This window comes from Scardinius erythrophthalmus (genome assembly GCF_964197995.2).
Source record: "Scardinius erythrophthalmus genome assembly, chromosome: 1".
Taxonomy (NCBI): Eukaryota; Metazoa; Chordata; class Actinopteri; order Cypriniformes; family Leuciscidae; genus Scardinius; species Scardinius erythrophthalmus.
The window spans coordinates 29,483,968-29,628,146 of NC_138221.1; the positions used below are offsets into that span (position 1 = coordinate 29,483,968).

Sequence of the window (144,179 nt, forward strand, 5' to 3'; positions counted from 1 at the left end):
AAAACTAAGAATAGCCTCAAGTCTGGAGACATTGTGACCATTATGGATCCAACGGCGCCTCGAGGCTCCTGGCCACTCGGAAGAGTTTTGGAAACATTCCCTGACTCAAAGGGGTTGGTTCGCTCTGTCCGTTTACAAACTAAGACTAGTGTTATATACAGGCCTGTAGCGAAGCTTTGTTTTTTACACGAGTCTATGGGCTAAGGGGTTTTGTTATAAGTATCACTATTTGTATTTATGTGTGGCTCTTTGTTATGTGTCGGGAATTGGTATGTTTGATTCATCCAATTAGGGGCCGGTATGTAAGAGCCATTTGTTTTTATTTAGGCTAAACCTTATGTAAGTGTGTGTCCAGTAGGGGTCTCTCTTTTGGGTAATTGGTTGCTGCATATAGGTAGGAACCTTCCTTCAGGTGACATGTGTTGCTGGAGGGAAGGTGCACACAGTTTTTTGACCGCTAAGCTATGCTACACTGTATGCCATGCTGAGGAAATCTGTATTGGTGAAGGACTTGGAACTGTGGATTTATTGACTGTTTGTTGGACTCTTGCTTACTAGAAATGAGGACCAGTCACGGTAAAATAAATCTACAATGTAAGCATATTAACTTGGTGTGGACATTGCAGTGAATAACACCCAAGCGAGCGCGTCCATTAACAAGCACCTTCCAGCAGCCATCAGCTGCTTAAAGTAATCGACTTTGTAGTATGTAATACAGTGAGCTTGATATTTAATTGTGGAACTTTCCTTACAATTTTCAAATAATGTGCATAAATGTGTATCTCTGAAAATTCTTAAGTCACGCACAGATCCTGGCCATTTTGCTTTCACATTTGTGATATGGAAGATTTTAATCAACTGCCTTTTTTTTATTTGATGACTAATCTGGAATATTAAGAATCACAATACCTGGCTGCACGTTTACATTGTGAACCCCCTTTCTGTTCACATAATCCCCTTCATTGAGGCCTTGATGGCAGCCTCCACTTTAAAATGAAAATTCTGTCATCATATACTCACCCTCATGTTGTTTCAATCCTTTATGAATTTCTTTCTTCTGCTGAACAGAAAGGAAGATATTTAGGAGAATATCAGTAACCAGACAGTTTCTGGTCTCATTGACTTCCATAGTATATTTTTTCCTACTGTTATTCTCTGTTATTCTCAATATATATGCTGCCACTTGGAAATATTATAAGGAAACATGGAATTAGTTTCCATTGTTATGCTGATGACACTCAAATCTATATTTCATCACGGCCGGATGAAAACGCTAAATTATCCAAATTGACAGAGTGTGTTAAAGATATAAAAGATTGGATGACGCGTAATTTTCTTTTATTAAATCCAGACAAGACAGAGGTACTAATCATCGGTTCAAAAAACCACCCACAAAACCTCTCACAATACAACTTTAACATAGTAGGATGTCCTGTTACTTTATCCTCTACAGTAAAAGACCTGGGTGTTATATTAGACTGTGTTATATTAGACTGCAACCTGTCTTTTGAAAATCATATTTCATATGTTACAAAAACAGCCTTTTTCCACCTTAGAAACATTGCTAAGCTAGGCAATTCCACGCAAAACTGTCATCCATAACGCCAACTAAATACCATGGCATTGAGTTGGCGTTATGGATGTGACAGTTTTGCGTGGAATTGCCCAGCTACGTAATATGCTATCTGTTTCTGATGCAGAAAAGTTAGTTCATGCATTCATGACCTCGAGACTAGAATACTGTAATGCTTTATTAGCCGGTTGTCCTGCATCCTCAATAAACAAGCTACAGTTAGTCCAAAATGCCGCCGCTAGAGTTCTAACTAGATCAAGAAAATATGATCATATAATACCAATTTTATCATCACTACATTGGTTACCTATAAAGTTCCGTATTAATTACAAGGTATTGCTACTGACTTATAAAGCCCTAAACGGCTTAGCTCCAGTCTATTTAACGGATCTTCTATCGCCCTATAATCCATCGCGCTCCTTAAGATCACTAAATTCGAGGCTTTTGGTCATACCTAGGATATCCAGATCCACCAAAGGAGGGAGATCATTTTCACATTTAGCTCCAAAACTCTGGAATAGCCTTCCTGATACTGTTCGTTGCTCAGACTCGCTCTCCCAGTTTAAAACTAGATTAAAGACGCATCTCTTCTGCCAGGCATTCATATAATTCTTTTAATCTGACTGGTAAATCTGACCTCTAGTTCATAAACACCAGAGGAGAACTGGCCCTCGACTGAGCCTGGGTTCTCCCAAGGTTTTTTTTTCTCCATTAGGTCACCTTATGGAGTTTTTCAGTTCCTTGCCACTGTTGCCTTTGGCTTGCTCAGTTGGGGATATTTGGGGATATTTAATTTAATTAATCAATCAACGATACTATTGATCAGCATTACCAAATGTGGATGTTCCACTAGAAACAAACATTGATGTATTGTTTTAATTTATTACTGTGAAGCTGCTTTGATACAACCTATGTTGTGAAAAGCTCTATATAAATAAACTTGACTTGACTTGACTTGACTACTTTGGAAGTCAATGAGACCAGAAACTGTCTGGTTACTGATATTCTTCTAAATATCTTCCTTCCTGTTCAGCAGAAGAAAGAAATACAGGTTTGAAACAACATGAGGGTGAGTATATGATGACAGAATTTTCATTTTAAAGTGGAGTATATCCCTTTAAGCCTGAGTGACATATAGGCTACTGTAATCGCCATGGTCATGATTGCATGATCCTCATAAAAAATGATGATAGCCTAAAAAAAACTGGTTTACAACATTGGGTCTTCAGTGGCTTGGAAATGGCACAAAAAAAAAAAACTAAAACTGTATTTTAAACCTAAAAGTGCCAGGTAAACTCCAAATGACACGACAGACAGCACTTTCATCAAGTTCTCCGCATCTCCAATGTAAAGGAAAGAGCCACTCGCAAATAATCTTAGGGTACAGTTTGTGCTAGTTAAAGCCCGACTCCGACAAGTCAAAAATAAATGTGCATTTCCAACAAATTAATAATGTAAACGACAATCTCACGAGTCACTAGAAAAAATATGTATCTCAGAAAGTGTACTATCGTGCTGCTTTGGACTTCCCGTATCAGCTCCGCTTATGAAGCCGCAGTCTAATCCTGTTACCATGAAATAAGCTGCTCCCGTGCAGGTTTAAGCCAGAGACAATTTATATAAGAGACATGCCACTTCCTCAATCCTCAATAGAACTATACAAGGAAAACCCGTAACGGCAAAGATGGCGGTTGTATGAACATGTCCCGCCCCTCCCGCTGGAAAGCCAATCATCTGCTTTTAACAGTCAAGCCGCGAAACATTTAAACCTATCGTCTGGTTCCACTGACGCATGCGCACAGTTGAGGGTTTGCGACAGCGCAGACGATTTGGGGACAGCGAGTTGTTGTGTGTGCAAGATCAGTGACAGGGCGCATATTTAACTGAAAGAACCAGATGGAAAGGACAAGCAGAGAGGGAGAACCCCGGTTGCGCGCGCGCACCCTCTCTCTCTCTTTCTGAAGCCAGGCGAAAGTGTAAACAAGACTTCACCGTCTCCAAATTAAGCGCTGTCTTGCTCTCTCTCCCGCACGCATATTAATCAAAATAAAACGACATGATGGTAAAAGGTCGGAAGACCAAAGTTTCATGTTGGAGCATTAGGAGATTTTTTTTCCCTGAGTTACACTAAAATACGTTGCCTTATCTTCTCTGAAATGCGTTCCGCACATTCAGCTGACATAAAATTACTCTCTAAAGAAACGAAAAAATCTATCCAGTGATGTAATGTTTTCTGTGTTGACACTAACCTTGTGGGATGTCCATGTCCTAACTGCTGGGATAATCTCACAACCGTATGACACGTCCAATTCGCGAACTAATGATTAATTTGAACCGATTCATTTTAATGAATAGTTAAAACTACTGATCTAGGGCTTCCGGTTTCACGATGTAGTGAGAGGTCGCACGGTGTCTGTGCTCCGAATTTTTTTATTAAGTAGTGTTTTCGACAGCCTTCTTTTCTTATCATTTGCGTGTGATAAAGTGTCTTTGGTGATCGGGGAGCGGAGCTAATACAGAAATGGGCAAAAATACTAAACCTGGCGCTGGCAGTGCTAAAAACCAAGAATCCTCTGGCAAAGATCACGAGGCATCCGAAATGGCGGCGGCGCCTGTTCCATTAACAGCAGCGGTGCTCGTGTCCGAGCTTGAGAAGTCGAGGCGAAGTCTGACAGAGGAATTCACAGCTTTGCTGAACTCTTCCTTATCTCCATTACAAACATCGCTGGAAAGCATCCACAGCACTTTGGCATCTCACACTGCCACTATTTCCGAGATGGAGACGGCTCTTACTGACCACAGCGGCAGGATCACTGAGCTGGAGAACGAAGTCACCTCGCTCAAGGCCAATCTAACGGCGGCGGCTGATTTAAATGCAGCGCTTGGTTCTGCTGTGGAGGATTTGGTGTCCAGATCGAAACGACAGAATCTACGTGTGGTGGGCTTCCCAGAGGGGATTGAAGGCAGAAATCCAAGAGAATTCATGACTGACTTTTTCTTTGAAACTATGAAAGACGTCCTGTCAGCCCCCCCTGAAATTGATCGCGCTCATCGGAGTCTGGCGCCTAAACCCCGTCAAGGCGATAGACCGCGGCCGTTCATAGTTAAATTTCACAGGTTTTTGGACAAAGATGCTGCGCTACGATGGGCCAAGGAACATAGGGAGACCTCGTATCAAGGTCACACCATAAAGTTCTACGAGGACTTCAGCGTGGGTGTCGCCAGGAAGCGCGCAGCCTTCAACAAAGTCAAGTCAAGTTTGTACAAAAAAGGAATACGCTTCGGCATGATTTACCCAGCCCGCCTGCGCATCACTCATAACGGTGAGCATGTCTTTGACACTCCGGAGGCTGCTGAGCGCTACTTCCAGGAACACATTCAAGATGGATAAATTTTCATTTGTGCTGCCCTTCTATTAATCGCCAGTGATTAGACTGTTTCATAAACTGAGTACGGTAGCCTATGTCTTCTTCAGTTGCTTGAACTACGTGGATTAGGCTGCATAAGTTCATGCTCTCTCTTATTTCCAAGGACTGATGTTTATTGTCTCCCTGACAAGTCATTTTTGTTAGTTTGTAGTATCTTTTTATTTTTTCTGTTACTATTATTATTATTATTACTATTAATATTATTATTTTTATTATTATTATCATCATCACTATCAGTAGTATTATTCAGTTTCGGAGCGGTCATCACTGCATGGTTTTCCGGTTGTGCTACAATAGTTTGTTCCTGCAACTCGTGTGGGTTTCAATGACGAGTTTAGGATGTATGTTCTTTTGTTTTTGTTGTTTTATCTGTTTTGGGGTTGGTTTCGTTCATATGGAGGGAAATTATAGCTTAAATGTGTGTGTGTGTGTGTGTGTGTGTGTGTGGTTTTTTTTTTTTTTTTTTTTTTTTTTCTCTCTCTTCAGTCCGTTTCACTGATTTTGTCTCACATGCTTTAGTGAAATGGCTGGACTAAACAAGGGGGTGAGTAGTAGAGGTATCTCGGTTAACATAGTTAGCTGGAATGTTCGAGGTTTGGGAGGGCCAATTAAACGTTCTCGAGTGTTTTCTCATCTTAAGAATTTGAATTCTGATATCATGTTTCTCCAGGAAACACACCTGCGAGTCAAAGACCACGTTAGATTAAGAAAACCCTGGATAGGCCAGGTGTTTCATTCTAATTTTAACAGCAGAGCCAGAGGTACAGCTATTGTTATGCATAAACGAGTTAATTTCTCTCCATCACAGATTATTGCAGATCGTGAGGGTCGTTATGTCATAGTCGTTGGCATTCTCTTTCATATGTCAGTTGTGTTTGTAAATATTTATGCCCCAAATTGGGATAATCCCACTTTTTTCTCTTCCCTTTTCTCTTCTATTCCAAACTTAAATTCGCATTATCTTATTTTGGGAGGTGATTTCAATTGTGTGATGGACCCAAGGTATGATCGGTCAAATCCTAAAACCTTAGAACAATCAGCTATGGCCAAAGCAGTGTCAGCATTCATGACTCAGACTGGTTGTGCTGACCCATGGCGTGTTCTGAACCCGTCAAAAAAGGAATTTTCTTTTTTTTCTAGTGTTCACCAATCTTACTCGCGTATTGACTATTTTTTCCTAGATAAAGCTCTTTTGCCATTAGTCCGTTCCTCTGAATATTCGGCTATAGTCATTTCCGACCATGCACCACACTCTCTAAATCTGAATTTTTCTAATATTAGAGGTAGGGCAAATCAGTGGAGGTTTGACTCAGGATTATTATCTGATAAAGAATTTTGTAAGTATATAAGTAATAATATTGATACGTTTATTGAGACTAATAAATCAGATTCTGTTTCTCCTTCATTATTGTGGGAAACTTTCAAAGTGGTAATTCAAGGTTATATTATTTCATACGCTGGTTATAAGTACAAACAAAGAAAACAAAAGCTACAAGACCTGGTTAATCACATCATCGAGACTGATAGGCAGCTTCTTAATAATCCTACCCCTGAGTTGCGTGCTAAAAAATTAGAATTAAAAACGGAATTTGATTTGCTCAGTACAAAAAATGCGGAATTTATGCTGCGAAGAACTAAAGCCACTTATTATGAGCATGGAGATAAAGCTGGTCGGTTACTGGCTTCCCAGCTTAAGGGATTAACTGCCTCTCGTCTAATTACCCAGGTATATGACTCTTCTGGTTCCTTAACTAAAAACTCATCAGATATCAATGATGTTTTTTTCTCTTACTATTCCAATCTTTATAAATCAGAGCCACCTAAAGATGATTCCAGCATGGATAGTTTCTTAGATAGTTTAAATATTCCTCGTATTGATGCAGCAGTAGCAGATGATCTTGACAAGCCCCTAGAGTTGGACGCGATTCTGAAAGGTCTCCATCTTATGCAAAGCGGTAGGGCAGCAGGTCCAGACGGCTTTCCGATTGATTTCTACAAAATGTTTGCCAAAAATCTGGCTCCTTTGTTGTTAGATATGTATAATGACTCTTTAGCAAACGGTTCTCTTCCCTTAACTCTCACTCAGGCCTCTATTTCACTCATACTCAAGCGGGATAAGAACCCAGAAGAATGTGGCAATTGGAGGCCCATAAGTTTGTTAAATTCGGATGTCAAACTATTGGCTAAGGCGCTGGCTTGCCGTCTGGATCCCTGTCTTCCTAAAATAATCTCTGAAGATCAGACCGGCTTCATAAGGGGGCGACAATTATCATCAAATATTCGACGACTCTTAAATATAATTTTTTCTCCATCCACCTCTCTATCTAGTGAGATAATCATTTCAATAGATGCAGAGAAGGCCTTTGACCGGGTTGAGTGGAATTATTTATTCAATATTTTAGATAGATTTGGCTTTGGCCCCTTTTTCACGTCATGGATACGCCTTCTGTACACTGCTCCTGTTGCCAGTGTGAGAACAAATTTTGTGTGCTCCAAATATTTCCCACTCTCAAGAGGTACTCGTCAAGGCTGTCCTCTTTCCCCTCTATTGTTCGCTTTAGCAATAGAACCTCTTTCCATAGCCCTGAAAAATTCCCCTCTTTTTGCAGGTATTGTTAGAGGAGGGATAGAACATCGTGTCTCGCTCTACGCTGATGACCTTTTGCTTTTTGTTACGAACCCTGTCGGCTCGGTCCCTGATCTTTTGAATATTTTAAACAATTTTGGCTCTTTTTCCGGTTATAAGCTTAATATAGACAAAACTGAATGTTTTCCAGTAAATGGCATGGCTAAACAAATCCCTGGAGAGGACCTGCCTTTTCATATATCCTCCTCAAAGTTTCGTTACTTGGGGGTAAATATTTCGCACTCATTTGATCTACTGTATCAATATAATTTCTCCAAATTGCTTACTCAAGTCAAATTAGATTTGCAACGTTGGGATAAGCTACCTCTTACTTTATTTGGTAGAATTCAGTCAATCAAAATGAATATTTTACCTAGGTTTTTGTTCCTTTTTCAGACCCTTCCAGTGTTTTTACCAAAGTCTTTTTTCAAACTGTTGGATGGGGCTGTTTCTAATTTTATATGGCAGGGTAGACCTCCAAGGCTAAGCAAGACATATCTTCAGAGACATAAAAAAGATGGGGGTCTTGCTCTGCCTAATTTTTTGATTTATTACTGGGCAGCGAATATCAGCAAAATTCACAGTTGGTATAATTCTCCCCATTTAGATTGGTGTGTATTAGAAGCGCAGTCTTGCTCTTCGTCCTCGCTCTCTGCTCTGGTGTGTGCTCCTTTGTTTAATCGCCCCTCAAAATACTCCACAAGTCCAGTTGTCTGTTCTTCCCTTAGGATTTGGAGTCAATTCAGACAACATTTTAAACTTGCGGCTGCTTCTATTTATGGCCCTATTTGCAATAATCATTTATTTGTGCCCTCAACCTTAGATTCAGCTTATGTTTTATGGAAAAACAGAGGCCTCTCATATTTCTCTGATTTATTTATAGATGGAGTTTTCACAACTTTTTCTGATCTTGTAAAGAAATTCAATATACCACAGTCTAATTTATTTCGTTTTTTTCAAGTACGCAATTTTGTTCATTCTCATTGTCCTTCCTTTCCAGACTTGTCTGAATCTTCTTTATATGAGAAATGCCTAATACAGAAACATGGCTCTATATCCATTTTATATAATTTAATTCTTCCTTATGTTTTGCCTTCTTCTGCTCGTTTTACACGCCAATGGGAGACGGAACTCGGACTTAGTTTGGATCAGGAATGGTGGGAAGTGGCTGCTGGCAGGGTTAATTCTTCGTCATCCTGTGCCAAACTGAGTCTAGTTCAATTTAAGGTTTTCCATAGAACTCATTTTACAAACGTTAAACTAAGCAAGCTATTTCCAGGCGTGGATGTTGCATGCAATAGGTGTTCTCTGGCTCCTGCCGATCATACCCACATGTTTTTTACTTGTCCAAAACTAGAAGATTTCTGGCACTCCTTTTTTGATACTTTCTCTAACATCCTTAATATTTCCATTGCACCATGCCCTCTGATTGCCATCTTTGGTGTCCCTGCTGTTTTGGATGAGTATACAAAAAAATATGCTAATATTCTTGCCTTTGCCTCTTTGATAGCTCGCAGACGAATTTTATTGCACTGGAAATCTGCTAAACCTCCCTCTACTTTTTCATGGTTAGAGGATTTGATGTCTTTTCTACATATTGAAAAAATTAAGTTTGCTCTAAGAGGTTCCTCTGACAAATTTTATAAAAACTGGGACCCTCTACTTAACTTTGTCAAGAACACACCCTCTATCTTTGCTGATTTGTAATATGTATTTTTTATCTAAACTTTGGTTTTTATTATTATTGTGTGTATATGTGTATATATGTTTATGTGTGTGTATGTATATATGTGTATATTCGTATAGATATATTATTATTATTTTATTTATATATATGTTTTTTTTTTTATTATTATCATTTTTGTGTGTAATTTGGAAATATACTTCTGTTTTATTTTCCTCCTCGGAGTGGGTGGGTGAGTGGGTTTGGGTCAAGGTTTACTGAGGGTTATGGATTGTTCATGTTTGTGTCCACCCTTAGTAGCTGGATAAAAAAGAAAAAAAGGAATGTATACATTTATTAATATTGCTTTACCTTTTTGTATATTCCATTAATAAAAATAATAATAAAAAAAAAAAAAAAACTACTGATCTATACAATACATTGTTATTACTGATAAAGTGCAAACCTGCTTATATTTAAATAAAGGAGAACAATATTGACATTGAATATGCACAACACAGGCATTCTGGATAGAGACGTAAATGAAGTTGGTGTTGTGAACCCTTGCGCATGCGTAGTAAAAGTATAACCTGTGGGGAAAAAGGCGTTTTAAACATTATTTTGGGGCAAAGTCATCAAACTTTTTCAGCGATTTTTATCATATTTTACTGCTGTTTCTATACATGCAGTTTTTATGTCCCAGTGACCAGTGAAAGTGCAGTTCTGACTCTCTGCCCATTTATTTAGATAGGAGCCTGGTCTTGTTAGTCCGAAATAGCTGCCTGGAGGCGTTGCCAAGATGGCGGCCGAGTGGCACGACTTGCCTAAAAGGACTTTGTTTAAGCTTGCGCACCTGTTGCTATGACAGCAAGTCCAGGATGAGCTTCGAAGAACCAAACAATCCAAGATCATGCCAAATTGCCAACAATCAAATCCAGCTAACTGAGTTAGCGACGTACGAAGAACGAGCCCCAGCCTAATGAATGTAAATAAGGGCATTAAACAAATGTTGATGATTTGTAATAAAACAAATAATTCCAGTTGTACTTACAGGGTCCAAACAATGTCAAAATCAGCAGAGAAAAAGCAAATATGCTTTCAGAGGAGAAGACGACGACTCTCAGATCTCCAGCTGCACGCTCACCATTAACTGAAGATGAAATTAAAATATTAGATTATAATCATTAGTAATATTTAAATTCATCTTTATAATATATTTTGTAATACTAACAGCATGAAACACTGCATCATAGTAAAATGTTGTTATTCACTCACCCGTTTTCAGTATCAGTTCAGTCATCAGTGTAACAGAGTTCAGTAAAACAACAGCAACTGATCCAAACACATACAACATCTTTTTAAAGGTGAGGGTCAGATCTGTAAAACAGATTTTTTTTTTATTTATTTTTTTATATCTAATATTAAAATAGATTGTTTTGCTTTAGGTCATAAAACTGTTTCATTACCCACTAAACAAGTGTTAAAATCAAGTATAATGAATCAGTTCTCTTACGAGAGTACTCTCGTGTTGCGTAAGCTAGCTTACGCTACGGGAAAATCCCTTTTCTCGAGAATAGCCAAAAAAATGATCCTTAAGTTTTGCATTAATTTAAAACGCATTGCTGCACAGAGCAGACCTAGACGAGGTGGCTCGCGCACCTATTGGTTGCTCTGCGGCAATTGCTGCAGCCTATCGAGGGAGCTCGCGACCAGCTTTCCACAGAGCTCGCGACCAGCTTTCTTGAGACTTTCACGCCAGAGACCCGAGTTCGAATCTCGGCTGCGCTGAATCTTTTTACCAAAGTAAACGAGTTCACGCTGGCCCCGCCAGGTGACTGGAAACATTTCGCTCTCACAGTTCCCACAGCATAGGTGACTGGAGGAGTGTATTTTGCAGCCAACAAGCCCGTTATACAACCCGCTCGCCTGTGTCCTGACGCCATTTTCACGGCAACCCAGATAAATCTCTAAGGAGCATTATGTCTGTTATCCGGCTCACGCTGAAGGTGTATAAATGTAGGAATTGAGCCCACTTCCCAGTGCTCACCCCTGCACATATGCACGGCCCGTTCAGTGACTCTTACTCATTCACGGCCCACATCAATAAAACCAGCTCAGGCTGCGTGCGTTTCAAATGTAAGGAAAGTGCCCACTATTCAGTGTTCTCTCCTACCCATAAACATTGCCCGCTCAGTGACACACACTCACTTAGGGCTCCCTTCAACGTACACCCACTGTGCTTTAAGTGTAAGAAGCTTACTAAGAAACACTGCACGCCCTGTGTAACATATACATATAGGGTGCCATTTGAGAGAACACTCTCCGCTCCCTGTAGCGAGAGCGTCATGTGCGAATCAGCTGGCTGCCGTCAGCAGCACACCGCCCCATGTGAGCGCTGTAAGCACGGTGTTAATGCATCAACCCAATCACGCTTCTGAATTCCTGACACAGCGATCAGAGCCCAGATATCATTCTACCACTAGCCCTATGTGCAGAAGCATGGGAAAATATCCCGGGCGTGTCAGAATGGGTGTTGAACATTGTAAAGCGAGGCAATTCGCTGCAGTTCGCTTGCAGACCTCTGTGCTTTCGAGCCAAGGTCGAAACTACAGTGAAAGACGAAGTAGCACACGTACTTCGCACCAAAGTAGCAAAACTGCTGAAGAAGGGAGCAGTAGAAACCGTCCCTCTGACTCAGAGCGAGTCGGGCTTCTACAGCCGGTACTTTCTAGTGCCCAAAAAGGATGGCGGTCTCAGACCCATCCTGGATCTCAGGCGTTTGAACAAAGCTCTTATGAAAAGATCATTCAAAATGCTCACAACCAGAAAAATCCTCGCGCAAATTTGCCCGAGGGACTGGTTTATTTCAGTGGATCTGAAGGATGCTTATTTCCAGATTCAAATAACACCCTGTCACAGGCTTTTCTTGAGATTCGCCTTCGACAGCCAGGCTTATCAGTACACTGTCCTGCCGCTCGGGCTGCCTTTAGCACTTCGTACATTTACAAAGTGCATGGACGCGGCGCTCGCTCCCCTGAGACAATGGGGTATGCGAGTGCTAAACTATTTGGATGACTGGCTAATCCTAGCGCAGTCAAAGGCAAAACTGATAACGCACAGGGCTTTACTACTCAGTCTTCTAGAGAGCCTGGTTCTCAAAAAGTCAATTGGACCAAGAGTTCGCTGTTTCCCAGCCAGAAAATCTTTTTCCTGGGAACAGAACTGGACTCAGTGTCAATGACAGCGCGGCTTACGTCACAGCGCGCGCTGAGTATTCAACGCCAGGCAGCGTTGTTCAAGGCCGGCAGCGTCACCCCTCTCAAAAGATTTCAGAGGATGCTGGGTCTTATGGCCTTAGCCTCAGCAGTGCTTCGACTGGGCTCACTTCACATGCGCCCACTTCAGTACTGGCTGAAGACGCAAGTTCCGCGTCGTGCGTGGGCCACTGGTCACGCACGCCTCAAGGTAACCCAGAACTGTCTTACAGCTCTCGGGCCCTGGAAGGCGATCGACTGGTATCAGTCAGGTGTGGATCTGGGAGCGATCTCGAAGCTGAAAGTAGTCTCGACAGATGCCTCCAACTCAGGTTGGGGCGCCCTATAAGAGGGCAGGCTGACGTTTGGCCTGTGGTCAGGCCAAGAACAGCGCCTACACAAACTGTCTGGAGATGAAAGCGGTCGAGAACACTTTGGAATTTTTCCTTCCCCTGTTAAAGGGGCATCACGTCTTAGTCCGCACGGACAATATGTCGGTGGTGTCCTACATAAACCGCCAGGGTGGTCTCAGATCACGGAACCTACACTCTTTGGCGGAACGCCTCCTTGTGTGGTCCCTGAGAGCAGTGCACGTGCCAGGCTGTCTGAACGTGGGTCCAGACATGCTGTCCAGGGACAACGTTCCCCCGGGGGAGTGGTCCCCTCACCCTCAGGCAGTACAGCTGCTATGGGACAGCTTCGGCAGAGCGGAAGTCGACCTTCACATCATCAGACAACGCTCACTGTCCAATATTCTTTACAAAGGACAGGGACGCGCTGGCCCACAACTGACCCAGCCGCCCGCTTTATGTTTTTCCCCCAGTCGCACTGTTACCACAGGTAATCAAGCGAATCAGGGAGAACAAATGCTCTGTGCTCCTATTAGCCCCGCTCTGGAGGAGCCAAGTGTGGTTCCCGGAGTTGATGCAGCTATCGAACACAGCCCCGTGGCCGATTCCATTGAGGTAAGATCCCCTCTCTCAGGCCAAGGGCGCGATTTGGCATCCTCGCCCCGAGCTTTAGGCCCTACATGTATGGGCCATTAACGGATACCCGTTGACCTCCCAGTAGGAGTGTTAAACACAATTACACAGGCTAGAGCTTTCTCTACTAGATGGCTCTACGCTTCTAAGTGGTCAGTGTTCTCCGACTGGTGCTCAGCTCGAAACTTAGATCCACAATGCTGTGGGGTGACGGAGATTATCTTCTTCCTTCAAGAGCTTTTGGAGCAGGGCAGATCCCCCTCCATGCTCAAAGTGTATGTTTCGGCCATAGCTGCGTTAGGAAAGCTATGCATGGTCAGTCACTGGGTAGGAACGATCTTATCATCCGCTTCCTGAGAGGGGCGAGGAGGTTGAACCCCCCTCGAACCCCTCTGGTTCCTGTGTGGGACCTTTCCACGGTCCTGGAGGCCATGAAAGGCGACCCCTTCAAACCACTAGTCAGTAGATTGCGGTATCTTCCGCTTCCGTTTTTCTGACGGCTCTCGCCTCAGGTGACCTGCACACACTCTCCGTGAGTACCACGTGCCTCGAGTTTGGGCCTAATGACTCCTAAGTCATCCTCAAACCGAGACATGGCTATGTCCCCAGAGTGCTCTCCACCCCTTTCAGAGCACAAGCTATTTCCCTGTCACAGAGTGCATTATGGGTATAAAAGAGTGAATCATACAGCAAAATAAACTGTTCACTCAGAATCTGTTGTCTTGTGCATTGCTCTATTGTTTTCCGCATCTGCAGTGAGAGTCTACGGATCAGAGAGAGACGCCAATGACACCAAAGATCCGTCATAATGAAAATCACTTTTACACTCGTAGCATACTGTACTTCACGAGAGTTGAACTAGTCATATTCAAACCTGAGATCAGGAGGGAAAACAGTTCACACAGATAATTGCAGTAGATGATAGAAACTGTACCCAGATCGCGTCCCTCAATGCATATTGCAATCATCCACAGCACTTGCAGAAATACAGCCGTACAGGTCCACCCTGCAGCATCTGCACACAGAAGTGTGTGTTTATTATATACTCATAGATTTTATTATATTAAGAATTCAATGAACTGTACAATTCATGTTCAAAATAAGTGAAAGATATGAACCTTCTGCCCATAGATGTAATTAGATAAATACATTTTAATAACTTATTTTATTAGAAATGTAATAGTACCTTTTTCATTTTTCAGTGATGTGATGTAGAAATACACCATTACTGCAGTCATGATAAACATGAAGATCATCCATGAGGTTATATTGAGCAAATTTGAACCTAAAAAAGATTAGAATAGTTTAAATCAATAATCTGTTCAAAATAGTTTACTTGGATATTTAAACCTGTAAATATCAAAGCAAAATCACTAAACGTGAATATAATCATGTAACAGAGAAACATCCCACAACTGAACCACAAATCAAACTTATGATTCACCCATAATATAGATTATAGTTCAGACCCATAAATTCAGATTAGACTTTAACACTGACCTTTGAAACATTCAGATTTAACACTTTTTATTTATTGAAGGCTTTAAGGATTTACAAGTACTGGAACGGTATTCACTCATTGATCACACTGAACTATAGTCAGATGAATTAATCTCATACTCACAGCTTTTATCTTTGTTTATGTCCCTCAAACAGGAAAATGACAGAAAAAAGAACAGTGGGAAAATCATGCTGACAAAAAACCCTAAAATCAGACAAACAACAGTCATGTAAGATTTCCAGAAACCCTTTTCAGTGACAGCAGAAACATTTTAATAAGTATTTTAATCATGAAAATGCATTTTTCCTCTCATTTATTTATGAAAAAACATCAAAATTAATTAGCATAGTTAAACACAATTACTGCTTTTCTCATTTGTGAATATGTTTCCTTTTTACTCCTAATGGCACAGATGTGATAAAGTGTCAATGACCTCCTCTGGCGGCTCCAAAAGCGATGAACAGGAGGGTGAATTGTAACGAAGGCAAAATGAAAAAGCTGAATCCAGCTACATCAGTTACTTTTTCCCATATCCATTCCCATATCTCTCCACCACACGGCATCTCCATGTTTTTAGTAAATACTAGAAAATGAAAAATACATTCATTCAAATTTTTCTTCACTCCTGCCTTCATCTAATTATTTATAACGGGGATAGTAATAATATAAGTCATCATTATTCTACAGGAATACATATGAAAATCATTGACAGTTTACTTGCTTGTCACAAAAGTTTAAAATAAATGTTTCTGAGCTTCTGAAGTGATAGGCTACTGGTCAGAGATGTTCATATATTTCAATGAAATTAATGTGTGTGTGTGTGTGTGTGTTTGAAACAATTATTGATAAGCTGATAAAACACAGTTTCACAGCACTTACTCTCTACAAATAAAACGTGCAGAAATACTTACAGTAAATGATGAAGATGACACAGAGCAGAATCACGACTCCAAACACGGCCATTACCATTATTTTTTCAGACTCTTCATAATGTACAATATTTCTCCGAGCACAACTCAAAAGAACTGAAACAGAACAACAGCAAACCTTAAACCACAGGGCTGTTGAACGCTTGATTCTGATTGGCTGACGACATTCTAATGTATGTGATTATTCAGTAAAAGATATGCAGCAGATCAAGGCAGGGTTTGACTTGTGTCAAAGCTCTTGGAGGGAACATACATGCACAGAAACTTGTCAGCGCTACCTCAAAAGTTTATCCATTAAAAAGATTAACAACTGAAACATAACATTTTTTAGTAGTGAGGTGATAACACATGATTTCTCTCTTTCAGAACGCTGAATTATTAAAAGAATTACACACCAAAGGTTTGTTTCAGCATTAACACCAACCATGATTTCTGAGTAAAGATAAAGTAGCAGCACATGATAACCTGAAACGTTTATCTAATGTTGTTATTTTTACATCACTGCAGATTATTTTAAACTATTGTTCATTAATAACAGCATGATAATATACATGATCACAAGGAGGAATTTGTTGATTTACCAACCTGAAAAATAGACCACCATAAAAATGATAAATTCAGAGAAAAGTTTGACGTCTGTGAACAGAAATGGTTTAAAACTAATGAATATATATAAAACATATTAGAGCAAATCAATAATAATTAATTTCCACATTGTTGAATATAAAGGAAATGTCTAAAAATCTCACAAAGATCCCTGATATAGAGATTAGGGAGATGTCAGCCATTATGTAAAGACACCTGCATGAAACTAAACATTTTAATAAAAAATCCAAACCTGACATCTTCTTTAAATACGGTGCAACATTTATCACCATCAGAGGCCTCAGGATAAAAAGAGCACAGCAAAAGATCGTCTCATCCAGAAATCCTGCAACAAAACCAGATTATTGTGTATTGATTGGCTTGAGACCCTTTGACAGTTTGCTATTTAGCAGCCTTGTGCTAAAATACTGTTTTTTTCACATCAAACACATGACGAAAGCAAAACCCTGATTTGTGATAATATCGTGATATATAATATTGTGACTTATACAGCAAAGTTGATTATACATACAAATTTAAGGCAGCAACTTTTTTTTTACACGGTGGATGTCAATGTATGTTTCCCAATATTTGGTTTCCAACTTTCCCAACAAGAAAGAAAATCAATGAGGTTTGAAATGCTGAAATGACAAGCCAGGGTTTGTAAATGACAGAATGTTTTTGAAAAATCATTTTATGGGTCTGAATACTAATGCAATGTCTAATGCAAAAGCACTTCAGCATAAGGCTGCAACATAACACAATTTGAAAAAAAAGGTATTGTTTTTCACAAGCTATTGTACTTCATATATCCAGTGAAAAGTATATTTCTTACTGTGTGATTGATAGATTTGATTTACTCACCTTCAGTAACACCCCAGAGGACAAAGGCCACAAACATCATAATATTGGGAAGAAACACATGAGTAAATCCAACAGTCCTGACACGTTTGGTTGCAGTAGAGTCTGTTAGTGAGGAGCAAAATAATTATTTATAACTTGTTTTGTATTGTAAGAAATGCTATTTAACTGTTTTGAATATATATATATATATATATATATATATATATATATATATATATATATATATATATATGCATGCGTTGATAGAAATGCCATATAGAGGCATAAATTTGATCAATTTAATGTAACTGTATATATTTAATATATTAATCATATTCATGATTAATTGTTAAAATTCCCTATAGAACATTTGAGCTATTTGTTAATGTACAACCTAGTGCAGTTGCACCATATAAAGGCAAACAATAGGAAATTCTATATAAAATATTGTACTCGACTTCCTTTGTTCATGATGTAGAACAGTAAAATGAGCAAAATGTGTGAAAAGAGAAAAGGGTGAACTCATGAACTTAATCTGTGCAACCTGAGGCACACAAGGGTGAAGAAGAGGGGATAAAACCACAAATGAAATTAAGACTGATGAAGACTACAGTGAAGAAGGGGAAAAGTGTGAGAAGATGACGACAGCGTATACAGAGGAAGCCATCCGGCGTATCAAACATGAGCTAAATAGAATTGGAATTCACCAAAAATAAGTATAAAAGACTGAGGAATGAAGCACTTCTCAGATGCTGCCTGCATTGAGAGATTGCTGGTTAGAGCTTAATTATTTAAGTTTTAGATGATTTTTCATTTTGTCAGGATCACTATCGTCAAAAATTATTAAGAATTAGCATGCAGTTTGGATTGGCGGTATGGTCTGTTCTGGGCAAGAACTCCCTGTGCATCCATGCAGCATAAAGGAGAACAGAACCAACAAATGTATAGCAGATGTCATTATTTTCTTAATGACAATAATTTAATGTAACAATATAATTCAAAGTAAATGAGTCTGATTCGAAGAAGAATATCAGAAGTCCAAGTCCTGACTGGACGAGAGGAGGAGCTGGGGATGGAGGAGGGTAATTAGCTTCTGAGCTACTCAATAAAGCTGCTGATAATACTGAAGGAGCTTATACGCTGTAATTGGCATCATTTTCCTTTAGGTATACGTGGATCTGCTGAAAGTCAGCTGATGTGAGCTTGACTGACATGATCTGCCAGATCTAACGTGACACTTGATTTTTGATTTTTACTTTTAAATTAGTTGCTTTAGTGTTAAAGGTAAGATAAAAGAGACACACCACGTAACATTCCTTCTTGTTTTAAAATATAGATAATTTTCAACTATTTTTTCATTATAGTGAGAACAGATAAAATGTGTTAAGTGAAGTCTAAATGATTTTGTGTAATAGATTCACTCTGGACTTTCGGTAGTGATAACATGCTCCTGTTGTTTAAATTCAGTACTTTGTACGTAACAATACATAACCTCATCCTGACTCTGTTGTAATTTTGACAAGCTTTATATGAACAGTGTTGGTGATTTTCTGAATAAAAGTCCAGTATGTGTGGATTTTACAGTGAATAAGTCTTTTGAACATACCTGTATTTTGTGATCTACTGTAGATTATAATGCAGGGCAGAAGTGCAGATACAGATGCAGCAATACAGAGCATCAACACCATTATGTGTGAAAAAGAGAAACCTAAAACATCAAGTCAATTTACAATCATTTAATTGAGTTACATTGTCCAAACTAAACAAAAAAGATTAATTGAACTTCTGCCGACACCGAAATGCTTCTTTACAAATTATGACTGTATCAAAAAATGTAATCAGCACTACAGTGCAAATAACAGTATAAAAACTTTCAAATTCGTTTCCTTTTACCATTTGTTTTAAGACAATTATGTTTTGGTTTTTATCAGTTACTCACCCAGTCGCTCCAGTACTACAGTTGTATAGGCTGAAAGCCTTCCAGCAAACACTTGACACATGTAAACTCCTTTGTCCTCAGTTCTGACACTCTTCAGTCTGAGAGAGAAGTTTCCTTTGGGGATTTCATCAGTGAAGAACTCAACTCTGTCTCTGTATCGCTCATCTGATGAATCTTTTGGAAAAGCCTTATTGTTTTGATAGAGCAGAACCAGAATCTCTACATCTTCAACTGTTTTCTTCCATGAAACCTCTTCAATGTGTTCAGGTTTGATGTGAGAGTCTACAGAGCAGTTCAGAGTGACGTCCTCACCATCATATGCTGATATGGAGCGACTCGATCCTGATACTAGCATACGCTCTGAAAGAAAATAAACCCAAATGTTTAAACACAAATGTTTTCATGAAATACTAAATAAACTTTCTACCAGAACTAATTGGGTTTTTACTCACCAACATCTTTTATTTGAACCACAGTCTCTCCAGAATCCTGCTGACTGTAAACTTTACATGTGTAATTTCCCTCATCTTCAGTTCTCAGATTGTCCAGACGGAGGGAGAAGTTTCCATGTTGAATCTGATCAGTAAAGAAATGAGCTCTATCATGATAATCCTGATGCTGGACCTCTGCTCGACTCTCACCATCTTGATACAGATGAACCAGAGTCTCTGAGTCTGTTCTTCTCCATTCCACCTTCAGATCCTTCACTGGTAAAGGTTCATCAACATAACAGGGCAAAACCACTGAAGATCCCAGAGGAGTAACCAGAGGACCAGAGGGACCATTTAAAATGAAGCCTGAAAATGAATAAACATTATTCATTAAATACTTGGCTGTTCAAGAATAAATATGGAAATTATGTTTCTGCTGTAAAATATCCATTAAGAAAGAGGGCAAGAAACGTCTCTGGTTACTTGTGTAACCTATGTTCTCTGAATAGGGAACGAGACATGGGATATTCTCTGAATGTGCCAATTGTCTGAAGCCCTATAGAATCACGCCAATTCATTGGCTGATGGCGCTCGCGCAATCTGGCTCCGCCCCGACGCTCTCATGTATCTCATCATCATGTATGCGCGCGCGCCATCATCTCCTCAGATTTCTCTGCCGAAAAGAAAAACTGTCAGCAGCGCGAGGAGCTTGGCAGCTGACGCAGCGTCTCGATCCCTATTCAGAGAACATAGGTTACGCAAGTAACCAGAGACGTTCTCTTTCATAGGTTCACTCAACGCTGCGGATAGCGCAGTGGGAACGGAATACCAAACTCGCCAAGCAATGAGCGCTGCCATGACTGGCACCAATAAAACAATAACCATGAAAGGTTCAAACAGAAAGAACCTGGGAACCCGGAGTCATGTCAAGATCCAAATTGTAGAATCTTACAAAAGTGTGCGGAGAGGACCAGCCTGCCGCAACACAAATGTCCTCCAAAAGTGCTCCTCTAAAAATAGCTTGAGAGGATGCCACACTTCTGGTGGAATGTACTCTAGTGCTAAGAGGTGAAGGCAAACCACGCACCTCGTAAGCCATCGAAATAGCTTCCGTGACCCAGTAAGAAATCCTCTGCTTTGATGCAGCAAGCCCGCGGCGGCCAGCACCAAAGCAGACCAGAAGCTGGTTAGATTTTCTCCAACCTCCTGAGCGGTCTAAATATAACTTCAATGAACGCACTGGGCATTGCACGTTAAGCTTCCTATCTTCCTCAGAAGAAAAAGGTGGAGGGTGGAAAGCGTTAAGGTTAACAACCTGAGAGCGGAACGCTGTGGAGAGAACCTTGGGGACATACCCTGGCCTCGGCCTCAAGGAAACCTTGACCAGGCCGGGAGCGAAGTCCAAGCATGACTCGCTAATAGAGAGAGCTTGTAAGTCCCCTATATGCTTTAAAGAAGACAAAGCCAACAAAACAGAAACCTTAAGAGTCAGAATCCGTTCCGGTAGGTGACTCCAAGGGCTCGAAGGGGGCCTCTGTCAAACCCTCTAGGATGACAGAAAGGTCCCACGAGGGAACTCTAGGGGAGCGAACCGGTTTCAGGTGCCTAACCCCATGCATGAAGGCTGAAACTAACCTCAGTTTACCCAGGGGAATCTCGTCCGATTCTCTATGTGCCGCAATAGCTGCAACGTAAACTCTGAGAGTGGTGGCAGCCGCTCCGGAGGTAAATGTGCTAAGCACCATGTCTCGAAAACCTTCCATTTGGAGGAATATAGCCTCCTTGTAGAAGGGGCTCTAGCACTTGCGATGGTCTCCTGAACGTCAGTTGGGAGATCAAAACCTAATGCCGATGGCCTCTGATCGGCCAAACGTACAGTTTCCACATGTCTGGGCGAGGATGCCATATCCTGCCCTGAAGTTGGGAAAACAGGTCCTCTCTGACTGGAATCCTCCAGGGGAAGGATTCCAGCAGAGGAATTAGCTCCAAAAACTACCAAGAAGGAGAAGGCCACTACCAGAAGGAGGCGGACTCCGCTCTCCCTCACTCTGGCCAGAACCACCTGGATCAGTTTGATGGGCGGGAAGGCATAGAGTTTCTGCAGTGGCCAAGGGTGGGCGAATGCATCTATCCCCAACGGAGCTGGAGGACTCAGGGAAAACCAAAGCGGGCATTGGGACGACTCCTGCGAAGAAAAGAGGTCTACTTCCGCTTTTCAGGGCCACTGCCTGGCGGTTCAACATCCATTCCCCCGATCAGAGTTTCTGTCTCGACAGGAAATCTGCTGCGAGGTTCAGAATTCCTGGGACATGAACTGCTCTCAGAGATAGGAACCTGTTCTGAGACCACAGGAGAAGGTGATGCCTGTCCAGGGTGCGCGACCGAGAACCCCCCTGTCGGTTTACATGGGACACTACTGACATGTTGTCCGTTCTGACAATGACATGGTGCCCTTCTAGAAAAGGGAGAAAGTGATGTAAAGCCAGGAAGACAGCTCTCAGCTCCAAGCAGTTTATGTGAACGTTACATGAACGTTCTCGGTGCCAGAGCGAGGCCAAAGGGAAGGACCCTGTACTGGAACGCTCTTTCTCCAAAGGCGAACCTGAGGAACTTTCTGTGTCGCCATACGACCTGGGTGTGAAAATAGGCATCCTTGAGGTCTACTGTCACGAACCAATCTCCTGACCGAATCTAAGATATGATGGCTTTCAGCGTCAACATCTTGAATTTCCCTTTGTAAAGGGCGAAATTTAGCCGGCGGAGGTCTAGTATGGGACGCAAGCCGCCGCCTTTCTTCGGGACCAGGAAATAACGTCTGTAGAAGCCTTGTTCGATTTCCCCCGAAGGAACCTGACACGTGATGGGAGGCATCAAAGCTGGGGTCGGGGTGACCGGGCCTGTCTGCTCCAGAGGAAAACGAAAAGTGTCTCTGAGTATGCGACCGGTAGTTATAAAGTGTGTCGGGGGTGAGGGGAGAGAGCAAAAGGCGTCTCCTTCCTCGCGTGCCGGACTGAGCAGAGACGGTAAAATAGGGCCTGCACTTCGAAACAGTCTAGGTGGTGAAGCTGACAGGGTAAGGGAAGGAGAGCTGGTTAGAGGTGGGGAGAAACGCTTGCGCGGTCTGTCCCAACCTCGAGGATGTGGAGGAGCTCTCCTTTTCCTGACCAGAGGGTCAGGAACGGCTCGAGGCAGCTGGGGCGGTTGGTTGTTTGGACCGCTTCTGCTGCAGATGCTTGTGAGGCTGATGACGGGGGAACCGCGGGCTCCCCAAACCGTGGAAGGTGGGAGATGCGCCAGGTCACTTCTCCGGGTCAGGGAACTCCGCTCTATGAGAGGGACATTCTCTGGGTCGAGCAGGGGAGGGAACGGAGGATTCCCTAACCCTCCTGGGCATGAACTGCTTAAACATGGCCTACTGAGACTTGGAGGCACGGAATATCTTGACCACCGTGTTGACCACCTCCCCAAACAGGCCCGACTGGAGATAGGGGCGTCAAGGAGGAAAACTTTCTCCTTGTCTCGGATCTCGGTGAGGTTAAGCCATAAGTGGCGTTCCGCAGCAACCACACCTGCCATCGAGCGGCCTACAGCGCGTGTGGTATGCTTGGTGGCCCTTAAAGCCAGATCCGTAGCCTTACGAAGCTCTTTCACAGCTTCAGGATTCACACCACTACCCTCATCCATTTCTTTTAGGACATTCGCCTGGTAGGCCTGAAGAATGACCATAGGGTCATGCCTGCCTGTCCAGCCGCCATGTAGGATTTCCCGATAAGAGAGGAAGAAGTCCTACATGCTTTAGAGTCCCCTACGTGACTTCCAAGACGGCGCAGACGACGGAGCACGATGGCTGGCCAAAGTATCCTCAACCACTGGAATGGCGGAATAGCCCTGTTCCACAGAACCTACTAGGTTGGTGAAATCAGCGGCTGCCACATTAGTGAGACGCGCAGAGAAAGGCAGCTTCCAGGATCTGGAAATCTCGTGATGCAGATGAACGCTGAAAAACGGCAGCTTTCTCCATTATGGCCTAGAATTAGGGCCACTGAGAAATCTCTCGTCGAGTTTCGACGACTGTGACTCGCAGGGCTCGTCAGGCCAGTCGATGGCAAGCTTCTCCGTAGCGCGCAAAAGCACGTCCATGAGCTCTGTGTAGGCCGCAGTAGGCCGTGCTTCCTGGCCGCTAGGCGGGATAACATTGTCGGGCAAAAGCAGGCCCGAAATCCTCGGAGTCGGACGCCGCGGTAAAAACTACGTCCTCCAGCCCGAAAGAAACCGCCTCGCATGCTCATGTGCTGGGGCATAAATAATCGTGAGTGAACTCGACTGGCATGCCATGCTCAGGAGAGGGAGGGAGAGAAAGAGCGGGGCCCGTCTGCTCATACTCCACATCCTCGAGCTCTACATCCGAACCCCAGGTCGCGGATCCTCGAGAGGCCTCGGGAGCGTGACGGGGGGACACGAATGATTCCCTCTCAAAAACCGCGAGCCGAGAGCGGAGGGTTTTGAGAAGTAAATTGTCACAAAATTTACAATTAGACGATCCTAAAATGGCCTCGCGCACATGTGAGAAACCCAAACACTTGACGCACTTACTGTGAGGGTCGTCGCTTGCAATGAAGCAAGCACATGGCGGAGAGCAACGTCAATACTCCATTGCAGCTTCACTGGAAGGAGAACTGAGTTCCACTTATGCAGTCGCTGAAGTGCAAGAAGAAGAAGAAATCCGTTTTTCAGGCTAGAAAAATCGAGAGAAGGGTGAAGTGACCGCTTCGTGAAGGCAGAGAAATCTGAGGAGATGATGGCGCACGCGCATACATGATGATGTGACGGAAGAGCGTCGGGGCGGAGCCAGATTGCGCGAGTGCCATCAGCCAATGAATTGGCGTGATTCTATAGGGCTTCAGACAATCGGCACATTCAGAGAATATCCCACTGCGCTATCCGCAGTGTTGAGTGAACCTATGAAAGAAACAGCCTTAGCTAGTGTTAAGTCGTCTGATTCGAGTAGCAACGTCTTCCTGATTTTAGCCTGTGTAGTGCGCTCAATCAGTTGATCGTGTATCATCTCGTCTGTCAATGCTCTGAATTTACAATGGCTGGCTAAACCTTTTAGGTTGGAGACGTACTGATGGGTGGACTCCCCTGGTAGTTGGTGTCGTGGTCTAAACATAAACCGTCTCAATAAAGCACTCTGTGGGGCAGCAAACTGGTCTTTTAAAAGTTTCACTGTCCCTGCATAGTCTGTATTGTCCCGTTGCCAGTTAACGTCTCCAGTACCCGTTGTCCCTCGACTCCTAAACAGTGCCTCAGCAATGCTGTTTTCCGAACTGCACTCACGTCAGCCAGTCCCGTAGCTTGTAGGTATGTTTCAAAAGACTGATGCCAGTGATTCCATGGTATTGTAGGCTCACCGGGAAGTGCGAGGAAAGGAGGTGGAGGAGGAAGAGAAAACTCAGCCATCCTCGTCGGCAATTGTTGTGTATAAAAAAGGATGCTGGACGAGAGATTTATGCATGCAACTCTCTTTGCTTTTCGGACAAACCAGAACCAAACATTTCAGACCAAAACAGCTGCAACCTAAACATGCAGCGAGGTGTTACCAAACGAACACAGATTAATTCGTCCTAACAGAGACGCTTACCACCAGATTCAAGGTGGATTTGTCCCAGCTCCCGCCCAGGAGAGACAACCTGTTCCCACACATCAACCGTGTCGACCACCGTCTGGCCAACTACAAGAGAGCAGCCACACCAATATTCTGGTGTCCCAAGCCCCATGATCCTGGCCAAGGCTGGGAAAAGACTGAAGAGGGTACCCTGGAACCAGTGTGGTCTTGTGGACCTATCCTCCCCACTTTACTCACTAATTTGCTGGAGGAAACAGTCGAGGAGATGGATGTAGATGGTGAAGAAGACGAGGAGCAAGAGGTCGATTATGAAGACCTGCTGTATGATGAATAGACATCATTGCCCTTGACCTTTTGACCTTTGATTATAATCACTTTTTTCTATTTCAGTTTATTCTAATGAGGATTTGTTATACCCTATATATACACAGATTTGACTATATGAGTGGTTATCTGTTTTGTTTCAATAAATATAATACCAATATAACGGTTTGAATAGTAACTCCTCATTATGGGAGATGTTCATTTGGACCAACATGTGACAATTTTTCAAGTAGGGATCATCAACATTTGCTTATTAGACATAATAAAGACTATAAAAATACAAAAGTTAGAAAACATATATCAATAGGGTCCATAGGAGTTCCAGTGATCCAATGTCACAGATTTTTTAATTTTTTTTGCATTTATTTGGGTTTTAATGCACCATACATCATCTAATCATGACAATCCTCATATCTATCAATTCCTCATGCAAAGACGATTAGAAAATGTGGTGGTTTGTGTCTGTAGGATGTATTGTTCAGATTCTATGTAGATTTAAAGTTTTCATTTTTCACAGCCGAAAATCAAGCACGGACACAAAAGATGATACAAAAAATCACATATGGGACAATAATTTGCGTGGGGAACATCAAAATTACAAAAAACTAGGTTAAAAAAATATACCTTTCGGGTGCAGGTGGACCTCCCCTTCCTACCAGACTACTGTATAGTCATTTCAACAGTTAAATCTATATCTCACAAATAATCTTAGGGCAATAAACAGTTTGTGCTGTAGTTAAAGCCCGACTCCGACAAGTCGAAAATAAATGTGCGTTTCCAACAAATTAATAATGTAAACGACAATCTCACGAGTCACGAGAAAAAATATATAGATCCTCAGAAAGTGGATCGCGCTACGCTGGACTTCCCGTATCAGCTCCGCTTATAAAGCCGCAATCTAATCATGTTTACAAGAAATAAACTGCTCCCAAGCTTACGGACCTGTTGCTCTGACAGCAAGTCCATGATGAGCTTAGAAGAACCAAACAATCCAAGATCATGCCAAATCGTCAACAACCAAATCCAGCTAACTGAGTTAGCGACGTACGAAGAACGGGCCCCTGGCTTTTGGGGATGGTAAACATGTTTACCATCCCCAAAAGCCAGGGCAAATGGGAAAAGGTAAGAATTCTGGAAAGTTGTGAATAGCTAGAAGACCCACTGCAGGTCAGTGAATGTTATAACAGCAGCGGGCAGAGAGTTGTGCATGAGACGAGGACCGCGAGTGAGTGAGTATTATAACCAAATATTTTATTAAATTCAGGTAACATCGTAAATAATGATTTTCTCGGGCTTAAAATTCATAAAGATTTCCATTTATATGGCATTAAATTTCATCCTAGGTGGTATTAAAAATGTCTTAAATTTAACTTGGAGAATCCTGGGGGTATCCAGGCAGATGATTTTGCCGTTTCCTCCTCTGCCTCTTTTTATTTGATTGCTTTGCCATCCTGCTGTCTTAACACTAATAAAGGTGGACTGGTTAATGTTGAAATGTAGAATATGATGGTATCGAAACACAAAACAATTTAGTTGTGATCAAATGATAGCTATGTAACTATGCTTGTGTGTCCCAACCTAGAAGAGGTGTCCAGAGTCTTTGCGCCTTATAGCCGACCTGCAGCCAAAAATAGGCCAGCATCTCCGTGGTCAATCAAACCATCTAGTACCACCTCATATCGAAACTCTCACATCGTGGGACGCAGTGTCCATAACCAGAGGTATGTAAAAGGCCAAGAATTGCCACTGTGCTACTTCCATACATTTTGTTTTTCAAAAAGCCTATGACATTGAACAAGCATAGAACAGAGAAAGCTGCATGTAGTCATCACAGTTACAGTGTTCAATCTCTTCAAAAAGCTTTGGACTGAATCAGTGCTATAGAAATGCTGTTCAAACATTAGATTGCAGTGATCAAATAGTACCCTTAAAGTGTTCATTTCGGGACATAGACCGATGTTCACGATAAGCAGTTTCCACTGTAACTCGCGTTACATACAATGTCTGCTGCGTCTGTCTGCAAAAAATCTGCCAAACACAAACAAAAAATGTAGGCTATAGAACATAGACGTAAATAAGGACTGCTGCTTTGAATTTATGACAATGTGTCCTTGTTATAAATTACTCTACAATCAATTGTGGACAGTTAACAGCTTTTTCTTCCAACAGAATCGAGAGGCTGTGGCGAGATGTTTACATCTGTGTGTTGGATGCTTTCCATTCCATCTTCTCATGTTTGGAAAGCATGGGTTTGCTACATCCACATCCACAACGAGCTCCACCTGTATGCTCTCCACTGGGTCTTCATACCTGTGATCCAGTCCCATCTCGACTTCTTTGTCCAGGGATGGAACAACCACAGCATCCGAACTGCCAGGAATATGTCTCCCCAGCAAATGTGGCATGTGTTCAGGAACAGTGAAGATCTCATGCAGTGATTTTAACAGGGAAAAGCCTCTGCTACACATCCACCAATGTGTCCCTGAGGAAGACAATTGTCTCCTAGTTGCTCCAGACGCATGCAACCTCTGACATATAGCAATTGTAATTCGCTTTGAATAAAATTGTCAGCTAATTTAAGAAAATGCTCTTACATTAAACATAAATAATAATTCACTTAATACAGTACTGACAATGATGTCTTCCAGTGACAACAGAAAGTCATTGTTCAGTAACAGTACTCTAAATGATTTAAATAGATAAAAGTGTAGACTAGTGTAGCACATACTCAGATTGTTGAATTATTGTTGGCACAGTCTATTACCAATCATTTCTTGGTCCGAATATGACATTTCAATCAGTTCAGTTCAGTTATTGCAACTAGCATTTTGTCCTGTCAGGTTAGAGGTGAATACATATATTAAAAATAATAATGTAACATACAGTATACAGTACAGGACATACTTAATACCTAACAGTATAATATACAGCACTTTATCATTTATTTAGGAAATTTGACTCTAGTAAATGCTGAATGAGCGGACTATGCTGAATAAAATGTTATACTTTTAACGTATTGACTCCTTCCCCCACTCCTGTCTTTTAAGATTAGTCTGTTAAACCTGCTTTATAAAACAGGGCCCTGGTGAGTCAGACTGCTGTAGAGGTGTTCTTTACCTTAAAGGGGTGGTTTACTGCCTTTTTTCTTTGCTTGATTGTGTTTATGGGCTGCAATATAACATGTCTTCGTGTTTCGTTTGTTAAAAAACGCCTTATTTTTCATAAATTTCACCTTTATTGTAAGCCGCTTCCTCCTCTGTCATTTGAACGACCGGTTGACTTCCTGATTCTATGAAAACACTCCCTCAGAAAGAGGCAATGAGCTCAGATTGGTTAGTTCGGCCGGTGTGTTGTAATTGGCTAAACTGCGTCCGGAATCTTCACGCCCATTACCTTTACGGGCGACAGTTGCATGTTCTCCGGACCTGGGGGCTGTTCCATAAAAGCCGCTTAGAAAAGCGGGGATTAAACTCCAAAACCGGACTTGAATGAGCCTAACAAATGAGTTGGGGCTAAAGTGGTTTCATAAAAGCCCAGCGGGCACCTTGACGTCAATTTAACATCAATATGACATCAACATTGATGTCAAAATTACGTCACGAAATAGGTCAAAAATGAAAGTCATATTGACGTCAGAGTGTCGATGTCAATTTGATGTCAAGATTTTGACCTCTGCTGATGTCATTTTGCCAAACAAAAAGGTGAAATGCATGGCCGTACACTTATTACCAGCTTCACTTAAAACTAACCAGATTTACTTTATTTAATTTCCTGTTTAATGAAATCATATTTTGGATTTTAAAGTCACCATGATGGTGGTTAGCGTTTGCTTTAGTTTTGCTCTTGACCCTTAACATTTAATTATAAAATTTTCTCTGTCTGCTCTAACTGTGTGTTTATAAAGCACATGTGTTGTAGCTAAAAAAGCCATGAGAAAATGAGATCAGGTGATGATGGCTGTTTATTTATGATGATGATATCATCATGTAAATGCCTGAATCTCTGATCTTTTTCAGTGTTTAATGTTGTGATTATATAGGGCTTAATATTTAAAATTGTTTAATTCATAATAGAAGTCATTTGATTCCTCAGCATGTCTACAGTTTTATCAAACAATATACTTGTTTTTTTTTTTTTTTTACTATTTAGTGCACAAAACCCTTTAGTCTATGGCAATACTTAGACACACACAGACATCAAGAAATAGCATATGAATCTCAACAATGGTGACAATCAAACAAAATAACCAGATAATCAGATCAACTCCAGCTGCATAATTTATTAAAGCCGCAATGCATGCTGGGAGATATGGGTGAGTTTTGATTGGTGGTACCCAGCATGCACTGCAGCATGAAGCATTTCATTGATTGTCACCATTGTTGAGAGTCATACACTGATTCTTGATAGCGGAGTAATAATGTAGAGGAAAAAGTTTAATTGACTAAATATCTCTAAAATCATTAATATTATTTGATAAACAACATTGCTCACATACTGTCAAATTAAATGGCTTCTATTATAAACCTTCAAAAACACAAGTCCTATATAATTAGACTGTGAATTAGGTCAAGGATTCAGGCCACAACATGATGATATCATCATCCTCATCAATAAACAGACTACACCACCTGATCTCATGGCTTTTTTAGCTATAACAATTGTGCTTTATAAACACACAATTATAGCAGTCAGAGAAAATTTTATATTACCAAGGCATGGGTCAAGAGCACAACTAAAGCAAACGCTAACCACCATCATGGTGACTTTAAAATACAAAAATATGTATCTTTATTTATTTATTTATCTACCGGAAGTTAAATAAAGTAAATCTGGTTAGTTTTAAGTGAAGCTGGTAATAAGTGTACGGCCATGCATTTCACATTTTTGTTTGGCAAAATGACATCAGCAGAGGTCAAAATCTTGACATCAAATTGACATCGATACTTTGACGTCAATATGACTTTCATTTTTGACCTATTTTTTGACGTCATTTTGACATCAAGGTGCCCGCTGGGAGGTAATTGAAGCTCACGCAATCTCACTAATTTGATCCAGGTTTATCTAGTCTAGATAATTGCGTGTGCACGCGTTTCTGAAGCAGCCCTAGAGGTCGATCGTGGATCAAATCGATCCACCATCAAACAGCGTATATTTTGTGCTGTTTTATGCGTTTGTGACATAAAATGTGACATGTCCCCCCCCCCCCCCTTAGTTCAAAACGGACATTTTACAATTATATTCTCCATCTGTAAATGTTAGAAAGTCATGCAAATGTATCCATTTTGCTGATAATTTTCATATTGAACGAGCGCTGCTGCGCGCATGCGCGCCAAATAGGAGCGCAATAATTCTGACTAAAATATACATTTTGCTTGGAAAATTAATATGCGATATTTTATAACACTACAAATATCTTCTAATTATAATAATTTATCTTTAGGATGTTGAATAAGTTGCACTGAACTTCTAGCGAACAGAAGTACTTCAGTGAAGTAGCCTATAATTCAGGGAAGTTTATTTTAATAAACTAAATATATAAAGATACAAAATATAGTTTTGGGTATAGGACCTATGCTACTTAATAAAGATGATGTATACTTATTTAGAATGCTGAGAATTACAGCTTTTAATGCAATATTTTTTTTGAGAAAGCAAGAATCCCCAGTTTTAAATGAGTAGATTTAGTTTCTAAAGTACATTATGGAGAGGATAACATTAAATTAAGAGCAAATGTATACATTTTGAAAAGATATGTGCAACTCTAAAATCAAAGAATATTCCATAAAATAAAGGAATATATATTATTAACTACATTTTTATATAACACTCCCTCCCTTTTATTTCTAGTAATTTGTTATTTTATTTATTTACTTATTTAATATTGAATATTTGATATTCAAATAATATTACTTGAATAACTATTAGGAATTATATGTCATTATAAGAGTTTGATATAAATATGTTAAATTTTATTACTATTTATTTATTGTTTTTTGTCTTTTCCCCCTTAAATCATATGTAAAAGTGTCTATGAACTTTTTGGTTATTGTTCTATTCATGTGTGTTTTTAGGCTATGTGTTGGTGGGTATTATCACAAAAGAAAAAAAGTAGAAGGAAAAATAAGGAATATTTATTGGGGGAAAATATGATGTCTTTAAAGGAACTGTCAATTTGTATAATTGTGTTAAATGTGTTTGAATTGAAAGACATAATAAAGTACATCTTACAGTTAAAATTTATACTCTGTTTTTGTAATTATTTATTTTTAATTTTGTGATTTTAACTTATGCTTTACAAAGCTTTTTTTAGATTGTGTTCTAATGTTCTTCTAATCATAAACATGTACTACACTGTAAAAAGTTTAACTATTATTTACTCAATTTTATTGGTGAAACATTTTTACACTCAAAAAAATTGAGTAAATTTTAAAGCTGTGAAATCAATGAAATATACTGTATGAATTGAGTAAATGCAAGTAAAAAAATTAAGTAAATCTGAGTAACTGCATCTGGTACATTAACAAATAAAATTGAGTAGAAATAATTTAACATTTAAACATTAAAAAAACAATATTTATGAGTAATATTAACTGTTTTTATTAATGAGTAATATTAACTTTTTTATTTTCTCTAAACCTTTGTAAAATAGTACTCCAGACAACCACCATTATACATTACATTGGCCTTTATTTTCAATGAGTACAGCAATACAGCACATTTTAGACTGTTTTTAACATGTATACAATATTGCCTGCATTTAAACTTATTTAACAAGTAAAAATGAAATATTTAAACATTCAGGTAGCCTAATTCAAGTGTAATCAACCACTCTGTTATCCAATATCCACCGAATCTGCGCTGGTCCTCGTGCCGGAGACAGACTCGCGCTCTGCGGGTGAACTTTGAACTTCATACCGCCGTCCTGCTTCACTCACAGTCACTGTCTGAGGCACAGCCGAAATATACTGCGAGCGACTGACATAACCTGCCAATAAACAAAAAGTGATAGTTCTGAGGACATTTTATCATCCAAATGATAATAATTATATTCATTATCATTATGAAAGTCAGTCATGTGTTTATGCAAAGCGTTTCAATCACGCAAAAAGACAAACGCGGCTCTCGTCTCGTTTAGGTGTCGAATTACGCCTCTGTAGGCTATGTTGTTTTGCATTAAATATGATTTAAAGCACAGTAATGATTTTATAGATAAAATAAAACATACACCAACCTGAATTTCACAGTGAAAATGCACCAAATCTGCGACGCTGAGAAGAGAGCTGTTGTTCTGGAGACTGGAGAGTTCAAACAGCCACGCTCACTCCAACCGTCGAGTTTTCGTCACGTCAGAGGGTGGGGGAGGGGGGCATTGTTTTAATTGAGTAAACTTACTCAATTTTAAGAGCGTGTTAAATATATTAATAATATTGATTTGAATTAAGTATTTTTTTTGTTTCTTGAAACAGATCAGTTTAATTAAACATTCTCAAATATTTTGATAGAAATTTCACATATATATTAAGTATATTATAAAGAAATAATTGGTTAGTAAAAATACTAAATTATTTTATTGAAAAAAACTTAAATATATCTGTAAATTTTAGATAAAATTAACTGTTGGATTTTTACTCAATTATTTTGGTATGTTTAACTCAAACAATCAAGTAAACAATATACAGAGATTTTATTAAGTTAATAAAGTTAAAAATTTCTGTAATATTTACTAAGCCACAGAATAATTTTTTACAGTGTACAGCTGCCAAACAAAACCAGAGAGAAGTGTATTCATAAATCTTTAAAACAATCTAATTAAATCTTGGGCACAAAACATTCAGCCAAAAAAGAAAACCTGTAGTATATATATATATATATATATATATATATATATATATATATATATATATATATATATATATATATATATTTATTTATCATTGTAGCCTTATTTAAGTTGATTTTCTGTATACTGTGTATTTATTTTTGGACTTATAGTGGTTAATAAAGTCCAATAATGGTATGAGAGAGTGTCAGTGGTAATATCATTGTGTTCCTATTGGTCAGTGTTAGAGGATCTGTGCAACAACTGAGGCTTAGCCTGACAGTTAGCCTGCCCTGGACCAGGCTAGTTTCCCAGCATAAGTTGCCGGGGTAACTGAGTTTCAACTTTTTTAAGTTTGATTTATGAAACCGAATCTACCAAAAATAAGCCTGACTAACCGAAATAAGCCTGGCTTATACTCTAATCTTGGTTTATGGAACAGCCCCCCGGTCAAATGTAATGGTGTCAATATTGCCTCATCAGTTTGAGCCAGAATCAGACCCAGAGAGCGGTGATGAAGAGAGTCAAGCAGAACCTCCGCAAACACGGCTCTTACTAAACGTTTCTGAATGGTAATTTTTTTTAATTATTATTATTTTCTCAAAGAATTCCCATACGCTGTTACTTGAAAATGCTACTGCTGTTTGTTAGCTTTTGAGATACGCTTTCCCCCTGATTAAACATTTAATATAACTGAATACATGACTGAGTAATACCGTTTTTTAAAGATATTGTTGTATTGATAGAATGAACAACCGTTTAACTATTCACAAAACTTACCGGTAGTTTACTCAGTTTGTCGTTTTCTTTAGGTGTACATGTGATAACAGCAGCTGAAGTTTGCTGTTGCGATAATTTTTTGAAGTTTGTACACGTTTCTTATACACACAAAATAACATCGAACTAACTAGCTACTATAACCAAACAGCTTTGGCATTGGTTTGCGTTCTTGATCAAATAAAAAAATTACGTCATAAAGTATACATGGAAAATACGTTTACAAAATTTGTACATATACAAATTCGGGTCCAAAATGTTTATACGCATCTGTCATATACTAAAGCCAGCGCTGGCATTTTTTTACATCCTTGATAAAACTAAAACATTACGTCTTAAATTATACAGGCAAATACATTTAAAATGATTAAATCTTACTTGCAGGTTGTGGCCTCTGGTTTTAAAGCTGTAACTGCTTCATGTTGGAGTAATAGTTTCTTGTTGAATCCGACATTGAACTCGTGTAGATTCTGGAAGCTGTCTTCCGTAAAATGCGCAGCACAGAGAGCTAAACTACGATTGTAATTGTCAGGAACATAATCAAACTTAAATTTTAACCATTGTTGACGAACTACAGCGTCTGTAGGAAGCCTGAACACAGAAGACCTGACAGCTACAGCTCTCCACTATAACTCCTCCTCTTCGACAGCAGAACATGTTCCGGAGGGAGGGTGGATGTAAATGTATGGGTTAGTTACGTATAAAACCCGGGAAGTATCTCGTAGTCCCATTCGACTCGTTTTTGTAGGCATTAAACTTCCTGGTTTTTAAAAGACAATATCTCCGCTTAGGTTGAACTTTCAGCGCAGCAACTTTGCAGATACTGTTCATGCACCAACAGCAACATTACACAGTATTTAAATTTAAAAAAGTGAAATAGCAATCAACCACCCCTTTAACTGAAATAGACTTCTTTGTCTGAGACAGAGACAAGACAAAGTAAAAATGCAGTTGATTTTCATTGATTCTTAGTAGATGTTATAAAGACTTCTGTTATAAAAACATCTACTAAGAAAAGTGATGTAATATGGTTTTATAATTTGGGATAAAAGAACAGAGGGAAACTTCTCTATGTGTATGTTTAGACACCTAAAGTGGAGTACTGAGATAATGGGAACACCTGACCTTTGAGGTCAGAAGTCACTTAAATTCGGGGATTCTAAAGGTCAACTAGCGATAAATCGAAGCAAGCAGCAAGTGGGTCCTTGGATTGGGCCTATTCTGGCTTGTGGAATGTGGGACGGAAAGGAGCCCTTATTGGTGTTAAGACCTTGAAAAGAGTATAAAGTGTGCTCAGCTCTTCCTATCTGGGTCTCACTCACTTCACAGGGTAACTGCTGTGTGTCGACTGGGCCTATTCTTGCAAGAATAAATACTTCTCTTTTTATAAATTTGACTGTGAGTGTCTCTTACGCAGTGATGATGTTTAAGGTTTTTTTTTTTTTTTTTTTGCCACAACACAACATTAGCTGCGGTTGCTCGGAAATGTCTGCAATCTCGGTAACAATGTCAACAATAATGTTTTCCCTGTTGAAAAAATATTACATTAGAGAATGTTCCTGTAGTTGAATGATTCTTAAGTTGTCACTGGAATGCATTGTTGCAAGCCATTTTGCTCATCAACAGGTCAGTGAAGAATATGGGACTGACTGGAGTGGACCAAGTGCACACTCATGTGGACATCCGGACATGGTGGACACTCATCTTGACATCCCAGAGATTGAGCTTCCAAGGCAGCTTACTGAAGCAGACTTTGCCCTTCTACCTCAACCAAGCACAGAGCAACGTGACTACGGTGTTCAACTTTATTGTGAAACTGTGGATGTATTGTCTAGATTATTGTAAGGAGAACCAGGGCATGTCTAAGATACAGCACAACAGTAATTCAGCCCCACTAACAGACCAGAAGACTTTGTCTTTGACAAACTACCCTTCTCCTCGTAGTCCTCTCCTGACAATATGCATATTATACTCACAAAGGACAAGACACAGACCATTATTAATAAAAAGGGAAGTCCTTAACTGTGAACATGACTGAGATTCAGGACCAGCTCAAGCTTAGATGATGGCAGCAGATGAGTGAAGGAACTGGTGGAACATCCTCCCCAACAGTGACAGCATTCAGGTGAAGGACATGACACAACGGCACTAAGCTGAGACATGAGCTCCTGTAAGCCAGTCAGACAATGGCTCAGAGAGGGCCCTGACAAACCTGTCAATGTTTTTAATGTGTTATTTTATTCTGTATGCAGATCAGTCGATGTGACTTGTTTTAGGTAGATAAGATTACTACTTTTGTTTCCTCTTCTTCCTGTGATTCCTTTCTAGGTATGTTTTCATATTCTGCAACATTTTATTCATGCCGTTGTTTTAACTTCCCTTTCGGCTTCTGCTGCTTGCATAGCACTTTCATAAGATTGCACACTTAAAGGCGTCTGTGGGTAGCCATGGCGCAGAACCACCTGTTTAAGCAGAAGCTGTAATAGACAGCACACAGGTATAGTCATAATGAAACTGCTTGTCTCTTGCCACAGCTTTCACAGTATCACTGTGTACTACTGTTACAGTAGATCTGTAGATTTCAAATGAGATTCATTTACTGTAACATGCCTGTATTTTGCTTTACTACACACTACTTGTATTATGCAACAAAAAAGAAAGATAATAAAGTGTTAGTTACTAGTCAAGATAAGATAAGTGTAATTTATTTCATGGGGGAACAACAATTACAGGGAGAGCAGAAAAGTACAGAAGGGAATTGCAAGATATAACAAACAAAATAAAACCATGTAATTATAGGTCATATAAAAAAAATAAACTAGGAGAAAATAAACTACAATACTTGAGAATGAAGTGTCAATGTGTCTGAGTGAGTGAAAAGGTCTTGAGTCTAGTGGTGTCTATTGATCCAGTTTTTACAGATTGAGCCGTAGCTTGGCTGTGACCGAGTGAGCACTTCTGGAAACACTGCAGCAAATCTCTGACCCAAAGCTGTGACACCAAGTGGTCCTTCATGTCCAGGTGAAACATCTCTATCTGCAAGAAGGATGACAAGTCAGTGGGTGGGTTAGAGTCCCCTAGTTCCTTCGCCCTGTTTGACTTCAGGTGAGTAACACAACACTGAACTACAGTGTTAGCTGTGATGGTTAAACCTTTCCACTCAAGTCTCACGCATTGGCCGTGAGAGACACACGCAATTCAACCAGTTCACACGCTCACACGCCACACCGTGTATTTCTCACACTGAAAAGGCAATGCCAACCAAGTTGTCCTACAAGCGTTATATATATAACGTTGTATATGAGGCGCAGGCACACAGTGAAGTTTCCTGCCGCCAGCACGTATCTCGGCCAGATTGCGTTCGTTAATAGGCAACATAGATGCGCGAACACACGGAAGTTGACGGAACATTCTCGGCCACCGTACGTTCGTTACTAGGTAACCAACAACATCGCGCGAACACACGTCGTGATGATGAAGAAGGTAAGTTGGAAGAAAGCTCGTCTAACATTTTAAGGCTAGAACATTTAAAGTCGGCATGAAACGGAAGTTGAGATTGTAATTTTTTCCTTGTTGTGACGCATACCCGAGTGAAACGGCTTCTGAAATTAGAAAAAAATGTAGGGCGGGGATTGATTTCGTCCTTCGGGAATTGATTGGATCGTTGGAGGTTTGGCGTTGCAAACAAAATCGAGGCAGATTTGAATGTCAGTTTACGTTCAGTTGTGGAGGATTTCTCTCCACCGGACTCCCCACCGTTACCCTCCCCTTCCATTTTTTATTTTATTTTATTATTCCCGCGAACCAAGATGAGTCAAGTCAAGTTATCAGCCTTATTAGACATTCTCTGTTATCAGTCAAGTTCACCCTCGAGAGCATCTCGATTATAGCCGCACCCTCATCGGCTCTGGCCGCACCCTTTCGCCATGGCACGTGACCGAAAGAGAAGAGAGGTCGTTTCGAGGGGGGAGGGAAGGGTAATGTATTTGATTAAAGATTATAAGGGTACATGAATTTTAAAAAAATAATGAAGTGCACAGATAAATCATTTATAATAAACACTACAATATTACATATAAGAAGAAGATTTGTCAAATTTGATTTCATGCCGACTTTAATATATAGCCCATCGTTTACATTATTATTGATGCAGTCAAAATTACATTTTATTTTAAATAAATTTAAATGTATTTATTTTATTTTAAATTATATTATATATTATACTGTATTAATAGTATTTCTAGTTACATTAAGGCTATACACGTATTAAAGCAGAGTGCTCTGGGTAATAATATAAACACTTGCAACAAAAAACACATTTCATAAGCTGGAGTGTGTACTCTTGTGTACACACACACACACACACACACACACACACACACACACATACCTTAATAATACTCTAATATGTCATTTGTTCTCAATGTCACCACACAATAAATCATTATGCCATTTCGACTAGACACATTCAAAATGCAAAAATATTTGTTTTTCCAAACTGTTTGGAGCAATTTGTTATATTTTTGTAATTTTTGTAACTTAATTGTAATTTTGAAATATAACATTAAAGAGGATATTTGATGTGATTAATTGCTCTGTCATTTACCAGATTTACCAATTGTTATAATTTCAATTTGTGCTTGTTAATTTTGAACAATGGGTAAATTTGGGGGGCGGGGACAAGTGGGGGCGGGGCTCCATTAGGGCTCCTCCCCCAACCGCATGTGATCTCACTCCAAGATTTTGATAAAACTTGAGAACCCTGGTTATGTTAGTGACCCAATACTGCAGACTGCAAGTGACAGAATATCAGCTGGAAGCAGCAAAGTCACCACAAAAACATGTTAAGACGATTTCACGAGCATAATATAGCAATATATTGCGGTCCTTTTTGCACTGCACAAAAACCCTGCTTAACGTTAGGCCTACATCTTACAGCAACCATCGTGACATCGTCACTGGCCTTCATGCTGCCTTACTGTTTCCTAACCTTGTTTTTTCTGATGCGTTGCGTTAAAAAAATATACAATAGGCTATATAGCAAAAAAAAAAAAAATGTGAAAGGAGTGTATCTACTACTGTCAGTGGGGTTAACCATAGTTAAAAAAAAAAAACAAAAAAAAAACCGCGTATAACAATTAATAGCCTACTAAAGCATGTTAGCAATATCAGCTAATATAACTACTAGTAGCTAATGTTAGCATCTTACCTGCTGCTTTCTCGTCATCAGACCGATAGCACTCCTTTCACTGGTGAGTGGTGACTTTGTGTGTGAGGCCACATAAATGTTACAACGCTGTCATTAAGTTGAAGTTATCACATTATAAAGTACAGTCCTCGCTCCAGCCCTGTTCACTCGCTCTGTTTGGTTTCATTACAGTGCTCCTTAGCACTGGGAGCTCCCTCTGCTGTCCATAAGGTGCCTCTGCGCACCAGCCATTTCAAACCCAGCCTCCAGTATTTGGGCCACGCCTCCTTATTTGCATACACTCCTCAATCCTCAAATGCCCAATCCTAAATCCCCAAATTCCCAATCCTAAATCCCCAAATAACCAATCCTAAATCCTAAATGGCTAAATGATTAAATGCCCAGTCCTAAATGCAAATTCCCAATCCTAAATCCCTAAATGCCCAATCCTAAATGGCTAAATGACCAAATGCCCAATCCTAAATACAAAATGCCCTAATACCAAATGCCCAATCCTAAATACAAAATGCCCTATCCTTAATACCAAATGCCCAATCCTAAATACCAAATACCCAATCCTAAATACCAAATTCATTTTCGACTTAGACTTTTAGTTTTCAATCTGACCGAATAATCCCTCCATAGTTTTCTAGCTGGGAGTATGCATTCACGTTATCGCCCCCTCTCTGTATGTCAGAAGCCCCTCATCAGCGCTCGGCTGGCACTGCTTTCTGGCTATATAGTCAACCACCCCATAAAAATAAAAACGCTGAAGATTTTTTTTGTGTGTAGTGATTTGTTTGTGAGGGTTGACTTGAGGGATTGTTAAATGTAATTTACATTTAAAAAAATCAATGAATAAAACTATGAAACACCCTGCAACATACCATACATTAATACTCATTAGTAATGTCTTTACTCTCAAATTTTTCTGTCTCTTTAAAAAATAACCATACAATGGTTAATATAATTTTTATATGCACATATGTTTTTGTTCGATTCTGGGGAACAATCTTGTGCCTCACAGCACACAATGAAGCCTTTACTTTCCTTTAATTCTCCTTCTCGATGAGCTGAAGAAAGGACATCTGCTCTACCCGCAACCAGCGCCTCTGAATAGTAATTAGATCACACTTACCATCAGCGATCATCAGTACTGACATCAAAACCCAGGTCGGTAGATGCATCTTCAAATGTGCAAAATTAAACCAAATACTCATCTGTCGGCTAATTATAAATAGCGGATATTACTGCTAACGGACGCTGAGGTTTGTGAAATGCTGCAGACTCAACACTTCCTTTCACTTTCATTTTTACTTTCACTACTAAATTGCCGCAGGGGCGGGTTCGAGGCGGAGGATTATTGACGAAATGTAGGCATATTAGTCATATCACACTAAAACGGATCAATCCGAGAGAAAATAATCAAATCATTATAGACGTTTCCAGGGCTGTACTGGCTGAGATTCACTGGGAGACTCTAGTTTAAAAAAAAAAAAAAAAAAAAAAAAAAATATATATATATATATATATATATATATTATATTTATTTTTGTGGATGTTGTTGTTTTTTAGTTTTTTTTTAAAGATTTTTATTGAAAACTAGCAAATGATTTGGATAAGTGACCTCTCAGTTTAATGCTGTGAGAAACAACAATCATTTTCCAGTTTTAAGGGAAAGGGAATGTGCATTCTACCAAATCTAATTTGTTTGTGGCTTAAACAAAAAGTAGTTGTTTGCACTTTAATGCAGTCATTTGACAATTAATACAGACATGTTGATCTGCTTCATCCATGCAGAATTTTTTTCTGAAAACGCCTACAATTGCTGAAAAAGAAACATTTTAAAGGATTAATTCACTTCTGAATTAAAATTTCCTGATAATTTACTCACCCACCCCACATCATCCAAGATATTCATGTCTTTCTTTTCTCAAACATTAATGTTTTTGAGGAAAACATTCCAGGAACATATTCCAGGGCCCACACAAGACTCTTGTGGTTCTACACCATCTGACAAAAATGCTGCATGGCATCTTTAAAGATCCCAATCAAAATACGTATTTGAAATATAAAATGCTATTTTGTATTTTAAAGCCTTTGGGGAAAAAATCAAATGTATTTTGTATTTAAATACATTTAAGATGAGTACTTTTGTATTTTCAAAGTACATAAAATACTTTTTGCCAGTCAACCTCTTTCTCAGGGTGATTTTGTGCTTCAACTAGTTCAGTTGAGTGGGAAACTGAGTCCATGATGTGTGTAGTGTCAGTGGTAAGACAGAAAGTTACTGTAAAAAACCCTTGAAAAGTCTAACAGTGTGAAATAGTAACAGTCCAAATGCAGTTTCCCAGTTTATTAATTTAACATTAATACAAATATTATAAACATGTTTTTACCTCATAAGAAATAATGGATGGATGTTGCAATAAAAAGACGAGACAAAAAATACAGACTGTGTTCAAACTAACAGTAAATAAAGACTTTTTCAGCTTGTTCTTCACACAAAACTATGACATCTGAACGCATTCATCATTCACACACAAAATCCCACATGTTTTGACCATCATTAGAGATTATGGTAGAATTTCGACTTATAAATTAATCAAATTTTATGATCTTTAGAGTCATTATTGTGGAGGAGAGCGGCTGATCTGCATGTCTCCTCTACGTTTGGACTCATTCTGGGCTGGAAACTTTATTTAAATGAATTATGTATTTATTTAACTGCTGTGGGAATCACTGTTTCTCTTCATCACATGGATCTATCACTACATGAACACAGAGCTGAGGAAACACTGGCCTGAATACTATAACACTGCTCTCTGATCAGACAAAACACTGAAGAAAACGCATCTGATCTGGAAGAAATATTTAATAATTCAAACATTGTAGAAATACAAACTCTTTAAACTCCAGTGCTGCAATCATGATGATATTATGTGTCTGTTACTCTCCTGAATTGATCTGAATAAATAACAGTATATGCTTTTGTAGATATTGTCATAAAGAAGGATCTGATCCGCCATCTGAAGGTTTAAATATTCAGTCTCAGATTTTCTGATTTATTTACACTGTTGAACTTTGCTTACAGCTAAAATCAGCATCACATACAAAGCAAAAGTTTTATAACACAATAAAAACACTCTGCATATATTTACAAAACCAAGAAAAAAGTACAAAACTATATTAACAATGAATAACGTCACTACACTGAACTCAGCTCGATCACATGATCAAACCGTCAGTGTCATTTTTGTATTTGATGCTTTTCACAATCCATGTGGTTTCAAACAGCTTCTGTATTGGCGATAAATCTGGAATAATCCTTGTTGTCATGTTTGTGACAGCACTGAATCCGGCTGAGTTTGCTCCTAAACTCCAGGACTCATCATCTCTACTGTTTCTTCTGTGTTCTGGTTCTGCTGAGATCTCTTGACACATCTAGATCTCACTGAATCCTGTGTTTAGAGCGAGACACGTCATTTAAACTCTATCAAATCCTTATACTTTTGGAGAGTTGTGTAGTATGAAGTTAAAAGTCTCCTGATGTTGCAGGTTGAATGTAAGTAAATAAATGATACTAACCTGACAAGACTTCAGACACTTCTTGATCTCTGTAAGTCAGAACAGAGAGAGAAAAGACATCAGTGGATCTGTTTCAATCTGATCATTCTCACTTCAAATTATATAAAATTACTACTCATTTGCATAGACCTTTAAAAAAGACAATTTTAATAACTGCTGTCACTTAATATTGATTTTAATAGCGACTCTGAGTGGTTTAAGACACTGTAAAAAAGTTAAACCCACTTTAAATTTAAAAATAGATCCTGACAAACTGCAGTCCAATCAATCTAATCAGACCAGAGAGCCGACAAACACACAGACTCAACACTTAAAACACACCCCATTATTGTCCCAGACAGCAACACAGTGTCGGCCCAGATCCGGTACATGTGGATTCAACACACACCAGACGTGAGCCGGATCTGGGCCGACACTATGATGGTGCCGAGTGCAAAGCTCTGAATAATCACCATTTCACTCATGTGTTTATTACAGAACGAGCTCTACACACTCGGCCGCGTCTCACAGGTCATGTGATAATCTGGTGTTGGTTCAGTGTTTGTGAGGTAGTGATGTCATCAAGTGCTGTTCTCTCTGTAACCGTCATTCATCTTCACTATGAGCTGTGAAACTCAGCAGACGCTTGATCTCTAAAGGATTTCAGTCTTAATAGTAGGATTTTAAAGTGTTAAGAGAGTAAATGGCAGATTATTATTAGATTATTATAGGAGTCTAAGATGAATGTGTCCAGACCCTTCCAGAACAAAAATATATGAGAATATACTGCAAAATATAATGCAATATATTACATAATACATTTCTATAAATGGGAAACTAGTGCTTATATTTTTCAATATACTGCAATATATGCATTGACCATGTATGGCTATATATTAATACATATACAATATTTATAAATGAAGACAAAAATAGCATTACATGTAATATTCACTAATATTCAGTTTTATCCTTTAATGTGTAGATATATTGCACATACATGTTCCCATATAAATGTGGATGTATGTTCACACACACACACACACACACACACACACACACACACACACACACACATTCACGGAATGAGTTATGTCAGATTTCTAGTTCCCAGCATGCTTTGTTTCTGACTGTTAAAGGAGAGCAAATGTAAAAATGAAGTGTTATTTAATGTGTTTTGCTCAATATTAATATAGTGTGTGCTTGTGCATGCTCTTATTAACTATCTTGAAAATATGAAACAGGTATAATGTAAATAAGAAAAAAATAAGCAATATATTAGATTATATATTTCTCTATATACGTGTGAGTAACTATATCTGCAATATTTGACCTGCAGTGCTATATCTGATCACATGTACATCTATATATTAAGAAATGTATTACTGAATATAAAATTACATACATTATGATATATTAGTAAATGTATTGCATATCACATATTTTTCAATATATGAAAAGCGGCAATTCCCTATGTATTATTCAATATATTGTAATATGTTAACAATATATTATTCTGTATATATTCAAATATACTTTTTAACCATTTAATATATTGATCATTCATATATGGGAAATATATTTTCTTTTCATAAGGGGATACGCCTATGATGAGTGTGTTTGAGTCTCTCAGCGATTAAACACTCACTGTCAATCAAACAGAAGCTTTACAGCAAATCAAAGACACACACCACAATCTGTGTGTTAAATCTGTGAATGAATCAGACTTCAGGAAATTAAAGGATTGATCGTTTATTTTTGATGAATTGTGTTTGTTCTGAAGAAAGACAAATGACTGTGAGACGCGAGAAAAATGGTTTGTAATAGAAAATTCTGGTTTATACTCACGGGATGGAAATAATCCTGAAATCAGCACAGACACGACAAAGAAACATTCAACCGGAAAGACGATGAACCTCAGATCTCCAAGCGTACGATCACCATTCACTGAAAAATACCAGAATATTATCATCACTGTTTGCAGAAATTAAATCTATATTTGTATAATTACTCCAGGTTATTTCTGAGCAAAGTATTTCAGTCACTCAAGATTAAAGATTCTCATTAATACACGTTTAAACTTTATTCACCATGATCTTTATTTTCCTGAGAGTGTTGTGTTCGCTCACCTGTTTTCAGGATCAGTTCAGTTATTAGTGCAGCGGAGGTCAGAAGAACAACACCGACTGATCCAAACACATACATGAGGACAAACCGGTGAAAATCTGTAATACAAGTTTACATATTTAATATGAAGATCAAACAAATGCAGATTATTATCAGTTTACCTTCAGGGACATAAAACATGTTTATATACTCAATAGAAAAATGTTTTAGATTAATTAATTACCATTTAATTATTAGAAAAATATTATTAGAGAACATTACTGGAAACCATACACAGAACAACATAAATATACACATTTGTTTGCTTGATTATATTATTTAATTTCTCATAACTGTATTAAATCTGTGTGATTTATGATTTGATTGATTTCAGTCCTTCATTCTTCTACAGCTCATCTGAGATAAATCATCTTAAACTATTGTGTTGATCAATTATTCATATTTTATCATGATGTGTTCAACTGCTTTTTAATGAATGCATTACTGTTAATTAATGAGATCAATCAATATAACTGATGATCGTCTCATCCAGTCCACAGCGTCTATCAGCCGTTTCCATCAGGAATCAGATTTATAACAATTTAAACTGAATTAAGACACAGGGACAGGGGTTTTTTTTTCATCAAAATGTGTTTCTTCTAAACACACAAAACTGCTTAATATTACTGGCCCTGCTCTGTTTAATATCATCAACTACTAAAGTATTTAATTTTACATGAAATAAAACTGAAACATCAAACAGAGAAGATGATGAAATAAGATCAATACTGTACCTCGAGATAAACTGAGATAAATGAAAGTAGCATCTGTAAACTTCATAATTGTCCAGAGCATCTGCAGAAACACCAGCACACAGCCCCATCCGATAGGATCTGTTCATGATCAGATCAAATAAAGAATCACTTCTCCAGCACTTTCTTACACAAGTGTCTTAATTATAATACAAGGGATTTTGTGTTCATTACAGGACAGTGTGAGGAGAGAGAGAGAGAGAGAGAGAGAGAGAGAGAGAGAGAGAGAGAGAGAGAGAGAACACACAGCTCCTCCACTCCTAAAAAGCCCACAATCTCATCAAGCCCCTCAGAGCCTCAAGAGGAAAGTCAACATCACACAATATCATCCACCAACTACAACAACACCATCCACGAGCACCGGCAGAGAACAGACGAGTAAAGACAACATCATCATCCTCTGTGATTCCAGCGGCCACTATCTTGACCACAGACGTCTGTTTCCGGGCAGATCTGTGAAGTTCTGGTGTCCCCCCTCACACTCTGCTTTGAGACTGGTGCGAGAGAGTGTGTGTTCAGTGCGCCGTCACACATCATTCTTCACACCGGAATAAACGACATCAGTGCGAGGGTGGACGTCACTAAAGCCCTGTCCAACAGGATCTAACCCGGAGCCAAGGTCATCATCTCAACCCTTCTACCTCGCAGAGACGTCCCTCAAAGGATCATCAACACAATCAACGCAGAGAGAGCTAACACCTGTGCTCCAATGCCAAACGTTCACATAGCCAACCATCATCGCATCACCCATGAGCGTCTATATGACCATCAGCGCATCACCCATGAGCATGACCCATCAGCACATCACCCATGAGCGTCTATATGACCATCAGCGCATCACCCATGAGCATCTATATGACCATCAGCGCATCACCCATGAGCATCTACTGTATATGACCGTACCCACATCCATCGAGAGCGCATGAGACTGTGCGCAAAAACCATCAAGGAGTCAGGCCTGAAACACCCTCAGAAAACACACGGTGAGCGTGTGCAGAGATAGGCATAAATACATGGAAATGTATTTAAAATCCAGTCCAGGTATAGGTCACAGTGAATGAAGAAACTACATAGACCTACTGACTTTTCATTCCTAACCTCATATCTGCCCTTTCTTTCTTTCTTTTTCTTTCTTTCTTTCTTTCTGGCAATTACAAATAAACTTATGCAAAATAGCAGCCATTTATATACTTATTTCTGGTTACAATGTAGTCTATTACTTGTGGTGAACACTATTAAAAAATACTGTATGTAAAACTGTGGGAACCTTTTCTGCTATCAAGCAAAGAATATGAATGACCAAAATATGACCAAAATCTCAAATTTACTTCACAGTAACAATATCATGGTTTCACAATTCTCAATGTCAGTTTTGATTTCACAGCATAAACTGAATTTCAAACTCTTTTTTTTTTTTGCAGTTTATTTAAAAAATTTTTTTTTTGCAGTTTATTAAAAAAAATTGAAAGTGTATCTAAAATTTAAAATTAGAATTAATTTAGATTCATTTGACACTATTTACCCTTTTTTGATTATATTTTTTTATGCACAATAAAACTAAAAGCTGAAGATTTTTGTGGTGTTTGTTTTTCCACTCCAACGTTCCAATAATTCCTGCCCACTAAAAACTGCACGGATAAATTTGCTTACCCCACAAATAGGCCCATCTATGTAAACGATTTAGAAAAAGTTCCATCAATTCAAACTTTATATCATCGCTATGATATGTAGTGTCATATCACCCAGCCCTAACATGCAATGATGCTTTAAACACATAAACACACAAGCTAGTTGATCAAAATCAACAACCGGTCAAGACTGATTGGCTAACGCTATTTTCCCACTTGCATGTGCTCTTTTATTCTTTCATATTAACTGAAGTGAATAATGCACTAGTTTAACTTAAATCAACAAGTAGAATTGATCATGACATTATCACCTTATTAAAAAAAAAAAAAAAAAAAAAAAAACGCTGATCCAATGCTGAGCTAGTGAATGTCTGAACTAGTTAATGCACAAAATCAGTACCCCGATAAAGAGGTTGACTGGCAAAAAGTATTTTATGTATTTTGAAAATACAAAAATACTCATCTTAAATGTATTTAAATACTAATTACATTTGATTTTTTTTCCAAAGGCTTTAAAATACAAAATAGTATTCTGTATTTCAAATACGTATTTTAAAAACATCTGAAACACTGCCCATCCCTGAGCGTGTGTAAATACTCATAATGTGTCTGTCAAGAATGATCATTATTTCTTAATTACTTTTTTTACGTGTAAAATTGATCGACTCACTATATTTCTATATATCCTCTATATTACCTTTTTAATTGATTAATCTATATTTTAAAACATGATTGGGTCATGAATTTCATACATTTTTCTGGTAAATCCAATATTTGTCAATGTTATCGTTTAAAATAACAAGTTATAATATTCAGGGGACGTTCTTTTCTGATGTTGGGGAGAAAATTACTAACCCTGATTTTGTTAATATTGTATATAGCTCATATATGATTATATTACTTGAGACATGGAGTCATTTAGACTCCAAAATCTGCACTCCTCTAAACTACAGAGAGCTACGAATCCCTTCAATCAAACAGCCTAACATTAAAAACAGAAGAGATTTAGGAGGAATCATAGATTGGTTCAAAGATCATCTGTGGCACTATATTCAGCCTGGGGAAAAAGGAAAAACACACATTTGGATAAAACTTCAAAATGAGCTTGTGTGTTTAGATGAGGACATGTACCTGTGTGCCACATATATCCCCCCATATGAGTCTCCTTATTATAATAAAGATATCTCTTCAACCCTACAGTCAGAGATCATTTACTTTCAATCTCTAGGACCAGTTCTGTTAATGGGGGATCTGAATGCTAGAACGGGGAAGGAAGCGGATTACATTAACAGTTACCTCAGATGGAGACAAATATATTAACAATTCACAAATATATCAACGGAAACACTTTACTAAGGCACGTCAGAATTATGACAGCACAATAAACCGGCACGGAAAGCAAGTCCTGCATCTCTGCAAAAGCCTGGGTCTGTATAAAGTTAACGGCAGAACAAAGGGAGATTCTCTGGGTCGATTCACTGCTCATATCTCGGCAGCAGCGCAGGAGATTACGCCATCACACATATAGACCACAGTCAAATCAACTATTTCACAGAGATGCCACAGTTGCCGGTATCAGACCACAGTCACACAGTCCTCAGTCTGAACTTACAGATGTAAGAAAGAAATTGCTAAAGCTGGTTGGTTTGATAAAGATTAAGAAAAGAATTGCGATCATTATCAAATAAAAATACACAGAGACCCTGCAAACCAACAAACACGAGACACATATCAGCAAACCCTTAAAACACACAAGCCACCACTAATACAGAAAAAAGCTGATCACATGACAGCAAAGCTTAAAACCCTCAGGTGCTCTTCGGTCATTTCTGTTTTGAATTGTTAAAAATCACAGTTTCATCGAAATGTTCTGAATCTTGGTGACTTTTATGGCATTTGGTATGTGAACACACAAAAAAATTGAGGTCATGATCCAAGCATGCTAAGTGGTCGTAAAAAAAATTGTCACACTTGTGCTCTTCAAAGTAACGTTAGGGCATAGGTAAAGCCAGAGCCCGCGTCTCTCTGGTAAAGCTTGCGAGCCGTCCGTCCGTCACTTATTGGGTTCCCCGGAAACATTTCCGTTGTGTTCTGTTCTATTTGCAGCGCGTTTCTGTATTTGGTTTTGTTGTGAACTTTTGCAGCGCGTTTCTGTAATTGCAGCGCGTTTCCGTATTTGGTTGTGTTGTGAGTATTGGGACGCACGTGAGTTGTAAAACTGATGAAGATGTTTTCTTATTCGCTGGTGTTTTTTTTTCTATTTGCATGTGTTTTTTTCTGTTTGCATGCGTTTTTTTCTGTTTGCATGCGTTTTTTTCTGTTTGCAGCGCGTTGAGCTCTCTCGGCCACCGTAGTGTTCCCCTGATATTGCACACATGAACACAGACTCACAGTTTTGCTGTTATCCTTGGGTTCTTCCTCAGCTCTTTCAGGATCACCCCAGAGAGATCTTTGCAGGATTCATGATCATATGGAGAGCAGCAACAGTCCAGAAGTTTCTACATTTGTGGACAGGATATCTCACCATGGACTGATGAACATCCAGGGGTCTCATGTAGAAAACTTTCTGTCGATTTTATCCTAATAGTGTGTGTACGTACAAAAGCTAGATTACGCTAGAACCTGTGCAAAATTCCCTTTTTAAAACCCAGTCAGCGGAAGATTGTGCACACATTCATCTCCTCCCCAAAATAAGCATCTTATATCTGCATATCATTTCCATCCACCATGTTTAACGGCACTAGACATTAGGAAAATATGAGATACAGACTTAGTGCCGTCACAGTACATTACTAAACATTATTCAATATCCTTGCCTTGTTTTAGAATAAATATATCAATATCAGTTTTCAGAGAAAAGTTATTCTCATTTTTTCCACTGGCCAAATAGTATTTTAATTGTTTTAAATAAATCAAATTGATCCAATTTTGTCTATGGTTAACATGCAGTTTATGATGATTCTGTGTTCTTCATTACTTCGCTCACTCCAGTAAAGTGTGTGTACGCACAGAGAGTGTCCGAACGGTGCATATAAATATTTATTTTTAATATATATATTATTTTTTTATTTTTTTTATAAATCCCTATATGTGCATGGAAAATTGCGTACGGACAAAATGGGCATAGAAATGTACGTCATTTTCCACACACACATGGTATTTATAAAAAATAATAAATAAGCAGTGTTTATGCATCAGCCCCAGGCCTGTAGAAATACTGTTGAAGCCATTTCTAGAATTGTGCATCTTTGTAATGTGTCCTGTGAAAGCTTTTGTGATTGAGTCGAGGTTCACACTAGCCGATCTCTTCTGAGAAGAACAGATTTGCAGTAACCAGGGTTTGTGTGCCTTTATTTAAAGAGCTTTAGGCTTTTACAGCCTGATACTGTCAATGATTATCAGTGTCTTCAATACAAGTGTGAGAAGTAAATCTGTTTGTGTTTTATTAGTTTCATCAGATAGTGCTATTGTGACTTCAGATTACATTTTATGAGTAATCAATGCAGAAATCTTTTCAAAAGGTTCACAAACATGTTCTTGCCACTGTATTAAAAAACATAAATACAGCTGAAAGATCTCAGGAGAGTGTGTGTCAACATTAGAGGACACACACACTCACGTCAAACAGTGAAACACACTCTGCTTCAGTCACTGCTGTAACACTTTTGAGGACAGACTTTAATAAAATGCAACACTAAATATAAACAAAACTAATTAAATTAAAGTGTACACTTGTTCTAGTACAGTGTTTCCTTTAGGATTTTTTTTTTAGCAGTGGGGGCAGGTCTGTCCGAACAACACCGCCAATGCTGAGCAGAAAAATAAAAACTGCAATCAGTGTGGAAAAAAGAAATAGTGGAAAAAAGAATAAATGGTGAGAAGAGAGGAGCTATAGGGGGTGATAACAGGAATTCCCATAGAAGAGAATCTGGAAGAACTAAGAAAAGTGATGAAAGGAGAAATGATCACAGAAATTAGACGAATACAGGCTTTCAGGAATGGGGAAAACTGATAGTGAGTCAGTGCTGCTACAGTTTAAAGATGAGGTGCTTCATATGAAAGAGATGGAAGGCTATATGAGCTTTAATGTCATTAAGATGTTACAAATGTCAGCGATATGGACATACTGCAAATGTATGTAAAGGGAAACAGAGATGCGGAAGATGTGGAGGAGAACATGCATATGGAGAATGTGGGAGCAATGTCACAATTAATGTTGTAACTGTGGAGGGAACCACACAGTGTATGGGGGATGTGAAGTCAGGAAAAAGGCAGTAGAGGTTCAGCAAGTAAAATCAAATCAGAAAGTAACATATGCAGACGCTGTGAAAATATGTAGCAATGAAAGAGGAAAAGATGAAGTTAGTCAAAATACGACTGAAGCAGAAATGGGTCCAAGGTAGGAAAATACAGGAATATCAATGGATAGGAAAGTGCTTTTCTTAGCATATGTCTTCAACTGTTCAGAACAAGCAAAAACAAAAACGGAGAAGATTAAAATCATATTTCAGGCAGCAGCTAAACTCCTAAACATAAAGGATTTGTCATGGGAAAAGATACATGCTGACCTTAACCATGGAGAAGGGAACGCAGATACAGCTTCTCAAAGCATGACATAATGTTGTTAATTCAGTGAAATGCTAGAAGTTTGTTAGCAAACGGACATGAGTTTAAGGGGTATATTGATAAATTAGAAAAGAAACCAGATATCATATGCATTCAGGAAACATGGCTCAAACCTAATCTGGATTTCATTATTAAAGGATATAATACCATACGCGAAGATAGAAGAAATGGAAATGGCGGAGGATGTGCAATATTTATTAAAGAAGGTATAGGCTAGTATAGGCCATTAGATACAATACAAGAATTAGAGGTAATAATATGGAACAAGAAAGAAAGAATTAAAGTGATTAACTTCTATAATGTAAAAAGCTATAGTGAGTAAAACTAGAATCAATACTGGAAAAGTGGAGAGGTAAAATTATTTGGTGTGGGGATTTTAATGCACATATTAAGGTGTGGGGTGAAAAAGAAGATTTTAGAAGAGATAATAGATGAAAAGGAATTAGTTTGTCTAAATGATGGATCCGGTACAAGGGTAAATTTAAATAAGGGTGCAGAAACCGCAATAGATCTTACTTTGGTGTCTCAGTCTCTGGTAGGGATACGTATTTGGGAAGTAATTAAGGAAAGCACTATAGGGAGCGATCATTATCCTATATTTACAGAAATTGGAATAGAAAGGGACATGCAAAAGAAAGAGAGAGTAAGAAGGTGGAAATTTGAGGAAGCAGATTGGAGCACGTTTAGAAAATTAAGTGAAGGAAAATTAAAGGAGGTTAGTATAAATCAGGGAATTGAAGATCTCATTGAAGAAATAAGTAGTATTATTTTAGGAGCAAAAGAGTCGATACCAAAAAGAGGTGGTAGTAATAGAAAGAAAATAGTTGGACGCAAGAATGCACAACGGTAATTAAAGAGAGAAATAAGACATTTAATGTCTTGAAAAAAACACATGACTTTCAGAATTTAATTGAATATAAAAGGAAGCAGGCTGTAGTAGGACAACAATAAAGAGAGCTAAAAATTATTTTGGGGGAAGTATTGTGAATCTTTAGGAAGAAGTACATCATTAGATCAAGTATGAGGTATGATTAAGAGAATGTCAGGCAAAAAAAAAAAAAGAGTATGGTTATCCTATAATGAAAGATGGAGAGAAAGTAATAATAGAGAGCAAATGTAAAGCTGAAGAGTTTCTGGCAAGGACATTTATTAAAATACATAGTAATGGTAATTTGAGTAATGAGGAAAATACACAGAGGGAGAAAACAATAAGAGAAAATGTAGAAGCAATACATGATAATAGGGACAGTGAAAGTGCCATAAATATGATGTTTACATTAGGCGAATTGAATAATGTTATACGAAAATCAGGAAAAACAACGCCAGGGAATGATCAAATAAGTTATTGTATGATAAAAAAATTGAAATGATAAGAGTAAAGAAATATTATTACAATTATATAATAAGGTTTGGGAAGTGGGGTGTTTGCCAAAACAGTGGAAAGAATCAATTATTGTCCCCATATGTAAGCCAGGTAAGATCTGAGTTTGGCAGAAAGTTATAGACCGATTGCTTTGACTTCACATGTAGGGAAAATTACGGAAAAAATGATAAATGAAAGATTAAAGTATTATTTAGAGTCAAAGGAACTAATAAAGGATTACCAGAGCGGATTTAGAAAGGGACGAAGCACAATAGATCTGGCTATATGTTTAGAGAGGGAAATTAGAAAAGCTCAAATTAATAAAGAAAGTATAATATCTGTTTGTTTGTTTTTTGATGTAGAGAAGACGTACGATATGTTGTGGAAACAAGGACTAATGATTAAGATTTTTCAGATGGGAATAAGAGGGAGAATGTATAGTTGGATTAAAAACTTTTTAACGGATCGGTGGATCGCAATAAGAACAGGGAAAGAATTTAGTACAAAGTATTTACTGGAAAATGGAAATCCTCAAGGGAGTTTTGTACAGTTTTGTTTTCAGTTATGATGAATGAAGCGTTTAGTAAAGTCGATAGATCTATAAGTGTTGCATTATTTGCAGATGACGGCGTTATGTGGAAAAAGGGAAGAAATATAGAATATAGTGAGGAAAATGCAAGAGGCAATAGGGAAAGTAGAGTGTTGGGGAATGGGGTTTTAGGTTTTCAGTGGCAAAGACCAAAGTCTGTTTTTCACAAAGGAAAATTCAAGAACAGATTCAACTTAAACTTTATGAAAGAAATTTAGAGAGAGTGGACTGTTTTAAGCATCTCGGGATATGGTTTGACAAACAACTTAAGTGGAAAATACATATCGAGAATGTTGTTGAAAAATGTAAAAGAATATTAAATGTAGTACGATGTTTGAGAGGTAGAGAGTGGGGAGCAAGTAGGATCTCATATATTGGATTAATTAGGGCAGATCTTGATTATGGATGTATAATTTATCAGTCTGCTTCGAGAACATTACTAAAAAAGTTGGATGTAATTCAATACCAGGCGTTGAGACTGTTGTGGTGCTTTTAAAACAACCCCAGTAGCAGCATTACAAGTAGAAATTAATGAAATACCACTGGATATTAGACAAAATCAGATAGCATTAACGGATTGGGTAAATTGAAAAGGGCATAAGGAAATTCACCCGACTCAGAAGGTGCTACAACCTTGACAAGAAGAGGAAAGATGACAGATTAAGAGTTTTGGTTGGATAATAGGAGATGCAGTCAAGAAGATAGGGATAGGAGATATGAAGTTAAGCCCCACTGTGCCATTATCCAGTGTCCCACCTCGGCTATTAGGGGAATTAGGGGTAGATCTGCACCTTTTAGAGTGGAAAAAAGAGAGAAGTATTGACAGGATTCAGGTTAGTGGATATTTAGAGATAATTATTCTATGTTTATTAAGATATATCCTGATGCATCAAAACTGCGTTCATTATACCAGAAATAAATATTATGTTAAATAAAAGAGTTAATGATAAATTGTCAGTGTTTACAGGAGAAATGTTGGCCAGTCTTTTAGCCCTTGAGTGGGTAGAAAATAGTGAGCCAAACAAAGTGTCAACAGGGTCAGATTCAAGATGTGCACTAACCAGTTTCAAGAACATGCAGTCAGAAGCAAGACAGGACATTATGCTGGAAATAGCCCAAACTGTTTACAGGATCAATAAAGTAGAAGTAATAGTGACATTTATCTGGATTCCAGCCCATATAGGAGGAGTCGGAAATGAATTGGCAGATAAATATGCAAAAAAAAAAAAAAAAAATGAGGCAGATATGGCAGTAAGTTATAGTAAGGCGGAAGTTAAAACCATAATCAAAGCAGAAATGAAAAAGAAGTGACCGGAGGAGTGGAATATGGAAACAAAAGCGAATGTTCTACAGTATCCAGAAGAAGGAAGGAGGAATGAAAGAAAATAATAGAAATAAAAAGGAAGAGGACATTATTTCGAGAATGAGATTTGGACAAACTGGATTAAATAGTGCGCTTCAAATAATAGGGAAACATGAAACTGGGTTGTGTGAGCAGTGTAATAGTAGCGAAACATTAGAACATGTAATTATTAGTTGTCGTAGATAAGCAGGAAAGGATGATTCTGAAAGATAGGATCAGTAAAGAAAAAATTAGATTTGAAATGAAGGAAATATTACAATTGAATTCAGGGCATGTTGGGTATAGAGCAATATTTAGTTTTTTTGGAAAAAAACTGGCCTAATTAGAAGGATATGAGTTTAATTGTTAATAAAATTGTATTAATAATGATGTGAATGATAATGTATTCATATAAATAATTTTATTAGATATTTATGTATTTATTAATTTAATTAGTAGTGAGTAAAGTAGGCTATTTTGATCCACACTCCATTTCAGAAGGTGGCGGTAATGCACATTAAAAAGTTGTTTGCCAACCGCCATTAAAAATCAGAAGAAGAAGAAGAAGAAGAAGAAGAAGAAGAAAAAACAGAATCCCTGAAGAGAAAAATCACAATTTTAAAGTCACAGCATCAGACATCTCCTGCAAAAAGTTCATTCAAAACTATTTTAACTCTTCCAAGAAATGTGTTTTTGAGTAGTAACTCTACACACAAACAACAGATGATAAGCCACATACACACCAAACTACACACAGATGTGAAAAATGTAAAACACTAACTTGTGTCTTTTGCTTGTTCAGTGTGTAGTGGAGTTACAGGAGTTTGTCACACACACGTTTATGCACAAATACACTGTATATACAGTATTGTGACTGGATGCTCTGCCCACATGTTTAGATTTGATATAATCTGGGATAATTGAAAGAGCCTATAATGCCTATAAAGAGCCTGTTTTCGTTCCTGTCGAGACGCGTCACTTCCGATCAGCACAGGGTTCTCCTTCCGCTACTATCCTGAGAGGGATTTGAGGCTCTACGTCTAAATGTCGATTTCCTCTGGTAAGTCTTTACTCCAAACATGCGATACCTATAACTTACAGTCATTAATCTAGAAGGTGGATGTGATTTCAGCATGTTTCACACATAACCCAATCAATGTGGGACAATTATAGATGTGTTACTGTTCAGAGCGCTTGACTGAGTTCATCATTGGGTAAGATGCTTCTTGTTGGGGGGATGACAGTCGTTCAGTCTTTTAATAATTGAGTTTCTCCTTAAGGTGTTCGGGATCTCTGCCCTGTTTCAGTATCGAGTGTGTTTGAGGAATTGCTGACTTACGTTTGTTTGTTCACGTTTATTTTGTCTTATCACAAGTTTTCATTTGTGTGATTCGATCTCTGCCGTGGATTGCTCAGAGCACGACTGGGCCTTGAGTTCATTCTTTTATTTATTAGGATTGTGCTTATGATTGGATTTATATGGTTTTGACTACTGTATGATTATTGTTGTTGTTTTTCATGTTTTGATACTATCCGTGAGTTGGATATATAACTTCTTATTCCCAAGTCTGTCAGTTATAAGATTGTATTGGTTGTTTGTATAATAATATTATTAGCATTTTTTTTTGTTTGTTTCTTTCATTTGATTGGACATTTTTTTTGTTTAAAGGGTCATTTCACCCATTTGAACATTGTTTTTTATTTAAAGTGGGTCATATATGTAGTCGAAATGTAAAATAATTTTTGAATTTGGTGCCTTCGTGACCGAGAAAAGACAAAAAATAACTTCAGAACGCATTTGTATGAAAGACAACAACTCCCACAATGCACCACATTGCACAGCTCCGCAAGCCACTCCCACTAATCCAGAAAGCGCATATCTGCCTATAAGAGAAATCACTCTTCCGTCTACAAGGCTAGCTACCACCAGAGCTTGAAATTCATTTCACATTCACACAAAATGTCTAGTTAGTTGGCGAACTCATATAGTGCATTACTCCTCGTTTGTATTTCTTTTGAAAAGGTGAATTATTGCATGGTACCTGGATGTTCATTCAGAACATATGCGGTGCGAAACTAGGATAGTTCACAACACAAACGTCCGTGTCCTCGTCTGATTCAGAGATTTCGTCCAGGAGAAATTGTCATCGTTGAAATTCTTTGCCGCAGACGGACTCTATCTCTGTGTTCATAGCGGTTCGTTGCTGCATAGTGAGATCACCGGCGCCACCGGTCCGCCCTAACTCGAGCCAGTCCGGGCTCCTCGTCCGCGGCAGGCAGGTCTTCTGCCTCGGCTGCTCTTCGCTATAATGCGGCTTGTAAAGGTAGCCACAAACACCTGATTCAAGCATCAGACTTCCGAAATCCTCTTCCTCTAGTCTATATCATACTGAGCACTCTCCTCCGCTATTGTCATAACTGTACATCTGTCTCCACAGCGCCTGTTAGCTTAGCTTCAAACAAGATGGAGGATATTGCTTTCAGTTTCAGAGAGTAAACTCCCACCCACTGATCTGTAATAGGTCTGTAGCGTGAGCGCGCCCCACCCTGGGAAAGATGAGAAACTAGTGTCTGTAGTCTTAACAGAAATCCCCCCCTCTAACACTTCCTCCTACAATGACGCAAAATGACGATTTTTGCGTCATTGTAGGAGGAAGTGTAAGAGGTAAATAACAGATTTCTCCCGTCTCAGGGGAAAATGAGAGAGTGTTGCACGACCATTCAATAGAATGACTGGGTTTCTAACAATGCAAAGCTTAATGCAAATGGGTGAAGTGTCCCTTTAAGTAATGTATGCTGCTTGTGCAGACTTGGGAATTACTTGGGGAGTAATTGTATTATTTTTGTTAAGTGTGTGTGTTTGTGTGTGTGTGTGTGTGTGTGTGTGTGTGTGTGTGTGTGTGTGTGTGTGTGTTTCTGTTGTTAGGTGCTGAGTGCCTCATGTAGAGATCTTCTGTGTGTTGTTAGTGAGCTGAACAGTGTGTGCTGTGAGAAGCTCAGATTGTGTGTGAGTGATGATATCTTTCTTTTGTTGCTTTTTTCCAGAAGTGAGTGTCTGTTTCCCTGCCCTTTAGCCCTCAGCCTTATCTCTTGTATTTAGAGTGTTTATTTCATTGTTTTGTTGTTGTTTTTGTGTGTTGATTTATTATTGTTGATTAACTGCAATTCTTTTTTATTTTTGTGAAACAACATTTTATGGTCAGACTTTGGAGGTTTTCATACACTCAATGTCTAATTTAATGTGATTGGAATGAATAAAAAAACTTTTTTGTATGGCATTCATGCCTCTGTTCCTCACTAGTGCAACAAACCTGTGAGCCTTAAATTAGAGTTACTTTCATTCATTCTCTGTGTGGCGTCAGAGTGGCGAAGTCTGTTCTCTTAAAGCTGAATTATTATTTTTCACCCTTGCAGAATAAACTGAAATGCAATATATTGAAAAATTGAAAAATATATTTGTTTCTCAAAAAAATAGCAGTTTTGATTTCTAGTGATCGATTTATGTACAAGTGTTTTCACACATGATTATTGGGTGTAGGTAAATCGTAAATGAATGTCATTTAAATGGCAGTGTTTTCTAAATGAAACACGAGCTGTTAGTTTTGAGTGATGTGTGTAATGTAGAGAACTGTGTTTAGAGTTTTGCTAAAAGTTTATTTGACTGATTGTAAAGCACAAAATGAGCTTGCAGTTTTGCAGACTTGATCTGAAGATTCGGTTCACGAGTGAATGGTTTCACTGAGTGAGTCTCAAGTTCCACTTTTAGTGTGCAATTAAAAATAAAACTATAAAAAAAAACGAATATGGCGTACTGTCATTTTGAGATGTATTGATTATAATCGTTAGAAACAATTCAATTCACATTCATTGTATAGCGCTTTTCACAATTTCAAAGCAGCTTTTCAGAAAATGCTTGTGTCCACATTACAATATTAGAGTGATTGTTATCAGAGGTGACTGTCTAAGTTATGTATTTCAGAAATGTACATATACAAATCACACAGTTAGCTAACAATTTATTAGTTTAAATAATATATGAATTTAAAGCAGAAACAATGAGCTCATTGAAATAATGAATACATGTTGTTAACACATGATTAAGATATATATAAAATGAGCATTGGTGCTGAATGTTGATTCAGTTTTCAATGCAGAATTTTGCAGAAACTAAAACGTTGAGTTTGTGTGCAGAAACACTCACCGTCAGAAACTCCCCAGAAGACAAAAGCAAAGAACATGATCATATTTGGACAGAGGACTAGAGACAGATGAAGACGGAGGAATGAATCTACAGAGAAAATAGAAAAAAACTTCAGTTTAATTAAATGAGCAAATTAAGTTTGAATTAAATATTTATAATCGTTTACATATTAATTTAGTGACATTTTTTATCTAAAGCAACTGAAAAATCAGGAATAATACCTTTTCATCCATATTTTGTACCTATTTCATAATAATATTCTCTAATCAGTCTCATTTAAATGAAATAATGTTAATTATTAAAACCCCTAAATTAACTTCAATACAGCCAAAGACAACATTTTCCTTAAAGTTCAAGGCTCACAAGTTTTGTAAATCCTTATAGTCCTTCGGGGAGGCACTCTTCAGATTTTGGTCGCCTGAAATGAATTTAACTAGAAATGAACTGAAATACCGGTTTAAATCCATACGCCTCTAAACATTTTCACACACACATGACTGGTTGCAGGTTCATACCAACAAAGAACAAGAATTACAGTATCACACAGACAAAGGACAAGTTTGTGAGATGCAGGGTACAGTACTGTAAAAATAGGGGTACAAGGAGAAGGAAGAACAAAATTGCAAAGAGCAAAGCAGAGTAGTAATTTCTGATCAAAATGAGCTATGTTCATCAAAAGACAATGACAGAAAAATATTAAATTTGTTTTGAGATTAAAAATGTACTTCTCCCTGAACTTTTTGATGGTACAGTAAGGTGTCATGAGTAAGTCTACAAACAGAATAGCAGTCTATAGATATCTTTCGAGAACTACAGTATATGTTTTGAACAATGTGTTTTCTATTTTGTTGGTGTATTGTTTACTGACTGCTTGATAGTGTATATCATTTTGATCACTTTGTTTATGATTTGAGAGCAGTGTTTGATTTTGAACACAGGTAAAACTGTTTTGAGGCGAAAGTTTCATTTTGCAAGAGGAGTCAGAGGTTTTGTAAATAGTGCTTGAAGATGAGGTTTTGTGTTTAATGTTTTCAGAAAAAGGAGAAAGGTTTCAGAAATTGTGTTTTAGCAATTGAGAAAAACTGTAATATGTCCAATCATTGTGTTATGAAAACACTTAAAATGATCATTATGTTATGAAAACACTCTTATCAGAATAATCACTGTTAAGGCACATACAATATGTGGATTCAAATATCCAAAAACAACTAGAACAATGTTGTATATTTTGCACGCACACACGTGCACACACACACACACACACACACACACACACACACACACACACACACACACACACACACACACACACACACACACACACACACACACACACACACACACACACACACACACACACACACACGCGTTTACTTAACTATCTAAATGTGGATATTCCATAGACAGTTTTAGGGTTTTTTTACTGTACAAACTGTATATTCTCTCCCATTACACTAAACCTACCCACAAAACACTTTCTGCATTTTTACATTTAAAAAAAAAACTTTCATTTTTTTATTTTGTCACTTCTATGTACAAAACTGTCCCCAAAATATAGTTAAGTAGATACTCACATACTCACATTCTCTCTCTCTCTCTCTCTCTCTCTCTCTCTCTCTCACACACACACACACACACACACACACACACACACGCATGTTTGTACGTCTAACTTTGTGAGGACATTAATTGACATAATGCAACCTTAATTTTTCCTGGTGCGTTCATGATTGGTGAAATGATGCTGCTCACTTAGTCCCAGGGTCAAAAATTTAATTTAATTAAATTTGGGTTTTTGTGATAAAGTATTGACCAGTGATGCTTTTTGCAATTATTTATAATGCATCTGTTCACTCTGCACAATAATCTAGAAACAATGTGAATCAAACTGAAGCCGCAAACTTTGCAAAACACAAAATTTATGTCTCTGCCAATACATTTGGCCATGACTTCCATGTTCACTTACCGAGTATTCTTGGTTCCACTTTATTTACAGTTGATAACACAGATCTCTGTTTGCTGTAAACTGTACATGTGTATTCTCCCTCATCTTCAGCTCTCAGATTGTCCAGACGGAGGGAGAAGTTTCCATGTTGAATCTGATCAGTAAAGAAATGAGCTCTATCATGATAATCCTGCTGCTGGACCTCTGCTCGACTCTCACCATCTTCATACAGATGAACCAGAGCCTTAGTGTCTTTTCTTCTCCACTCCACCTTCAGATCTTTCACTGGTAAAGGTTTAACACTATAACAGCGCAAAACCACTGAAGATCCAGGAGGTACAACCACAGGAGCAGAGGAAACTTTCACTGTAAAATGAACAAAAAATAAAAAAATAAAAATTTTGCTCATAACATGAACTTCTGTTAAAGCAAAAGAAAAGTGAATGGTGTTTTGCTCATGAAGATGCAGTATCGAGAGACAAGATAAAATGACTGTATTTCTACATAATGCACACTTTTCTTTTAATTATCAGTCAATTGATTTCGTTTGAACACATGATTATTCAAAAAAAGATAAAGTTTCAATATACTAAACAAGAACATTTTCTGTTTTCTGTTTCTTCCTGTGCATTTGTGTTCATCAAACTACAGAGCAGAAGTGTGATCCAGATGCACCATGGGTAATTTTACACTAGCTACACTAGAGGAAGTTGTATAGTTATGTATATTTTAGTGGCATTGCTGCCAATAACAGACACTAAATGATTCCAGAAAGTTTGATATATGATCAAATGTTTTGAGAATAAAGTGAGAACATCACTAACAACAGAACGGAAGAGGCCGTGGATTAGTATTATTTTTCCTTTCTCGTTTTCTCGTGATCTCACCTCAATTTTCTTGTGATCTTGACATAACAAATGTAAAAATAACTGAACATTAAACAGATGTTTCCCTTTACTCAAAAACACATAAAATATCACTTAATTAAATATTTACTCTCCATTTCCAGCCATGTGCAAAGCATGCTGGGAACTAACAATAGTGTCTCTAAATAAAAACGCATAATTGAGCAAATTCTTTTAAAATGAATAGGTAGCCTTTTTTCCTTAATTCTATCAGCTTTATCGGTTCCTCAATTCAAGCCTCAAAATTGAAAAAAAAAAATTAGGAAAATGTATCTCTTGATTTTATTAGTAAAATGTTCTCAATATTTTCTATACAACACTGAACCACAATTTTCTTAATAAAATATACACAATATTTTGAATTATCACCTTTTTTTTTTTTTTTTTTTTTTTTTAGAAAATTACAAGATCCTTTCTTGATTCTTGATTGGTATTTAATGACTTATGATGAATTTCTTTCATACTTCTTGATTCATTTTGTTTTAACCAGTGAAACGGCCTGCGTCATCACGTCACATGTCAATGACATCATATCCGTGTTAACGAAAACAAAAGCCGTTTCTCAATACCAAGTACGCAAAGTTCGGACTTGACAAGTTCGACTCAGGAGAACGAACTCCCGAGGAAGGGAGGACGCGAGTCCGATAATTCTGCAAATGGACCAGCGGCGTACTTGATAACATCACTCGAGCTCGCTCTGGCTACTCCGGTTATCTCTTTATGTATATCTAGGCTACAAATAAAACAAAATATGTTATAAACCACCACTCTGCCTCTTTTCATTTTCATTTAAAAAAATCTTAAACATATTAATGGCCACACAAATGTGGTTCAGGCAACACGAAATATAAAACACAACCCTGACTCTTTTTGTTTTCATTTTAAAAATATGAGACATAAAAAAAATATATATAATATTGATCATTAAAACTGACATTTAGCAAAAAGAGACAGGGTTGTGTCATTTTATTTTATTATATATGTACATACAGTGAAGAGAATGTAGGCAACACATATAATAAAATATATGTTTTAAATAAAATAAAATGACATAACCTTTTTTGTTAAATGTCAGTTTTAATGATCAATAATAACCATTATAAAAGTATAAGTAAAGGTATAAGAAGCTATTCAATAATAAAGCAAACGATTCAGTCAAATATATAAGTCAGCTCTCTAGGCTACAACGTTAAAGTTAAATATAATATATAAAGCTATGAAAGTTCACTTTGCCCTCAGCTAAAACGTTTTGTCAGGGAACAAATTATAGATTAATGAGACAAATAAAATAAAATAAAATAAAATAAAATAAATAAATAAATAAATAAATAAATAAATTTCGGCTGTACGTCCGAAAACGTCAGATCAAATTTTTTAAATAGGCGCTATATTTATAAATAAACCAAAGATTTGAGCTTTAAACAACTACATTCTCGCTTGAAAAACTCTTAAAAATACATTTCGTGACACAATAAAAGCAGTATTTTTAAATTACGCTGGTTTACTCCTCTGCTATTGACGCTTGCTGGTTGGTGTGAGATGCATTCTGGGATACCTGGCTGTCTCAAGTCCGCACAAGACACCTCTCGATGCCTCCTCGGTAAAAGGGGCGGATCAAGAACACATCCGGGGATTTGAACTGGACTTTGAACTGGTTTTTCAATTCAAAGTTGCTACATGTGAACTTTGAATTGGAACAGTACTTGGGCAGCGACTGATGACGTTTCACAAGTCCACAAGAACACAAGTACAGACAAGAACGCATATTGAGAAACACCAACAGACGTGTATGGGGGGCGTGGCCAAGATGGCAGCCTGAGCGGACGCAATTTTGAGAGTGTGCACCAAGTCGTTCTATAAATGTTGCTTATAAGCAGTAATTAGTCGTTCTGGTTCTTAATTGAGTTTGAACAGCCTGTTGCATCTTTGTAACAAGTATAATACATACGCCTACTGGAAAATTAATAGTTCTTTACTTAAATTGAGTGCAGTTAAACAGCAATTGGAAAAACTCATTACTGGATTAAAGCCAAAAATGAAGGGTTGTTTAGTCATAATTGGGAATTATTAAAATTATTAAAATTTGAAATTGGAAAATATTTGAGGAAGTTTAGTAGCACATTAGTTTAATCACAACGTCTTATGGAAGTGAAAGTTGTTAGTGAAATCTTAGCCATTTCTAACATTCCCATTGATAATATGTACAGAATGCGAGCACAAGGAGCCTTTATTCGATCAAGACAGAACTGGTTAGAGCATGGAGAGAAGATGTCTGCTTATTTTTTTAAACCTGAAAAGTTGAGTGCTAAACTAAAGTCTGTTTCTAAAATGAATATTAATGGATCTATTACAGATCATTTTGGTATAAATTTCTAGCTTTTGCTATAATTATTACTCTAATTTATACACTTCTAAATTCAGTGAGCATAATATGACATCTTTGTAAACATTTTAAGAATGTAAAAACAATTACTGAAGAGGACTAAAATTTATGTGATATACCAATAACTATTACGGAAATTAAGCAAGCTATTGAACGTTTAAAATGTAATAAATCACACAGTAATGATGGAATTAATACTGACTTCTAAAAGCAATTTTCTGAGATTCTTGCCCCATTTCTTTTTGAAGTAGGCCTATATTCTGAAAGCTTAAAGTGCTCACAGCCTCCTACAACTATGACGCAAGGTATAATTTGTTTGATTCCTTAGAAAGATTTGTTGCTTATTGATAATTGGAGACTCATTAGTTTGTTGAATAATGACTATAAAATTTGCTCAGGTCTTTGCCCAAAGGTTCAAATTAGTGTTTCCATTATTGATGAAAATCAATCTGGGTTTATGAGAAACAGACATATATTTAATAATATTAGACTTATTTTTGATCTTATTGATTATTCTAACTTTATAAAAGATGATAGCTTTATACTTTTTTTTTTTTTTCAAAGCCTTTGATTCTGTTGAGCATCCTTTTATTTTTTACAGTTTCGAACACTTTGGGTTCGGGGCTTATTTCTGTAATGCCATGAAAACTCTTTATGCAGGTGGAAATAGTTCTGTGAAATTAAATAATAGCACTACACAAAGATTTGATCTGGAAAGAGGAGTTAGGCAAGGTTGCCCAGTTTCTGTTGACCTCTTTCTCATTGTTGCTCAGGTGTTTTGTCACTTCATTAAATCATGCAATATAAAAGGAGTTCAAGTTGAAGAGAGGAGTGTCCTGATAAGTCAGTTGGCTGATGACACAACTCTTTTCCTGAAAAATGTTGATCAAATTCAGTCAGCTGTCAAGTTCATTGAAATGTTTGTCCAGTGCCTCAGGTCTCTGCCTTAATTTACAAAAACTTATTTGGGTTTGGTTAGTACTAAAAATGAGCATGAGAGAATCTCACAAAATTTTGACCCTGTGATTAAAAAAGTAAAGAACAGATTTAATATTTGGTTACAGAGGGACTTGTCTCTCAAAGGTCGTGTTCTGCTGGCAAAAGCAGAAGGTATTTCTAGACCAATACATTCAGATCATAAAATAAATAATATAATTGATCAAATTACGCTGAACGTTTTGTGGAAAAACCGTATACATTATATTGTAATTTATAATTATATAATATAATTAGACAATATAAAAATGGTGGGCTTGATTATTTAGATTTTTCTATTTTAAATAACACCTTCAAAATTAACTGGTTGAAATATTTTCTAAAAACACTAATTCTGTGTGGAATATGATTTCTAAATCGTTTTTTGACCAAATTGGTGGTCTTCCATTTTTGCTTATGTGTGATTACAGAATCGAGAAACTTCCAGTTAAACTGTCAGCTTTTCACAGGCAAGCACGTTTGGCTTGGAAGTTCATTTGCATTTCTTGAATTTCTTTCATACTTCCACTTCCCTGTTTCCCCTAAAGAATTTGCCTGTAATTGGTGCTATTTCTTCGGGTGTTGTCTCTTTATGTAGAGGTATTTCATACTCTAAACGCGTGTCTTTATTGCATCCAGCTGATACGTTCAGTGGTAAAGTTTGTTTTTTAGCAAGCAAAAATAATAAGGCTATATGTTCCCTTTTTCAAAAAGAGCTAGTCAGTAAACCACATGTCATTTCCTATTGGTCAAGGTTTATTGGAAATATTAATTGGAGTAAGGTCTGGCTATGACCTAAAAATATATATTATTACAAATAAGGTCAAAGAAATTTCATTTAAAATATTGCATACATTTTACCCTAAACATTTTCTATCCAAATTTAACAAAGACATAGATGTAAATTGTTCATTTTGTTTTTTTGCAAACAGAAACTGTACCTCATATTTTTTGGCAATGTCAATATACAAAGAGGTTATGGTGGGAAGTTTCTAAATGTATTAATGACAAATTGGAATGCAACTTTCTTTTGTTATACGAACATGTAATATATATTTTTTTCAAATATGAAAAGAGTCTGGAAAATGAAGCATATATTATTAATCTTGTGATTATATTTGTTAAGTTTCATATTCATCTAAATTTAGTAATCAGAAACCTCTTTTTTATGTGGTATTGAAAAAATTAGATGATATGGTTTATATTAAAGGGGTCATATAATGGTACATGCACTTTTACAAGTTGATTGAACTGAAATGTGTGTTGGCAGTGCCTGTACACAACCATCATAAAATGATAAAAATCCATCCAGTGTTTTTTTTTTATCTCCTTATCCACCTTATTTTCGAACGCGGAAGTAAACATGGGTCCAATATCCGGTTTTTGTGCGGCACTTCCGTTTCCTCGCTTCCCTGGGCTAAATAACATATCGATCGCGAAGGATTATGCAGAGTTGATAGAAAAATGTTACACATGCCGTAGCAGATGAATACTACAAAGAACTAAAGCCCCGCCTCACTCAGTTAGGGTACCGGACCTGGTTGAAAACACCCATGCATCTAGCTGGCAGAGTGCCAAAACTTCACCGGCTCCTTCAGCCCCGCCCTAAACATAGTCGAGCCAACGCTGGACTAATATGGAGGTATGTCAAATGTATTAATAATGCCATAAGAATGCAACCAAAGCATAGGATGGATAGCAATAAGTAGATGGCTATAAATAGTTGTAAATCATACAAAATAAATGCCATGATCATGCTATTATGCCATGATCACTAGATTTTATACAGGGGTTACTATAATGATTTTGTTTCTCCTTGGAGTTTTTATCATGGTTTTTATTGAGACTTCATAGCCCAGCCACTTTTCTGGTATCGGGTGGTCTTCTATAGGTGCTCACGAAATGAAAAGAACAAACATACGGTCGTTTCGATGGTTTCTTCAAATGTAAAGCTTTTAACCACAGGCGAAGGGATTCCTCAGGCCGGCGACACACTGCGTGTCCGTTTTTATTTCGGCTCCCATGTTAACAGGTTAGAACGTGCACACTGCCTGCGTGACATGCGAGTCTCACAGGCGCGGAAAACGCGTGCATGCTATGAATAGAATCGACGCCTATTTTTCACGCGACACGCAAGCGTTTTGGAAGCGTTTCCAGACAAAATAGAATAGGAAAAGATCTTTGTATTTAATTTTACATGAATACATATTAATAAATTACATTTTGATGTTTGAAATTTTAGGTTTTGACAAATGCAGATATAAATGCAATGAAAAAAAAATCGATTTTCTAATATTGCACCTGTCAATACAGAACGAAATATTCTGTAGCCTGTTTTGCCGTCAATACTGCCGACGTTGTCTTTGCTGCTATATATATGTTTAACATTAAAGGCCTTCCACAACTCTCTCCCCATTATGTCGAATATAATCAGCAATGAATGAGGCTTATCATATGTCACCTAGCAGTGCCGCGTCAGACACGTTTCTGGTGTGCAAAGACATGTAAAACGCCACGCAACCACTGATCTATATAGAATGTCATTATATAGATCAGTGCACGCAACAGAAACGCCACTCAGCCAGTGTGTCTCTGGTCGTAGGGCGCCTGATTAAAATGTCAATGATTTCGATGATTAAAACACTCCTGCTCCAAGTAAACCTTTCTTTTGTATCAGTTTATGACAACCTCTAACTGCACAAACAATCCCGGTCTTCCCCGAAGCCATGACGATGAGTTAGTTGTTAGGAACACTTGTTTAATTAACCGATATGGTGAAAAGTGATCAGCGCGCCAGTGACCGGAAGTCTCGCACAAAATACCGTCAACTGGCTGCGTCCGTATTTCCGTTAAAAATAAGGTGAATATGTTTGAACCTCTCTGAAATCAAGCCGTTCGACCGTGTGACGTCACACGGTCGGACGCCCCTCCCACGATTGTGATTGACAGCTGCAGCGTTTCAACACACACCCGCCCTCGCTCATGAGCGAGCTGTCAATCATAGTCCGCGCGTCATTGTTGATACCCTCACTGGAGCGCTGTCTATGAGCATAATGGCGTCTGCGATTGTTCTTCGGTGTAATAAGGAACACAGCAGTCATTTGAATGTTCCTAAATCTGAGCCATTGAAGATGCAGTGGCTGAGTTTTGTTTTTGAAGCGATATGCCCAAAGGATTGACATGGGGATTCCCTCACGGGGATTCCCCACGATCGTCTGTGCTTTCCTGTTTGCGTGAATCATTTCACATCAGACAGCTTTACAAACGAGAAAAAACGGATCGGTACCAACGTGTTCCTGCTGAACCTCCAGAAGATGTGAGTGTAATGTTTTATTAACCTTTATATTAGTATTTATATTAATCTTTGCAAATTTGCAAACCTTGCTGCACGCTTCATGATGAATGCATCTAAGGTTTACACTCCGGGTACATTACGGCATGTTTTCTATGTACGACGTTCTCAATATAATTCATAATCCCACGTTTATAATGAACAACGCGTGGTTATTGTGTTAGAATTGGTGTACGCACAGAACAGAGGGGCGGGGTGAGCAAAGCTCATTATCATTTAAAGCTGTATGCACTGAAACGGCGTGCTGAAAACAGAGCTGTTTTTGAGCAGGTAAAATGAGTGTTTTCTTACAATACTAATGAGAATTTTTAATTAAAGTATATTACAAACTTTTAATTTAGACCCTAAAGAATCATATTAGCTTGTACAAAAATGGCATTATATGACCCCTTTAAGGACAGTGCAAACAAAAAAGCTGTTAAAACCATTCATTTGTTGAATACATTTAAGATTTTGTGAAATGTCAAAGCCTTTTTATTGTTTGTTTGGTCTATTATTTAGTTTTGTTTTTACTCACTTTTTTGTATTTTATAATTTTGTATCCTTAACATAATTGCATTTTTATATATTTTTATTTATTTATTTTTATTTTTTGTTCTTGTTCTGTATATATTGTTCAAGCGATAAAAACAACAACAACAACAACAACAACAACAAAAACAAAAGGCGGAGTTTGTTGGATCAGTGTGTTCCCGCTGTCGGCTTCAGTTGCCATTGGTCGGAGTCAGTTTTCACCCGTATGAACTAGAGTTGTGACGTTCGCGAACGAACGAACCGATTCTTCTGAACGGCTCATAAACATGAACGATGGGAGCCGAGTTGCGGCTGGAGGGGAGCCGTTCTTTCGGTTCTTTTTTTCCTATGCGTGTTTCACACAGATGCACACAAATGAGCTCCTCCGCTAGACAGAACAGTTATGGGGGAGGGGCGCACCCAGCGCAGGGGTACTAACAGCATGATGATAGTTGTGCACGCATCCTTGCTATCAAAATGTTCTTTTGTGATACTGTTCTTGTATAGAATTTTTTCACTAAAAGCTGTTTTGCACAGACATTCATTGCAGCCCACTTTGTTATTGTTCATTTAAGACTTGAAGGGGCTGATGTCCTATTTGCAAAGTTTAGTAGTAGTAATAGTGGACTGTATGTAGACATTTCCATTTTATTTATTCTAATTTTATCTAGGCCTACAGTATATATTTAAAACTTTAAATATTTTTTGTTTTCTATCAAAATGTTCTTGTGTGATAACAGTGTTCTTGTGTGGAAGTGTTTGTAGTAAAAGCTGTTTTGCACAGAAATTCATTGCAAGCCAGCTTTGTTTTTGATGTTTATTTGTGAGTAGGTATTGTATGAATAACATCAACGTAGCTTTACACATACACACACTTTGTACTAAAGGTAAATCCAAAATAGTGATGTCACTGTCTAAGCAGTCCACACATGACAAATGAGGTAATAATCAATATTTCAGAATAATTCAAACTCAGATATTGGTGTGTGATATCTGAGTTTTAATTTTTTGACTACAAATCTCACCTCATCATTCCTCCCAGTGATTATTTCCAGGATAAACTGAGATGCCCCCAAGCTTCTTAAAACTGACTAAATATTTAAAAAGAGCCAAAAGAGCCGTTCTTTTGAACTGCTCTTTGAAAGGAACGGATCGCCAAGATCCGGATCCCCTCAAAGAGCCATAAATCCCATCTCTAGTATGAACATGTTCAATCTGTGTTTGTCGGGTTGTGTAATGTCCGAGCTGTGTGATGTGATTTCCAACAAATGACCACAAACTCTGACGTCATCTGACCTGGACACAAACCGTTGCCATGACGATGAGGCAAGTCCCTTGCAAAGACTGCAGGTTCTGGGCGTGCTTAGTAAATTATTATCATTATTATTATTATATGTAGATGCTGAAACTGATTAGGGACCACCCGAGCAAAATCTTGAAATATGTAAATCTTCTGACTGCAGTTCTCTGCATAAATTCAAGTAAGTCTTCCTCGTTGCAGAAACCACGGCTTCACAAACAGCCTCTTTCGTTTCACTCGCCGTCTTTTCAGGCAATGTATGACACGCAAAGACAATAGTAGTAACATAAACATTTTGGTTGTGTTTACAGGATCATTCGTTTCTCTTTACAGAGAAGGGCCAAGTTTAACGCTCAAGTCATTCACAATTCTTAAATGAATGAGTTTTAAATACATTTGACATTTCCTCAGTTCCTTGTGTAAGTGTTATTTAGCCTGTTGATTTTTCTTCATGGTATTCAGCTCAACAGCAACGAGAGGTTTTGCAAAAACACTTCAAACAAATGTGAATATCTAAGTTTTTTTTTTTTTTTACCTTATTGGAATCGAAACTAGGAATCAATAATAATGAGAATCGATAAGCAGAATCTGAATCATAATGGCTCAAATTCAAACGATACTCAACTCTATCTCTAATTCAGGCAAGCCCATATTAGAGGTGAATAAACATGTACATCCCATCCAGGAAAACATGTTCAGAATCCATATGGAGGAGATTCTTTACTGTGAGACTGGAGAATTACACCAGCTAATGTATGAGCTGATTACAATATTTACAATCATATTTATGACTGGATTTACATTGACTAGTTATGTGATAATGCAAATTTAATACTATAAATAATCAACTAATGAAAATCATGTATTGATTAAACTCAGTGTTTTCTGTTTTATCTGTTCACTTACCTTCTAAAACGGAAGAATAATCATCTAGGGAGAAAGAAAAACAATAACGACATTTCAGTCAAAGTTAACAAAAGCTTTAAAATGTAACAAGTCAAATGTTCAGTAATCATTATTTAATTATCACAGTTGTATTAAATTATTTGTTGTTTATCAGTGATAATTTTAGTAGCTGTTAATTCATTTTTGTTGTTCTTTTATATTGAACAGTTACACCAGTTAAAACAGCGCAGACACAAAGAGATCTGCACACTTCAGACACATTTAAAAATGTCCGGATGTTCATTAAGTAGATATCAAAACAAAAAAATGTACTAGCAAACTTTAAAGGGGTCATGAACTGCATTTTTTAAAATTATTTTATAATGTTGGTATGATTTTTACATCAAAAATGGTCATAATTTAGGAATGAAAGGCCATTTCCTGATTTTAGCCTCTGATTTGAACTCTGTATGAAGAGGCGTTTGTGTGAGACTTTTGCTGTGAAGTTTTACCAGTGAAACTCTCAAAAACTTTCAGCACGTTTTCACTATTACAGCTGATGAGATTTACTAATCGTGAAAAGTGCAGATTATAGCACTATATTTAAATCTACTCTCGTCTCATGAGAGGTTGCAGCGTGAGCATTAGCAGACGACAGACATGAATACAGTGATCTCATCATTGCAACTCGATTTCTGCACTGTCATCAAAACTTTCATCATAACTCACACCCGATGTAAATAAGAGATTCATTGTGCAGTGTAGACAGCCTCACTGATTTTTAATGGGAGTTTTGGCGAGAGTCCAGAACGCATTCACTGATAAACTCCTGCTGTTTGATTGACAGCTCCAGTGATTAGCGTTCTTTGATCGCTTTCTGTATAATTTAATCACAATTTAAATAACAGATTATTTTCATGCTGCTAAGAGAAACAATGTTACAATAACCGTTTAGTCAATACCTTGATTTATTTATTTCACATTTGTTTATATAGCGCTTTCACAATGCATATCGTCGTTTCAAAGCCGCTTTACAGAAAATGCTTGTGTAGACATTATAATTTAGAGTAATCTGTTATCATGACTGTCCAAGTGATGTCCATATTTCAACAATGTACAGTTCAAGATAATATAAATCATGCAGTTAGCTAACATGTATTAATTTTAGGCAGAAACAATGAGCTCTTTAAGCAATTATTACAAGTTGTGATCATAATGAGAAATCAGAAATCATTAGATGCGTTTACATGAAGCATTTTATTCTGATTACAGTCAGTCTAAAAGTTCACTCTGAATGAAAATGCTCCATGTAAAACCTCAATGAGAATTAAAATGCCCAAACAACTGAAATGTCAATGGGTTTGTGAGGGGGTTAAATCTTTTCTAATCTGTTCGAAAGGACGTGTAAACACTTGATTGGATGGAAAAACGGAAAACTGGAAAGTTTTGCGCCTGTGCAATAGAGTAAAATGGCATAATGACGCACAGAACGAGCTGATGTTGTTGTTGTTGAACATAATAAATTATTTTTGTGTCAATCTAAAATTCTCTTTCCACTCATCGTCTGTGAAGCTGCAGGACAACGCTGTCCCACCAGTGCTTGCTTCAGACTCTGCAGACACTTTGTTTTGGGTGTGGGACTGGGCATTTTTATATGTCAAAAGATTAAATAAGATTTGAAGCTGTGACATATAAATGCACACATCAACCGATCACTTTATTTAGCATTCATGTAAACATGATCGGTAGTTTTACTGCATCCTCTTCAGGAGAAAGCAGTTCTCAGTGCCACAGAGCACAAAGTTGTGCATTTCTTTTGTAATATATAGGCTTACATTTTATTTTATCTATAAAATTGTTGCTGTGCTGTACATCATTTAATTTTAACATACAACACACAGGTACGCGATGTCAATCACCTAAACGAGTGTCGCATCAGTCTTTTCACGTGATGGAAATGCCTGATGCCTTACATACAATAAACTAATTTATTCGTAAGGATACTAAATCTAAATACTTTGGATGTTAAATATGTCCTCAGAGGTGTTCACTGTTTGTTTATGGGCAGGTTATGGACTCAAATTGAGTTGTTTTTAACCCAGTTTGTAACCCAGTTGTACTGAGACAATCACATAGTGGAAAATAAATAACCTCTTTCCTAACAGTAGGATCCTTTGAAAGGTAATGTTATTTCTAGCAGTTTTTTTAGTCCTTCTCATCTCACTAATGAGTCAGTGGACCAAAGACACAATGATGTAGAAGAAGGCATTGATCTGATTCTGGTCTTTCGTCACACTATTACATCATAATGAGACAACATCAGAAACGAGTCGTTTTCAGAGCTTGATTTGTATAAAAGTTGTTTTTGGACTAACAAGAAAGTTTTGAGTTCTGAAACTTAGTTTTTGTGCTACAATGACCTCTTATCAAAATATCAAGGAAAAACTGATTTCTCGATTCATGACCCCTTTAAGCAGAAAAAAAAAAGTTAATGTGGTTTGAAATGTTAAGACAATAGATTGAAAACCAAAATATAAATATTCAAATTTTTGCATTTGTGAAACTTTAGTGGAACTTTTAATATGATGAACTTCATCAGTGTAAATTGTGCTTTAAGAGCTGAAACACTTTTTTTGGCCACTGCATGTTTGACAGGCTTATTTGCATAAACTAATTTTATTGACATTTTATAACAGAACTTGCTTTACGGCAAAGTCTGTCAAGACCAATTTTATAATGGTTAAAACTGCATCAACTTTTAATCATCTATTCACTTACCCTTTTTCATAGTAATCTGAGTTGATAACACAGATCTCTTTTTTCTGTAAACTGTACATGTGTATTCTCCTTCATCTTCAGTTCTCAGATTGTCCAGACGGAGGGAGAAGTTTCCATGTTGAATCTGATCAGTAAAGAAATGAGCTCTATCATGATAATCCTGCTGCTGGACCTCTGCTCGACTCTCACCATCTTCATACAGATGAACCAGAGCCTTAGTGTCCTTTCTTCTCCATTCCACCTTCAGATCCTCCACTGATAAAGGTTTAACACTATAACAGCGCAAAACCACTGAAGATCCAGGACGAACATATGTGTCTTGAGAATATGTCACAGTGAACCCTGAAAATGAAAATGCAGTTCGTTACCAATGTGAAGTATCATGAGGGGGATTTCTATCTATCTATCTATCTATCTATCTATCTATCTATCTATCTATCTATCTATCTATCTATCTATCTATCTATCTATCTATCTATCTATCTATCTATCTATCTATCTATCTATCTATCTATCTATCTATCTATCTATCTATCTGTCTGTCTGTCTGTCTGTCTGTCTCTTTTCTCAATCACTTTGGCACATTTTTGAAACAGTCTTAACATCCTCTAAACTGTAAGCTCAATTGTCACGACTGTTTTCTGGAACACCAGAACTCTAAGGCACGTCTGCAAAACATAGTAACTCACCCAAAACATTTAATTCATGCTTCAAAACCTTGTTATTGTGTCAATAAAATAAAGTTTGGCCAAAATGGTACAAATGTTTAGATGTTTTTATTTGTTATAAACAAATTTCATGTTTTTTTCTATTATTTTGTTGACTCTAAACTGCTTTCTATACTGTACAGGAATGTCAGTTTTGTCTGCGTTAATACAGATTCAGAGATTATGTAGAAAGTGACTGGGAAAAGTCTGTCGTACACAAAAAGAAAATGAACATTTGCAGGGATGGGCAGTATTTCAGATACATGTATTTAAAATACGTATTTGGAATATAAAATGCTATTTTGTATTTTAAAGCCTTTGGGGAAAAAATCAAATGTAATTTGTATTTAACTACATTTAAGATGAGTACTTTTGTATTTTTAAAGTACATAAAATACTTTTTGCCAGTCAACCTCTTTCTCAGTGTGATTTTGTGCTTTAACTAGTTCAGTTGAGTGTGAAACTGAGTCCATGATGTGTGTAGTGTCAGTGTTAAGAGTGTCCTCTGCTGGCGTTCAAGGGCATTCACATTCACAGCTGGTGGGAGTGACAGTATACAGTAATGATGTATCAGCTGCTGTTCAGAGCTGTGATGTTCCTCCATGTTCAAAAATGGTGGTTATTGTGCTGTCAGCAAACTCTATATAAAACTCCACATATACATATACATATACATATACATACTTGATTGGTTGATTGGTAATATTGTGATTCCTATTTCATTACAATGGCAGGCCAATTGCCAATTTAGCAAACATTACAAACATTCCATATCATCATTATTTTTTTATGGAATTTAACATGTCTGACAGATTTGGATCAATGAATGGATCATTTTCCCTGTGATGGCTCACACAATGAAATAATTGTCTAGATTGTTGTGAAGAGTTTGACAGTTTCACTGAGAATCAACTCATCAGTTTTGATCAACAAGCCGTGTGCATTTAGTCATTGTGCAAATTGTAGACAATTGAACTTTAGGCTGTTTCTCAATTCCAAGAACGCCAAGAGCGGACTTGCGTTCTCGTCGAGACCGGTCTTCCCTTACGGAACAAAAATATATGGGAATATACTGCACAATATAATGCTATATCTTACATAATACATTTCCATATATGTGAAGCTAGTGCTTATATTTTTCAATATACTGTAATATATGCATTGACCATATAGTTAAAAATTAATACATATAAAATATAAATGAAGACAAAAATAGCATTACATGTAATATTCACAAAGTTGTATCCTTTATCATGTAATGAGTTACAACAGATCTCTAGTTCCCAGCATGCTTTGCTTCTGACTGACTGTTAAAGGAGAGCAAATGTTAAAATTAAGTGTTACTTAAAGTGTTTTGCTCAATATTAATATGGGGAGATCTATTAGTGTTTTCTGGTATGTGTGAGTATTCTGGTATCGTTGTGCTGAAGAGTCGAGCCTGTGGTTCGGTTAATGATTGACTGAATATTATTAAGACTATAATTACTACATTTTAAAAGTGCTTTTGATAACTAGCTTGAAAATATGAAACCTTTATAAATGTAAATAATTCAATAATATAAGAAATATTACATTATATATTTCTCTCTCTATATATGTGTTTATTTTGCATGAGTAAATATATTTGCCATATATTACACATGCAATTACCATGTCTGACCACACATACATCTATATTATGAAGTGTATTACTGAATATAAAATGACATAAATTATTATATATTAGTAAAAATATTGTCACACATTTTTCAATATATGAAAAGCAGCAATTCCTTATGTATTATTCAATATATTGTAATATATTAACACAATATATTATTCTGTATATTTTCAAAAATACTGTTAAACCATTTAATATATTAATCATTCATATATGGGAGATATATTTTCGTTCTGTAAGGATAGCCAGGAGACCTTGGAAGAACTCTGAAGGACGCGAGGACACAGAACACAATGAGGATTGAGATGTTCTGCTTAACTGACTATCTCAGTGAATAGCGGTTAACGACCAAAGCACAATAAACACAACATAACATCACAAACAAATGTCACAACCTATTAACATTTCTTTCATATTATTAGACATTGTTTTCATGTAAGTTTTTATCTGTTTTATTTTACTGTGTGTATTTATGAAAATGAGTAGCCTGTGTGTTACCTATGCTTTGTCAATGTTAAGATTCTTTTTAAAATGCCAATTATAATACTGGCACTTTTCCTCTGGTGCTCCTCATTTGGGAGTCACACTTGTTATCTTCACGGTAGCGGTATTTATTTTGTATTTTGAGAGGATTTGATGGTAGCCTACTTATTAATATTTATGCAATAATTATGGTTAATTTTTTGCCATTGAAAATAATACTTTTTTTTTCTAATTTTTTTAAGTCATCAATTTTTAAAGTCAGATTAGCGCCATCTGTTGAGAGAAAATAAAATAAAACATGTCATTTCATGGTGTTAGTTACATGTAGAGCTCTCTGTGGAGAGGCTTGTGAATTATCTAGTATTTATTTTTTTCGGGACAAAATGACTTACTTTTAAGATGTGGATTTGAATTTATTTTATTTTTAGAAATTTTCAAATAATACTTTTTGTCAAGGTTAATAAAAAAAAATCAATTTTGATATGAAGTGTACACATTTTTGCATTATTATCACTGCATTTTGTTACACATAGCATTAAAATTCAAGAAAAAATGTACAAAAATAAACAGGAATGCTTTATCACAGCTTAATCCATCTGGATCTGATCTCCTTTCAACCTCTTATTTCAGTCTTCTGACTCTGTGCTGTATGATAATAACCCTACCAGTTCATTTGTGTTTATAATTGTGTATGTGTGTGTGTGTGTGGGGGGGGTCTGTTTTTCACTATTGATGTTTTAGAGTTTCACCCCTTCATTGCTGAGCACTTTTGAATTTGCATCGTGGCCGATTTGTAGAGAATTTTTGTGTTTTTGCAGATTTTCCATTCATTTTTGACCGAAGAGCACAAGTGTGACTATTTATTTACGACCACTTGTCATGCCCTCAATTTTTTTTCTGTCACGTATTTCGAGCTTGCAGAGGGAATCTCTTAAGTGAGAACAAGAAGTTTAAAGCTTACAAGCTTCCGTACGTCGACTGCCCGCAGCGTCTTCTGGGATTTTTAATGGTTCTAGAATAAGACCCGAACACATCCGGGCACTTTCAGGCGTCCTTGTACTTGCGTTCTTGAGTATTACCCTGGGTCTCAATGTCCATACTATCCATCCTAAACAGTATGTGAGATTAAAATAAGTGTGTCCCAAAGAATACTATGATGAAAAGAGTTTGCCAGAAGTCCCCGGATGGTCAACTATTTCCAAAAGTGTGGATCCATGCACACTCTAAAGGCTAATATTGCCCACAATCCATTGCGCTAATGGAGGAGGAACAACTAACACAAGCAAAAAGTATAAAAAAAAAAACTACAAAACATGGTGAATATGCACAACTGACAGTGAAAGGTTTAGATAAAGGTTTGAGTGACTAATCAAAGTTTAACCTGATAAAAATATATATTTATTTAATGTTATCCGTGTTATATTTCATCTGCAATAACAGTGTGGACTTTTATAAAGATCCGTTTGGCCATTCAATTTTAAATGCATCATTATGCATTAATATGAGGAGAGTCTCTGCATGAAAGACCCGTGATCAATGTGCTTCTGCATTTCTCTCTGATACGGTAGAAAATTAAATGTGGAGGATTTTAACTTTGACAAGATGATTGACAGGCCTGTTTGTGCGACAGGATGCGTGTAACTAAGCGACAGAGAGAAACCGTTAAAGACGCAACTGTATGACGTGATAGTATATCCCAAAGCATGTCTACTCTTCTGCTACACACTCAATAGTATGCACTTTTTCTTCACCAAAAGAGCACATACTTTTAGGGAGTAGTACAAGTAGGCGAATTGAGACGCAGCACTGGAATTGAACTTCGACGATTGATGATGACGTAGTACGAGAACACAACAGCCTTACTCTTTTGCACACATGTGCCAAAGCACAAGCAATTTACTTAAATCAATAAGAAATTCAAATCTGATGTGAACAAGAAACTAAATGGTCAGAGATCTGAACCCATTGTTTAGAGAGAAAAAAGTCTCATTTGAGAACTGAGCCAAAGCCATTGATAAAAACTGTAATTGCACTGGGGTTTTTTCCCCACTGGACTCTGAGTGCATGACATCAGGATTTTACATGATGAGTGTTACACTTAAGAGTCCAATGAAGATGAAGACGATAAAATAAAAGTAAATTAAATATATATTTATTAAATAACACAAACTCAGGTAGATTCACAGACAAACAGCGACGAATCAGGGTTTCTACACACAAGCAGTAACAGACAAAAGGAATAGAAGAATTTGAAGCGATTAACAATGTTGCCAAATGCTTTCAATGGAAAGTAGCTAAAACTGGTCACTAAATATCGCCAGACGATGTCATACTGGCGAGTCCACTGATCTGATCAGTTGTGAGTCTCAGAATCTATAGTTTGTCCAAGAAGTTGCTAGATTTGTCACTAGGATATTGAAAAAAGTCTCAAAAGGGATGGAGAAGTCACTAAATCTAGCTTAAAAAAACTTATATAACTTATAACATATAATGGCACAACTTTACATGCAATATTTTCTTGCACCTCATCAGCAAGAAAAGTCTCATTTGTCAGTTTATGGGACAGATTAAGGGGTGAACTACAGGTTCTGTTTTTGCCAATGTTTGTGCCATCAGTGTTTTGAAAGATATGTTTAAAAGTGTTTTAAGGCATTTAGTAGTAAGTAAATAGCACAATGTTACATCATTTTTTTTTTTTTAATGAAAAATCTGAACTCTACCTTAGTTTCAGACTAAGACCTCAATGTCCTTCAGTTCTGACAGGATATTTTATCATTTCACCATTATCCACTTCATGTTGTGTTGTTTTAGATACCTTTCGCTGTGACTGTTGAATGTTTAATTAAGTTAAACTTTATTGTGGGCTGGTCTGGTATTCTTGTATCATGTTGAAAGTTTGATCATGTGAACGTCTGGCTATTTGGGATTAAAGCCTCACTGAACCATTAACTCTTTCCAAAGTATTCTGTTTAGGCTATTTTACCATTATTAACATGTATCGCTCTTCTTCTCTACTTTCTCTTAATCTTCAAGTCCCAAATGGACTACAACAAATAAGAATATTGTTACCGTATTGTGATCTGCAGTAGATCAGACAGCAGAGCAGAAGTGCAGATCCAGATGCAGCAATCGAGAGAATCAACACCATTATTTGTAAAGCAGAGAAACCTGTGAAACACAGACATCAGTTTCTGAACACAGGGGTTATGGGGTCAATTTCCTTCTCTATTACCATAAAAAGTATATTGTTTATTTGTGCAAATGTGTATTGTTTTTAACACACACACACACACACACACACAGTGTCCTAAGGGTCATAAGGTGTTCACGTTGTAATACCTGTCATTATACACATTTGTGTCCTCATAAATCATATACTGTATATACGGACACACACACACACACCCTTAAGGAAAGAAAATATATTTCTATATATTTATGATCAATATATCAAATGGTTTGAATATATTGAAAAATATATGTGAAACAATATATAGCGTTAATAACAATATATTGAATAATCCATGAAGAATTACGGCTTTTCGTATCTTGAATAATATTCGACAATATATTTACTATGTTGTATACTGTAAAATATGATTAGAGTTTACTCCGAAATCTAGAGAAAACCCATTGCATTAAATTTCTAAAGCATGTTTTAATTCGTACATTTTTATATTGATATGATATTGAAGAAAAATGCGATATGCGATAACTCATTAAATAATGCAATATTCGATATGCGATACGATAATGCTTAAAGTGTGTAAAGTAAACTTAAATTATGTATTATACCTACATACATGTTTCACATTATTTTTGAGACAAGAAAACATCCCTACAACTTCTGAAAGTGAACAGCAGTGTTTTACTGTAGCATAAGAAGAAGTAAGTGTTATTTTAACATCAGTGTAAACCACTGGGTTTAGGGTTTCAGGAAAGCCTACATTAGGTTTATTTAACAACAGAAACTGAATAATAAAATGTAAAAAGAAGACACAGCTTATAGTTTTCACTCTATGAATTAAATATATATACTGATTCTTATTAAAGCTACAAAAGTTATTGAGCCAAGAGCAGTGAGTGATTTTCTCTTTGTCTTTTGTTCATGACCCCAGTTATTGCAAGCTGTTGCGATATGCATATCGCGATATATACATTTGCGATATTTTGATCATTTCTATATATTGTGCAGCCCTAATAAATCCATAAAAAGAGTGCTGGGACAACGATAGACTATGCATGTATTTATAATTATTAAACTGCAAATACTTTGTGTGAAATTTAGCACAATTAATGAAAAAAAAAACAAATAAATAAATGTAAGATGGTCACTCGAACCCTTCTGGTGGCTTAACAACCTGATGAGTTTACAACGCAATGAACAATCCAGTCATTATACAGATCAGTGGGTAATCTGGGTAATAGCCAAAGTATCAAGTTCTCCAAATTAAGCTTACGATTAAATTTCATATTTGAAATCACCAATGAATTCTGACAACAACTGTATCATAAATGTGGTTTCTTGTGCTCAAATAGTGTTAAAAAAGCTGATTTTTCAGGCTGGTGCAGCCAATGCACATGTGCAGTCATAATCAAGTGTCTCAGAACACTGTTTCTATAGCAACCGGAGCCTGCAGTGACACGATGACTTTACCAATCAGTGATTGGCTCTTTTATTTCGAAGGCGGGACTTATTCAGCCATATTGTGTGTTACACTTTCTCCCATTCATATTAATCTTTCATATTGGCCTAGATTGTAAGCGTTTGGGACAGAGTGAAGACCTTAATTATTCGTGATCGCTTTAATTGTACAGTATTATGACAAGAAATTAACTTAAAAGTTAAAAGCTTGAATAATTATGATTATTTTGTTTGAAAGTATATGTTATTAGTACGTTCTTACTACTTTGGAGTGATAAACTTATTGCTTATTAAAACTAATGTTGATGACACTGTATAGTATTCTGTTTAACTGTCTGCATTTGTGCATCTTTAAAGTACCTGATTGTTAGTTAAAGTCCAGTAAAGGCATTTCAGAGATTTGTTTCTAAACACATTATAAATCTTAGATTTGTATTGCTGAAAACACGTTACAAAAGACTGTGAACTAGTACTGAATTGTAGAGTTAGACCGTTAAACTTTGTTTTACCATTTTTGTGTTCAGGATTGTTTTGGGTGGGCCTGAAATCGTGGCTCGATGACGTACTGGAGCCACTGAGCATGAGCCCTCCCCTAACACTATAATAACTAGAGCTCAACAGCATCAATGGTTCACCTGCTCAATCGCAAGTTCCTGTCATTACCGTTAGTTACTACAGCCTACAGTTTGAAATCTAATATGCCTTCGCCACATAAATGCATATTACCTGATTGCGATAATTTACAAAACAGCTCGCTCTCCTTATTTAAATCTCCTAAAAATGATGATATCAAGAAGAAGTGGATTCATTTTGTGAAGAGCCACGTTGATGGAGAGCTGAGAATCACCAACAACACCCGCCTCTGCAGTGAACATTTTACACCGGATATTTTTACAAACTTTCATCGGAGACTACTGGGATTCACTGATAATCCGCTGTTACTGGTGAATGGGGCCGAACCATAGACTGTAAAAACAGGGCCGAACCGACTATCTTCCGCCTAGGCCTTCCTCCCGTCCCGCCGGCATCTGGTGCCGTTGTCGGCAGTGCCTGCCCACCAATGAGTTTCCCACGAGTGGGTGTGGTTTCAGTGTCAACAGCGGACACGCCCCCAGAGATTACTTCTTGTTTTTTACTTATTTTATTTACTTGCCATTTTTTATCATTCATATTTGGCTGGGTGGTTAATAACACACTTTTTCTGTGGGGTGACAAATTCAGAACACATATTTAATATTGCTTTACATCATGGTGGCTGGTGAAAAATATCTTAGGTGGGGCTGTGTCATATTCAGTCAGTTTCAATAGTCTGGTAACCATGGGAGTCTTTTAGCGTAGTGGCTCCGAGGTTGTGGGAATGCTCTTCCTCAAGACATCCGTCAAGCATCCACACCCTTCTCTCCTTCAAAAACACATTTTTTATCTGAATATTACTCTTCAGCTCACAGTCTGTAAATTCTACATTGTTATTGATATGATATTTGTTTGAATCCCTCTTTGTTTGTATCTTTAACCTAATTTTGTAAGTGACCTCCTGTATATTAGGCCTACTTTCTGCCCTTGTATTGTGCTTTGATGTTTATGTTTATTTTGTTCTATTCCTTAACCCAGTCCCAGTGGTTCTCAAACTTTTTAGAGTTGTACCCCATGAGGCTTTTAACATCCTTCTGCGCACCCACACTCTTCAGTCACAACTTTTTCAGCCTAAGGGACCATATTTGCCCCCTTAAATCGATTTTCCAGTGCATTTTTACCTTTACAAATACCTTTATAAAATAAATAATGCTTTAAATGAAGAAAATGTTTAATAGAGAAATATGCAATGATGGTAAAAACGAAGTGATGCTTTTAAAGGGGTGGTAAAATGCCCTTTTCACAAGATGTAAAATATATCTATGATGTCCCCAGAGTGTGTGTGTGAAGTTTTTGCGCAAAATACCCAACAGATATTTTTATATAGCAAGTTAAAGTTGTCACATTTGCAAAAACACACCGTATTGTGTCTGGCCCTTTAAATCCAAATGAGCTGCTGCAGAGGGCGGGGTTTCAAAAGCTCGTGTGTGTTAGCAGCTCTATGGTTAGCAGACAGAAACTGTTCTGCCTTTAAAGGAGAACTCCGGTCAATTTTAACATTGAGCTCATTTTTTTGTCAATTTGGAGTGCTGTCAATACAGAGAACAACGACAAAAATCGGTGTTGCCTACACCGTGTTATCCTCTTTTTTTAAATTTGCACCCTGTTGACTTCAATGGGGCAAAATTTAAACCTGCTTTTAGCCTCTAAACGTCCTTGATGTGTCATTACAAGTGCACAGCCATGTGAGTGATTCCTTCAGAGTGAACACGAGTGAATCTGACTGCAGTAGATGTGAAAGAAATGGATAAAATGATAAAAATGATGTTATTTAAGCCAGCGCAAATACCTGTATTTACATCCTGTTTTCGGTTGAAGTCCAAAATAGTCGATTGTCGAGTTCACGCGCATAGGTTTAGTTACCTATGATCACGCACGTGAACTCGACAATCGACTACTTTGTGCATCTTCCTTTGCTTTGAACTTTGAGCATTGTAACTTTGCAGATGTTGTTTATGCTCAAACAGCAACATTACACACTAACTAAAGTTAGAAAAGTGAAATCATACTCAACCACCCCTTTAAATATTAAATTAAAACCACCAGTAGGTGGTGAGTCATCGAGTCATTCATTCAGTAATGAAGCAAGTGGCAGTATTTATGAATTAATCATTGAATCATTGACTCTAATGATTAGTTCAAACCCGCAGATTCGTTCACAAACACTGCTGTGTGCTGCAGTGGCTTTCGTTGGAGCTATTATTTTGTTGTAAAAATACTGACAGCTGTGTTGAAAATGAACATCACTTAATATTAAGCCCTAGCACCCTCTATTGGCCAGCCGCCCCTGCTTTACACAGACTTTAATATGTGGGGATTCTGGTGTATAGATTGCACTCCAACAACGCCATTTGAAACAATGCACTGTAGTATGAGATTAATATCCCGTTAAATGTATTGCGGTCACGGATCAAAATAATAAGAGTGAATCAAAAATGTAAAAACACATATAAAAATAGGCTATACTGCACAAACTGCAAAATGATCAGAATAGCAAAGAACGTGGTCATGGATCAAAATATAATAAGTGTGAATCAAAAACAACAAGCATGAATAATTCGTCATCATAACAACGACCTGTCACAGTTATGTCTGTCTGACGATCCATCATATTCACCTTTAAGAATTCCCGATTTTGAACAAGAGGTTTGAACGAATGACTCACTCGTGAAGACCGTAACTTGCCACCACCTACTGGCCGTTTTACTTTCATATTTAATCTATAACAAGGATGTGCAATGTCAGTCCTGGGTGCAGAGTTTAGCTACTCCAACCATAATCAAACACACCTGAACCAGCTAATCATTATCTTCAGGATTATTAATACAGACAGGTGAGATTTTTATCGGAGTTAAAGATAAACTGCAGGACAGCGCCCCCTAGAAACGACGTTATGATCTTTTAAAAATAATTTTCATGTTGCTGTAGGCTATTCAAAATTAAAGCTATATTTAAAAACATTAATCCTAAAGTATTAATATGCAATTATGTAGCTATGTAAATAAACACAATAAGTATGTAATAAATCATGCATATCAAATCCACCTGGTTTCTGTAACGCTATAATTTTCATTCATCTTTTGTCAAATCTGGCGTAATCAATGCAGAAATGGTACATTCAGTCTTAGAATTAATTTACATGGTTACCTATATGATCGGTTAACAACAACAACAATTAAGAAAATATTTGAGGATCACGCATTTAATGGTAATGGATTGCCAGCCGTGCGTGCTTTTTTTTTTTTTTTTTGTTACATGTCCATTTTATATTTTAGTTTTTAGTTAGCCTGGCTAACGTCAGACCTCTTTCTCATTGAGACGTGGTCTGGGAACCACATGTTCATTTTCTCGTATTTGAGGCGTGGTTTACGAATGCCCAGAGCTGTTTATTGGGCGCTACAAATGTCTATCAAATGTGCCTGCATGTAGCTCATAGCCAATCGTTTCAATTATACCAGATGACGTATGTAGAGCGACAGATATTCAACGAGGAAGAAGACGAAATAAACTTGCGTTCTAAACTATTAGAACACTATCTAAGGCTGCACCGAAAGGTAACTTCGCGTCTGATGCCATGTTGAATCCATAGATATAAACAAACTGCTTCGGTTTTTCGCATAGACATCGTCATCATCTTGCTGCTCCCTCCCCGTTCTGTGATTGGTCCCCTCGCTGAGGCGAAAATCTGGTCCATGGTGTCCAGGATGCCTAGCAGCGTGAACAAAATCGCTGGAAACCCAGGCTATATTTTAGTTGTTGTTATTCTTTGTTTTACATACTCTGAACTGTACCACACATGCCTTGTAGTTTCTTGTAGGCTACTTTTTGCAATGTAGGCCTACTTGTCTGCAATTGAACTTAAAATATATAAAATAAAATAAATAAAAAATGTTAGGCTGTTGACAGGACAAAGTCCTAAGTCTTCAGACGGGTACAATGGCAGTTTTTTAACTTCATTTTTGCAAAGAAATGTACCATTTTAATTTAAAAACTGCAGGTTGTTTCACTTACAGCAGCCACAGCATATTAACATCATGAGCCAAGTAATATTGTTTAACACCAATTACCAATGTGCACATTATTCTCATATATCTCAAAAAAGAGGAATTTAATTTATTTATTAATATTTGTATATGTCCAGAGTACAGATAGCTTTACAGCTGGAAAATCCTTGTAAAGTTTAAATTAAACTGTTGTGTTCCCCTGTACAAGTGAGCATCAGTCATGAGTCGCATTGGAGTGAGGTCAACTCCCCTCTTCGATTGATTGGCTAGAGGAGGAGCTGTCAATCTAGAACTAGTGGACCAATGGTGACACTTAAGCCCGCCTTAATTTACATGAAACTCCAACTGCAACATTTGGGAAAGCAAGCACAGAACATGGAAAGAAGAGCGAAGAGAAAAGCAGCACAAGCGTACAAAAGAGTAAAATATGAGCAGAAAATGTAAGAGAGCACAAAGTACAGAGTAATAAAATCAAGGAAAACATGAAAATAAGTTTAGGTTTTGTGCAATTTAATTTTTAATGTGTTTAAAGCTTTTATTCATGCTTATTTTTTATTCACGCTTATTATATTTTGATTCGTGACCATGATGTTTGCTATTCTGATCATTTTGCATTATTTTTTTTTCAGTTTGTGCAATATATTTTTACACATTTTTAAATTTTTGATTCACACTTATTTTTTTGATCCGTGAATGCAATACTTTTGACGGGATATTGAAACATACAGTGTTACTAATGCATCATTAGTTTTCCTCACTCAATGTATATTGATAAGAAATGTGATGTATATATGTAAAGATGTGTATAATTTAATTCAGTGATGATAACCATATATAATTTAATTAAATGTTGTGTAACCTATTGTATTTTCTACATTTCTTGTAGAAAAACACACACACACACACTTCTCAAACAGCATCCCAAGCTTGTATTTTCTACATTTCTTTGTAGGAAAACACACACACACACACACACACACACACACACACACACACACACACACACACACACACACACACACACACAGCATCCCAAGCTTGTACTTATATCAACATGATTAAAGGTTTGTTTTTTGGAAATCTTCAGTACTTCACCTCTTTTTAATGGAAGAGCATGGCTAGAAGGCAGAAGCCAGTGTAACTTGCATAATATCAGTCACAGCCTATCCTACATGATGAATAAAAATCACAAACAGGCTGTATCCAAGCATCTCTGCATGATTTTAGAATAGCTATCTGCATCTTTCTAAAGGCACTCTGTCTGCTCTTGCGGTGTTGAATGCTGTTTTTAGACCATTTAAATGTTAATTGCACAAATAAAAAATGTTTAGCGTACTGGCTCTGGGGGAAAAAAAAAATCAACAGTGATTGATTAGCCTATATTTATTGTATACTTTATTATTAAGTGAAGCAAACTTTTTGCTGAAATATAGCCTACACAATATATAAAAGCGCAGTTTATCTGTCGATTTGATGCGCGTGGAAGTTGTGTTCATTACTATCCCAACAGTAGACCCTTGTTGCATACTGTTTCAGAATCAATCACTGTAAAAAAAAAAAAAAAAAAAAAAAATGTCTGTTATGAATGTTAACCCTTGTTCCCTGATGGAGGGAATAAAGATGTTGTGTCAAAGTTCAGACACTAGGGGTTGCCCTTGAGAGCCTCAAATACCTCTGACGTATTCAGAAAAGGAATTGGCATGTGGAATTTGCATACCAGGCCACACCCCATACATACAGGTATAAACATTACAAACTTCATCTTTGTGCTGAGGAGCCGAGGTAGCGTCTCTGCCATTTCAGCGGGTAGCACAGAGTTGTGGCACGAGGGACACCACATCTCAGAGGGTTACCATTTGTAATCAAGATGTTCCCTTTCTGTGCGTCACCTTCAAAGTTGTGTCAAAGTTCCGTCACTAGGAATATCTATACTAAACTCCACAACTACTGTACCGTGTCACAAGATAAGGTGGTGCAAGCCTCCGAGTTTCAACAGGAAGTGCAACTAACTCGTAACCTTCCAACACCCAGAGTAAATGACCTCAGGTCTCCCTGACAAAGGGACCAGCTCATCCCGGGAGAAGTCACTGTACTGTAGCTACAGGGCCTGTTCTGATTGTTTAAGAAGTAAGAAAAATAAGTACTGCTGTGTAAATACTGGTTGTTAACATTGGGAAGTGTTCTCCTTCTCAAATGAGAAAGTACACTTCTGCCCAAAGGGGAGTTACACATATGGAAAACACACCCTATGGCCTCATGCACTGCATAGGGAAAGTCTCTGCGGTGGGCTCCACCAGAAGGGGACACTACCTGCCACAGTGACTGGGGACAGAGCTAGCTCCACCGAGGGGAAGACACTGGGTTCTCCGACAGGGAAACTGAATAGTGGCAATACATCATATGGGGTGACCATCAGGGCAACCACTACACACTGAGCACTAGCCAGATTACTCGGCTCACCTGAAAAGGGGCATACCTATGAATAACTGGCCTATTAGTGAGGTTCCTCCGCTAAACTCATCTACTGCAAAAGTGCTTAAATGATGGAGAAGGATGGCCCAAGGTTCACCATTCAAGGAAACTGTAACTGGGCCCAATAAGTGCACTTCACTCTGTGTGGAGGGGAAAGGCACTGATGTAAGCACTACACCCAGCCAGTTTTCCTGAGACTTACTTGATAACCCAAAACTCGAGACAAACCGGTTCCAATTGGAGATAATAATCTTGCGATGTTGGGTGTAAATATATATCAGTCCGATCGAACGATTTATTTATTAAATTAATTAAATTCTGATTGTATTCTGTTGGTAATAGGCACTTACCTAAAGCTAAAAGATGTTTTGTGCTTCTGACAAGTGCTTTTTTTTTGCCACAGACCTGTCCCACCGTCTAGAATGCAACTGAATGCTTTTTCTAGTGCCTCCATACTTAAAACCGCGATTAACTACTTCTAAACAGGAAATTACAGAATATTTACGTACATATTTACTTGGAGGATTCAACCTGTGTGCCTCTTAGAAACCTAATAAAGATCAGGACGGGCTTTCCCAAAGACCTGCCATCCACAATGTCGTGATTCACCGCGATGACAGCCACGTACATTGAGGGTGGAGGCGGACAGGTGCCTCTCTAGGCCCTGTTGGAGGAAGGAAAACACAGACCCAGTGCCAAATCTCTGTGGGTCTTCCCATGGGATGAACACCATGTAGTGAACGGACGCACCTCAAGGCATACAGCCGCCACGTTGAGGGGGCTCTGGCCTGAGTGATTCTGTCTATCACCGCTGGTGAGATGTGAGAGAAAGATAAAAAGAGAAAGCTGTGGGTCGACAGTCGGGACAGGCAGGGTGGAGGAGCTGGATAGGAGGGAGAGGATTATGTCTACATTTTTCCTGAAAAAGGTGATGAAGTTGCACCTCTCCTCTGTGGCTTCTGAATGAGAGTGAGTTTGTGGTTTGAGGATGTGATTTATAGTGATATAAAGTTGCTTGAAGTTGCCAGGGCAACTCAGAGAGGTTTAGCCAGAGATGGCATTCTGAGACCATGAATGTGGACATTGTCTGGCCGAGAGACCGTGTCATGAGTTTAGTTGTTCTGAGAGCAATAACAGTCACCGAGCGCAGTTCCTGCATAAATCTCGGCTCAGCACTACCCTCATGCAGCTCTTTCAGAGCTTTTGCCTAATGGACCTGCAGGGTCCCAATAATTTTTTATAACTCATCCGTTTAAATTAATTATTAAGCCTTAAAGTTCTGCATAATTAAGGGTGTCCACTTTTGAGTGACAGGTGGATTCCCGCTGCTGCAGTGGTCATTAGTCATCATTAGCCATTTGTCTGCTGTCTGTTAGCTGTCACGTTACCTCAAAAATAAATAAATTCTGGAGTGACGCGCTGCCAAGATGGCGACGGTCGGCCACGCCCACTTTAGGCTTCAAAACCGGTCTCCAGAAACCTACGGGTAACGTCACGGACACTACGTCCATATTTTTTTACAGTCTATGGTTGTGATAATGAGAAAACAACTTTTATTATGTCGTGATCATGAGAAAACAACTTTTGTTTTGTCAAGATTACAAGAAAATGTCATGATCACGAGAAAACATGAAAGAAAATAATAATCTGTGGCCTTTTAGAGCTTCCATATTTAACGAAGTTAAACCTTTCACGTGCAATTCAAAATATTCTAACTGACCCCAGAGTGATTTTCTTTTAATGCGACCGTTATTTTACAATAAAGTTTCCCCTTATTGTTTCCATGGCGATGCGTCATGCTTGTCACATGAAGCACCACAGCCACAATAGAGCTGGTAAGTCCCGCCCCTTCCGCTAACCCCACTGGACCTCTAGGTTGAAAAATCGTCAATGCAAGTGAATGTGAGAAAATAATTATTTTCTGGTCCTGTTTGAATTTTGCCATGAATGTGAACATATGTTGTCTGTGAATTTTTAATATAATTTTTCGTGTGAAGAATGCTACAATTTAGCGGGTAGAAGTTTGATACGGTTAGACTTTGTGTGAGAGCACTTTGTGGACTACAACTCTTCGCTGCTTTCGACGGGAATCTGAAGAAAGAACAGCCCATTTGGTTTGAATGGTGACATTTGGGTACAAAACACACAGGCATCTCGATCTGTCTCCATAGATTATCGCAGAATCAGCACCGTGACTTGACAAGTGGAGGGAAAATGTGTACGTCACATAGGCGACATGTAGTCTTTCTCGTTATGTCTTTTCCACAACTGCTAGCCAAAGAATCATACAATATACTGTCAAACTCGTAACATGAAAAATTATATAAAAAATTCACAGACAACATATGTTCACATTCATGGCACAATTCAACCGGGACCAGAAAATAATTATTTTCTCCCATTCACTTGCATTGACGATTTTTCAACCTAGAGGTCCAGTTGGGGTTTTACGGATGGGTGGGACTTACCAGCTCTATAACACTATTTGACAAATGTATCGCTTTTACTGTATTTCATTTTCCCTTTTTTATTCAAAATATTCACAAACTTGCTTACCATGTCGTCAACTATCTGATATTCCGATTCTCAAATACATGTAAGTGAGTCTGTTTTGTCGTTTAAAAACCTGTATAAATTATCTCTATAGCGTGAGATGGGCGCCGCCATGTTTGTTTGTGCCACAGTTGTTAGATTACTGTCAGTTGTGTTTACAGCATGTGAATTCATCAATTTCTCCTGAAATAAATGTAAGTAAGTGGCCGGTGAACTGGGAGAAGAATAGAGTAAACTTTATAGTTACTATGTGTGTCTGATATGATTTAAACAGGTCGGCAAATTATATTTGAATAGATTGTTGTTGCTGCTTCCATAGACATCAGTGTGTATTTTACAAACTCCAAATGTTGTTTTACTAGTGCTTATGAGTATTTAAATGTCTGAAACCTAAAATAAACATTATGTGAATGTATAAAACATGAATGAAACTGTATAAAACACTGCATACTTGTGATATATATGACAAGAGCTGAGCGTGTCCATCTCTGGTTCAGCGCCAGCCAACGCGCGAAAGCACAGTTTGAATCTGGAAGTCGCCAGTGACGTTACTGAACATTCTAAATCCCATATGTGGGACCGCACTCTCAGAGGCACAGAAATAAAAATCCCATAAATGGGAATGCACGCTCAAAATGGTAATGAACATCATACATCAACCATTTAATATATTGATCATTAATATATGGAAATATATTTTCTTTCTGTAAGGGAACAACACACACATACACATACACACACACTCATATATAGCATATATCTCTATACCACAGCAATTCCTTATTTTAATTAATCTAGCATTTACAGAGGTGTATAGTCCAGGGGTCAGAAAGTAAAAGTCCTGCCATGTTTATTTCACCCATGAACTCAGACAGCTGATTTCACTAATTAGTTCTCCTGGCTGAAAAACTATGATAATTAGCAAATCCGGGTGATTGGAACAAAATACTGAGGAGGACTTATTTACTTTCTGAACCTGGACTTTACACCTCTGAGCATTTACTAACACATCCAGGAATAATCGTTCACACTTAGATCATATAAATAACTGATTCTTAATCAAACTCAAACTAAATGTAAATAAACGTAACTTGTGTTTGTTTAGGCCTCAATGATTGTGTTGTTTATTGATCCATTAAGACTCACCCAGTTTCTCCAGTACCACAGTTGCATTGGCTGAAAGTCCTCCAGCAAACGCTTGACACATGTAAACTCCTTTGTCCTCAGTTCTGACACTCTTCAGTCTGAGAGAGAAGTTTCCTTTGGGGATTTCATCAGTGAAGAACTCAACTCTGTCTCTGTATCGCTCATTTGATGAATCTGGAAAAGCCTCATTGTTTTCATAGTGCAGAACCAGAATCTCTACATCTTCATCTGTTTTCTTCCATGAAACTTCTTCAATGTGTTCAGGTTTGATGTGAGAGTCTACAGAGCAGTTCAGAGTGACGTCCTCACCCACAGACGCAGATATGGAGCGACTCGATCCTGAGACCAGCAGACGCTCTGAAAGAACAAACACTGTTAATATCACAGAGTGAGATGTAAATTCACTAATTAGTTTCTGTAAAATCATAAAAGTAAGGCACTAATGTGATCCACACTCACCAACATTATCAACTTTTATTTGAATCTCAGTCTCACCAGAATCCTGCTGACTGTAAACTTTACATGTGTATTGACCCTCATCTTCAGCTCTCAGATTATCCAGACGGAGGGAGAAGTTTCCATGTTGAATCTGATCAGTAAAGAAATGAGCTCTATCATGATAATCCTGCTGCTGGACCTCTGCTCGACTCTCACCATCTTGATACAGATGAACCAGAGTCTCTGAGACTGTTCTTCTCCATTCCACCTCCAGACCCTTCACTGGTAAAGGTTCATCAACATAACAGGGCAAAACTACTGAAGATCCCAGAGGAGCAACCAGAAGATCAGAGGGGCCGCGAACAATCAACCCTGAAACAATTTTGCACCATTGAAAGGGACAAAGACAAATGAAAATATAGCTGCAAGCAGCAATTATCGGGGCCAAGCCCCTGAAGCAGCTCCAACAGCAGGAAGACAGCAGAAATTGAACATACATAAAAAAACAGCTGGTTCAGAAGTACAGGTGAAAATGAACTCAAAATGAACAGAAGATCAGATGAGAATGAACACAGAATGAACAAAAAAAATTAATAATTATTTCTAATCCAAGAGAAAGAAAGATTAATACAACACTTGAATAATAAAGGAATCGAAATAACACAATATTCCACACAATTTTTCTAAAGTCGTCCCATGCGGGACTCACTGTCTCTGGATCAGACGCCTGTCACTTATATCGTTGCACCACTGGGAAGACGTGCATTCAACAAGATGACGATGTTCCATAGTTCCAGAATCAACTCAAAATGAATAATTTTTATATGCACCACATGTCTTATTTATTGAGTTTCTTCTCAGATAGACGCCATGTCTGGATCTCAAGCATCTTTGCACCACTTCTGGCCACAGTACCTATTGCGGTCTGGGCATGTGCCGCACAGGATTCGAACCCACGACCTGAATGGTTCGGGGATCGTGACATGTGGTTTAGCCGAGGAGAGGCTTCAGTATAAGAATTAGCACACAAAAGCATGTTAACCAGATTAGCATGCTAAGCTATCTTAATGCTAATGTATCTTATGGTTAACCTGATAGCTGAAGTGCCACAATGCATTGGTAAAGTTTAGTATTTAATATCATGATATTATTTTGTAATTAATGGCTATGTCCTTGTTTTGTTCTATTATAGCACCACCAAGTGGTGCAGTTCCACCACTTTTTTTATGTGTTCTTAATACATGTGTGTGCCAAATTTGGTGAAAATATCTCATTTTGTTTTAGAGTTATAGATATTTATATATATGAGAGCATAAAAAATGACCCATGGGCGACTTTGGATTTTTTTGCCACTTACTATCACAAATTTGACATTTGTCTAGCGCCCCTCTTGAGGCCAGGGGAGTGAGGTTTAGCCTAGGGCTGCCCTCGACTAAAGATTTTTCTAGTCGACTAGTAGTCGTTCATTTAAGTAATTAGTCAACTAATCGCCGGTTTATATAAATAAGCCATAAATTATAATAATGAGCCTTTAATTGGCTATATAATACATAGCCAAATCAGCGCTCAAACGCACACATAAAGCTTACCATAGCGCAACGGCAAACTTAATGATTATGAATGGGAGACTGTCAAAACATTTTAATAATTTATTGGCAGCACTGACTCGTCATCTCTGCAGTATAGTGGACGCGCATATATGCACGTTTCATACGGATTACGTAATCTGAGAATTTTTATTTTCCATTTGAATTGGTTTATTTAAAAGTAGACATTTCAAGATTTCTATAAATTATATTTCTCAAGTCTGTGACTGTGAGGCAAGTATAGCCTACACTGAGTTTCGGTTCACTGACAGCGGCACAGCAGAAAACGAATCCTGATTGTTTTCATTATTTTACAAAAGCACAACATTTTGTAGTTATTCCCAGACAGCAACATAGTGTCGGCCCAGATCCGCCCCACATCTGGTTCGCGTTGAATCCATATGTACCATATGTGGGGCGGATCTGGGCTGACACTATGTTGCTGTCTGGGTTGTGAGTTTACAGAAACAAAAGTAGACCCTTGCATTACTTTGCCCCAATTTGCATTACTCTTATCTGTATGACCAAAAATGATGGATTTTAAGTTATAGCAAGTGATCGCGTTGGCGCGAACGGTTATGCCGAGTTCACATAAATGAGTGACGAGTCAGGTCACTGTTATTTTCACACTGCACAACTATCTGGGGTAACATTTAATTGCTGGTGTGTGCACACTGCACGATGGATCGGCGACAGGAGGTTTCACACTGCATGATTTTACAATAGAAATAATCGCCGAGACCAGAGTTCTCGAGCTAGACTGAAACTGTTATTAAAAATTATAGCCTGCTAGAAGATTGCGATCCAAATTATCTGTGCGCTGATTTTCAGCGAAAAGGAGAAAAAGAAAAACAGATTATGCAGGAGGAAATGGTTGGGGAGACGAGGGGAGCAAGGATTGTGTGTTCTGCAAAGAGAGTTGGGGTAAATAAATAATTTTGCAATCGTCCAGTGCAGTAGTGCCATCATGCAGTGTGAACTCGGCATTACAGTTCCAGATATTTAGCATGCCAAATATCTGACGGGCGTCTGCGAATCATTGGCGATTCTCTCAGATCGCTTCTTTGATAATTCACTCTGTGTGATTGTCACTCACGTGAACGAGCACCGATTTGCCTATGATTTCGGGCATTTGTCGTCGATCTCCCAAAACCTGTCGGCGAGTGAAAATCAGGCCTAAAATCGGGCAGTGTGAACTAGGCATTAAGCCGGGTGCACACTATGCGATTAATTATCGTCCTTTACGATTGTTACTTGTCAGACTGTACTAAAATGATCATTGCAGTCACACTGTAAGATCTCGTTGTCGTAAATGTCAGACTGTACGACAGTCAAGACGCGTTAAAAACGGACGCATGCAAGAAAACTTGTCTGGAGTTTTACATTATCAATCAATGACACGTAGCTACGTTCACAGTGAGCTGCGTTACACGTGACCAGATAGCAACATTGTTTCGGCCCAGATCCGGCCCACATCTGGCACTTGTGGAATGCGGATCTGGCCCACATGCAGCGTGGAATGACGGCCCTTAGGTGGCCCACTCCTGTTTGCCAGATCTGGGCCACAAGCAGGCCATAGCAATGCCACATGTCAGCCAAGAGCAAAGAAATAAACCAGAACTGGACCTTATCTGAGCCACAAAGTCTGTGTATATTAAATGTGGAGTCATCTCAGCCTTAATAAGCCTGTTAACAAGCAGAATCACTGAAGGAAAGAAGAGAACAGAAAAAGAGACGAGCAGAAACACAAGAACTACAACTGACTTCAGACACAGCCTTAGATGAAATCAACTGAAGAGAAAAGAAGACATTAAATCTGTGAAGATCTCAGCAGAGGATTAAACAACTCCACAAACAGCATTACCAGCTTCACTTATTACTAACCAGACTGACTTTATTTCTGTCAGACGTCTACAGAAGGTTTTATTGAGAATTAACAGAGGTTTAACTCTAATGTGTTTCATTTGAAGTCACCATAACACAACCACGCTGCATGTGGGCCAGATCCGCATTCCACAAGTGCCAGATGTGGGCCGGATCTGGGCCGAAACAATGTTGCTATGTGGGTGGGATTGAAACGGTGGCTACAAATAATTCTTTAATGTAATTTTGGTCACAGCTTGTCGTGAAAAACGAAGACAATTTGATGGTTGTCATAGGATAAGTCACACTCTAGGACTGTGAGTCAAATCTTCTGACACTGCCAGAATTTCGGCGGAGATAAAATATGATCGCAACGGTCATTAATCGGCTGTCAGTGAACATGTCAAACAATCAAAGACTTCAGATTTTAGCCTTGGATCAGAAAGAAGATTCTTTTAGGATTTGCCAAATTTGTCTAAGACGGCCAAATCTCGGCCAAAATCACACAGTGTGCACCCGGCTATAGTCGACTATTAGGGGGCAGCCCTGAAGCCAGGTACACACTGTGCGATTTTGGCTGCGATGTGGCCGTCTGACTCTGAGACAATTGAACATGGCAGAAAAAATATTGATGGAATGGCTGCTTATATAGGCCTATGCTTTTAATGATGATTGACAGGACTGAACATGATTGACAGGACCTACGTTTGGACCTTCATTTAAGTTGGTTATCTTGAGACAAACCAGATTGTCTTGAGTCAAACAAGTTTTTGCTTTTGCACTTCACAAGTAAAGTGTTCGTGAATCATTGACAGAGATAGCCTACTTTCAGTCTTGTAAACACTGGGTCAAATCAGGTAACCAGGAAATATAACCTGAATAAATATATAAATGTATGCAAAGTATGGCACTAACTGACACACCTCCGTATGACAATAACTGTATTAGGGCAATTCCACGCAAAACTGTCACATCCATAACGCCAACACAATGCCATGGTATTTAGTTGGCGTTATGGATGTGACAGTTTTGCACGGAATTGCCCATTAGCTGACCTGAAAATTAAAATAGCAAACAAATTTTAATCAAACAGCTATTTTCTCTGCTAATGAGATAATACTGATTGATTTTCCTTTACAGTCTGCCATAAAATAATTCATTACGATAATCCATAAAAAAATTGTTTTTAAATTAACATTTTAGCTGCAAAAAGAAACTTATGAAGATACAATTTATATTTATCTACAAAACATGCCTTAAAAGATTTACAAGACCATGAAAAACAAAGCCGGTCAAGTGTATCCAAAAGTGGACTAGATTATATTTATAGATTTAAATTTGTAATAGTTAATTTTGTGCCTTTTCACCAGAATTAGAGAGTAAAAACAAGGTAGGCCTACAGATTTAAACGGAATTACAGCCACAAATATGAATATAAGCAGGTACATTTTCAGTTATGATATGATCATTTTTGGTTGATCAAAGTTAAGTTTAGGCCTATTAGCGCAAGAGTCATGCTGAAACCGGTTTTACTTTACTGTGGAACTACGGCTATCGAGAAAAAAAATGTTTATGTTTGAAAAGCATCACTATGAAAAATGGAAAGCATCTCTAATGAGATTAATCTGAAACTGCACGATTACAGAATTGAATCGTTTGTCCTTAAAATAAAATTTATTTGCGGAAGTCGATCAGGGACGAACGAAACATTTCTGTAGCCTACACGTAGGCCTACCTTTTGGGTTGAATATTTATAGGTTACTTGTCTACTTGCTTTTCGTATAGCTTTTGTTTTAGGCACGCATCTAAAGAACGAACATGTTCATTTATATTCTGTCATGTTTCCAATCAACCATTTATTACAACAGAGAGAGAGAATGGTTAAAATGCTACGTACCATCGGCGATCATCAGCAATACTGATATCAAAACACAGCTCGGTGTGTTCATATTCAAATATGTAGCATAAAATAAAACACAAAATTAAACCACCATGAATTTAAGCTATAAATGAGCGAAAATAATCTCTTTTTTTCTGCGCCTACAGAGCCTCATCTTCTTGAAATGTCTACAGATCAATTTTACTTTCGTTTGTATTTCTTACTTTCACTTTTAGGTTGTCATGCGCCTGCATCAAGTCACGTGATCAGGAATTACAAATTCTAGTCTAATTTAGCGAAATATATCCAATAATTCCAATCCAGTAAACTGATGTATAGCCTGATGTATATCCTTGTCACACATGTGGAATAATAAAAAAAAAAAAAAGTAATAATTTTTTTAATAAAAATGTACGAATGTGAGCATAGCAAGTGATAAACAGAATGTGCCACTAATATGAATGGACTTAAAAAATTAATTACATTAAATAATTATGCAGAAAATAACAATTAAAGTGTTAAATTAAAAAAATAAATAATAATTGTATTTAAAAAATAATTTAAGGTATGAGTATATATAAAGGATGCGCTGAATTTGAGGCATTTAAAAAACAAAAAAAACAGGCATTTTTTTATGACAGTGAGGATTACTTGGCTGTGATATTTCCACTTTAAATAGTGTCACAACCAAGGGCGTAGATTTGGTTTGAACATTGGGGGGGTTGAAGTTTGGGTTCTGCATATTTTTCATGTGATCATGGTATACATATTGAGGGGGTTGTAATGCATAGATTTAAATATTGGGGGGGTTATCTCCCCCCTAACCCCCCCCCCCCCCCCCCCCCACAAATTACGCCCCTGGTCACAACAATTTATTTGACTCAGAAGTTAGGGTTAGGGTGAAGCGCTTCCTTCAGTCACAGAATATGGTGTCAGTTCACACAGATGCTATGACTCTATAGGCCTGTTTGAACTGTTTGAATCAGCTAAATGGCTGAGAACAGACGCTGACCATGATATTTTGATGTCCACAGGCATGTTTGCTCACAACGAAATGGAATATTAAATGGGGGGGAAGTAAAGATGTCCTCGCTAATCCAGATTCATAAAAAACAAGAGCAGCTCAAATAAAAATCTCAAATATAGTTCTCAACTGAGTGTGTGATAGAAATTCCTGATGCATTGCATTCAAAGCTTAACAGTAGGTTTACAATATTTTCACAATGGTAAATGATGGTGAAAAAAGATTGCAGTACAAAACTATCTCAATAAACACTTTGATCACTGTCAGCACTCATGAGAGTTTGAGCAAAAACTGTGTTAAATAATTAGTTTTTTTCCCACTCTGATTGTTGATCATGTTTGTGATTCTGGTGAATCCGGATGATTTTCCTCTGTCACGTCACTCATACAAGCTTTATGATCTTTAATCAGGAGATGCTTCATTTCATGTGATTCTGCTGTGTTCTGGTTTTATCCATTGACTGGAGTTTCATGAGACTCCACAGTAGGGTTCAGGATAAAACATAATTTAACATACTTCTTTATTCTTTAAGATGGTTGTTGAAGCAAAGAGCCTTTAATTGTAGTTCATTTGGGCCTATCAATCTGAGAATCCTAGTTCTGGTCATCAGACCTCGCTGCTTTTTGTCACGTATTCTACGCCTGCCGTTTCCATCCACTCACCACCAGAGGTCACCCGTTCACCATTAAGACTTTTTCACTACACACACAGAGTAACAGGTTACTCTGGACTACAGCCGTTTCTCAATACCAAGTACGCAAAGTTCGGACTTGAGTCCTTGGTAGTTCGGACTTGACAAGTTCGACTCAGGAGAACGAACTCCCGAGGACGGGAGGACGCAAGTCCGATAATTCTGAAATGGAACAGCGGCGTACTTGATAGCGTCACTAGAGCTCGCTCTGGCTACTCCGGTTATATTAGTAGGGTAGGAAGGGTAGGAAGGGTAGGAAGGGGGGGGGGGTTCACCTGCACCCGAAAGGTATATTTTTTTAACCTAGTTTTTTGTAATCCTTAAGGTGTCTAGTAAAGGAATTTTGATGTTCCCCACGCAAATTATTGTCCCATATGTGATTTTTTGTATCATCTTTTGTGTCCGTGCTTGATTTTTGGCTGTGAAAAATGAAAACTTTAAATCTACATAGAATCTGAAGAATACATCCTACAGACACAATCCACCCCATTTTCTCTTCGTCTTTGCATGAGGAATTGATAGATATAAGGATTGTCATGATTAGATGACTATGGTGCATTAAAACTCAAATAAACGCAAAAAAATGTAAAAAATCTGTGACATTGGATCACTGGAACTCCTCCCCTATGGACCCTATTGATATATGTTTTCTAACTTTTGTATTTTTATAGTCTTTATGATGTCTAATAAGCAAATGTTGATGATCCCTACTTGAAAAATTGTCACATGTTGGTCCAAATGAACATCTCCCATAATAAGGAGTTACTATTCAAACCGTTATATTGGTATCATATTTATTGAAACAAAACAGAAAACCACTCATATTGTCAAATGTGTGTATATATAGGGTATAACAAATCCCCATTAGAATAAACTGAAATAGAAAAAAGTGATTCTAATCAAAGGTCAAAAGGTCAAGGGCAATGATGTCTATTCATCATACAGCAGGTCTTCATAATCGACCTCTTGCTCCTCGTCTTCTTCACCATCTCCATCCATCTCCTCGACTGTTTCCTCCAGCAAGTCAGTGAGTAAAGTGGGGAGGATAGGTCCACAAGACCACACTGGTTCCAGGGTACCCTCTTCAGTCTTTTCCCAGCCTTGGCCAGGATCATGGGGGTTGGGACACCAGAATATCGGTGTGGCTGCTCTCTTGTAGTTGGCCAGACGGTGGTCGACACGGTTGATGTGTGGATGTGTGGGACCAGGTTGTCTCTCCAGGGCGGGAGCCAGGACAAATCCACCTTGAATCTGGTGGTAAGCGTCTATACAAAACAAACATAACAAGCTCAGCTAGAGAAACACACAATTGAGTAATTGGACTTTTTTACTCAATGAGTATTTTGAATGAGTATATGTACTGTACCCTGTGACAACTTGCCCCATCCTACCTATAATTAATATGGTAAACATATTGTGCTGTCAGAACAAACTTGTAACAACTATACTTTTATTGTTTTTATTCATATTTTGAATTGGTTTTATTGTTTATATTTTCAATTTTAAGTTTTAAGTTAAGTTTTTTTTTTTTTTTAAATAAGCCTGTATCCAGTTTTTATTCATATTTATTTAGTTTTAGGGCCATTCCACCGAATGGGTGACATTTGCTTGTTGTAACTCTTAAAAATTAAACTTAATTTTTTGTTTTTTTTTCAACACTGAATCTAATACTCAAATATTTACCTATTCAAAATGTGTATTGGTCAATCTCAGGCAACTTTATTTAATTTTTTACAAGGTTTCTAAGCAGAAGATGGATGCATGTTTTCACAGTCCTGTTACCGAAACTCATGTGACATTTAAAAAGCATGTTTAAAAGCATGTCAATTATTCCTTTGTTTTCCCCAAGAAAGTGTTTATTTTAAAGATATTGTTGGTTATATGTTCAAATAACTGATATTTGTGACAAAAAAATCACTATTAAGGCAAAGTGTATTTTAATAAAAAACACAAAGCCATTTTTTCATTTTAAAGAAGACCGAAGCCTCAAGTTTATACATTTCTTTTTTATAATTTAATTTATTAAACAATTGTATAAATGATGGACCAAACAAAACTGATAAAAAAGTGGTTTAACTTTATTTTTTTAGAAAATAAATAAATAATAGTAACAGGACTGAACACTTGGTAACAGGAATGAACTATTTCATAACAGGAATGAGGAACAGGTAACAGGAATGAGTGTCCATATGTGTGTGCACGAGAGAGAGTGTACATGACTGTGTGTGCATAAGATTTCTATGTTGAAGTGATGTACTATATGCTAGTAGTACTTCACAGCAAAGGAGATGGAAAGAGAAATAATATTTACAGTATTAAATCAACAAAACAGAGGACTCTACTCACTCCTGTTACGTTAACTCACTCCTGTTATTTTTTCATATAAGTAACAGGACTGAAAGTAACAGGATTGAGTTTTTAAGCAAAAAGTTATCAAATACATGACATATGGCCACATAGCATACATGCTAATAGCATGAGGACACTGAGCAAATTCTAGTAACTTAACAAAAGTTAATATCTTTAAAATAAACAAATACATTCTAAGAAATTATTTAGGTAACAGGATAGTATGTTGAGATTGACCCTCTCAGTCATAGTTACAATTTCATCAAATATACAGAAATTAAAATAAGAGGACTAACTTATGGTCTTCCCATTGCCTTTAGAAGATCAAGATGATGCAACTTCCTGTTGAAAATGTGTCTTGTGGAATATTCCAAGTTTTTCAGAGGGGGGAATGTGTTAGGGTAACAGGACTGAGTGAAAACCCGGGGACATGACTAAAATGTGTATTTTATCTAAAATATTAGATAAAATATTTTTTTCTCATAAAAACAAACAAACATTTTAAATACATTGGATATAAAGTCACACAACAATCCCCAAAACTTAAGATTTCTGAAGGATTTTAATCATTATATTTCATGGCAAAGTTTAGAGACAGAGAGTGGGGACATGCAGAAAATGCTATTTTTTGTGTTCTATGTAGTTTTTATTAATGTTTTTAATTATAAATTTTATAATTTGTAGTTAGCTTAATATGCAAGACATTTTGCTTAATAATAAAATGTATTTTAGAGTTATTTTCATGCAATTTTTTACATATGATGTTCTGGGGACATAAATGTCACCCATTCGGTGGAATGGCTCTTTAGATGTTTTAATGCACCAAGTTAAACTAAAGGAAAATAAATGTTGCTGAAATAAAATAAGAACGAATATAAGAACGTTATAACTGGTATATATATATATATATATATTACATTACGATGCCATCAAGCCGTATCTCTGGTCGTAATCAGTCCTTCACTGACCAATCAGCGTTCATTAGCAAAATACTAGCATGTTATGGGCAACAACAACTCAACCTGTAAGAAATCGAAAGGACATAAGTACTCGTTCATTCAACTTTCGTCCTATAACCCATGTTGAACTTGCAAAACCTACAATCAAATCTGATATTTCTCAACGGCAATCGGGTGAAAGAGACAAATTTAGCCGTCTAGCCCCATAGACTCCCATTCATTTTGCACTCATGGGCGATCGCCCCCAGTGGAACTCTGGTGGAACTACAACCAAAATTCGGTACAATAGGACTTAATAGGGAGTGCCAAGGCTCTCCGTAGACGGGCTCTGATGATACGCGCATCGAAGCTTCAGTGTCATACGTAACATCACTACCTCTTTCGTCTTGCCCTGTTTGGATATTGTTTGCCTCACGCCTGGACTTTAGCCTGGTTGGTTTATCCTCTTTGCCTTGTCGACTGGATTACAGTCCCCGTTTGTTAACCCTCGCCTGTCCCTGTAATGCTCTTTGTCTTGTCCATATCATACCTTTTTGCCTTTGTTTAGGCCCCTGCCTGTTCTGAACACATCTTTTGTAAATAAAAGGCTTTGCATATGGATCCGCACGCCTCTTGTCTCAGTCCTACTGTAGCCTAACAGCAAAAGCCTAAGCAACAAATTTCAAATCAGTTCCTGTTAAACTTGACAACATTTCAGACACTATGTCAGAAATCATTGTGTTGTGACTAGAGATGGGAGAAAAAGCTCTGTTAAAGCGCAGACATACTAAAAACATCAGATGGTATATAATGGCTGATTCCAGGATTTAACAAACATGGTTCTGTTTTATATAACTAAACAGTTCTGTTTATAGGAACTAGATCTTTGGTAGTAAAAGGATGCCCAATTGAATATAAAGGGCATTCAATTTTTTTTAAATGAATGAATACAAGGATGCGATTCCAGATACAGGGTCCAAACATGAGTAAAATCAGCAGAGAAAAGGTACTGTAGAGGCATCCAGAGGAAAAGACAACGACTCTCAGATCTCCAACAGCACGCTCACCATTAACTGAGGAAGACAAATAATAGGCCGTTTTGTTTTCTTAAATGATGTCAAATGATATTAGTGTTGTATTCACTCGCATGTTTTCATTACAGTTAAAGCAACACCAACTGGTCCAAACAAATACAAAATATTTCTATACAGAAGATTTTTAATAGATTAAACATTTTTGAACAATACAATAGTTTGTTAATTAACTCTATGGACATTGTTTATTTGCCCACTAAAAACCTGTTTTTATGGAACTTTTTGGTGATTTCAGGAGGCCTAAAACTCAGTCAGAAACTCAAACCCATTAACACCAAAAATAAAAACATGTTTACGACCTCCACTGCTGAAAACAAACAAACAAAAAACTATCAAATAAAGAAAGAAAAACATTTGGACCAATCTGTGTATTAGAAAAAAATAATAAATCTGTAAATTATGGAATTCATTATTAAGCATTGCTGCTATGTAATGGTATTTATGTTGCCCTAATTACATGACGTTGGAGTACCCCAAACAAAGTTGTAAGTTATGTAAGGGATAATGTATAGAGAGGCGGTTGTTATAGCGAATAACAAGCCCGACAGGCTGAACGAGACCCCGACGCGAAGCGGAGGGGTCTTGACAGCCTGAAGGGCTTGTTATTCGCTATAACGACCGCCTCTCTATACATTATCCCGCTTATTACATGGCTACCTACAAAATAAATAAATAATTTGACACGAATTATTGATTTAAAAAGGAGTTTATTGATTTAAAAACGATTGTATTGCTTCCGCCAAAGAAAATAGTCCGTTCCGCGTCCATAGCAACGCGCTGTTTTTCATGGCAACGGTCTGTTATACTCCGCAGCGGTCTGTTATAAAGAAATAACAGACCGCATTCTACATTGGAATTCAGCCCAGCCATGTAATAAGACGTATTAACGTACATCATTGTACATTGACATACATCAATTAAAAAATGTACAAATGGGTCCATAGTGGACAAAAATGTCCATGTACAAAAACTGTCATAAAAATGTTAAGCTTAAGTGTCTTGGTTAAGACTTAAGTTTGGTCTCATTTTTAAAAAGCTGCTTGGCATATTATTTAAAAAGTGAAAAAAAAAAAGAAAAAAAAAAGTTTAAGTTTAGGAACATTATTTATGAACATTATTTTATAACAAAATATATCTATTTTATGAAACATGTTTAATATTTTTTTTATTTCTTTTTAATTTTTTTATTTTTATTTGAGGCTTATACAGTATATAAAAAAATTAGCTTTTAGTAAGATTTTGTTTGGGTGCGGTACCAGATCTTCCCCATTAAATGCAGCAAAGCTTCACTTACAGTGGTTGGATTTGTGATTTGAAGTACAGTAGATTTTTCGCTCTCAAATATTACACGCAGGAAAAAAAAACAAGAAACATTAAGCTTTATTTAAAAGGAAATGATTTTGTTTTATTTTTGTTTATTCAATTAAGTTTCATACATGCACATTTTTTTGCAGTTTAATAAATACACAGTCTATCATTATCCCAACACTCTTATGTCTTTGTATTAGCAACTTACAACTTCGAGTAGAACCACCTTTTTCCACATGTTTTCGAAGTACACTCATAATGACACTTTAAATATATTGATACACTATATTGCCAAAACTATTAGGACACCCCTCCAAATCATTGAATTCAGGTGTTCCAATCACTTCCATGGCCACAGTTATATAACATCAAGCACTAGGCTTGCAGACAGCTACTGTACTACAAACATTAGTAAAATAATTGGTCTTAGGAGCTCAGTGAATTCAAGTGTGGTACCGTGATAGCCTAGGTTGTCACCTGTGCAATAAGTCCATTCGTGAAATTTCCTCACTACTAAATACTCCATGGTCAACTGTTATTGGTATTATAACAAAGTGGAAGCAATTGGGAACAACAGCAACTCAGAGTGGTAGGCCACGTAAAATCACAGAGCGGGGTCAGAGCATGCTGAGGCTCACAGTGCACAGAAGTCGCCAACTTTCTGCAGTCAACAGACCCAACAGACAAACTTTCTGCATCTACAGACCTACAAACTTTGTGTGGCCTTCAGATTAGCTCAAGAAAAGTGGAATTAGAGTGGAGACTGCTTGCCAGGCCTACTCGTCCAACATCATTGCCTGAACTCACACATGCGCTTCTAGAAGAATGGTAAAAAATTCCTATAAACACACTCCTAAACCTTGTGGAAAGCCTTCCCAGAGGAGTTGAAGCTGTTATAGCTGCAAATGGTGGGCCAACTCCATATTAAACCCTACGGATTAAGAATGAGATGTCATTAAATTTCTTAAAATGTGCATGTAAATGCAGGCGTCCCAAAACTTTTGGCAATATATTGTAAATATATATAAAAAACATTTTTGCAACATTTCCATTAGCGCAGAACCTGTGAGAGGCATGTCGTAAAATGAGCATCCATGCTAACCAGTATTCAGTGACAGCTGGTAATGAAAATGTGCTACTGTATGACACGCCAAGTACACCCTGCATATTTTTTTTATATAATAATAATAATAATTCTTAGAATAAGATCTTAAATTGTTGTTAATGCACTAGTGGTGTAACAATACCCTCATGTCATGATTCGATACATATCACAATACAATATTATTGCGATACTCTAAGACATATGACGAAAGGTTAACAAAAAATGAACTGTTTATTTATTATTCTGTTGATTAAAATGCTAAATTTAATATTACATTGTGCATATAAATGAATAGGCTTGGACTTGGTGTTGATAACTGTTGATAAATAATGCACAAGACAATAGTGACACCAGGATAAAAACATGAATGACTCTGAAGCTGAAAACAGAATTATTTTAGAGGAATATGCTTGCACTCTTTCATTGGCTAGATATATTTATAATAATGTAGGCCACTTTTTACTGGTAACGTAAGGCATTTGACATTATCAAGAACCACAAATATTCCCCCATTGAATTATTATAGCCTACATTATATTCAACATCATAAATAGTTTAATGTAGCACTGACAATAAATCGAATTTGTTCTCACACAGTAATTTTCATTTTGGGTGAACTATACAAAATACATATTGTCACTATCCATGATACATAGCGTTGCATTTATGTATTGCAATATATTGTGACACGGAATAGTTACACCCCTTAAGCCCCGTTCACACTGCCAGCGACTTTGTCGCTGTAATGTTATTGGTAGACCGCACGTCAGCCATATCTATAGAAAATACAATCACAAGTGATATATAAAACTAAGATATCATTCTAATTTGACTAGGAATTAGGCTTAACATAATTAAAGTAACATTATGCTGTTGGAGAGTGTTTTTATATTACCACAGCAGTGTTCAGTGGATTAAATCATTTACTAGATTAACGATCGATCAATCAACAAATTAAACCTGTCATCAATTACTAAAACGTCATTCGAATTTGCTAAACTTGCATCATAAAATTACAACACATGAACTATCCATGTATGCTGTGGTTACAGATAAATCATATAAAACAGTGAAATCTCTCCAGAACTCTGTCCTGTCTTGCCTGTGCGAGACGGTGACAATAGCTCCACTGACAGTCCCTCCTATTGGTTGTTGCTCGCTAAATTCGCTTCTCATTTGCATAAAGTTTAAATTTCTGAACTTTAGTCGCGTGTCAAGTGACCCACATTCTGACGCGTATGTCACCGGAAGTCGCCAGCCCTCCATTGAAATGAATGGGATCATGTCGCTTTGTCGCTGGCGGTGTGAACGGGGCTTTATATTGCACACATACATTTCAGCAAACACTCAAGTGTTTTGGAATAAATAGGCCTTTTCTCTCATTGTTGATTAGATTTGTAATTCCATTGATTAAAGCGGACTCATTTCACATGATTCTGCTGTATTCTGGTTTGATCCATTGGCTGGAGATTCGTCTGCATTCTGGGATCAGGATGAGACATTTTAAAATGTAATTTCAACATCATCTACAGCAGTTTTTCTCAGCCCTGGGGGCTGTTCCATAAAAGCCGCTTGAATGAGCCTAACAAATGAGTTGGGGCTAAAGTGGTTCCATAAGGTAATTGAAGCTCACGCAATCTCACTAATTTGATCCAGGGGGCTGTTCCATAAAAGACGCTTAGAAAAGTGGGGATTAAACTCCAAAACCGGACTTGAATGAGCCTAACAAATGAGTTGGGGCTAAAGTGGTTCCATAAAAGGTAATTGAAGCTCACGCAATCTCACTAATTTGATCCAGGTTTATCTAGTCTAGATAATTGCGTGTGCACGCGTTTCTTAAGCAGCCCTAGAGGTCGATCGTGGATCAAATCGATCCACCATCAAACAGCGTATATTTTGTGCTGTTTTATGCGTTTGTAACATGTTTTTTTCCCCCTCAGTGCAAAACTTACATTTTACAGTTATATTCTCCATCTGTAAATGTTCGAAAGTCATGCAAATGTATCCATTTTGTTGCTAATTTTCATATTGAAGGAGCGCTGCTGCGCGCCAAATAGGAGCGCAATAATTCTGACTAAAATATACATTTTGCTTGGAAAATTAATATGCGATATTTTATAACACTAGAAATATCTTCTAATTATAATAATTTATCTTTAGGATGTTGGATAAGTTGCACTGAACTTATAGCGAACAGAAGTACTTCAGTGAAGTATAGCCTATAATTCAGGGAAGATTTTTTTTTAAGAAACTAAATATATAGAGATACAAAATATAGTTTTGGGTATAGGACCTATGCTACTTAATAAAGATGATGTATACTTATTTAGAATGCTGAGAATTACAGCTTTTAATGCAATATTTTTTTGGAGAAAGCAAGAATCCCCAGTTTTAAATGAGTAGATTTAGTTTCTAAAGTACATTATGGAGAGGATAACATTAAATTAAGAGCAAATGTATACATTTTGAAAAGATATGTGCAACTCTAAAATTAAAGAATATTCCATAAAATAAAGGAATATATATTAGCCTACATTAACTACATTTTTATATAACCCTCCCTCCCTTTTATTTCTAGTTATTTGTTATTTTATTTATTTTACTTATTTAATATTGAATATTTGATATTCAAATAATATTACTTGAATAACTATTAGGAATTATGTGTCATTATAAGAGTTTGATATAAATATGTTAATGTTAAATTTTTATTACTATTTATTTATTGTTTTTTGTCTTTTCCCCCTTAAATCATGTAAAAGTGTCTAACTATGTACTTTTTGGTTATTTTTCTAATCATGTGTGTTTTTAGGCTATGTGTTGGTGGGTATTATCACAAAAGAAAAAAAGTAGAAGGAAAAATAAGGAATATTTATTGGGGGAAAATATGATGTCTTTAAAGGAACTGTCAATTTGTATAATTGTGTTAAATGTGTTTGAATTGAAAGACATAATAAAGTACATTATATATATATTATAATAATGGCTAATACTGTCAATTACTAAGCTCAGATTCATCTTACCAGTTAAAATGTATACTCTGCTTTTGTAATTATTTATTTTTAATTTTGTGATTTTAACTTCTGCTTTACAAAGCTTTTTTCAGATTGTGTTCTAATGTTCTTCTAATCATAAACAGCTTCCAAACAAAACCAGAGAGAAATGTATTCATAAATCTTTAAAACAATCTAATTAAATCTTGGGCACAAAACATTCAGCCAGTAAAAAAAGAAAACCTGTAGTATATATATATTGTATTTAGGCCTATCTATCTATCTATCTATCTATCTATCTATCTATCTATCTATCTATCTATCTATCTATCTATCTATCTATCTATCTATCTATCTATCTATCTATCTATCTATCTATCTATCTATCTATCTATCTATCTATCTATCTATCTATCTATCTATCTATCTATCTATCTATCTATCTATCTATCTATCTATCTATCTATCTATCTATCTATCTATATAGGTCTATATTGTCTAATTTATCATTGTAGCCTTATTTAAGTTGATTTTCTGTATACTGTGTATTTATTTTTGGACTAATAATGGTTAATAAAGTCCAATAATGGTATGAGAGAGTGTCAGTGGTAATATCATTGTGTTCTTGTTGGTCAGTGTTAGAGGATCTGTGTAACAACTGGGGCTTAGCCTGACAGTTAGCCTGCCCTGGACCAGGCTAGTTTCCCAGCATAAGTTGCCAGGGTAACTGAGTTTGAACTATTTTAAGTTTGCTTTATGAAACAGAATCCACCGACAATAAGTCTGACTAACCGAAATAAGCCTGGCTTGTATTCTAATCTTGTTTTATGGAACAGCCCCCTGATTTACATCATCAGCTCATTATTACAGGACAAGAGGTCAATAGCTGTATTTCAAATTATGTACTACACACTACACACTCTGTATGAAGCATCATCTCCTCTCATTCAAAACACAACTTCTTCATTCTTCATTTTTAAAAGCTGAAGGAAATTTTGTTTTGTTATCCACATTGATATGTCAGTATAAAGTATAATGTCATATTGGCCAAAGATAAAATGACTGAATACACCTAAAGAAGTGAAAAGCTTCCAGATATTGCAGGACAATTCAGTAAATATGGCACTAACCTGGTGTGACGGCAGGAATGTTTTGATCACTGTGAGTTTAGAGACAGTGAAGAAAACAAGATTTACAGAATTATTTACATGCTGATCAGATTTGGCAAAACACATCAGTCTATGTCTAACAGATGAGTCGTGAATTTAACTAAATAAAACCTCACCTAGTGTCACATTCACTGTCTGTCATCGTCCTGTCTGCACTACAGTTCCCAGAATCCTCCTTGTTTCCACACCTGAACTCACTCCCTTCATTACCCACCGGTTCATCATCATTATCTGCATCACCTGTCTTGTGTTCATCTGTGTGTGTTTTTAAGTTCCTGGTTTTCACTCTTCACTTGTCGGTCAATGTTTATGTTAGGTTATCTATGTTCTGAGCTCACGCTCCCTTTTTGTTTGTATTTGTTTATATTGAGAATTAAAATCTTGGAATTCATCATCTTCGTGTTCGTCTCCTACCTCATCCACCCAGAAGCCTGACACCTAGAGCTTCGAATATATGGTCTAGACATCTGAATGAATTTAATAGTGTTCGGCGTGAGTGTTTAGAGGTCTAGATGAATGAAGTCATGAGTAATAATTATCGTAAAAACAATAGAATCATCTCCATGTCTTTAAAGACCACAACAAATAATATTACAATGATTGTGAATGAGTAATATAGTGTTATTCTCTAATTCATTAGTGTAAACTGTGAGCAGCTCTCAGTGAATCAAACTGAAGCTTGAGTGTGTTTGACTCTCTCAGTTCAGTCAAACAGCAGGTCGCAACCAATAAACAAGTTATAGTCCATGTGTGGGATTCATGAATCAAATCAAGATACAAAATTGATCATTTATTGGTCTTATATGCGTCATATTTTTAAATGAAGATCCCTTGAACAAATAAGAGAGATGCTAAAACATATGAAGTGAATGTAATGAATCTAATCTAATTGTATTTTAATTATAAAGTTATTTTTGTACTCACATGGCTCAAATACCAGTAAAGTCATCAGAATTAGAGTGAAGATGAATTCAGAGGAAAAGACGACGACTCTCAGATCTCCAACTGCACAATAACCATTCACTGAGGATAAGATACTAGACAATTAAATAAATGTTTTTAATTGTAATTCCCACAGTCACATCAGCTGATTAATTTTCTTATGTTTGTGTGAAGTATAATTGCTTCAATTTCAGATAAGAATAATTTAATCAAATTAACTCTAAGATGGTGATTTCTGCTCCACAATGATTTATTACCTGTATTCAGTTAAGAAGAAAATATGTTTATGTATATACCACATACTTTATGAGTTATAGGTTATGCACTGTAATCAGATACTGTATAGTGTTGAAGTGTTGTGTTCACTCACCTGTTTTCAGTATCAGTTCAGTCATCAGTGTAACAGAGTTCACTAAAACTACAGCAACTGATCCAAACAGATACACTGGAACAAAACGGTGCAATTCTGTAAAAAATAAAATACAGCACAGTTTAATATCATAATTTAGAGGAAATGAGTCCACATTTTTTGATCTCCACATCATTTAAAATCCTGTTATTCAAATATATTATTTGATAATGATGATTAAAAACCTGCCATTAATGTAACATCACATACACAAATACACCATCATAACATGTTTCACACAATAGATTGAGCTCAAAAGAAATTCCAAATAAAGCATTACTGAGCTGGTAAATGGTGACACTCAAACTCTCTTCAGAAGAGTATAATAAAAGGGAATGAAAAGAATGAACTAGAGCAGACAGAAAAACATCAGAGTGATACGCAGCGCAGGTGATTAATACTGTACCACAATTAAATGACCATGCGAAGTTTACCACTGCCCAGAGTAACTGAAGAAACGCAATCGTACAGGTCCATCCCATACGATCTGTACATGAACAAAACATCAGCTTCATCATCACAGTAACAGTTTCTGTTCATTGACTAAGTTCTTCAGTGACTTTTGTAATTCATAAGTGTAACAACATTATTTTATATTATCATACCTTTTTCATTTTCCAAAGTTATGATGTAGAAATAAACCATTACAGCATTGACTGATAACATGATAATTATCCACACTGATCTCCTGACTGAAGGTGAACCTGAAAAACATTGTTTAAATTAAAAGAAAGAGTCCATATATATGGGTTTGAAACTGACTGGATAAAAAAAAAAAAAATCAAATACTGTAAAATCAAGATGATAAACTGAACATTATCAAACATAATTTAAAACATCTCACAAATGTCCCCAACAAATGATAACAGATTTAGTGTGTGAGACTAGAAATATTTCTACAATTAGCTATACATTCAAAATCATCAAAGATAAGAAATGAATAATTGTTACATGTATAATAGTTTAATTGTAAAAATTATAACTGCTAAATTAATAACAGTGAAAGAGATATAAGCATTTTGAAAAATGTACGGATCACATTATGATGTCCTGATTTGTGTGTTTACATCTGGAATTAGATCATAATTCAAATACTTACAGCCCATCTTTTGGCCACATGTCTCATCCCAATTGTATCTTGTCACTATGAGAAACACTGGTAAAACTGCAACAATGAAGTATCCTGAAAACAGAAGAGTGATTATATTAATACAGCTACTGGACTTTACTGACAGACTTCAACAGATAACATTTTATTGTACTATTACTCATAATTCAATTTCAATAGTTTGAATTTACCTCCTCTGGCAGATCCAAAGGCATAAAACAGGATGATGAATTGTAGTAAAGGTAGAACATCAAAGCTCATACCAGCCAAAACATCAAATATAGCAATTATTTGTTCACTTATTCTCTCAATGAATTTAGCCAACACTGTATAAGAAAACAACAATTAATAAAATAATCAAAATGGTTGATCTGATTTTAAATTAGAGTCATGATAAACAAGTACTGAACTCAGTTCACACAATCATTCATCATTTCCCCTTGAATATGATATAAACATGAATAACACACAAACACTATTCAAAATCATTAACTCACAGGGACAAACAGGTGAAAAGCTTTACATACGGCCGTCAAAACATCAAAACATTAATTTTACACATATTAAAAACAAAGTAGACAATGTGAAAGAAATACTAACACTCATTTGCATTTTGAAAGTAAAAGATGTAAATGCCCACAAGTGAATGCACAGATTCACTTTACTGAGGACAGCTCAATAAAGTATGAAATGTAAATGTAATAAATTCCAGATTCCCAGGTCTGGAACAAAGCCTCTCTTACCCTCCTCCAGGTATGGCAACAACACTGAATAAAAGTATGAAACGAGGGAACAGCAGCCTCAGCACCCTGGGAAGAAAACAAAGGAAGCAGCACATGAACGCGCAAAGCCCAGACACCGGCAAGGAGTTGTGGACATACTCGGTCTACGTCAGTCGCTGACTCCAGTTGAAGGGGTTATGGGAGGACAGACATCGAACCATCCAATCGAGAGCCTTGTTCGCAAGCTCGGTCTGGCCATTGGCCTGAGGATGGAAGAGTGATGACAAACTTGCGGAGGCTCCAATCTGCCGACAGAACTCCCTCTAGAAATGGGAAACAAACTGGGGCCTGTCAGAGACCACATCCTCCAGACGACAATGAATCCAGAAGACATGGTCAGTGACCACCCAGGCCATCTCCTTAACAGAGGGAGGTTTGGGAAGGGCAATGGAGTGATGTTAAGGACCATGCTAAAGACAACATAATTGCCACTGGATAGTGGGAGGCCAGTAACCAAATCCAACAAAACACCAGGACAATACGTTGGGCTAATCTGTAATAGTTGAAGTGCCCGAAAAATTCAAGAGTTTAGCTGATCGAATATTTTCCAGGTTCCTGTGGTCAGTCCACACAACGAATGGAACCGCCGCTACCTCCAGCCAGTGACGCCACTCCCCCAAAGCCAGACGGACTGCCAGCAGCTCTCAATTGCCAATGCTATGATTCCATTCTGTGGGAGACAAACGGTGTGAATAATAAGCACAATGATAAAGCTTCTTATCATGAGAGGATATTTGAGAAAGGTCTGCTCCGACACCAACCTCTGAGGCATCCACTTCCACCAAAAAATGACAAAATGACAGATTGCTCAGGAGTAACAACAATGTGAGCAGATGAAGACTTTGGATTTAGCAAATGTCATGTATTAGAATGATGGTCTGTATCTTTAAGATGTGAGTGTACTAATATGTATGCAAGACCGGATGTAGAAGTAAGTTTGTTCACGTTAAGAAGCAGAAAAAGTAAAGACGCCATTTGGAAAGTTATCAAGCGTGTGACTGATTTAATTCGGCAGAGTGTGTAAGAGATATCTGATTACACAAGAAAGCAGATATATAACATTGGCGACGAGGATGCAGCCAAGTGGGTGTGAGCACTGATTGCACGCGATGGAAAAGTCTGGTATTCCTACGTTTGAGTGCTACAAAGATGTTCTTGGTTCGAGATGGACGAGGTGGCTGACATCGTTTGAACTTTATGCGGACGGTAAAGGACTTATAATTGAAGAAGATGTCGCTGCTGCAGTTCGTCAGCGGCGCAGAGCACTTCTTTTGCATCACGCTGGACCTGATGTTCAAGATATATTCTCCACTCTGGCGGATACGGGAGGTGCTGCCGATTACGACGCGGCCGTTGCAGCTTTGAATGCATACTTTGTGGCACGAGTGAATACTGCGTATGCAAGGCAGTCTTTTTATAAACTTTCCCAAAACCCAAGTGAAACGATTCAACAGTTCACAACACGTCTCAGACAGGCAGCAAAGGACTGTGCATTTGCGGATGACATGACTAATAAAATCGGGGATGCCATCGTAGGCAAATGTTTATCAATGTACGTGCGTCGTAAACTTTTGGAGGAAGGACCTAATCTCACGCTCGATCGTGCGTTGGAGGTTGCTGCCCTCTGTGAACGGATAGAGGAACAGATGGCTGCATCATCGGTGAGCGACATATCAAAGCCTGACACTGAGTCTGTGAATCGCGTCTGGAAAAAAGGGGGAAAGATGAAAGGACAATTCAAGGGAAAACAGCAAGCTGAATGCAGTAATTTGAACAAACAATGCTACAGATGTAGAAATACAGATCATTTGGGACGAGATTTAAAATGTCCTGCGAGGGGCCAGACATGCCACAAATGTAAAGGAAGAGATCATTTCTCAAAAATGTGCAAAACTAAAAATGTGAAGCAGCAAACAGTTAACCATGTTGAAGGGCAAGCTGAATATGCATTTGTCATTCAAGATGACTACATGGCTGATAGAATGAATATCTGCTTGGGAAATGTCAATTTGAAAATGCTTGTAGACTCTGGTGCGACCAGCAATATCATTGATGAAAGAACATGGGAGGAACTGAAGGCAAAGAATATTAGATGCCATTCGTACATTCCGGAAACAGAGAGGAAATTGTTCTCTTATTCGTCTAATCAGCCATTACCACTAAAGGGAGCTTTCAAGTGTGAAGCAAGAATAGGCAGCCAGTCGGTATATGCTGAATTCATTGTAATTAAAGGGATAGGAGAGCCACTGTTGGGGAGAGACACTGCCATGAAACTCGGAGTACTGAAGATCGGCACAAACATTGCAGCTGTAACAGACCTCAAACAGTCGCTCCATTCACAATACCCAGAAGTGTTTCAAGGAGTTGATAAGCTGAAAACCAAGCAAATTAGTTTATACATAGACCCAAAGATTCAGCCAGTTGCCCAGCCTTTAAGGCGGATTCCATTTAATTTAAGGGTTCCTGTTGAAGAAAAGATAAAAGAACTCTTAGAAATGGACATTATTGAAGAAGTGAACGGGCCTACTCCGTGGGTTAATCCGGTTGTGATTGTTCCAAAAGCAAATGCTGAAATTAGGCTTTGTCTTGACATGCGACAAGCCAATCGAGCAATCATTAGGGAAAGATACCCCATTCCCACTGTAGATGAGCTGCTACAAAGTATGAATGGGTCTATGGTCTTCAGCAAATTAGATCTTAAATGGGGATATCACCAGTTAGAGTTAACGCCAGAGGCCCGCCAGATCACGACGTTTGCAGTTCACAATGGAGTGTACAGATACAAGCGGCTCATTTTTGGAGTATCTTCCGCAAGTGAACAATACCAACATGAGATCGCGTCTGCCCTTGCTGGAATAGAGGGAGTTGAAAACATCTCTGATGACGTCATTGTGCATGCGCCTGACCATAAAACACACAATCACCGTCTACATGCTGTCATGAAACGTCTGAGAGAATGCGGGCTAACTCTGAATCCTGCAAAATGTCAGTTCAGTATGGATCGCTTAAATTTTATGGGGATTCTACTCACACAAAAAGGTATCGGGCCCACTGATGAGAGAGTCAAGGCTGTGGTGGAGGCTCGAGAGCCACAGAACGCCTCAGAGGTTCGGAGTTTTCTTGGACTTGTCAATTACAGCAGCAGATTTATTCCACAATTTGCAACCTTGGCAGAGCCCTTGAGACGTCTTACCAGAAAAGACTCCAAATTCATCTTTGGTCTTGAACAAAAAAGTGCATTTAAGGCTCTGAAAGGAGAACTTGCAAAATCAGGGACCTTAGCATACTTTGACAAAGATGCACCAACCCAAGTTATAGCCGATGCCAGCCCTGTAGGGTTGGGGGCTGTATTGACACAGTGTCAAAAAGGACAAATGGTGCCAGTGTGCTACATCAGTAGAAGTCTATCAGATTGTGAGAGACGGTACTCCCAGACTGAGAAGGAGGCCCTTGCCCTTGTATGGGCCTGTGAGAAGCTTCACCCATATGTCTATGGATCTGGTCACAGACCATAAGCCATTAGAGACAATCTACAGTCCACGTTCTAAGCCCTGTGCCCGCATTGAGCGGTGGGTTTTGCGTCTTCAACCATACGACTTTAAGGTTATCTATGTTTCTGGAAAAGAGAACATTGCAGATCCCTTGTCAAGACTTCTAGGAAGCACAGCAATGAGAGAGAAGCACTTACATGATTCGGATGAGTATGTGAGATTTGTAGCCATTAATGCCACCCCGAGAGCCCTAACCACAAGGGAAGTGGAAGAGGCGTCAGAAAAAGATCCCGAACTAATAGAGGTGAGAAAAGCTATTGAAAGTGGACACTTTGAAAAGTGTATGACATATGCAGCTGTTGCTAGGGAGCTATGCGTGGTAGGTTTTTTAATACTACGTGGAACACGCATTGTTCTTCCAAAAACATTACAACCACGAGCAATAGCACTTGCCCACGAGGGACACATAGGTATTGTTGGGACCAAACAGCACCTGAGGAGCAAAGTATGGTGGCCTGGCATGGACAGAGCTGCCGAGAGATATTGCAAATCATGCCATGGCTGTCAAATTGTCTCTCGTCCTGATGCGCCAGAACCATTGCCACCCTTACCATTGCCAGATGGACCATGGCAAGATCTAGCAGTAGATTTATTGGGTCCTCTGCCATCAAAACACTCAATCCTAGTTGTGGTGGATTACTACAGTAGGTATTATGAGTATGACATACTGACCTCAACCACAGCAAAAGTGATTGACAGCCTTGAGGACATATTCAGCCGACATGGACTTCCTGCCACACTAAAATCAGATAATGGACCTCAATTCAAATCAGATGAATTCAGGAGTTTCTGTGAAGAAAACGGGATCAGACACCTGAAAACAACGCCTAAATGGGCTCAAGCGAATGGTGAAGTCGAGCGTGTTTACCACACCGTTTAACGCAACACCTCACACAGTGGTCAGCAAAGCTGGGAACAAAATAACTCACGAGTCACCCACCGGAGCCCAGTACAGTCGCAACACAACATTTGTGAAGAAATATGTAGAAAGCGAGAAAGGGAATGCTGACTGTTCCACAGATTCAGATCAACAGACATTGTCAGAGGAATCAGAGAGACTTGTGCCTATGGTTGAGTGTCACCAAGACATTACATATGTTAAGCCCCAAAGACAAAAAAATTACCTCAAAAATTTGCTGACTTTATCGTTGGTTGAACTTTTGAATGCAGGTTAAATGCAGACAACGTTGTTGATATGTTCATGGTTAATATTATAAGTGAGTTTAAAATAAGTTGAAGAATGTGAAAATCATCAGTTAGATGAACATGTTATTTGTTTGGCAATACTGAGACAACAGTCAAGTGTTAAAGGTCTCTATCCGACTTTGGAGGGGATGTCATGTATTAGAATGATGGTCTGTATCTTTAAGATGTGAGTGTACTAATATGTATGCAAGACCGGATGTAGAAGGAAGTTCGTTCACGTTAAGAAGCAGAAAAAGTAAAGACGCCATTTGGAAAGTTATCAAGCGTGTGACTGATTTAATTCGGCAGAGTGTGTAAGAGATATCTGATTACACAAGAAAGCAGATATATAACAGCAAACATCTCTTGTACAGCTTAATTAAGATTTGATGGAGGTTAATGCCGTCAAAGGAGCCACCACCTGACTAAGATTCCTGACAAAACGCAGAAAAAAACTGGCAAATCCCAAAGATCTTTACGAGAGCCAGTTGTTGGCCAGTTGGAAACAGCCTTTACCTTTCCAGGGCCCAAGAAACAGAACTGACTAGGCATGAAAAATGCACTTCTCCACTTTGCTGGATGTGCACCTAAAAGGAACAAGAATAGATTAGAACGTCGTCCAAGTACACAAAGATGAGTTTATTTATCATGTCTCTCAGCACGTCATTGACAAGTGCTTGGAAGACAGCCAGGCTGAAAGGTAAAAACAAATATTCGAAGTGCCCTGTATGTGTCTTAAAATTAGTTTTCCACTCGACACCCTCCCTCATCCAGACCAAATGATAACCATTGCATAAACCTTACTTTGTAAAGAATCTAGCCATCTGCAAAACCTCAAAAGCTGAAGACATAAGAGGTAGGGGGTACCTGTTCTTAATAGTCATGCATTCCCCAATAGTCAATCCAGAGGTGCAAAGAGCCATACATCTTCACAAAGGAGAATCCAGCACCCGCCGGAGAGGGGCAGGGATGGATAATGCCACCTGCCAGAGATTGAGATGACCGCTCACTCAGGAGCAGACAAAGAGAAAAGACAGGGCTGGTGCAGAGAAGTGCCAGGGGGTGAGGTCGATCCCACAATCATATGACCGATGGGGTAAAAGAGAGGCAGCCCAGGACCTACTGAAGTCCACTTGCAGATTGATGTATATCAGAAACCAGGGACGGATCAATTGTCTCTTCCTGCAACACAGACAAAGTAGAAACAACAGAAAGGGCCTAAACCAAACCATTTGCATGAATGGAAAACCATTTGACAAAAAGAACTTTGAAAAACAAAACTATCTGCCCTGTTAATGTGTAGGTTGTGAAGAGACAACCAGGGATATCTCAATTAAACAGACAGAACACCAGATCCTCTCGGTGATTGCCAAAGGGCGATCAAACTCACTGGGCCAGAAACGTGAGTGATGGTAGTCTTCAAGTGTTCTGCGCTCATCAACTCGGAGTGGAAAACTTGTTTTATTGATGATGGACTTTAGAGGGGTCTTCCCATTCATCTCCTCTCTCCTCCTCTTTCTGTTCATTCTCTTGACGAGCACCGGTTACTGACAGAATTCCCCATTCAACTGGTGAGCTCTTGATTTTACTGGACATGATACAGCAAGATGTCCTTGACCACCACAATACATAACCTTTAGACAATCGCCATTGACATAAATCTCATCCTTAACATCCTCCACAAGACCATCCAAGAAGCATGTTTTCAGGGTGTGGAATTCAATGGCATAGTCCATTACAGTTCTTTTGCCTTGCTGGAGAGCCTCAAGAAGTCTGAAAGCCTCTTTGCCAAAAACAGACCGGTCAAAACCTTGATCATTTCAGTTTTAAAAAGGTGAACATCCAAGCAACACAGATATTGAGCATCTCCAGTTGGTGGACCCCAAGTTGCAAGTTCTTCCGGTCAGTAAGGAGATGACAAATGCCACTTTAGATCTTTCCAATGCATAGGTCTGCGCATTGACTAGACAACAAATGACACTGAGTGGGATCACCAGCAAAAACTGGAGGATTATCCACTCGTGCCTCAAGAAGACTGAGAGGATGGTCATCAGTCTGATACAGTGAAGACACCAGTTCATGGTCAGAAAGCTAGAGATGCCTGAGTTGGCCGGAAAGTTCGGTGACCCGTTTCACCAAGGCATCCACAGACGAGCATAGCCTAGTTCCTCTTCTTGTCGGCCAAGCAAAACTCCTTGACGTTGACGTTCCACAGAACTGCACAAAGATGACTCTTCCTGTGGGTCCATGTTTGGCCAGAGTGTTCTGTCATGAGAATAATAATAAAATTGATCACTAAAGAAAAGGCCCAAAAGCAGAAGAATACTTAACAGTTTTATTTACAAATGCTGGAATAGTCTCTTGGACAAAACCCAACTGGCTCCAGACCAACACAAGTCGTCGATCAGGTCTCAGTTTTAATCAGCCAATAAATATGCTTACAGATGTAGGAATGGAGGATTCAATGACTGAGATGATCAAGAAAGTCAAGACCAAGCAGGCCATAAAACTGGAATTACTAATCAAAGTGGGAAAAGATATCGAACAAAATCCGAATGAACTGACCAAGCAGCTCATGTGAGCAAACAAAAACACTGGCAAAAAAAGAGAGAAAAGACAAGAGAATAAATAGCAAAGAAAACAAGGAAAGAATGAGAAAGAAGCGCAATCAGCTAAGCACAGTGGCCACGAAAAAGAAAGAAAATAAGGAAGGGGAGAGAACGATCAAACCCGAATGACAAAAACTGTCATTGTGAAATACTGTGATCTTATGATGAAACATTCAAACTACTAAACTTTTTTTTCAATTTTAATCAATCTTAAAATGTACACTTTGATTGTTTTTATATTTTGTGCCCATAGCAAACACCATTAGTCTGATAAAAACATGATCTCACATATATCACTTGTTATTGATTGAAGGAATCAGATATTAATACTTACAGAAAATTATATAGAAGAGTTCGAACAGAAGCGCCACTACAAAGTAGAGTATAATCATGACACCTTCAAATCCCACGTAATTCATACTTTTGTTCAAGGCAGATTTAAACAGAACTGGAAGAAATCAAGAAATGAAAAAACAAATATTACTAATTTAAAGCCAACCAAAACATATCACAAGAATTAAAGACACCCTTTTCATCTCACATATGTTGTTTATGTACAGTATTACAGTACATTAGCTGAACTGACAGTCTGATTCTGAGCCTATGACCTTTTTTTCTGCTTATATGACCTCTGACATCATCACAAAACATACTGAGAACATTGTAAAAAATGTGCATGCGCCAGAAAACACCACTACTTCACCCATGTTTGAAACTCCACCATTTTGAGTATTTCTGTATTTGCGATGAGAGACAACTTTACAGTTTTTTTACTGAATTTGCTTACTTGTTTTAATTTACTCTGTCAAGAACAAGTTATCTTATAATTTACAGAGATTTGTTTTAATTATGTTTAATTATGAAAATAATTATGTTTCTTCCTAATTTTTGTTATAAGTTATGTACATTTGGGTTTTATGTTACATTTTATGTTGTTTAATTAATGCTTATTGCATTATTTTAATCATGTATGTCACCATGATTGTGTTTTGTATTTGTGTGTATGACATGGTGCGCCTTATTCATATTTATACTGTATTTACCTCTGCTTGTGGAAAACTAATTGCGGTGAACTTTTAATTATCATGTGGTTTTCTGTTTTACCACCTGTATTATTATGGTGGATATCAACATATTATAAAGGTACACAGCATATTTTAGCACTTTAATGGGATGGAAAATTAACATTATCAGTTAATGAACTTTATCAGTTTTTTTTATTACCGTAAATTTGAGTCCTATAAAACCTAAAATATACTGGTGACCACAGCCGCCATTTTTTTTTTACCGTAAATTTCACAGTTTTTTTTTTTTTTTTTCAGTGTACAAATATTGAATGCCTAGTAATTGATATTGGAATTTCGCCCAATTTACTGCAAGTTATTACAGCAACTTGTACTGTAAGTTGAATTTACTTCACACTAAACTGCTAAACGTAACTGGGTTAATGCAACAAAATGAATAGACTTGTCAAGTTGGGTCAACAAATTATTTTTACAGTGAAGGAATTTAGAGGCACTTCAAGCATGTTATAGTGTCTAAGTGACTATAAATGACATTTGTAGTGTAATAACTGTAACACATGTAATATATATTTTTTTTCATGATCAGCTGGTGTAGTTAAGAGTGATCATAAATTGTCTTAAGTTCCTTAAACACGGAGATTCAGCACTGAACATATGCAGAACCTGTTATACTAAAACTGTCACACACTGTTAATTTACTTTTGGATTTGTTTACCTGAATAAAAAACAGCTGAGAAAACTATATATTCTGTTTCACAACTGTAATTTTGAATAAATGTTTTGATTTTGCCTGTAAAACAGAAAAAGATTAAATAATTAAACACAAATTTCAATAAAACACTTAACACTTTTTAATGGATTTTTTTTTTAATAAAACACAACACTTTTTAATGGATTTTTTTTTTAAATATAAATTACATTCACTCTATTTTGTCTAATAATCTGTCAGTCATCATAAATAAATCATACCTGTGAGCTCATTTACATATGGAGCTGTCCAGAGCAATAAGAGAGGTCTCAGAAAATAAAGAGCAGAACAAGAGACCGTCTCAAACAGAGACCCTGAAACAAAACCAGATAATAATAACTGCTGTATGAATAAACAAATACTTGAATGATATTATAATGCACTGATAAACAATCAGTATTGAAACACTCACCTTCAGAAACACCCCAGAAGACAAAAGCAAGACACATGATCAAATTTGGACAGATGACTAGAAACATCTGAAGACGGAGCACTAGACAGAGAAAAGACAAATGAACTACAGTTTAACCAGATATTAAATTAAGTTTTAATTAAATATCGGTTCAACTTCTTTAACTACAAATGCTAGTAATTGAGCATTTTGACAAAATACAGCAAACATTTTTTTTTTTTACAAAGTTATCTGCATCTCCTGCGCCGCATCAAGCCACTTCCATAATAGCTGTTCAAATTAATGCACGGCATAGACTCAAACTGTAACTGTGTGCAAGACTCCAATACAATTATTAGGTAATTATTCCCTCTGTATTTATGGCTATATTTATGATTGACTACACATGATAATATTATTTGCAAATTTATTTTTTAATCATTATTATTATTTTAAATGATTATTGTTCCAGCTTCCTGCTTCATTAGGGTACTCTGGTAAAGCAAGTAGCAGTGGCTGGGATAGACTTTAAACATTAACCTCCACTTAAAAAGATGCAATCTTATCCTGTTTATGTAAAACGAGCTGCTCCCGAGCAGGTTTGAGCTCACGGACCAGTTGCAATGACATCAACCCTAGATAGCAACATTGTTTCGGCCCAGATCTGGCACTTGTGGAATGAAGATCTGGCCCACATGCAGCGAGGAATGACGGCCCTTGGGTGGACTGCTCCTGTTTGCCAGATCAGGGCCACAAGCAGGCCATAGCAATGCCACATGTCAGCCAAGAGCAAAGAAATAAACCAGAACTGGACCTTATCTGAGCCACAAAGTCTGTGTATATTAAATATGGAGTCATCTCAGCCTTAATAAGCCTGTTAACAAGCAGAATCACTGAAGGAAAGAAGAGAACAGAAAAAGAGACGAGCAGAAACACAAGAACTACAACTGACTTCAGACACAGCCTCAGATGAAATCAACTGAAGAGAAAAGAAGACATTAAATCTCTGAAGATCTCAGCAGAGGAGGATTAAACAACTCCACAAACAACATTACCAGCTTCACTTATTACTAACCAGATTTACTTTAACCAGTCAGATTTACTTTAGTGGGCCGGATCTGGGCCGAAACAATGTTGCTATCTGGGACTCCAGGATGAGCTTTGAAGAACCTAACAATCCTGGATCATGTCAAATCGTCAACAATGAAATCCAGCTGACTGAGTAATCCACGTACTAGGAACGGACAGGTGGTTATTAAATGTGTTTGTATCGGTCATCTGCGTCAAGCCTCTTGAGTTTATCTAGTCAAGCCAGCGTGTGACAGATGCATGCCGGTTAGAAGTTTTCTTTACAGTACATTTGACATTACTATTTTTAGATTCTACATTGGACACCAGGTGGTTACAAACACAGTAAAATTGTTCATTGTATCTGCTAAATTGCGAATTATAGCAGATAAGAACACTGCCATGGCATTCACATAGACCTACCTTTACTTTGTGATCTGCAGTATATTATAAAGCAGAGCAGAAGTGCAGACACGGATGCAGAAATACAGAGAATCAACACCATTATGTGTGAAACAGAGAAACCTGTGAAACACAGACATCAGTTACTGAACAGAGTTACGTTATTGTGAAGGATAGCCTGTATATTGACCTACAAATGTCATTACTATGATCTTGTAAGCATGAATGTGAATCATGAATAATGGCTCTTTTTTAAAATTTAATACAAGTATGAAAATGAAGGACAACAAAAGGAAATGACAGGAAAACACTCCAGACACGTAGCCAACATCTTGCAACGATCAGCGTGTCGTCACTCACAGTAAGAATCAATAATGCCACAACATGCACAGCTTCTGGTTGTGAAACCGCCAATATTTAAATTCCGGAAGAATTTATAATTAATATTACATGTTTTTACCATGGTACTTTTAATGTTTTTACTTTTACTATGGTAACTTTTTAATGTCATGTCAGCTGACGCCTTCGTATTGTGTTAGTTTAGCAAAATCATCTGCAGAAATCTATTTCATAGATATTCATACATGCGTCTAACTGCGGTTACAGAAGCTTAAGCCCCGTTCACACCGCCAGCGATTTTGTCGCTGCATGTCGCTAGTCTCTGTACAGTGAAGTCGCTTGTGGGCGTTCCTAGTGTTGTCGCTCTAATGTTATTGGTAGACTGCACGTCTGAGCATATACCATCACAAGTGTTATATAAAACTGAGATATAATTCTAATTTGACTAGGAATTGGTCTTAAAAGATTTAAAATCAATATTATGCTGTTGGGAGAGTGTTGTTATATTAACCACAGCAGTGCAGTGCATTAAATATTTAACTACATTAACGATCGATCAATCAACAAATTAAACTCACTCATACTGTCAATAGTTACTAAAACGTCATTCGAATTTGACAAATAATCCATTTCTTGTCCCTTATAATCCACATAATGCAGGGGAAACTGTAAAATGAACTGTCTGCAGCAGTGCTAAACTTGCATCATAAAATTACAACACTCGAACTAAATGTGTGAATTAAACTCACTGAGAATGATCGACAGTTTCTTTTCCATGCATCATTTTATTATATCCATACAGTCAAGGGCGTAGATTTGGTTTGAACATTGGGGGGGTTGAAGTTTGGGTCTGCATATTTTTCATGTGATCATGGTATAAATATTGGGGGGGGTTGTAATGCATAGATTTAAATATTGGGGGGGTTATCCCCCCCCCACCCCCCCACAAATTACGCCCCTGCATAGTCAAATCATATAAAGCAGTGAAATCGCCCTCGAACTCTTCTTGCCTGCACTCGAGACGGTGACGTGAGCTGAACTCCACTGAAAGTCTTCTTTCCTATTGGTTGTCGCTCGCGAAAATCGCTTCTCATTTGCATAAAGTTGAAATTTCTGAACTTTTGTCGCGCGTCTCGTGTCGCTTGACACGCCCACATTCTGTCGCCAACGGTCACTGTCGCTCGTGTTGCCGGATGTCGCCAGCGCTCCATTGAAATGAATGGGATCATGTCGCTTTGTCGCTGCGTGTCGCTGCCGGTGTGAACGGGGCTTTAGTCAACTTGTTCTCGAATGTTCACAGACCGCTCCAATATGGCGGACAGCTTACGTATCGCTGCCCATTAAAACGGCCGCTAATGAGGCATCTATGTAAGGAATAATTGACGACAGGCCATTGAATTAATAAAAAAAATATGCACACCAGAGGGGGATATCGTAGCCACGACGCGAAGCAGTTATTTTTCTAATAATTCAACGGCCTTGAGTCAATTCTTACACTTATACTATGGTTACCACCACACCTCAAAACATAGTTCAGATGATGTATTTCAAGACATTTGTCAGGCTTTTGTCCATCAGTGGCCAAAATCACCATCAGTGGCCAATTTTTCACAAATCGACAAGCACATCTTAACAGCTAACACATACATTCCCCTCCTCTCCACTCTCGGAGACAGAATCCTCCAAAATTCATCCTTTCCAATCACCCTACTCAACAGACACTCAACTCTCAGTTATTGAAACTCTGAGGCTGACAAAAGCAGTTTCCAAATCCTCAGTACTCATCTTGCTAAATTTGTCTGCTGCTTTTGACACAGTTAACCACCAGATCCTTCTGTCAACCCTCAAGACGAAGGGCATCTCAGGAACTGCACTCCAATGGTTCAAGTCTTACCTCTAAGGTAGGTCCTTCAGGGTGTCAAAACTAGACTAAAAACACATCTCTTTGACCTAGCATACACATAACACATTATAGACTTTTATAATTCAATGTTAAGATGCATAGATTAAGTAAGCCGGAACCGGGAACACTTCCCATAAATCCTGATGTACTCGTTACATCATAAGAAGAATGGCGTCTACGCTAATATTAGTCTCTCTGTTTATCCCGAGGTTTACCACAGTCCGCAGGATCCAGGCTGTATCCAGATCTGATGAGGGACCTGCGCCTGGACACGACGACACCGCAGGCCTGAAGTGACCACTAGGCTCTTCCCTGTAGAGCTGCTATAAAGCCAAAACACTTTACTTTAATTTCCTATTATCAATGTAAAGCTGCTTTGGAACAATCTACATTGTTAAAAGACTTGACTTATGGACGGGTGAGGTGTCTACGTCACGACGTCTCGCTACTGGGGTGCCTCAAGGCTCAGTGCTTGGACCACTTCTCTTCTCCATCTACATGTCATCACTAGGATCTGTCTTTCAGAAACATGTTTTTCCCCATCACTGCTATGCTGATGACACACAACTGTAGATGCTCGCATCTCGGCTTACCTGAAAGACATTTCCTACTGGATGAAGGACCACCACCTTCAACTCAACTTTACAAAGACTTGTGGTCTTGACCAATCAAGCACTTCACAACAACTTCTATATTCAGCTAGGTTCGTCAACCATAACTCCATCCAGGACAGCCAGGAAACTTTGAGTTGTGATTGACGATCTGTTAAACTTCACAGACCACATTGCTAGAACTGCCTGGTCCAGCAGATTTACCTTATACAACATTAGGCCCATCCTATCGGAGCATGCTACACAACTCCTTGTCCAAGCTCTTGTTCTATCCAGACTTACCAGCAGTAAGACTTACATTGCTCTCTTGCTTTCCAGCATCAACTGTCAAAACTCTGCAACTGATCCAGAATGCTATTGCAAGAGTGGTCTTTAACGAGCAGAATAGTTTAATGTTTTACATTTTAATATTTGTCCTTCGTACCTGATGCACTTTTGTCTCTGTTCACAAGAATGAGAGGTACTGTACACTCTTAAATAATAAGCTTCCCAAGAGAGGGGTTTCAGTAGCCTGGGTTTCCCCATGCTGCCTTGATTTTATTCACGCTGCTAGGCAGGATACCATGGACCAGATTTTTGCCTCAGCGAGGGGACCAATCACAGAACGGGGAGGGAGCAGCAAGACGATGACGACGTCTATGCGACACACCGAAGCAGTTTGTTTATATCTATGGATCCAACATGGCAGCAGACGCGAAGTTACCTTTCGATGCAGCCTTAGATGGTGTTCTAAGTAGTTTTGTCATGGTTTACGAATTCACTGTCTCTCTCTCGTCTTGCGTGCTGTTGTGTGTGTGTGTGTGTCTGTGGGCGTGGTCACTGATCATCGTGTCCCTGCATCACTGTTCCATCCAGCGTTTGTGTCCGCCCGCCTGTTTTGCTGTGTTGGCGGTCATCCGTGTTCTGTGTACTGACCAGTGTGCTGAGTACTAATTAAGAGCGTTATTGCATTTACATCCTGTTTCTGTCGTCCGTTACAAGTTTAGTCTTCTTCAGCCATCGTCTTCTTCCTCGTCGAATTTCTGTCGCTCTACATACGTCATCTGGTATAATTGAAACGATATATATATTTCCTTTTCCTTTTATCCTCCCTTATCGGGCTTATGCTACTCTGAACAATGCCTGAAGTTCGTATTTTGAGCACTTCTTGCGTTGTTTTTGCCTCTTCGCAATGACTCGCTTAATTTAGTCCTAATTTGTAAGTTGCAAGCGTCTGCTAAATGACTAAATGTAAATACAAAACCGTTCCTTAATTCCCAGTTATGTTCAGGTAGCCCAGTGGAAAATAACACTATATGGAAATAATATTTGTAACTTAATGAAACTCACTCTAAATCTGGATATGGATATTTATTATTGAACAAAATTGGTGTCTTAATCTAGAATATATCTCTTACTTACCCAGTCTCTCCAATACCACCGTTGCATTGGCTGAATGTCTCCCAGCAAACACTTGACACATGTAAACTCCTTTGTCCTCAGTTCTAACACTCTTCAGTCTGAGAGAGAAGTTTCCTTTGGGGATTTCATCAGTGAAGAACTCAACTCTGTCTCTGTATTGTTCATCTGATGAATCTGGTAAAGCCTCATTGTTTAGATAGAGCAGAACCAGAATATCTTCATCTTCATCCGTTTTCTTCCATGAAACCTCTTCAATGTGTTCAGGTTTGATGTGAGAGTCTACAGAGCAGTTCAGAGTGACGTCCTCACCCACAGACGCAGATATGGAGCGACTCGATCCTGAGACCAGCAGACGCTCTGAAGGAGTAAGAATAAACCATTTTAAATAAATAATAAACACTAGGCTGTTCTACATTAAACAGTCAAGTTATATTTGTTTATATAGTGTTTTATACAATAGGCTACAGGTTTACAGTAATAAACAGGAAAATGTGAAAAGTGTTAATGTTGGAAAATTCATCATGAAACTTATTCCAGCCATAAAGTAGCTCTACAGAAGATAGTGCCATTATTCAGCTCAATTTCAATGTTGATTCAATTCAGTTCTATAACAGTGTCTGTGAGTGTCATTATCCAGTTCAATTCAGTACAAGTTTGGCTCTCATCCAATACTGTCAGTGGAGTTAAATCAATAATATAACTAAATATTGTCTTTTAAACCTCAACCTTATTTTTATTGTCTAAGCTGTTTCCAAAAAACAAGCAGACTCTAAATCGAGCCTGTTTTGTGAAATCTTTAACAATCTCGTGTAATAATGATATGCATCGCTGTGCCAATGAATAACGGTCCAAGCCATTAGATAAATCGGCTATGTTCAAAAACTGGTCATCTAGTCTGGACGCACAAAACTCAAACAGACTATTTTAATAATTTCTATTAAATAATATTTTGATGGTTCCAGTCCTTGATTATGATTGGCTGAATTGCTTTTGAAGCCGTTGTAAAATAGCCTACTCTAAAACACACACACACCTGTGACCTCATTACATCAGCATAGCCCCTTTCACACATACAGTCCTTACTGGTAAATTACCGTTAAGAGATCAAATGTGAACAGGACCTTTTCGATTCTGGCAATTTACCAGAAAGGGAAGTTAGAATTATCAGTAAATTACCGGTATGATGCTGTATGAGAACAAGGAATGAAGATCACCGGTATGAGCACGTACGAGGTCAGAAAGCACTGATGTAAGAAGTCTGCTTTGGGCCAATCATAAAGTTCTTATGCAGATGACACGATTACTCCACGCTGTTTACAGTAAGCTCCACTGCTTTTAATAGTTTTTCTAGGTTATATGTATTGACCGTTGTGCCACGCCGCAGCTTTTTTCAACACGCTTGAGACTCAGCCTCCTTTTCCATTCATCAGCACTACGGCTCTGCAGTTGGATAGCCTACTATTATGCGCGTCTTCTGTTTTTAAGAGCAAAAGCATGTTCTGTTTGACCATCCCCTTATGCCTCTCACTCAAAAAAGAAGTCAAAAAATTATGTCAAATTGAACAGATAGTGAAACTGAAGCACTCCTCCTCATACGGGTGAATGAAGACTGCGAATCGTTACTGTGATTTTTATTTTACCTATATTTTTATCAGTATACAGAATATATTTATCAAAAATACAGATTTTTTTTTAATATTGTGATATATTATTACAATTTAAAATAATTGGTTTTCAATTTTATTATACTTTAAATTATCATTTATTTCTGTGATGCAAAGCTGAATTTTCAGGATCATTACTCCAGTCCAGATCCTTTAGAAATCATTCTAATATGATGATTCATTATCAAATTTGGAAACAGTTCTGCTGCTTAATATTTTTTCACAACCTGTGATACTTTTTAGGATACTTTGATGAATAAAAAGTAAAAAAAGAAAAAGAAAAAAAAAAGAAGCCAATGTTTTAAAAATAGAAATCTTTTGTAACAACAATATACACTACTGGTCAGTAATTTGGGGTCAGTAATTTTTTTCTTTCTTTTTTTAAAATAAATCAATACTTTTATTCAGCAAGGATGTGTTAAATTGATAAAAAGTGATAGTAAAGAAGATTTATATTATTAGAAAATATTTTTTTTATTTTAAATAAATGCAGTTCTTTTTAGCCTTTTATTCATCAAATATATTAGGCAGCAGAACTGTTTCCAACACTCATAATAAACCAGAATATTAGAATGATTTCTAAAGGATCATGTGATAGACCGGATGTCACATGTGACACTGACGACTGGAGTAATGATGCTGAAAATTCAGCTTTGCATGAAATAAATGATAATTTAAAGTATAATAAATTGACAACCAATTATTTTAAATTGTAATAATATATCACAATATTACATTTTTTTCTGTATTTTTGATCAAATAAATGCAGGCTTGATGAGCAGAAGAAACTTCTTTCAAAAACATTAAAAATTGTAATGTGTCCAAAAAATTGTAATGGGTCTGTACTGTATATACCGGCATTTTGGTGCCGAACCAATGAGTGAACGTCTCTTACTGGTAAAATGCCAGAACGCCATTGCTTGTGTAAACAGCATATTTGTGTATACCGGTAAAGTAATTCTGGTAATTTTACAGTTACTTACCGTTATTGCTGTGTGAAACGGGCTAATAAAGTGCAACAGTGCCCACCCACGTTTTCATTGGTCCCTCTGTTGGGGAAGTTTTTTATTTTATTAGGGGTTCAAGCACGAAGTGCTGAAACCCTATTGTAATTGTACTGATTTTTATTATTAGGGGTTCAAGCACGAAGTGCTGAAACCCTATTGTATTTGTGCTGATTTTTATTATTATTATTAGGGGTTCAAGCACGAAGTGCTGAAACCCTATTGTAATTGTCCTGATTTTTATTATTATTTTTCTTCTGCCGTAAAACGCATCGTGCAGCCCAAACCGTAAGAGCTGGAACCTTGAAACTTTGCCAGATGGTAGTACAAAAATCGAGGAGAGGTTATCAAATTATGACCCCGATTGGCCCATAGGTGGCGCTATAGCAACCAAAAGCGCGAAACTGCTCAGAACTCCTAGACCGTATGTCGTAGACTCAAGTGTCTTATATCATTGGAAAGCTGGACGCCTGACGAACAAAACGTATATCTCCGATTTCATTTCCGCCATGATAGATTTTCCGCCATTTTGAATTTTGTCAAAAACCTACTTTTGCGAACTAGTCCCTGGTTTTTCGCCCGATCGGAACCAAACCAGTGCAGAAATGTTCTCTAGAAACTGAAGATCAATAATTATCGAAAAAAAGTCGAAATTTCGATTCACGGACGCTAAGGGGCGCCAAAACGTACGTTGTGGGAGGGGCCTATTTTACTAAAATGGCTATAACTCCAGAAGTAAATGAGGTATCTTCACCAAACTCGGTACACATATGTATGAGCTCAATATGAGGTAACAGTAAAAAAATCGCGGCGATTTGCCACATGGTGGCGCTATAATATGAAAAAAACATAAAACAGGCTTTAACCACCTGACCGTTAGTCCGATTGACTTGAAAATTGGTATGCCGTGTCTTGGTCCAAGGTGTCATGTATGTGTATGAGGACATTGGCGTATCTAAAAAAACATGGCCGCCATCGGCCAATGAAGTTTGAGCACCTATTAGACAAGGTTAACGGAGGCCGATCGGAACGAAACTCGGTGGGCATGTTCTACTCATGGCCCTAGAGGTCTGTAAGAGTTTTGAAAGAAATCGGCCACTAGTTGGCGCTAACGAGATTTATGGCTCTGTAATCACGTGGTGTTACACTTATTGTCACAAAATGGATACCATTTGATAGATCTCCTCTTGTTGAACAACTTTGCCTCAAGAACCATTGCTGTCAATCAAACCGTTCATTAAATATTCGTAATTATGTTAAAAACCTACTTTTGCGAACTAGTCCTAGGTTTTTCGCCCGATCGGAACCAAACCAGTCTAGGACAATTCTATGGACTCTCTAGGTCAATAATTATCAAAAAAAAGTTGAACTTTTGCATTTTTCGCATGGCTAACAGGGTCATTTAGAAAATGGGCGTGGTAAAATGCACTCAAAAGCCTATAAATCCTAAACGAAAACTCAGAACTTCACGAAAATTGATGAGCATATGTGTCATAACCTGCTTAAGAAGCATGGAAAATTTTATGGAGAGCGGACCATAGTTGGCGCTATAACTGTTAAAACGCTTTAAAACCATATATTTCCTATGGTAAATTGCCTGTATTTGCTGTAAATGGTGTCTTCTATCTTTTATCATATAATGTTCATATCATAATGTTCAAAACCAGTGCAGCACAATTTTCTGAACTCTCTAGATCAATAATTATCAGAAAAAAAGTTTAACTTCTTCAAAAGGTGATTTTATATGAATATAATGACATATTAAGCCAATAAGTGGTATTTTACTGCCCCCTGCTGTCATTTCATCATACTACTCCCTAATATTGTTATAAAATTCATATTTAGACTTTATAAAATCATTATTTTAACATTTACAATCACATTTTGTCAAAACTCATCTATTGAGTATTACTATTGACAATTGTGTTACACTGAGATATGGAAATGGACGAAAGTAAATGAATGAAATGAAACGAAAGTATAACGGCATTTAAGCCACGCCCCCGAATACAAATTCATTCATAACTCGAAAACGGAAAGTCGTTGCGCGCTCAAATTTTGATGGTGAGGACCTCTCCGGGCTCTTGATCGAAACGTGTCGTCGCGGGCCTCGGGAGCGCGCCCCCCGCGCATCGCGAATCCGCGGGACCCCCGATTTTGAACGGCCATTACTCCCGACCCAGACCACCCCGAACATTGTGTGAGAGCTCGTTGGAAAGGGCGCGTCCTTGGCTAGCTTCGATTCAAATGTGGTGTTATTTGCCCTGGGCATTCCAGAGATAATAGCCTGAACAGATATGCCTTATAACAGTCATAACTCCCAGCCCCAATCGCCCAAAAACACCTTGATGGTCTCATTCAACAGGGCTCCTCAAGCACTATCTATGCTCTGAGTTTCAGAATTTTTCGCCTTTTGGTTCCTGAGATATAAGTAAAAAAACAAATTCCCATTCATTCATTCAAACACTTCAACTGTAAAATGTAAGCTATAATACCACTGTTGTCCACTAGAGGGAGCAGCAGGATTACGCATGATCTTTTAATTCGCTTCAGTATTGGGAAATAAACAAATGCTTTAAGAAGCAATCTTTTTTATTATGATGTTTTTTTTTTATTATGATATTTGTATATATTTTATTTTTTTATTATGATTATGAACGGTTTGATTGACATTAGTGATTCTTGAGGCAAAGTTGTTCAAGATGAGGAGATGAAGATATTTTCACAATATCACATCCTAAAAACATTGAAAACATATTTGTCTTTGTGTGTGTGTGTGTGTGTGTGTGTGTGTGTGTGTGTGTGTGTGTGTGTGTGTGTGTGTGTGTGTGTGTGTGTGTGTGTGTGTGTGTGTGTGTGTGTGTGTGGATGTGTTTGTGTCTGTGTGTGTGTCTGTGTGTGTAAGCATGCTTAATGGAAAGAACATGGAGAAACTGCTTTGTTTTACTGGTGGATAAAAAAGTCTTTCAAATGAAAGTGAGTCAATTAGTGGTCTTCTACTATGGAAGCAGGACATTCTACTTAATAAAATATTTTCATCTGTGCTTTTGCATTAGTTTTTGGACTATATAAAATTACTTGCATGAAAATCACCTATTATAACACAGTCATGTTTTGTCAAAGTTTATCACTTCATTTTTACTGAGTTCTCAGTTTGAACAATTCTGCCTCTCAGTAATTAATTTGAAATCTGAAAATGGTGTTATACAGAGGAGATTTGCAATTATCATTTTGTTACCTATCTTTTATTTTAAATATCTACATCTACAACAAAATGTGTGTGCATGTGTGTGTTCAAGCATGGTTAGTGTATTAAGTATTATTGTTTAAGTATTATTGTTTTCATTTACATTTTAACCACCAGAAGAAGAACACTCATTGGTTCATTCTGCTCACTAAAATATTATTTTTCATTTTTTTTTGAAATTTTTCAATATTTTCCATTTGAAATATTGTTTAAACTTAATAAAATCATTAAAATAACATTTCAAATAATATTTTGTCTGTTTATAAATCCCACAGACTCACATTGGCTGCAATACTAATGTTTTTGTAAAACACAGACCTGATAGTCTAATCTGTGTGTATTGTGCATATATTATTGATATTATTACTATTGCAAATCATGTTATTGTAACTCATATCTTAATAGAATATTATTTGTAATTTTAATTCTTTATTTCTTAATTGTTTTTTTATGATTACTACAGATATTATCACCAAAGATATCAACTAAACCTTCACTTTTAGTATTGACACGCTGCACACACAGCACAATCACACACTCACTAATGCATTCAAATAAATGTAATCTTATTGTGCTACTTTATTTGTACATGATTAGAATGAACAGAAATCTAAGAATATTTTTCTTCTTTTGTTAAAGCCATTTCAGACTCCAAGTAAGCATTATATTACTAATCATCTATTTTAAAGGTGCCATACAATTGAAAACTGTATTTATCTTGGCATAGTTGAATGATAAGAGTTCTGGACATGGAACTGACATACCGTGAGCCTCAAACACCATTGTTTCCTCCTTCATGTGTAAATCTCTTGTTTGCAAAAGACCGCTGAAAAATGAGTGAATCCCACCATAACACCGACTGTGACGTTGGAGTCAGGATCATTAATATTTATACCCCCCAAATTTGCATTTTCCAGTCCATGTTCTAGGCCAGGCAGTGTTAATGTGGACCTGCACAGCCGAATCATCAGAAGATCTGCAGGTATTGTGAAGAAGCAAGCAAGGACAATAGTGAAAATGGCAGATCATGGATATAAATGTTATGTCTGAGGCTGTGCTGCGGATTTGAGAACTTTTCATTCCCTTCCCACAAAAGAGAACTGTCAACAGGCATGGTTGATGTTTACAACAGGATACCTCACCATTTTAATTCAAAGCTGTTAGTTTACTCTTAACGGAGGCCGATCAGAACGAAACTCGGTGGGCATGTTCGATTCGTGGCCCTAGAGGTCTGTAAGAATTTTGAAAAATCAGCCACTAGTTGACGCTAACAGGTTTTACGGCTATGTAATCACGTGATGCATATCATTTGATAGATCTCCTCATACTGAACAACTTTGCCTCAAGAACTACTACTGTCAATCAATTTGTTCATTAAATACTTGCGATTATGTTAAAAACCTACTTTTGCAAACTAGTCCTAGGTTTTCGCCCGATCGGAAATATACCAGTGCAGTACAATTCTCTGGAAGCTCTAGATTATTAATTATATAAAAAACTTTAACTTTACCCATTGGGTAGCCATAACAGGATCATTTAGAAAATGGGTATGGCAAAAAACACTCAAAAGCCTGTAAATCCTAAACAAAAACTCAGACAACTCACTAAACTGCCTTATGTGCTTAAAGACCCTAAATGCTTGAACCCCGCTAAATGCTGCTTGCAGCTTTAATTATTATTATTAGGGCCCGAGCACCGATGGTGTGAGGACCCTCTTGGAATTGCTCTGTTTATTATTATTATTATTATTATTATTATTATTCTTCTCCGCATTGAATTGCATTTTTGAGGGCCTAAACATGCTCGAAAACTCACGAAACTTTGCACACGCGTCAGAACTGGCGAAAATTTACATCTGATATAGGTTTCAGAATTGGACGGGGCAAAATGGCTCGATAGCGCCACCTATAAAAGTTCAACGGAGTGCGCCTCCCGCATCGTTCCACGTACGTGCACGAAATTCGGTACATATATGTAATTACCTAATACCTACAAAAAAGTCTCTTGGAGCGTAGCCCTAAACACAACAGGAAGTCAGCCATTTTGAACTTCCTCTCAGATTTTTGTGCAGTTTTTGCCATTTTCAGGCCTCGTACTTTAACGAACTCCTCCTACAGTTTTAATCTAAACATCTTCAAATTTGGTGAGTGTAAACTTCAGGCCTTTGCGACGTTAAATTGCGAAGATCTTGAGTTTTCGTCGAAGTGCGGGTCCTCGGCGGCCTGACAAATTTCGATGTTTCGCCATGAAACAGGAAGTTGCTGTAACTCAGGCATGGAATGTCCAATCTGCCCCAAACTTCACACTTTTGATAAGAGTTCTGTCCTGAACACATGACCATGCTCATATTCAGTTATAGTCATAGCGCCACCTGCTGGCAACAGGAAGTGACATGTTTAACACTGTTATGGACTCCTAATAACATATAAAAAGGTGCCAGCAAGTGCTAAACATGCTAACAACATACTAGAAGCATGCTAAAACATGCTAGCAAACTCTTAGCTAAGTGCTAAAGCATGCTATTATTGCAATTAAATAGGAATTTGCTGTAACTCAGGCATGGAATGTCCAATCTGCCCCAAACTTCACACTTTTGATAAGCGTTCTGTCCTGAACACATCTACATGAGAATATTCAGTTATAGTAATAGCGCCACCTACTGGTAACAGGAAGTGTCATGTTTAACACGTTGATGCCATTCTAGCAACATGTTAAAAATGCCATTGACTTCTAAACATGCTAGAAACATGTTAAAACATGTTAGCAATACTTAGCTAAGTGCTAAAGCATGCTAATTCAATGAAACAGGATGTTGTTGTTACTCAAGAAGGCAATGTCCAATCTGCACCAAACTTCACACGTTTGATAAGAATCATGGCCTGAACACATGTCTATGCTCAAATTTAGTTATAGTAATAGCGCCACCTACTGGCACCAGGAAGTGACATGTTTAACACGTTGATGCCGTTCTAGCAACATGTTAAAAATGCCATTGAGTTCTAAACATGCTAGAAACATGTTAAAACATGCTAGCAATACTTAGCTAAATGCTAAAGCATGCTAATTCAATGAAACAGGACTTTGTTGTTACTCAAAAAGGCAATGTACAATGTACCCCAAACTTCACACGTTTGATAAGAGTTATCTCTTGAACACATGTCCATGCTCATATTTAGTTATAGTCATAGCGCCACCTGCTGGCAACAGGAAGTGACGTTTAACACTGTTCTTGACTCCTAATAACATATAAAAAAATGCCAGTAGGTGCTAAACATCCTACCAACATACTAGAGACATGCTGAAACATACTAGCAAACACTTAGCTAAGTGCTAAAGAATGATATTACTGCAATTAAATATGAATTTGCTGTAACTCAGGCATGGAATGTCCAATCTGCCCCAAACTTCACACTTTTGATAAGCGTTCTGTCCTGAACACATGACCATGCTTATATTCAGTTACAGTCATAGCGCCACCTGCTGGCAACAGGAAGTGACATGTTTAACACTGTTATGGACTCCTAATAACATATAAAAAAGTGCCAGCAAGTGTTAAACATGCTAACAACATACTAGAAACATGCTAAAACATGCTAGCAAACACTTAGCTAAGTGCTAAAGAATGATATTACTGTAATTAAATATGAATTTGCTGTAACTCAGGCAAGGAATGTCCAATCTGCCCCAAACTTCACACTTTTGATAAGCGTTCTGTCCTGAACACATGATCATGCTTACAGTCATAGCGCCACCTGCTGGCAGCAGGAAGTGACATGTTTAACACTGTTATGGACTCCTAATAACATATAAAAAAGTGCCAGCAAGTGCTAAACATGCTAACAACATACTAGAAACATGCTAAAACATGCTAGCAAACTCTTAGCTAAGTGCTAAAGCATGCTATTATTGCAATTAAATAGGAATTTGCTGTAATTCAGGCATGGAATGTCCAATCTGCCCCAAACTTCACACATTTGATAAGAATCATGGCCTGAACACATGTCTATGCTCAAATTCAGTTATAGTAATAGCGCCACCTACTGGCAACAGGAAGTGACATGTTTAACACTTTTATGCCGTTCTAGCAACATGTTAAAAATGCCATTGAGTTCTAAACATGCTAGAAACATGTTAAACATGCTAACAATGCTTAGCTAAGTGCTAAAGAATGTTAATTCAATGAAACATGACTTTGTTGTTACTCAAGAAGGCAATGTCCAATTTGCACCAAACTTCACACGTTTGATAAGAGTTCTGTCCTGAACACACATCCATGCTCATATTCAGTTATAGCCATAACGCCACCTACTGGCAACAGAAACTGACATGGTTAACACAGTAATGCAGTACTAACCACATAATTATTGTGTACTAAGCATGCTAGAAACAGACTAAACATGCTAGCAACACTTAGCTGAGTCATGAAGCATGCTATTATCACCATTATACAAAACATTTTGTAACTGACTTTGACATACTCTTACTATATATACCTCCTTAAATGTACATTTCCCAACCATGCTCTGTCTTCCTAAAGCCACCGAGTGTTGATGGCACGGGTGCGAGGGCCCTTTCATCGCTGCTTGCAGCTTTAATTATTATTATTATTATTATTATTCTGCCGTAAAACGCATCGTGCAGCCCAAACCGTAAGGGCTAGAGCTTTGAAACTTTGCCAGATGGTAGTACAAAAATCGAGGAGAGGTTATCAAATTATGACCTCGATTGGCCCATAGGTGGCGCTATAACAACCAAAAGCGCGAAAGTGGTCATAACTCCTGGACCGTATGTCGTAGACACAAGTGTCTTATATCATTGGAAAGCTGGTCGTCTGACGAACAAAACGTATATCTCCGATTTCATTTCCGTCATGATAGATTTTCCGCCATTTTGAATTTTGTCGAAAACCTACTTTTGCGAACTAGTCCCTGGTTTTTTGCTCGATCGGAACCAAACCAGTGCAGAATTGTTCTCTGGAGACTGAAGATCAATAATTATTGAAAAAAAGTTGAAATTTCGATTCAGGGTCGCTAGGGGGCGCAAAATTAACGTTGTGGGCGGAGCCTATTTTACTAAAATGGCTATAACTCCAGAAGTAAATGAGGTATTTTCACCAAACTTGGTACACATATGTAAGAGGTCAATCTGAGGACACGGTAAAAAAATCGCGGCGATTGGCCACATGGTGGCGCTATAACATGAAAAAAACATAAAACAGGCTATAACCACCTGACCGTTAGTCCGATTGACTTGAAAATTGGTATGCAGTGTCTTGGTCCAAGGTGCCATGTATGTCTATGAGGACATTGATGTATCTCAAAAAACATGGCCGCCATTGGCCAATGAAGTTGAGCACCTATTAGACAAGGTTAACGGAGGCCGATCGGAACGAAACTCGGTGGGCATGTTCGACTCATGGCCCTAGAGGTCTGTAACAATTTTGAAAGAAATTGGCCACTAGTTGGCGCTAACGAGTTTTATGGCTCTGTAATCACGTGGTGTTAGATATATTGTCACAAAATGCATATCATTTGATAGATCTGCTCATGGTGAACAACTTTGCCTCTAGAACCATTGCTGTCAATCAAACCGTTCATTAAATATTCATGAATATGTTGAAAACCTACTTTTGCGAACTAGTCCCTGGTTTTTTGCCCGATCGGAACCAGACCAGTCTAGGACAATTCTATGGACTCTCTAGATCAATAATTATCAAAAAAAAAGTTGAACTTTTGTATTTGTATGGCTGTAATAGGGTCATTTATAAAATGGGTGTGGCAAAATACACTCAAAAGCCTATAAATCCTAAATGAAAACTCAGAACTTCACAAAAATTGGTGAGCATATGTGTCATAACATCACAAACAAGCTTGCAAAATTTTATGGAGATTGGACAATAGTTGGCGCTATAACTGTTAAAAAGCTTTAAAACCATATATTTCCTATGGTAAACTGCCTGTATTGGCTGTAAATGGTCTTTTCCATGTCTGATCATATAATTTTCATATCATAATGTTCAAAACTAGTGCAATACAATTCTCTGGACTCACTAGATCAATAATTGTCAGAAAAAGTTGAACTACTTCATTTGGATAGCTATAATAGGTTCACTTCAAAATCTGGCCTTTACCAAGTGTCCCCGAAAGCCTATATCTCTTTAATCAATGCTCAGACCTTCTTAAAAACAAGTCAGAACGTGTGAAATATCACCCTGAACAAGCATGAAAATTTTCAGACAGATCGGACAAAATTTGCCTCTATAACAGTTAAAAAGGTGAAAATGATATGAATTAATGGCATGTTAAGCCAATAAGTGGTATTTTACTGCCCCCTGCTGTTTAAAATAGTCATTTTCTCATATTGGTATTGGTATCAGCCATGGTAAATCATGATAAATGATGGTGTGTGTGTGTGTGTGTGTGTGTGTGTGTGTGTGTGTGTGTGTGTGTGTGTGTGTGTGTGTGTGTGTGTGTGTGGTACAAATATAACAAAGGTTTTATTTTCCAACATGAAAACAAACATAACAGAGTGCTAGTGCACAAACAATAACCGACAATGATAATGGATGAGAGGGGAACTTAAATACACAGATCAAGACAAGGACAACAGGTGACGGTTATGATGATGAGGAGCAGGTGATGATGAGGAGGGTGATGAGGAGCAGGTGCAGGTGATGACGACAGATGGTGAATGTGATGAAGACAGAAGGTGAATGTGATGAAGGTGAATGTGACACCAATATCACTGAAACATTTGTGTGTGTGTGTGTGTGTGTGTGTGTGTGTGTAGCATTATTGTGTGTAGCATATGTAGCAAGTATGCATTATTGAGTTAACATGGAAACACTGGTTTGCTTTAGTGCAGAAAACTGGTCAAAATCATGAGGTTTAAAGTGAAAGTGAGCCAATAAGTGGTCTTCTACTGCCCTCTGCTGGCCATTCTACTTAATTAAATTTTTCCACATGTGCTTGCATTTATACTTGAATACACACTAAAAATCACTTATATAGCAATAACTATTATAACATAATCATATTTTGTCAGTGTTAATCACTTTATTTGCACTGACACTTCAAATAATTGCTAGTAATGTGGTAAATCATGGTAAATCATGGTTAACTATGCTGTGTGTGTGTGTGTGTGTGTGTGTGTGTGTGTGTAAGCATGCATTGAGTTAACATGGATAAACTGGTTTGCTTTAGTGCAGAAAACTGGTTTAAAGTGAAAGTGAGCCAATAAGTGGTCTTCTACTGCCCTCTGCTGGCCATTCTACTTATTAATGAAATATTTCAACATGTGCTTGCATTCATACTTGAATACACACTAAAAAAATCACTTATATAGCAATAACTATTATAACACAATCATATTTTGTCAGTGTTAACCACTTTATTTGCACTGACACTTCAAATAATTGCTAGTAATGTGATAAATCAGGCTAGAAACATGGTAAATCAAAGTAAATAATCCTAGATTGTCGTTTATCTCCTGGTAAATAATACTAGAACGTGGTATATCATGGTAAATCATGGTTAACTATGCTGTGTGTGTATGTGTGTGTGTGTGTGTGTGTGTGTGTGTGTGTGTGTGTGTGTGTGTGTGTGTGTGTGTGTTTGTGTGTGTGTGTGTGTGTGTGTGTGTGTGTGTGTGTGTGTGTGTAAGCATGCATTGAGTTAACATGGAAAAACTGGTTTGCTTTAGTGCAGAAAACTGGTTTAAAGTGAAAGTGAGCCAATAAGTGGTCTTCTACTGCCCTCTGCTGGCCATTCTACTTAATAATGAAATATTTTACATGTGCTTTTGCATTCATACTTGGACACACACTAAAAATCACGTATATAACTAACTATTATAACACAATAATATTTTGTCAGTGTTCATCACCTCATTTGCACTGACACTTCACATATTTGCTAGTAATGTGGTTAATCATGCTAGAAACATTGTAAATCATAGTAAATAATACTGAAATGAGGTGTATCAAGGTAAATCATGCTAGAAGCCTAATAAATCATTCTGGAACATGGTATATGATAGTAAATCATGCTAGAATCATATTAAATAATTCTAGAATGTGGCAAATCGTTGTGGGAGGAGCCTATTTTACTCAAATGGCTATAACTCAAGAAGTAAATGAGATATCTTCACCAAACTCAGTACACATGTGTATGGGTTCAATTTGAGGTCACAGTAAACAATTCTATGGAGATCGGAGCATAGGTGGCGCTATAACTGTTAAAAAGCTTTAAAACCATATATATCCCATGGCAAATTGGCTGTATTGGCTGTAA

The 144,179-nt window shown here is 37.6% G+C and overlaps 2 protein-coding genes across 2 annotated transcripts; both read right to left on the reverse strand.

The window, feature by feature from the left end:
* Positions 1–17,915: 17,915 nt before the first annotated feature.
* On the reverse strand, positions 17,916–40,709 carry LOC308695687 (junctional adhesion molecule-like; the record flags this gene model as incomplete). Its single annotated transcript, XM_081373867.1, has 5 exons — positions 17,916–17,929; positions 18,992–19,093; positions 19,325–19,684; positions 19,777–20,121; positions 40,628–40,709. The coding sequence occupies 5 exons, from the start codon at positions 40,707–40,709 to the stop codon at positions 17,916–17,918; spliced, it is 903 nt and encodes a 300-aa protein (XP_081229993.1).
* Positions 40,710–42,344: 1,635 nt separating this feature from the next.
* On the reverse strand, positions 42,345–99,070 carry LOC308698677 (CD276 antigen-like). The gene is made up of 13 exons (XM_081378932.1): positions 98,847–99,070; positions 93,522–93,872; positions 93,063–93,419; positions 80,679–80,777; positions 74,760–75,101; positions 72,003–72,026; positions 61,690–62,034; positions 59,724–59,810; positions 45,957–46,055; positions 45,186–45,281; positions 44,905–45,003; positions 43,078–43,106; positions 42,345–42,950 (listed from the first exon to the last, which is right to left on the reverse strand). Exons 1-13 carry the CDS (start codon positions 98,896–98,898, stop codon positions 42,864–42,866), a joined length of 2,067 nt encoding a protein of 688 aa, XP_081235058.1. The 5' UTR covers positions 98,899–99,070; the 3' UTR covers positions 42,345–42,863.
* Between the last annotated feature and the right edge of the window lie 45,109 nt (positions 99,071–144,179).

Excerpts from the sequence above, each read along its gene's own strand:
- LOC308698677 (XM_081378932.1), bottom strand. The coding sequence starts at position 98,898 with ATGAACACACCGAGCTGTGTTTTGATATCAGTATTGCTGATGATCGCC. Across the intron at positions 62,035-72,002 it reads TTATTCTTCCGTTTTAGAAG|TGAAAGTTTCCTCTGCTCCT; the intron begins GTAAGTGAACAG and ends TTCATTTTACAG. Across the intron at positions 45,282-45,956 it reads TTATCTCAGTTTATCTCGAG|ATTTTCACCGGTTTGTCCTC; the intron begins GTACAGTATTGA and ends CTTGTATTACAG.